This window comes from Syzygium oleosum, unplaced genomic scaffold (genome assembly GCF_021117445.2).
Source record: "Syzygium oleosum isolate NSW1041296 unplaced genomic scaffold, Sole_v2.1 Sole_v2.52, whole genome shotgun sequence".
Lineage (NCBI taxonomy): Eukaryota > Viridiplantae > Streptophyta > Magnoliopsida > Myrtales > Myrtaceae > Syzygium > Syzygium oleosum.
Window position 1 is genome coordinate 439194 of NW_026607536.1, and position 127395 is coordinate 566588.

At 41.1% G+C, this 127395-nt stretch overlaps 19 protein-coding genes and 1 pseudogene across 31 annotated transcripts; 9 read left to right on the forward strand and 11 right to left on the reverse strand.

The window, feature by feature from the left end:
* Nucleotides 1–4863: 4863 nt before the first annotated feature.
* Nucleotides 4864–8660, forward strand: LOC115679564 (uncharacterized). The gene is given in 3 exon segments (XM_030603177.2): nt 4864–6020; nt 6534–6890; nt 8296–8660. Coding segments are annotated over 3 exon segments (993 nt in total). The 5' UTR covers nt 4864–5465; the 3' UTR covers nt 8377–8660.
* A 7444-nt stretch (nt 8661–16104) lies between these two features.
* On the reverse strand, nt 16105–20108 carry LOC115679722 (probable receptor-like protein kinase At1g11050). Of its 2 annotated transcripts, XM_030603390.2 has the most exons (3): nt 17788–20108; nt 16688–16934; nt 16557–16649 (listed from the first exon to the last, which is right to left on the reverse strand). In XM_030603390.2, the coding sequence occupies exons 1-2, from the start codon at nt 19806–19808 to the stop codon at nt 16898–16900; spliced, it is 2058 nt and encodes a 685-aa protein (XP_030459250.1). In that variant the 5' UTR covers nt 19809–20108; the 3' UTR covers nt 16557–16649; nt 16688–16897. The 2 variants fall into 2 exon arrangements, with proteins under 2 accessions (XP_056163289.1, XP_030459250.1); XM_056307314.1 differs by lacking the exons at nt 16557–16649; nt 16688–16934 and adding an exon at nt 16105–16398 and having other exon boundaries at nt 17788–20107.
* Nucleotides 20109–22888: 2780 nt separating this feature from the next.
* LOC115679690 (uncharacterized) lies at nt 22889–33112 on the reverse strand. Of its 4 annotated transcripts, none has more exons than XM_030603352.2 (21): nt 32714–33112; nt 31877–32009; nt 31201–31337; nt 31052–31097; nt 29802–30014; nt 29134–29637; nt 28914–29048; nt 28611–28826; nt 28441–28530; nt 28110–28354; nt 27447–27535; nt 26359–26399; nt 25870–25900; nt 25667–25789; nt 25345–25562; nt 25147–25242; nt 24939–25051; nt 24214–24349; nt 24020–24124; nt 23570–23899; nt 22889–23201 (listed from the first exon to the last, which is right to left on the reverse strand). In XM_030603352.2, the coding sequence occupies exons 1-20, from the start codon at nt 32986–32988 to the stop codon at nt 23699–23701; spliced, it is 3147 nt and encodes a 1048-aa protein (XP_030459212.1). In that variant the 5' UTR covers nt 32989–33112; the 3' UTR covers nt 22889–23201; nt 23570–23698. The 4 variants fall into 4 exon arrangements, with proteins under 4 accessions (XP_030459212.1, XP_056163298.1, XP_030459213.1 ...); XM_056307323.1 differs by having other exon boundaries at nt 31201–31317; nt 31877–32001; nt 32714–32856; XM_030603353.2 differs by having other exon boundaries at nt 31201–31317; nt 32714–32856.
* Nucleotides 33113–34840: 1728 nt separating this feature from the next.
* Nucleotides 34841–38187, forward strand: LOC115679782 (uncharacterized). 2 transcript variants are annotated; one of them, XM_056307243.1, is made up of 8 exons: nt 34842–35197; nt 35738–35837; nt 35908–36028; nt 36131–36252; nt 36708–36829; nt 36917–37076; nt 37764–37879; nt 37997–38187. In XM_056307243.1, the coding sequence occupies exons 1-7, from the start codon at nt 35062–35064 to the stop codon at nt 37873–37875; spliced, it is 873 nt and encodes a 290-aa protein (XP_056163218.1). In that variant the 5' UTR covers nt 34842–35061; the 3' UTR covers nt 37876–37879; nt 37997–38187. The 2 variants fall into 2 exon arrangements, with proteins under 2 accessions (XP_056163219.1, XP_056163218.1); XM_056307244.1 differs by having other exon boundaries at nt 34841–35197; nt 37764–38187.
* A 761-nt stretch (nt 38188–38948) lies between these two features.
* LOC115679608 (pentatricopeptide repeat-containing protein At3g62890-like) lies at nt 38949–41538 on the reverse strand. The gene has a single exon (XM_056307245.1). It carries the CDS (start codon nt 40968–40970, stop codon nt 39066–39068), a length of 1905 nt encoding a protein of 634 aa, XP_056163220.1. The 5' UTR covers nt 40971–41538; the 3' UTR covers nt 38949–39065.
* Nucleotides 41539–47513: 5975 nt separating this feature from the next.
* Nucleotides 47514–51871, forward strand: LOC115679589 (disease resistance protein RPV1-like). Its single transcript, XM_056307321.1, has 5 exons — nt 47514–47974; nt 48358–49462; nt 49613–49888; nt 49983–51011; nt 51098–51871. Exons 1-5 carry the CDS (start codon nt 47514–47516, stop codon nt 51650–51652), a joined length of 3426 nt encoding a protein of 1141 aa, XP_056163296.1. The 3' UTR covers nt 51653–51871.
* A 1208-nt stretch (nt 51872–53079) lies between these two features.
* LOC115667751 (probable 3-hydroxyisobutyrate dehydrogenase-like 2, mitochondrial) lies at nt 53080–54308 on the forward strand. Its single transcript, XM_030589293.2, has one exon. It carries the CDS (start codon nt 53181–53183, stop codon nt 54105–54107), a length of 927 nt encoding a protein of 308 aa, XP_030445153.1. The 5' UTR covers nt 53080–53180; the 3' UTR covers nt 54108–54308.
* A 55-nt stretch (nt 54309–54363) lies between these two features.
* On the reverse strand, nt 54364–55212 carry LOC115667752 (disease resistance protein Roq1-like; the record flags this gene model as incomplete). Its single annotated transcript, XM_030589295.2, has 1 exon — nt 54364–55212. A coding segment is annotated over one exon (849 nt), but the record flags the coding sequence as incomplete, so codon positions are not given.
* LOC130136849 (uncharacterized) lies at nt 54591–58543 on the reverse strand (annotated as a pseudogene).
* Nucleotides 58544–58698: 155 nt separating this feature from the next.
* On the reverse strand, nt 58699–59898 carry LOC115679634 (probable 3-hydroxyisobutyrate dehydrogenase-like 2, mitochondrial). Its single transcript, XM_030603272.2, has one exon. The coding sequence runs from the start codon at nt 59823–59825 to the stop codon at nt 58899–58901; it is 927 nt and encodes a 308-aa protein (XP_030459132.1). The 5' UTR covers nt 59826–59898; the 3' UTR covers nt 58699–58898.
* A 1719-nt stretch (nt 59899–61617) lies between these two features.
* LOC130136853 (disease resistance-like protein DSC1) lies at nt 61618–64448 on the reverse strand. The gene is made up of 4 exons (XM_056307364.1): nt 64324–64448; nt 63898–64173; nt 62775–63803; nt 61618–62652 (listed from the first exon to the last, which is right to left on the reverse strand). The coding sequence occupies exons 1-4, from the start codon at nt 64423–64425 to the stop codon at nt 62098–62100; spliced, it is 1962 nt and encodes a 653-aa protein (XP_056163339.1). The 5' UTR covers nt 64426–64448; the 3' UTR covers nt 61618–62097.
* A 5-nt stretch (nt 64449–64453) lies between these two features.
* On the forward strand, nt 64454–69545 carry LOC115679633 (probable serine/threonine-protein kinase At1g01540). The gene is made up of 9 exons (XM_056307365.1): nt 64454–65424; nt 65909–66036; nt 66106–66203; nt 66441–66979; nt 67697–67860; nt 68032–68099; nt 68242–68374; nt 68679–68825; nt 69192–69545. The coding sequence occupies exons 1-9, from the start codon at nt 65229–65231 to the stop codon at nt 69237–69239; spliced, it is 1521 nt and encodes a 506-aa protein (XP_056163340.1). The 5' UTR covers nt 64454–65228; the 3' UTR covers nt 69240–69545.
* Nucleotides 69546–71870: 2325 nt separating this feature from the next.
* On the forward strand, nt 71871–80693 carry LOC115679632 (phosphatidylinositol 4-phosphate 5-kinase 8-like). Of its 2 annotated transcripts, none has more exons than XM_030603266.2 (9): nt 71871–71994; nt 72371–73453; nt 74006–74173; nt 75348–75513; nt 76219–76329; nt 76426–76613; nt 78126–78280; nt 79324–79492; nt 80280–80693. In XM_030603266.2, exons 1-9 carry the CDS (start codon nt 71978–71980, stop codon nt 80569–80571), a joined length of 2349 nt encoding a protein of 782 aa, XP_030459126.1. In that variant the 5' UTR covers nt 71871–71977; the 3' UTR covers nt 80572–80693. The 2 variants fall into 2 exon arrangements, with proteins under 2 accessions (XP_030459126.1, XP_030459128.1); XM_030603268.2 differs by lacking the exon at nt 71871–71994 and having other exon boundaries at nt 72400–72541; nt 72619–73453.
* A 1533-nt stretch (nt 80694–82226) lies between these two features.
* On the forward strand, nt 82227–83752 carry LOC115679636 (transmembrane emp24 domain-containing protein p24delta3-like). Of its 2 annotated transcripts, none has more exons than XM_056307293.1 (4): nt 82227–82723; nt 82822–83031; nt 83252–83328; nt 83416–83489. In XM_056307293.1, exons 1-4 carry the CDS (start codon nt 82499–82501, stop codon nt 83435–83437), a joined length of 534 nt encoding a protein of 177 aa, XP_056163268.1. In that variant the 5' UTR covers nt 82227–82498; the 3' UTR covers nt 83438–83489. The 2 variants fall into 2 exon arrangements, with proteins under 2 accessions (XP_056163268.1, XP_030459133.1); XM_030603273.2 differs by having other exon boundaries at nt 82280–82723; nt 83411–83752.
* A 447-nt stretch (nt 83753–84199) lies between these two features.
* Nucleotides 84200–87120, reverse strand: LOC115679561 (F-box protein At1g10780). 2 transcript variants are annotated; one of them, XM_030603175.2, is made up of 4 exons: nt 86920–87120; nt 85410–86213; nt 85035–85315; nt 84200–84916 (listed from the first exon to the last, which is right to left on the reverse strand). In XM_030603175.2, the coding sequence occupies exons 2-4, from the start codon at nt 86149–86151 to the stop codon at nt 84680–84682; spliced, it is 1260 nt and encodes a 419-aa protein (XP_030459035.1). In that variant the 5' UTR covers nt 86152–86213; nt 86920–87120; the 3' UTR covers nt 84200–84679. The 2 variants fall into 2 exon arrangements, with proteins under 2 accessions (XP_030459035.1, XP_030459034.1); XM_030603174.2 differs by having other exon boundaries at nt 85410–86152; nt 86920–87118.
* Nucleotides 87121–88560: 1440 nt separating this feature from the next.
* On the reverse strand, nt 88561–92134 carry LOC115679559 (RHOMBOID-like protein 10, chloroplastic). 2 transcript variants are annotated; one of them, XM_056307240.1, is made up of 9 exons: nt 91812–92131; nt 90535–90752; nt 90336–90390; nt 90164–90244; nt 89994–90090; nt 89850–89917; nt 89559–89657; nt 89264–89305; nt 88561–88982 (listed from the first exon to the last, which is right to left on the reverse strand). In XM_056307240.1, the coding sequence occupies exons 1-9, from the start codon at nt 91989–91991 to the stop codon at nt 88851–88853; spliced, it is 972 nt and encodes a 323-aa protein (XP_056163215.1). In that variant the 5' UTR covers nt 91992–92131; the 3' UTR covers nt 88561–88850. The 2 variants fall into 2 exon arrangements, with proteins under 2 accessions (XP_056163215.1, XP_056163216.1); XM_056307241.1 differs by lacking the exon at nt 89994–90090 and having other exon boundaries at nt 90091–90244; nt 91812–92134.
* Nucleotides 92135–93511: 1377 nt separating this feature from the next.
* Nucleotides 93512–95299, reverse strand: LOC115679627 (probable E3 ubiquitin-protein ligase RHC1A). The gene is made up of 3 exons (XM_030603259.2): nt 94356–95299; nt 93949–94195; nt 93512–93834 (listed from the first exon to the last, which is right to left on the reverse strand). The coding sequence occupies exons 1-2, from the start codon at nt 95257–95259 to the stop codon at nt 94161–94163; spliced, it is 939 nt and encodes a 312-aa protein (XP_030459119.1). The 5' UTR covers nt 95260–95299; the 3' UTR covers nt 93512–93834; nt 93949–94160.
* Nucleotides 95300–96155: 856 nt separating this feature from the next.
* On the forward strand, nt 96156–97775 carry LOC115679614 (elongation of fatty acids protein 3-like). The gene is made up of 2 exons (XM_030603231.2): nt 96156–96215; nt 96593–97775. Exons 1-2 carry the CDS (start codon nt 96156–96158, stop codon nt 97493–97495), a joined length of 963 nt encoding a protein of 320 aa, XP_030459091.2. The 3' UTR covers nt 97496–97775.
* Nucleotides 97776–112557: 14782 nt separating this feature from the next.
* Nucleotides 112558–113764, reverse strand: LOC115679757 (elongation of fatty acids protein 3-like). The gene has a single exon (XM_056307387.1). The coding sequence runs from the start codon at nt 113722–113724 to the stop codon at nt 112858–112860; it is 867 nt and encodes a 288-aa protein (XP_056163362.1). The 5' UTR covers nt 113725–113764; the 3' UTR covers nt 112558–112857.
* Nucleotides 113765–121769: 8005 nt separating this feature from the next.
* LOC115679687 (probable plastid-lipid-associated protein 4, chloroplastic) lies at nt 121770–126785 on the forward strand. 4 transcript variants are annotated; one of them, XM_030603349.2, is made up of 6 exons: nt 121773–122186; nt 122411–122524; nt 123516–123611; nt 124733–124807; nt 126119–126186; nt 126303–126785. In XM_030603349.2, exons 1-6 carry the CDS (start codon nt 121854–121856, stop codon nt 126373–126375), a joined length of 759 nt encoding a protein of 252 aa, XP_030459209.1. In that variant the 5' UTR covers nt 121773–121853; the 3' UTR covers nt 126376–126785. The 4 variants fall into 4 exon arrangements, with proteins under 4 accessions (XP_056163225.1, XP_056163224.1, XP_056163226.1 ...); XM_056307249.1 differs by lacking the exon at nt 126119–126186 and having other exon boundaries at nt 121771–122186; XM_056307251.1 differs by lacking the exon at nt 123516–123611 and having other exon boundaries at nt 121772–122186.
* Nucleotides 126786–127395: the final 610 nt, after the last annotated feature.

The following is a 127395-nucleotide window of genomic DNA, read 5'->3' on the forward strand; positions in this document are numbered from 1 at the left end:
TACTAATTTGATTCAAAGTATCCTAGCGTTTTCACTTTAAAGCCTTGGAAATGAAGCTAGCATTTTAATTGGAAAGTCGCATAAAAAAAAGATTGATCAAAGCATTGTTAATCAAATGACTCGTGAAAACTTCAACCCGCGTGCTTAGCACGCGTGTTCACTGATTGTCATGAAATTATAAGTGTCACGTTGGTAAGAAAAGATAATATCCTTCTATGATGTTTAAATGATTGAATAATTAAAAGAATCTAAACAACAATGTTCAATTTATTTCATGGAAAATTTAACATTTTCAGAAGGTGTTTAAAGTAATTTTTCAGGATAATGACAATATTTTATGGTATTTGATTGAAATCTAAAAATGAATTGGAAACTATTTTCCATCATATGAAAAGGAAAATTTACTTTCATTTTCTTAAAGCATGCACTATTCGTGTGGTATAAAGGTTACATATGGTTGTGTATTAAATTATTTGTGTATATTTCTTAATGAAAGTCATTATAATTTTTAATTTATCTAACCAAGTCCTGGAACTTGCATTAAATTTTTCAACTAAATCCGTCTTATTCTAAATCCCTTTAAATAAGCTGACGTGTTGGTTAGAACCAACAAGAGTTTAAGGCCCCGTTTGGTTTAGTGTTACCAAGGGGCTTTCAGCAAATGCTGAACCGTTTGGCGAGCATTCCCAATGCTGAAATCAATTTTTTTGCCCCCAAACTGCCCTCACTTATTCTTTAATATTCCGATTTTGCCCCTCGTTGTTACTATTGATCTTTTTGCGTGAGGGCAGCCGGTGAGGGCCGACAACACTGGATCGGGCCGGCGAGGTGGGCCGTGCGACCCAGGGACAGCACTTGGGTCGCACGACTCTCACTAAGGGTCGCCCGACCTCAGGCGACGGCTGCCAATGCCAGATCTAGCTTGCCGGCAGCGGTAACCCTTCACCTGCTCCGACGAACGGTAGGGTAAGCTTTTTTTTAATAAAAAAGAAAATTCCCAAATTCCTTTGCAAAAAAAATTGCCAAAGTAGCTTTACAAAGGATTTTTGACGAAACGCCATTTACATTTCCTAAAAGAGCTTTAACCTAAAGGTATTTGCATTCCCCCAAGGCACATTTACAAAGTTGAACCAAACGGACCCTTAATGGGGGACAATTAAGGGCAGTAGTAATGTTGAGAAATCTCATTGCTCAAAAGTTGGTCTCTAGTTTCAAGTCCAATGCATTAAGCAATAAGCCACGGCATTCAAAAAAAAAATTACACATTAGACTTTTGCTGGCTTCAACTGATATATCAATTACAAGTGTCAAAATTTGGAGCCGGAAGGACTTCGTTGGAAATGTCATAAAATGCAAGTTCAATGACTTGATTAGAAAAATTAAAAGTTCAATGACTTGACATGGAATTCTTGTTGGGTTTGGTTTTTATATAGTAAATATTAAGTCAATTTGTCACCTAGAAAATCCATAAGCTTATGGGTGGAGCCATATTTGGGTCAAATCGGGTTTAATATTGGGATGACATTCTTCGGATTATGGATTTTTTTGGTAATGAGATGATTTCATTGCCACCAAATCAAAAAATACGAACTCTCTACTAACTACAAGTTCATAAAGATAGCTGCTCTATATAAATTTGAGACATAATGCGATCTTATAATGTCTTGAAGAGAGTAAATAACAAGAATTTGATGCAGCTCGTTAATCTCTAACTTGGCCAATCGATCAGCACACTCAATCGCTTCTCATGAACACATGCGAGATCCTACATTAGGACAATGCATTCATCAACTAGCATTTATAAGTTTCAATCGATACTCGGGTATAGTTGCCTGGGTCCCGAGCTTAGGGACCTTGGCTTGGGCGCCGAGGATTAGGCCTCGGCCTTGGGGGACTTAGGCTCGGCCGTTGGGATCTTCATGCCCTAGTGATGGAGATGAGATTTCTTGGGTCAATTGTGAGGTTCTCGAGCTTAACCTTGGTAAACTCGGGCTTGAGCTCCAATGGCTTGGGCATGGGAGTTCGGTACCAGACCACAGTCAACGGGGGGGGGAAAATTGTCCAAAAAGTCCCAAACTTATTGCACTTTTATCAATTCAGTCCTAAACCTTTTAATTTGCTAATTGAGTCTTAAACCTTTTCCCTTCTTGCCATTTGAGTCCATTCGGTCAATTTTGGCCGCCCGGAGCTGACATAAATGCTAGTCGTTTGGCCAACGCTGACGTGAATATTTTTTCAAAATTTCAATATTTTAATAATTTTTTTTTGATTTTTTTCCTTTTTTTTTGGCATTCTTCTCTCTGGCTAGTTGCTCCATTCGGCCAATTTTGGTCGCCGGAGTTGATGTGGAAATTTTTTTAATATTTTAATAATATTTTTGATTTTTTTTCCTTTTTTTTTCCTAGCCTTCTTCTCTCTAGCCGATATGGCAACAGGCGAGGGCCAGCGAGGTCGGCCTCGCCGGCCTTTAGTGAAGCTCGCCCCCGTCGACCACTGGCGAGGGCGAGGTCAAACCTTGCCTAGCCAAGGCGAGGCCGATCTCGTCGTTGAGGGAAGAAGGCAAGACAAAAAAAAAAGAAAAAGAAAAAAAGGAAAAAAAATTTAAAAATTTAAAAATTGAATTTTTTGTAAATATTTAAAATTTGCCACATCAGTGTTGGCCGGACAGCCGGCACTGGCCAGCGTCCATATTAGCTTCGGGCGGACAAAATTGGTTGGATGGACTCAATTGGCAAGAAGTGAAAATTTTTAAGATTCAATTGGCAAACTTGAAAAGTTTAGAACTGAATTGAAGGTTTATGTCTTTTTGGAAAAATTTTCCCTAACGGGGACATGAGTAGGGCACTAGGTTCTGGCCAAACTTCGAGGGATAGGAGCCAGCCTCTGTGGAATCGGGCCCGACCATCGAGGACCGCGGCACAGTCGTTGAGTCCTCGTGCTCAAGTGTTAGGGTTTAATCGTATTTTCACAAATGATTTTGATTTTCGAAAAAAAGATAATTGTTTTTCTGAATTTAAACATAGGCTTTCCATCAACTATGAAAATATTCTCCGTTGAATAATTTTTCTAAACGATCCAAACATCGGAAAATTTTGACAATAAATATTCCACGAATCAATGAACCCTAAAGAAAAGAATGATCACCAACTTTTCTCTAATTAACTTATCAACTAATTTTGCATCAGCAACTCCTATTTAAGTTAGTTATCAACGTTTATTTGGTTTTTTATTTTTAAATTACCAACTTCTCTTATATCTCCTCTCATCGTTTATCAACTTTTATTGACCTTTCTTAGCAACATCTTAAATTTGTCAATTATTATGAAACGACCGACTTTTTTATATGTGACTTATCAACTTTTCTCCAATTAAGTTATTAAGTTGATTTGGGTTATCAACTCTCATTTGACTTGCTTATCGACGTTTATTTGTTTTTGTTTTAATTTACCAACTTTCTATTGAGTTACTGCTCTCACATGCCTTACTTGCCAACTCTTTTACAATTAAATTACCAACTAACTTTCCGTTACAATATCTAATTTTAGTTAGTTACCAATGTATATATAAATTATCAACTTCTCCTATGTCTAATATATAAAACAATTCGACAGGCTTATGTCAAACATCTGGATGTTTTGATTAGTCTACTTGACTTTACATTCGAACATTTTATTGTGTTTGCGCATGCTACTAATAATTAGAAAAATAATTGAAAAAGACTTGTATTGCGCGTGACATTATTAGGTATCATGTAAAGGATTACTAATCAAAGCAAATAAAAATTGGTAACTCAAAATAAACAAAATGATAAATTAAAAAAAATTAAACATCGGTAAGTAATTCAAATGAGAGTCGATAACCCAAAATTAGTTGGTAATTTAATATGTCAAGATTTGATAAATCACTTTAACAATTTTGAATGGTAATTTCATATAAGAATTAGTACATTCGAAGCATTGATAAGTTATGCAAATAAAAGTTCGCAATTTAGTACTAGTGTTGCTAATTTACAAACTATCAAAAAAAGTGGTAATCTCATAAATGTTTCCGTAAATTACTTGGAAAAAAGTTTTCGGTTGTTTTCTACCAATGGAGTTTTCACACTTATGAATACTTGTTGAAAGTTATCAGGACGTGATAAATTCGTATTTTTTTGGGGATAGAACAACAGAGCGCTGGTAAAACTCAAATCTGTTTTGTGCCCAACATGACAACTTTAAACTACATATTTATACACTTATTAAAAAAAAATCGTCCTTCTCAAATTCACTGCTACCGGGTTTGCTCTTGTCTCGATGAGCCTTGGACATGCATTGATGCATGCGAGGAAGATGAATGGAGATGTTAGCTAAAAAACCTGGAATCTGACAGCTATACTTGTTGAGGGTCGACGAAGGCATGAACGTATGAAGGCAATTATATGGATACGGTGGTGTGTTTGGAGAGGAGATATATAGAGGGAAGAAGACGATCGTACTGGTGCGTTTCAATGGCAGAGTGTACTACTAGATGAAGCTCTCTCTGGTTCAGTTGTACTGCAAAACTAGATAACATTGTTTATTAGTTGGAGGTACAGCGCTTGTTGCCTGTTGGCACGTAAACGCATTCTATATTCATATGTTAGTTCCCCCCTCAAGTAATGGGTGTCATGGAGAGCTGGATGTTTCATTTTTCATGAATCTCTCTCGACTGCATTCTCCTAATGATAATCTGTTCTTTTTTATGAATATCGTTTTTCTTTCACGATCCATTGACTTTGCCATGTTTAGAGAATTGTTTAGCTTGTGGAATCCTCCTTTGGAATGATGACATATAAGAGGTAACCCTCCTCTCCTCTCTCTCTCTCTCTCTCTCTCTCTCTCTCTCTCTCTCTCTCTCTCTCTCTCTCTCTCTCTCTCTCTCTAATGGTGTTGCAGTATAGAACTCGTACTTTCTCTTCTGGAAACTCTTCTTTAGCATATGCCATAGAACTCTCTCTCTGCGTCTCTCTGTCTCAGTGTGAATGGGTAGGCAAATGTTTGCGATCGCTTAGCATAGGTTAATCTGCATATTAGCCTTCTCGTCACTGTGGATTCGTGACCACATGTTATTCTTTTATCTTTTTGGTAATATCTTCATTATTCAAGAAAGATGCCTCAAATCTAGGGTTTCCTGTTCTCGCATTCTTCTCTATTATTATAATAATAACGATAACACTTACTGTTATTACTATTATTATTTATCTTCACACAATTGTGGCTCTAGCTAGGGCTCGCATTCATTTCTTGACCTTGGAGACTGGATCGCATTATGGTCCCCCCCCCACGGCTCTTGTACTGCACTAATCTTCAGTGATGTTCATTGGAGAATCTGAAAGTAGTATACTATGGCTTCAATTCAACCCAGAACCGTTCTTCTAATTTCCTTCTCAGAGATTTCATCTACTGAGTTATCTCTCTCTAGCTAGCTGCAGACCAGCTGCATATATGTCTCTTCCTCCACCTCCTGAAGACCCCAACAACCTTAATCCTATCGAATCTGGAACCTACCCTAATCTTTCCCAAGAATCACTTGATGATTTATGGCAACTAATTCTACAAGAAAGCACAACCAGCAACAATGAGGGTCCCAGTGCAAGCATCTCTCTCGATCAGCAAGACCTATATTTATCACAAACCAATCGAGATCCGAGCTTTCCCGAGAGTGACAATTTATCGAACCCACCACAGATTCCCGGTGGCACATTGCAGAAGATTGCAATCCCCCGAGAATGCAGCACATCATCGTCTTCAGTAGCTGCTGTTATAGAAAGGGACAATGACATGAACAACGAGTTAATACTTGAGTTGGCCAAGTCAAGAGAATTAGGATTGGCCAGAAGCGGCAAATCAGTGATGAGCTGCGAGACTGAAATGGCGACGGAGATGACCATAGAGAAGAAGAAGGAAGACCACAATGCCAAGGAGAGAGTGAGGAGGATGAATCTCAATGCCTGCTACTTGACACTAGCTGATTTGCTCCCTCATTCTCCTTCATCCAAGGTTTCCGTCTCCACCTACTCCCCCTTACTCTAATTATTCTCTCTCGCTTTTTTTCTTCCTGCCTCCTAGTGTAGCACCAATTGACCCGTCTCCATCACTCCAGGATCAAGATTGAAGGAGCAGCCATTGAGGCAAATCTTCACAGTTAACATATTCTCTTGAGCGTGAATCAAGCTAAAAAAAGTGAGAAAAACATCAAATCTTCATGATGCATAAATATGAAAAGTGAGATTTAATGTAGGTCGGATCGTTAACTACTTGAATTATCAATTAGCTAGGTAATATGTTGCTTCCCCAGATATTGCATATATCCGCCGGCTTCATCAACGGAGGTGGTCATGTTTATTCATTTGTGAAACTTATGTGTGTCAACTATTTGTACTCTTACATGTGTGAGCAATTTTTGAAAGAATGTTCTTGCATCGAGAAATTTTTTCAGCGCCCTTGCAGTTCACCATGACTATTTATTTTACAATCTTACAATGAATTAACAATGCTTACATAAAAATGCAGAAGAGATAGGGTGCACCGGCTATAATTGATGGGGTACTTGAGTACATTCCAGAGATCAAGAATGAAATCGAGGAGCTAACCCTCCAGAAGGAAAGCATGTTATTTGTGATGGATCAAAACAAGCAATTAGTTATCGACGATAGCTCTCACACATCATCGGAAAGTAACGAAGGTCGTCCGACTATTTCAGTGCATGAAATTGCTAAAGGTGAACTCGTCCTTCAGATTTGTATGAAGAGGGACCAAGGAAAGCTTTCCAATCTTCTGTGGAATTTAGAAGCTGAAGGCATTAGCATTTTGAATGCCTCCACTGTTGAAGTTCCGCATGATCGAGTCTGCTTCCATTTACACATCCAGGTATATGCTATCTGGATAATGTTTTTATCTATTTGCTTTTCTCTTTGAGGTTCATTACGTATTCTAGGGCTAATTTCTTTCACCACCATATGCATATTTTCTTTCAGCGGTTTAAAGTTTGAATTCAGTAGCAAAAGAAAATTTTAGTTAAGAGTACTACTGCGTCATCACTTTTGGTCTAACAATATAGATATGCACACACATAAACGGGGGAAGAACAGCATTGGTGCCAAAACTTGTGTACGGAGGCCACTTTGGTGCCAAAACTTTCATTTGGATCACTTAAGTGCCAAAAGTTTACGCCGGCGATCACTTAAGTGCCAAATCGGAGAAAAAACGATCACTTAAGTGCCAACGGCGAGAAATTCCGATCAAATTTAATACGTGGCTTTTATATTTAAATTTTAATGACACATGGCATTTCCATGTGTATAATTCAATTTTTTAAATATTTTTTTCTGATTTTCTTCTTTCTTTTCTTTTTTTTTTCTTTTCTTTCTTTTTATTTCCGATGGCCGGCGTCCGGCCACCGGCCATGGCCGGCCTCGCGGCATCGCCTTCCTCCGGGCGAGGCCCGGGCGAGGGGCCGTGGCCTCGGCGAGGGCCGGCCTCGCCGGATCCGGCGAGGCGAGCCCTCGCGGGGCTCGCCCCGCCTAGGCGAGGGTCGAGGTCGCCCGGGTAGGGTGAGCTCCCGGCGAGGGCTCGCTCGCCGGCGAGGCAGCCGTGGCCTCGGCGAGGGCCGGCTCGCCGGATCTCGGCGAGGCGAGCCTCGCCGGGCTCGCCCGCCTAGGCGACCTCGACCCTCGCCTGGGCAGGGCGAGCCCCGGCGAGGGCTCGCCTCGCCAGATCCGGCGAGGCCGGCCATGGCCGGTGGCCGGACGCCGGCCATCGGAAATAAGAAGAAAGAAAAGAAAAAAAAAGAAAAGAAAGGAAAAAAGAAAGAAAAGGAAAAAAAAAAAGAAAAGAAATGCCACATCAGCCTCCGGCGAGCTACATCGGCCTCCGGCGAGCCACATCAGCTTGAGAAATTAATAAAAAAATGCCACGTCGGATTTCCGGCGAAGTGGCACTTAAGTGATCGTTTTTCACAACTTTTAGCACTTAAGTGATCCGATTGAAAGTTTTGGCACCAAAGTGGCCTCCGTACACAAGTTTTGGCACCAATGCTGTTCTTCCCCCCACATAAACTATTATTTAGTACGAAAATACAAATGCTATAACCCTAAGCACCGGACTCTACTGGATTTTTCTTTCTGGACGATACATATCAGTATATCAAGTCAAAGCAGCCATCATACTTGCACTTAATTATCCTTTTTAGTCTATATTCTCAAATGTGTATATTCATAAAAATTGACCGTTAGTTCCTAGAAAAATTTCCATTGTTATGATTTTTTCCGTACAGATGAATGCGAGTTCATATGAATCTGATTATATCCCAATGTTCAAAGACAAGATAACTTTCTGGTTACTTTGTGATTCTTGATTTGGGTCTATGCCATTGCGGTGCCGAATGATGGGGGCACTGATCTTCAGACTGACCGCGCTTGGAACATCATAAATCTTATCCTCTCCACTGGAAGTTTTTTTTTTGGTGTAAAATGTAAGTATTATAAAGCAAATGAAGAACAGCAGCTTAGAGGCATTCCTCAGCATTACAATAGAGCTAATAGTTCAAAAAGATGGAGGTAGGAAGCCTTCATATAGTAGCCAAAGCAACATTTGTCTGGGAAGGTCTAATTTTTTGGAAGAATGAAGTTCTACCTCTTACATTTTTACGCACGTTTGCTAGAATAATATGGATGTCAGATGACTTATTTTGAAATCGCCTATGGTTGCGCTCTATCCAAATGCCATATATGGTTGCTAAAAAGGATACCTTGAGGAGTTTTGTCGCCAAGTCTTTGCCTTTTATTGCCCTAATCATCCATTGAAGTTCCTCATTCCATCCTCTTAGAGGACGTCTAATCCCATGTTGTGCAAGGATACTGCGCCAAATGATGCCTGTCCACTCACATTGGAAGAATAAATGTGTTCTGTCTTCTATACAGACCCTGCAGAAGTTACATTTGATATCAGCTAAAGTCATCCATTGGCCGATAATCTCTGCTGTCGGTAGTCTATTTCTGCAAACTAGCCAACCAATAAAATTGGGTTTGTTTATTCCACTAGTCCAAATCAGGTTATACCACTCCACAGCTGGTCCCACATGTCTGAGTTCATCATAAATTTCTCGGCAACAGTACTCTGGGTTATGGATAACTGAAGTTAGAAGAGGTAGCAATTTTAGGAGACATTGCCAACTCCAAGCCATACTGCCCTTAATATTGATCTGCATAATTGGAGTGCCTCTGCATTTGGTATTGTGAACCCATATACTCCAAAGGGAAGAGGATGGCCGATTGATGAGATTTCATAGCATGCGGCCTAATAATATTTTGTTTCATAAGTTCAAATCAAGCAATCCTAATCCTCCTTCCATTTGAGGTGAGCAAACTACTTGCCATGTCACCTTGTGCGATCCATGATTTACTGTATTACTTGCCCACAAAAATTGACGGATTCTCTTCTCAATCTCGTATATGGTGTGCTTTGGAAGTAAGAACATTGGCATCCAATAGGTACTGATGGAGATGAGGACTACTTTTGCTAACTGAAGACTCCCTGCATAACTCATATGCTTCATGCCCCAACTTTCAAATTTCTTAAAGATCTTGTCAGTAAAACTCTTACAGTCTGTGTGAGTGAGTCTCCCAGTAACAAGGGGAACACCTAGGTATCTGATAGGGAGGGTACCTGTGGAAAAAGGCGTGTGGTCCAATATAAGAAGCTTCTCATCCTCATTTAACCCAGAAAAAAATATTTGGCATTTGTCAAGGTTAAACCGTAGTCCCGGGAAAACTGCAAATTTGTCAAGGGCATTAACAAGGCAAAGGACAGAGTCTACGTCTCCATGTGCAAATAAGAACAAATCGTCAGCAAAGCATGTTCGTAAAATTCTGCACGTGTCAACGAATGTGTTGAACAAGTAATATAATGATGAGAAGAGTATCGTCCCACAGAGATTGATGATAATAAACCAATTAAATATTAAAAATGGACTAATTCTAAAATTTATCTAACTGATCAAAATATAATTGAGAAGACAATTTTTAAAAACGAAATTTTATAAACTAAAGGCAGATAATCAATCAGGTAAAATATGTTAGAGCATCCGATTTCACCATAACCACTAGATATGAATTTCGGATCATTATGCATACAAGAACAATATCAAACATGTGATAGCGGAATTTCCTAGTCTATTTACTATCCTATCTCTAAGTATAGCAAACCTACTCAGTTTATCAATTCACTATATTTCTATGTGAATTTAAATAAACATAAGCGCATTAAAATCTGTGAATATTCCCGGTTTACAATGAATCTTTTGGACCACCTTATCACCGAAAGCTACACAAATAACATGGTATATTTCTATCCACATTTAATGTACAGTTATATATTATAAGGAGCAATTGCATATTATTACTTCTCAGTCTCAAACATGCACATCGGATCATTCAAGTGGTGGCCAATCACCTAAACGCATTAAGCACAATAATATATAACTCACATGAATGAAATTACTTGCAAAGCATAAAAAGCATGAAATTCATATCATCATGGTTAGGCTACATCGTAGCTCTTATAAAGAAAATTAGAACATAATAGAAGAAAAAACGAAAATATAAATTAAACCAAACATCTTGAATCAAAGAACAAGAATTCTGTCACCACTTTTGTCTTCTCTTCAAAATACTTGAAAAACTCTCAGAACACTGAAAACAAAAACGATCTAAAAAAACTCCATGTTCCCCCAAGTTATCATATTTATATGATAACATCCAAGACTCCTTTCACAAGGCAATTGCTTCTTTTTCGTATAAAATTAGGGAATAAATCGCAGAATTCCCAATGTGATATCCACCTTCTAACTCTTCTCTGGGTTGCATAGTCCTTTCCTTCTTTTTGCCATATTTTCCTTATTTTCTCCATATCTCAATATTCTGCATAAACAAGGAAAAATTAAGTAAATAAAAGGAAATCCAAATATATTCTAACAAATATTGCATTATTTATTACCTAGAGTAGATAAAATAACTCTATTTTTATAGAGTTATCAAAGCATAAGTGGGTAATCCGTTGCGTTTTGCAGCGCCAGTGATACTTGAAAGCAGAAGCAGCAACTTTCGCACTAACAATTCTATTAAGAAGTTTCATAACCCGGACGAAGAGGTATGGAGAGAGAGGATCACCTTGTCGTAGCCCATTAGTACTATTAAAATAGCCGATCTGTTCGCCATTGAAGTTCACTGAAAACCTCGGTGTAGTGATGCATTCGGATATTAGATCAACCAAGTACTGAGGTGTGTTTATAGCTTTGAGAACCTCAAGAACCGCATCCCATTTTACCATGTCATAAGCTTTCATGAGATCAATCTTTATTGCTACTCGTTTACCTTTGTCTCCCCTATGGTAGTTGTGCAATAGGTCTTGGCACAATAGGATATTCTCTGAGATTTGTCGCCCGGTGATAAAAACTGTTTGGTTAAGGTCAACAATCGATGGAAGCATGCAACTTATTTGCTCTGCAAGTAGCTTAGATATGGTCTTGTATAAAACAATGCAACATGAGATGGGTCTGAACTCCTTGAGGTAGGACGGGTTTGGGACCTTCGGCACAAGGGAAATCAATGTGAAATTTATAGATTTCAACATTTTTTTTTAGGAGAAGAAGTCCATGACAGCTTCTTCAATGTCCTGGCCTATGATGGGCCAAGCGCAATTGTAGAATAGACTGTTAAAACCGTCTGGACTCGGAGCTTTGAAGTTGTTGAAACCCTTTAAGACTCTAAGGATATCTTATCTTTGAAGTGCAGGTAAGGTAACAAGAGCATTGACATCTTCATGGAATAAAGAAGTATACCTCTCATATGGAATATTTGTACGCCTGGAGTTACCAAGAAGGAGCTGATAATATGATATAATTGAATTCTTAAGAGTACCTTCTTCGGTAATAATAGAGCCATCCTCGAGTTTGAGATGAATGATCCTTTTCTGGGCACTCCTTCGCATCATGGAGGCAAAGAAGATCTTACTATTGTTGTCACTCTCCTTGAGCCATAGATTTCTAGATTTCTGTTTAAGCAAAACTTCTTCATATTTACTAAGAGCAAGTAACTCCTCCAGTTGTGCTTTTTCAGCATCCCAAGTAATGGAATTATAAGGATCAAACACAAGCTTCTGTCAAAGTAAATGTACGCTCTCCTTAGCCTACTTTACCTTTAAGTGTAAATCTCCAAACTGAGATCTATTCAAACTCTTGAGTTTTCGTTTTAATGTCTTGAGCTTCTCCACCACAGTGAACATTCTTGATCCTCGAACTTCCTATTGCCAGCAAGTGGAGACCATAAGCAAATCAGGGCTAGCAGTCCAGAAATTAACAAATTTGAAAGAAGATTTCCTCCTCCTATATGTGGTGTCAAGTCGCACCAAACATGGAGAGTGATTGGAAACTTCTGGAAGCAAGAATTGAATTGAATAGTAGTTATACTTATCCTGCATTAATCAAGACTCTCACAATTCTGCTTGCTTTAAGATTAACTCCTGAGCTTTTGTTTGTCCATGTGAAGAAAGGACCCATGGATAGAGATTCAATCAGTGCAAGTTCCTCAACTATGGTGTTTAGTTCCTCCATACCTGAAGTCCAACGCACGATGGAGCCAATCCTTTCATTTGTGTCCCTTGTTTCATTAAAATCCCCTATTAACAACCAGGGCCAGTTTCTGGTATGTCTTGTAGAAAAAGTTGAAATGTTGCGCCATAGAAACCCTCGTTCAACTTTAGTGTTGTATCCATAGTTGGCAGACAGCAAAAAAGGGTCCACCCCGGTTTTTCAATGAGACAATGTATGACCTGAGCAGAAACCTCCAACACAGTTAGATTAAGAATGGAAGGCTTCCATAAGATCGATATTCTTCCCAGGCTACTGCACATGTAGTTATGCATATAATATCAGCCTCGGAAACTACCATCAACAACAAAATCAACACTCTTCTTTTATTTTGTGGTCAATCAAAACGAGAATTTGGGGATCATGGGACAGAGCAAATTCCACTAGTTCCCTTCTTTTGGGGCTGCGATTAAGGTCCCTCGCGTTCCAAGAGACAATATTCATAAATCAGGAGGCTCCGTTGCATCCCCAAGACCCCCGGTGTGTCCAAGGGACAATCCGAAGCATCCACCACTTCCAAAAGAGCAAAACTACTAACTGAAGACACTAAGTTGTGGTCACCTTTGTATTTTCTGTTTGACCCTATTTCCTTGCTTCCAACTTGTGTAAATTGTGAGGAAGATGGATCGAACAACATAGAAGTAGAGGCAATTGACTGGGTAATTGAGGAGTTGAAATTGCTCTTCGGAATGAGAGGTGGCCTAGATAGGCCAGAAGTTACTTGTGCAACATTTTGATTTACTATCGGCTCCCGATGGCCTAAGACCGAGTTAGGAGGGCCTTCAGTTTTTTAGTTCTTAAAGACCCATATTTCTTTGCTTTTACTAGCACAATCTTTGTGGCCAAAGCAGTTACATTTCTGGAATCTCAAAGGCACCTAGTTATATTGCATCAACGCCTAAAAAATTTCACCATTACCCAAGTCAATATCGAATTTTTCAAGGAATGTGCTATCTATGTCTATGAGGATACATGCCTTCGCATAGGATAGTCGCCTTTTTTGTTCAGTGGCCGAGTCCAAGTATAGAGGTCTTCCAAGAACACTACAAACGTAACTTAAACCTGTTTTGGTCCATAGAACATGAGGTACATTTTAAAGACGTACCCAAACAGGCACAGAAGTGATCATTGCTCTCTCTAATCTAATAAGAGGATGCCATTTTTGTAGGAACATAGGTTTTCCTGCAATGTCCCACACCCCCACCTCCATAACTTCCACCATTTTCGCTACGTTTGAGAAGCGAAAAAAAGAAGAAGCAATCTTCCGTGGCAGAAATATCTATAAAGTTCTCTTTGCCCCACAGTTTTTCAATAACTCTTCTTACTAAATAAAAGGATGCATTGGGGGCGAGAAAGTAACCAACAAGGCAGTTTTGGAAATGTGACATGCCCTCGGCTAACACCTCGGGTAGAGGAACTGCTATAAGCTTTTCTCCATTCTTGATAGGGGGATGAAATTCTAGCTTAGCAGACTGGGCAAGATTGCGCATGGTAATATTTTTCCAAGACACACCTAACGGGGCAACAGAGTAATCTTTTTGATAAGGGGTAGGGGCAAGGTCTCTTGTTGTTTCAGGTTTGCTAGCCCCCACGCCAACATCAGTACTTTTCTCATCCCCAAATTCAGTGTCAACATCACAAATATGTTCAGCCATAGCTTCATCCTCACAATTACGAAGATCGACAAAAACTGGTAAGTCAGTATTATTGACTGTTTGAGGTCCTGCTATTTTCCTCCTTTTTCGAACTGAAGAGGCTATTCTTTATTTCTGTAGAAAGTGTATCAAGTTCTCGTGAGGTCGGAGATGAGGATTTCCGAACATTTCCTTTTTTTTCCTTTTCCATGATGCATTCGAACCATCATTTTCGAAACTTTTACTAGCGAGATGGGACACTGTCTACGGCTAGAGGGGGTAGGGTTGATGCGCTGAAGAACCTGGACCATCAGCTACAGAAATCCAATCAGTGACCCTGACCACGGCCCACAACCTAGCAACCCCGTTACTCCAAACAACAAAAGCAGCGATTTGGCCAGAGAGCGATAGCTGGCGGGCGACGACTAGTGAAGTCGGGAGTATTGAGGAGCTGGGAGAGCAGCAAGCTGCTAATGGAGAGGAGCCAAGCAAGCTCCATTGGAAGTTTTACCATATCTTTATTCTTTCATATTAATAGGTCAAACATCTAGCAAGATGCGGTAAGTTTCTTCCGTGGAAATATCTTGCAATTTTGCTTTTGATGGGTCCTGAGAATGTTCTGCAGTTGAGGTGATGGCTAGAGAATTAGATCATCATAGACAGAAGAGACTGACTGAGCAACATAATTAATGTATGAATTTGAAAATGGATTTTTGTTAATGACTGGGGGCACTTGTTAAACACTAGGGTTTTAATTTCAATACAGCGCCTCATTCGTGTTATCTGTGATTGACTTATTAAAATCAAAATATTTGCTTATTAAATATACTTAACGAATGTCTCGGAGACACCATTAACATACCATTTTGAAATTTCAATGTATTTTTGACATTTTCACGAGAAAACAAAGTGATTTTCTGATTTAGTCATATTCACTCGATCCCTGATGGATGATGAGTACATGGTATCTTACAATGTTTTATTTCAGGGTTAGCTACACAGGCATTTCTTCAGTCATTTAATGCAAAGCGAAGACAAGTCGGCTTCACAGTTACTTATATCCAATTAGTTATGCTCCTCATATTTAACAACTTGACTGCATAAATTTGATTTGTCTTCACAAATATTTCAAAGCGCATTGTTACTTCCTAATCAAGGTCCCTCGCAGATGACTGACTCACTCTTCCGAATCTAAATCCAGCAATGTGGAGGTTGACAGACATTAGTTCTAGCGGCATCAATTTTTCTGTCTTGCTTAGGGAATAAACCTTCAAATTCATAATGTTCTTTATGCCTGACCAGATTAAAATCGATTGCGTCTCTGTTCATTTGAAGTACTTCAATTGCAAGAAAAGAAAACGACATAAATTTCATTTAGAGTAATCGAAATAGCCGGTCCAATCTCTCTACCGGTTAGCAACCACTACTAGTTAGTGTGCCTTGCTTTGGATACCTTTGACTACCTGCATTATAGAAAGGATATGCGCTTTATGTGTTTTTCAGATTCCATGACTGAATGGACTTTGGATGCCAAAAGTAGGCCATGGCATCAAAGATGGTGTGGGCAGTTTGGACGCTTTCTTGAGGAAACTTGATAGTGATATATGCTTTTGGAGAGAGCCTGTTTGGATTGGCTCGTGACCTTGTTTTTTCTTTTTGTCTTCCTTCGTATCGAATTCATCTGTTATAGTGACGTTTGAAAAGTTTCGGCGTGGAGACTACTGCACCCCTGCAATAATCATTGAGGTATACAGGAAACGTTTCCCCCATAAAAATACAAAGAGAACAGCCAAAAAATTGATCGTCGAAGGACCATGGTGGGCGGAAATGCAAATGCAGAACACGATTTGCTTCCATCAAGCTATGAGAAAACAGACAACAGATACAGAGCCCGGCATACAATCTACCAGCTAATTTGGACACTGGACTAAGCTGGCCTAAAATAATGGAAGACGTCGCCGAACAATGGCATTCTTAACTGTTGCCATTCAAAGGCCGGCATTGCAAGAGTTCTGATCTCCCCATTTCAGTTGAACTACGCAAAAGTTCGAGACTTTGCCTCCTGATAAAACATTTTAAATTCACCTAGCATTTTCATCTGTGAAACAAAGCATCAAGAAAGAACGGTCTTTTGTCAGCAGAACTCTGAAATGAAGAAAATGGAGGCTATTCTGAGACACGATTACTCCAATTGCCATGGGCATTGGCAAAACGCAAGCATCAGGGCTTGCGGCTCATCAATAAAAGGACTATAGATTGCAAATGTTACGCACCAATGCTTTGTTACTTTCGTGGAAACTAGAACAAGATCTTTTTTTGTTTTTGTATAGACAAAAAATGAGATGTTACCTACCTTACCAAAAATAAATTAAAAAATGAGATGTTACCCTGGCCTTGGATAAACTGATAGTAAATTGTAACAAATACCCACCTAGCATACTACCAAGCAGTGACTTCACCTTTCAACTACGTTATTTCCTCTCCTGCGTTTGCAAATGACCAAAACTATTCTATTTTGTATCGACATAGATATGAACAAAGACAATTAAAGGAAGATAGAAAAAAAAAGTAGTAAATATTTCGAGTCCCCTGGATATTCAAATTCCATCGAAATCCTCGGCTCTCTGAGTAAACCTGCGGCATGTACAGCCATTAAAATCACAACTTCGGCAGAGAAGCTACTGGTTTCACAAGTGCAGATAGAATAGCAGCTTTCTATGCAAGACGAAGTAGAACAGCAACAGGTATGCTGTCAAATTTTCTTGCAATTTAAAATGCAACAGAACATCCAATGTCAAATTATCACTTGATTTCTCTTTTAAGTTTCTTCTCCATAAGGTCTCATAGGACATTTTTCTCCAAGTCGTCAACACCAACAAATGGGAAGTGAAGACAAAAACGAGGAGAGCTATATCCCACAATTGATTGTTTCGTTCACTTCCTTCTTGTCTTCTAGCCAACTAAACTTCCTTTCACATGAATGGAAGACCCAAGATCAGATCTCGAGCACCATATACTACTCTAAATTTCCTATACAAGCATATCTTTATTACTAACATTCACTACCTAAAGGAAGAAAAGACACAAGAATAGTGCAATATTCAGATATCAAATTCAGCATCTTCATGTCTTATAGAGTGAATTTGCCTTGCTAATTGTCCAACTTTCAGAGGAGACAGAACGGGAGTACAACTATCAAGTCTGATCCAACAGAGACACTGAAAGCCATATATCTCTCGAAATTAGAACAACATCCTAATTCACAGGTCACGTGAACAGCCCCTTGATAACCAGATATGTGTGGCACACAGTATGCTACTCTTACAAGACTATATACAGAACAGGGACCTTTTTGCATCCAGTACTTTACAAAAACCAACCCATACTTCCTTATAAGGATGCCCAATGAAAAATTACTTATCTATGCACCTTTTAAGCAGTCTAAACATATGGGGTCAATCATTCAACTTTTCTCAACTTCTGTTACCTGAGCATGTCTCCAGCGTTCAATTTGGGCCCACTTAAGGCTGGTGATATGCTGAAAGTGTTGCCATCTTCGTAAAACGATGGGTGTCCCAGGGGAGTTGGCCTGTCTGGGATGGAAGGAACTTCCATATCTCCTTCCAACATTTTCAGTGCATCCAAAATGGTTGGCCTTAGAGCCACCATAACATGAGCACACAGTATCCCAACCAGCACATATCTCTCCATTATGCTTTTTGGGTTGGAATTTGTAGACTCTCCATCTTTCAACAATGAAGCATCAAATGCCTCTTCTATCTTCCCAGCTTTTACCAGAGACCAGACCCAATCTGTTATCAAAAATGCCCGTGGTGACCCTGAAGAAGACAAATCAAGAGCCTTTCTCCCACACATTATTTCCAAAACAACCACTCCAAAACTATAGACATCGCTCTTTTCAGTCAGCTGTCCATAAAGTGCATACTCGGGAGCCAAATAGCCATGAGTTCCGGCCACCCTGGTAGTAAGATGGGATTGTCCTTCTCTGCTTTGCTTTGCTAATCCAAAATCTGCGACTCTTGCCCTCATGTCTGCATCCAGCAAAATGTTTGTTGCTTTAATGTCCCTATGATATATTGCAGGTTTCACCCCATAGTGCAAATAAGCAAGCCCCTTTGCCACATCCAAAATAATGCTTTTCCTTTGAGGCCAGGTCAATGTCTTCTTCCCACTTTGATTATCAGGCGATGTGAAAAGGTGATCATCAAGATTACCATTTGGCATGTAATCGTAGACAAGATATCTCTGGCCACTCATTTCACCATAATCATCATCATCTCCGTCTACCACACAGCATCCCCTGAGTGGCACCAAATTCCTATGCTTCAAATTGCTAATAATCTCGACCTCGTTGCAAAATTCATCATCCCCCTGGAAATCAGATTCGATAATTCTCTTGACGGCAACCTCCGTTCTATCAGATAGAACTCCCTTGAAAACCAATCCAAAACCCCCCCGCCCGATGAAATTCTGCTGTGAGAAGTTGTTGGTTGCTTTCTCAAGATCGCGAATTTTGAACCAAATAGACCCTGTATTAGGTCTTGGTCTTGCCCTAGACCCCGATTCCTCCGGGTCAAGACTAAAATCTGCATTAGATTCCTGAATTCTCCTACTCCTCTTCCACCTCCTATCATACCAAAAGTACAAACCCAGCAAACAAGACATGACTATGACCGCAACACCAGCGCCAGTCAAGCCAAAAACAAGATCGGTGTGCCGTTTACTAGCTGAACTCCCTTGGTTATTGATCGACAATGCCATAACACACGAGAGCACGCCAGTACTCTCTGGCCCGTAAGCATTGACAATACCAGCAGCATACAGAATAGTGAAATAGAAGCAATCTGCAGTATTAGAATTATTACCACCGATGGTTTGCAGCTGGGCTTGGACCTTGAAACCAGCAGCCACGCACTGGTCACAGTAGGTCAAAACAGTGAGGTCGGCTTTGCAGTCCGAATCAAGAGCAGTTGAGTTGCCGAGTTCCCTGACCCAGTCCTGCGCAGTCTTAATGTCAGCGCAGGTGTTGGGCGTGATGACGAACTGCGAAGGGTTGAGGCAGTAGGAAACAAGATTGGTGGGGAGCGAGAGAGAAGTGAGGGTGGATTGGAAGTCTTGGAGGCAAGAAATGGAGGTGTTGAGGTCAGGGAGGTTGAAGAGAGAAGTCTGTCGGAGCCTCTGAGCCAAAGCGACGCCGAAGAGGGACAGGACGTTCTGGCAACAGGTGCTCTTAGAGGTGCCGTTGAGGGAACCGTTGGGGGTGAAGATGGGGGGTTGGCAATTCGAAGTGTTCCAAGGGATTCTGCGCATGTAGCTGAGATCCATGGGGCATGCCGATCCGTTCGTGGCGGCGGCGGAGGCTGCGGCGGCTGCGGAAGTCGGAGAGAGAGCAGAGAGAGAAAGAACTGCCAAGAAGAAGAAGGCGGAGGAGGAGATGATGGAGACGGTAGCGGTCGACCCCGATTCAAGATTCATCTTTGACTTCATGGGTGCGATTCTTTTTTTGCTCTTCCGCTGCAGAAAAGGATTCTGATGAGAGATGGGAGACGGGAGGAGTATCAAAGAAGGTGGTGGTGGTGGTGGTTCAAGAGGGAGATGGAGACGCCATGAACGGAGCTTCAAAAGGCAGACAGAAGGAAGGAGCGCACACCCGTGGCCTGGTCAAAACCATTCTCCTCTCCTCTCCAGAGTTTCGTGGCTGCTGACATGACACAGTTATAACTTTGTCCTTTTGCCGCCATCAGAGGAGAAGGTAACACTGCTGAATATGCTTTAAAATAAAAACTGAAAAGCAGATCTTATAAAGTTTGGTGAGTATATAGCTTCAGACATTAACGTATTCCACCAGCTTCGACCCACCTTCGATATTTTGAGAAAGGCGTCTCGTCTTGAACAGAGTGAACAAAACTGCCACTAGCTTGTGGGTCCCAACAAGTGATTTTTGGTTGACTTCCGGCGGTTTGACTAGGAACAGGGAAAAAAGAAATTTGTGATGAGGGGTTAATCGTTGTGGTCGTCAAGGGTAAGGTTTGGAATACTAGAGTCTGGTCAAGTACGCACGCCGAGGAGATTGAAGTGGGCGACTCGAACGAGGAAGGAGGTCGTAGAATCAATCTATTCAAGAACACTGACCGACATGGTGGTCGTTTCGCATTCTCGGAGTGGGAAAATTAGTCGTGCAATGTGTAGTGGACCAGAAGCATGTATGCAGAAAGCAACACGAAAGTGCTGAGAAAATGACCGAGGCATGGAACCGCAGTAAGCATCCCCAACTAATAAAGCAATATTGCACGGACTATTCCTATTAAGTTCATGCACAAGAGAAAGTAGTTCTTTTTCCGTGACTAATTTCTCGACGTTATTATGAATCTACTAACTATTTCTGACAAATTATGAGTTATCAAAATTTTCTTATCTTTAAAATATTTTTATTTTTCCTTCCTTTTTTTTATTTATCAAAGCTCTAAAATTATCTACTCCTATATAGATTTACTAACCATTATTTGAGTGACTCGCCGACTTTTCTCCGATCAAATAATCAAATAATTTGAATTATCAATTCTCGTTTTTTTTGTCGCTAATTCTCGTTTGAGTTACTTATCAATATTTATTTTATTCTTTTAATTATTGCTTTTCTCTGATCAAGTTACCAACTCTTGTTTAAGCCTGTTACCAATGTTTGTCTGATTTTTTATTTATTTATTTTCAAAACTATCAACTTCTCTTATCTATGATAAAAAAAAAAACTTCTCTTATTTTTTACCAAATCTTGTTCTAGTTATTAAAATACCTCAAATTTACTGACCATTACACAACATCACCAACCTTTTATTTGTGAATTACAAACTTTTCTTCAATTAAATTATCAACTAGTTTTGGGTTCCAATTTAAGTTGCTTATCGACATTTATATGATTTATTTAATTTACCGCTTTTTTTCCTTCCTTATAAACTCTTTTTTGCAATCAAATTACCAATTAATTTTGCATTACTTACTTTTATTTAAGTTAGTTACCAACAATAATTTTTCTTTTAAAATAACCAACTTCTCTTTGAAAAAAAATCTATGATTAATATTAACTTTTACTTAACTTTCTTATCCAAGAATTAGGTCAATGATTTCATCTAAGAGTTAGTAAATCGGAAGGTTTGATAAGTTGTGCCAATAAAAGTTGGCAAATTAGTATAGAAATTGATAATTTGCAAAGTAAAGTTGGATATTTCATAAAAATGTTGATAAGTTACTGAAAATTTTAGTTGAGACATTTTTTCAGCATTGGTTTTTTGACACTTACCAGCACGAAAGAAAATTCCTACTTTTAGACATGGAACAATAGAATTCTGCGCTAATGCATAATGCCATAATTGCAAAAACTCATTGGTTTTATATGGAAAGATGCACATAATGGTCCTCACCACGCTTTCTCAAGAAAACTTACAAATTATATAGAAGAGTTTATGAAAAGATAGTAACAATGATGAAAAATACATTAGTGCAATTGATTGACACATTGATGCCTACTTTTTATAGAAATTGGTCTGTTGAAAAGGTTGGGAGTTACTACTTCTGATGAAAATCTATTGATTCCGTTACCATGAGATTATTTCCCTCGCTTGAAGAAGAAACAATCTATCAATATCATAAACTCATTTCTTAACCCATATTTGATAGATTGAGTCATTATGGGTCAGTTATGTTCAGTAAATGGGATACAAGTGAGTTTAGAATGGCAAAGTCAAAAAAACATTGATATTAAATGGGTTCACAGTTTACGCAAACTCAACTCATATTTATGACTCTCTCTTCATTCTCTATGAGAAAATAATGGACTACTCAAACTATTCCAAGTTCAGAAAAGTCTCGGTAGGCTTGCAAGATAGGCCCAAATTTGCCCTTGTTAAAAATCCAGACGGTTTCTTTTTTCGTCATTATTTATTTTTACTAATCTTATAAGTATATTCTATTAGTTATTTAAGTATATCTTTCATTGATTGCATTTGGCATTGCTCATTTTAAAAAATATTATAATTTTAATTATTATCACTGCAATCCAAGGTCAACATAAATCTTCTTCAATATTCTACATTCCATTTAATTAAAATTTCAAATCCTCCACTTTATTTATTGCTATAATTTTTATAAGTTCACTACCGAATAGTAACTTTCTCTTGTTCTTCATTGCGAATCAATACAAAAATTGAAAATTCATGTTGAAAGCCAATTCTTTTAGCATCTTATGGTTGAAATAACAATTTTATCCGGATAACATATACAGAGCTTAAAGTGGATTAACTAGGTGGATACAGATTTTCATATATTGAATTTAATTTGAAAATATTTTAAAAAATGATTCTGGTCGGGCACAGGTCACTAAATTTATATTGCATATAAACGGGTTAAACGGGTCACTTTAGGTCGGACTGTTTTTTACCCAATCCACCCATTTATCAATAGTCTAAGAAGAACAGCAAATCTACCAAGCGGTGCGATCAACACCCTAAAGAATATAATAAAGTAACGGTGTCAGGCCATCTCTGCCCAATCTACAAAATAGGTGAAAGACGGACTTAGGCAAAATAGCAAACACACCTTTCCACATTAAAGGGATCACCCCGCCTCAGTATTCGCGGGGGCTGGGAGAACAAAACCTCAGAACGACAGCCATCTCATCAACGAAAGTCGTTGACGATGATCCAACATAGAACACTCAAAATTATTAAAAGCAACACAAATAATAAGAATTACACGAGCCAACCCCCAAAAAAATAGTAACAGTTAACCCAAAGAATCGTGAACTAAAAATTAAGAAATTAAAAAGAAAGAAATAACCCTGGCTGAAATTTACCATCAAGTATGGAATATTGAGCGTATTTGAAGGACCTGGAAGATGAGAAAAGATATTCAGCAAGTTTCACGTCGTAAAGAACTAGCAACAAATAGAAAACTATCAAATGCTTGTAATCTTAAAGGTTCAGCAGAACTTCAGTAACACCAAATTTTCCCACATATACCAACTGGAAAGTATATATTACATTAAAAACTCACACAGCAAACGCCTCACTATGATGGCAACCCCAAAAACAAAGCCTCAGTGCCTCACCATGTAACTTCCTAAAAAAGTAAAATTAATTTATGGTACCAGGCAAAAACAAGTCCGGAAGTATTAAGGGCAGGCCTGCTTCATGTGTCGGCATATAAAACATATAGCTACAGCGGAAGGGAACTTTGCATGACAAAAACCATCATACCTGGTTTATGTCAGTCAAATTGACGATTCCCAAGTGCTCCCAGCTTCAAATAGGCAGGCATAATGTACGGTGTGGACTGCGAATTCTCAGTAGCAGAAATTCATAGGTGACTGATACTTCCAACCAATGTTAACTTGCAGTGGACAAGGCAGCCAGGGCATTAGCATGTTGTGGTGACAAGTTGCTGAGAATTGGTTGTATTTGTTGGCCATATAGTTTAATCAGGTGAGAAAAAGCCCTGCCAATTTGGGCTTTGACTTCAGCGGTTTCACTTGGAGACACCGCCACTTCAGCAAACAGTCTAACCAAATCAGGCACTAGAACAAGGACCTGCAAGTAAGAAGAACACAAACCAAAAAAGGACGAATTAAACTTGATCAACCAAGAAGATTATAGACAAGAAGCTGCTTAGAACCTTTCAGGATCGATACTAGAGAACTTGCTATTTACCTGAGGATTTGATGACAAGACCAGAGTACAAACACAACCATAGACGGCCACAGATTCCTCATGATCCTCCTTCAAAGGAAGAACTTTCAAGAAAACAGGGAGGACCTGAAACAAGTTTTACAGCGATAAGCAGATCCGAAAAGAAATCACTCGACAGTACTATTATTTGAGATTGACCAAACCAGGACATTAACCTGTTCTAAGGGGATGGACTCAGGGTGCACCATTATCATCCTTGCTATTGCACCAGCTGCATTGTCCCTCACAGCATCATCAGGCTCTGACTCTCCAAACAATGGGTAGATTGTCCTCAATATATCTCCATAGTATCTATTATTTATATCAGGAAAGCGAAAAAAGCACACGCAGATTATAATAGAGGGTGAAAATCAATGCTGAAAGAGTTATCACTCAACTTTGTCATTATACAAAAATTGTGAGTGTCCTTCAGCATAAGCCAACTGTTCCCAGAAAGTATCTCAATGGCAGGCAACAAGGTGAAGGAAAGAGGAAGCATCATGCGTTGCATCGTAGTTGCCACAGTAGATAAAAAGAAATTATTGCACATATGTTTTGACTTGTAAAGACAGGCCATAAAATGACAAGAAAAAAATCTGAGAGACATAATTGGCTAAAGTAGGGTGCCATCATAGTCCACCGCAGAACATGATAATCCCCACCATTAAAGTAATTGCCAACTAAGAGAGAACTACAATTATTCAAGTTGACTTGTGCAATTGAATCACATGGGAGGTCAGCAGATTGAGATGCACGATTCAAATTAACTTGCAACAGTAACTCAAGCGAATGACTACAACATAAGAAGGAATGAAGGCATCTGAACACTAATTTATGCTGTAATGCATCGATTTCAAATGCCTGCTGGTTAGTAGGACATTTAATTGCGCACAAAGGATACTTCAAAGTTGGTTCACCTCCATTTTTACACAATTCACCCACGCAGAAAGCAGCATTTCTCCTGTTAGTTGCCTCGGAAGATATTAGCTCTTTGAGAACCAAGGGCATTATCCGCTGAAACATGAGAGTTCACATGAAACTTTCAGATTATTTCTTGATTAGTGGAAAATCTCATCTAATCAAATACGACCGTTATTTAAGATTATTACATCAACATAGCTCGCAATAGGAGCACCCATATTCTGAGCAACCTCAGCAAGACATGCAACCACCATAGTCCGATCCTGCGGAGGGTGTGAAGCTTTCTGCATTTGATAAGGAAAAAATTAGTGATAAAACAATAACATCTCATCATTGAAACTGCTTTATCAGAGGTAATGCAGAAAGCCTCTCAATGATCCACTTACCGCAAATTTCATCAAAGGTTCAAATAGCTTCGAAAAGATAGGTGCATAATGAGAACCCATTGCCTTAGCAAATGCAGGAAGGAGGTCAGATACAGCATCCATCAGCACTTCATCATGTTCAGCTTCATCATCATCAATTTCACTATCGGACTCTATCTGTTGACAAGGTGCTTCCTTGCGAAGCAATACTAATGTTGCATTGACTATTTGAGGCACATCTGTGATCACAACATTGGAATCAGGATGCTTGATTTGCAATTGAAAAGACAAGAGATTCTTCAATACATACTCCGAATAATGATAGATAGTATTTGATTCTTACATTTCTCGACAGCCATGTAGCCACACTCCTTGATAATATCAGCTGTGCTAGTACAAGCATTAGCTACAACTTCTTTGTCGTCATCACCAGTCATTGTCTTGATATAGATATTCATCACAGTATCTGCAATAAGAGATTAATTATATTCATTATCACAGAACATGGATTAGAAAATTAGGCCAGCTACTCAGTCATGTCCTCACCAAGAATTTCCCTTATTTTGTTCGACCCTTCCTGCATAAGAAGAAAGGCAGTCATATATAGCAGAACCCAGCACAATGAGATACTTTAGCAAGTTGTGAATGACATTAATGACGTAGGAATCAGGTTCGACAGACTGGAGAAGAAATTTAGAAACATTGATATCCGAGCAACCACGGTATAGGAAACTTATGAAAACCTCACCAGAAAAACAAAGGCATCTCACAGGATCTAAGGAGCCATCAATCTGGCTATAGAAGAAGTTGAAAAATAGAATCAAACAATACGAGGAGATCATGAACAATTTGATATCTTTGGTGTCTGAAACGAGTAATGATCAGTACAGCTTGCCTTCTTATTTAATGTTTTTTAAGATGGTTCCAAGCAGAATAGCAATTGTTGGTTTTGCAAATAAATATACCACATGTAACACCAAAGAGAGGAGGAAAAGGATAAATTTGCAGATGGAAGGAAGTTCAGTCTAAACTCACATCGTGACTTTGGAAGATTTCCTGGGCTGCTGTCAAAATATCTGCAGCAAAGGTTAATCAAATATGAGCAATGCAGAAACAGAGATTACAAGGCCAACCAGCCAGAGAGAACTGACAAAGTATTCAATTGAAGCATATCAATTAGACAGAGAATTGGCACTACATGTGAAATTGTTTTCTACATAATTTCCTGGAACTATAGCTTTGATCAAATGGATAGTCTCACTTGAGACATCACTCGGAATGATATGGAGATGGAGATTAGAACTCAAAAAAATGATAATCTGGGGTTAGCACTTCAGTGAAACAAAAAAGTCGTGACAAGTACAGAACAGATAGCACAGTGACAAAATCTTATTAAGGGAAAAAGAGAAGCGAGCGGGGACAAAAGGAATCAATTTCTTATAACATACATGTTCGCTAATACATTTCTTTAGCAGTAAGCCAGAGAAAAACATGGGGGCCACCCTGCCAGTTTTCCCTCTTATCCCTTTAATCAGGTTTCCACTGAAGAGGGAAGTAACAAATTAAGGTTTCCACTGAAGAGGGAGGTAACCAATTGTAAAGAGTATGCGCACAATGTTGATACTTGTACAGTCTACCAGTGCACAGTTCTTGCATCAATAAGATTTTTTAAGTGGGACTGAACAACCTTGAGTAGCATTCTCAGGAAACCTATCAAGCATCACCCAATCCTCGAGGTTATAAAAGAGCAAGGGCCAAAAAACTTCAAAAGAAGCTTCAAGCACAATCTAGCAATAGATAAACCCTTTCATTCACTTATCCTAGTAACATAAAAAAGTCTACAGACCCTAACATCCCTCAGGAACAGTGCCATGAAGATGGTAAGATTGAAAACTGATTGTGAGAGGCATCAAGTTAGCCATGTTGCAGGTAAGAGGAAGCCTAAAATATCGAATCACAATCATGGGTCATATGGTGATAACTCCTTTTGAAGAACACTGCAGGCTTGTGAACATATCAAAAGAGTAATATAAGATGAATATATGACAGGAAAGGTGTAAAGCAAGTGCAAAAGAAAAAATAAAGATAAATAGAAAAGTTGCGATGCATGGCAGTAGACTCACGTTTCAGAGCAATAACTGCCTGCAGTCGAACATCTTCATGAAAATATCCTGAATGCTTCACCATTATTCTTAAAGATTCCTCCAAGTATCTATACGGTATAATTAAAGAAACGGAGAATGGTGTTCCTTTCTCTCTCTCTCTCTCTCTCTCTCTCTCACACACACACACACACACACACACACAACCCCCCAACACGTGCGCGCGCACGCGTACACACACACACACAACCCCCCAACACGAGCGTGCGGGCACGCACACCCACGCACAGCTCACGCACACGCGCAGCACATGCACACACACGGAGCTTTTTTTTTACCTTAAAAAGTGGGTTTTTATTTTTCCATGACTTGAAAAGAAAAGGTAATTATAATATCAAATACAATTTTGTTTGTATCGCTATTATCTTTTCAGGCCATTAAAAAAATTTCGACCCAGACTTTGCAGGGGCAATTTGATGAAAAATGCATGGAAATAGCTTTCCAAAGTACTTCTTTAAGAAATCCAGTGTGGGTAAAATTAAATGAATTTTCGAGAACACCTGATATTTAGGTGCTTCGGCCAAAAAGTTAATGGGGGCAATTGCCCCACATGGATTAAGTTGGATCCGTCCCAGGTAAGTAGGGTAAAAAGCTAGGTAAAAGTAACAAAATCATAACGGATACGGAGAATAAGAACCCTTTGTATGCAGGGCAAACAAGCCCAGAGCTTGAGTTGCAGCTGCCTTTTCATCCAATACTCCTGTTCTTATACTGATGTTTCTCACTCTAGGCTCATCATGAGCTTCATCATCAGATGATACTTCACCAATTCCACCCATATTATCATCATCAGAATCCTCAATATCGACAGCTGAACCATCATCAAGATTGCAGGAAGCAAAAGCTAGGGGCACAACATGAGGAAGATACTGTTCAAAACATAAACTCCAAAATGAGCATAAGATTTCGATGATAAAGCAGGAGAAAGTTTGATGCTGCTACAAAGAATTTCTACCTTAATGAAACCATCATCCAAAATTTCAGCCACATTGCTGAAAAATCCATGGGTATACTCCCGAAGTTCGCTGAATTCCAGTCCAAAACCCTGCATAAGTGATGCAGATGCTCATGTTCACCTAAAATATAAGGCAATGTTTTCCAATTGAAAAAAGGCTAGGTAATTACAGAAATTGCCGCTTCTATATAAGGAGAAAGAATTGGTTCCATCCTTGTTCTCCCAACAGACATGGCCACTATTCCAACAAGTTCAGTAGCCCTGGCCCGGGAACGAAGATCTTCATCACTGATAAGCACCATGAATGTTTTCATCAACTCCAGAACTCTTTCAGCATATGGCATAAAGGCTTGCTCTGCAGCAGCTGCAACAGAGCCAATTGCAGACTGCAAAAAAGTGAAAAAAATTAAACAGTGAGATTAGGCCTTCGTGATGCAAGAAAAGCTAAAAAACCACAAAAGGGAATGCTATACCATGCAAGTCTCCTGCAAATTACGGGAACTACTTTGAAGGGATGCCAGAAGTTTATTCATCAAAGGATCAAGAAAAGGAAGAATTTCCTCCCCCATATTCTCACAAAATGCTGCCAAGGCATAGTATGATTTTTCCTGCACGCAGGAAATAATTTTTCAACACTATGTTGAAACTCCGAAAAGAATTTTACCTAGAATCAGAAAATTCTCCATCATTCACCTTTACTTCATCAGATGCATCCTCGAGGGCATTTAAGATACAAGGAAGAACACTTCCATAATGAGCGGTGATCTCAGGTTGCAAATGCTCAGCAAACTGCCCTAATGCAAACGATGCAGCCCCTCTAACCATTTGTTCTTGATCCCGCAAAGCCACCAAGACAATGTGAAGAACAGGCTCCAACTTATCTTTCATCAAGTGCGAACAGCCCTCTGAAATGACACCTAAAGCTGTGACAGAAGCTTCCCGAAACTTTGGATTGCTATTTTGGCTGCTTACAGTAGCAAATTCAAACACAGCAGGCAAAACATGCTTTGGAAGGTTGACAGCAGTAGTGTCAATAACTTCTGCAGCAGCTCTATCAGGTGCCAGATCATCGTCTTCATCTCCACTTGTAGATTGGGCAAGTAGCGGACACATCACTTGCAATATCGGGTTGACTAGTTTATGTTTCTTAAGGGAGTTAGATTTGTATTTAGCAAGCCAAGAAATTATCTGAATAGCCTGATAACAAAGGGAAAAAAGGAAAATAAGAACAAAAACCCAAGATCAAAAGAAGTACTTGCCGTCAACTTATCACTGAGAAAGTTGCACCGCCGTGACAAAAGTTGCATAAACCAGAAGGACCATGAGATTATTAAATATAGGATATGAGACTCCTCCCTCACCTGATGTCGGGTACTGGGTTCCAGATTTTGATTTGAGCAAACTTCAAGAGAGAATTGAACGATGGATTTCACAGAATCTCCAAGAAGAGGGGCAGGAGATTCAATCAACTCATCAAATATTTCGAAGGCAATAACAGCAACATCCTCCTCACCAATAGCAAGGCATTGTCTTGATACATTCAAAATGCTAGGAATAAATTCTCGAAACCTTACCTGCATAACATGACATTTAACAAACCCACATCATTATACAAAAGGAAAATAACAAAATAATGCCGCTATAAACCCAGGTAAAACACAACGCTTATCCCAAGTATCTTTGGTCAGACCATTCAATGAGTAACTTTTTGATGTCAAACTAAGAGTTAGAGTGCCATATGAAGAAACTGGCAAGTGAGATGCCTTAAAAGTCATTCCTTTTGCCTTCAAAATCCAAATTTCCTTCATGTTTCGATCGCGCAAGGGTCAAGGCACTTTCAAAGGAAATTCTCCTAAGAGATTAGGACCCCTAATTCCCCATAAGAAAGACCAAGTCATCCGAGTAAGAAGACCATACAATTCCAACCAGGGAATATCTTATCCCAGATCAGCCCAAACCACAAAATCGACGCCACATACACTGGTGTAACAAGTGCTAAAGGATATGCATGTATCTCATGGATATTTAGTAAAGGGAAATTTTGAGTAGAGTCCATCTTTGAGGATTGACCACCAAGTAAAGATAGCAAAGCAAGCCCTTGCCACCATGATTAAGGATTAGAAGGCTTACTTCATCACATATAGGAAGAGTAGGAAAAGACTCAGTACCACAAGACACAACATGCAACAGTGCAACAAGAAGTAGGGTGCCTCAATGATTGAAACTCTTAGCACCAAAACCTTGTTATATAGTTCAGATGCAACAGAACAACAGCCCGGAAAAATAGCATTTGCCAAGCCATCTCCTTTTTTTCTTTAGGTTAATCGAAATACCTTTAAGGGATGAAAGTGAAAATGCATCATCAAATACCAACTAGTTAAGTGCCAGGTCCTCAAGCAAGGATGTGAAACGGATTCAAAAATCAATTTGACAATACGATAATAAAATCTTGCACAAGCTGAGTCTGAAAAAAGCATTCGCTTCAACAATTCCCTTTATTTTGCGTGTGAGAGATTAGAAGGAAGCAATCTTTCTGTGCTTTTCAATACAGAAGCATAACTGCACAATACTAATACAAACTTCCATAAGACCAACAGTAACAAGTACTCACCACCTCATCTCCATCACCAATGCATTCCAGAAAAGACCCAACTGCCCTAGAAATGTTCATCAGACAGTTACATACTTAGACATATGTATAGGACAACATCCAATAACATAAAAGAAGAAAAAGGAATAGAACTCAGAAAAAATTATTACTTAAGGGCAGCAACTCTAACACGAGTGCTAGTCTCGTCTTGGAGGCACTTGAGTAAAAGAGTCTGAAGATCAGTGAAATGTGGTCGAAATGTGCTCCCAATGGTTTCAGTCAAAGAGCTGAAAAGGATCAAGGCGACCTTTAATCACCAGATAAAAGAACTTAGTAGTTAGTGAAAGATTCAATCATATAGTATACAAGGAACAGCAAAGCCGTTTGCACAGATAATACAATGAAAAAAGAAAACCAGACAAGACTCTTTCGAGTGTAACTAAGATTCTTTGCAAAAGAGAGCAGCATGGTTTAGGTAGGGCAAATAAAGGACTTCGTATTTGATTTAAACCTATGGAGGCCCCCTATAAAGAGTTCAATTTTTGAAGAGTATTTATATTAAGCTTACAGCAGAATGCAGCTCGAGCAAGACCTTAGATCAGCTTCAATTAGTATAAGCATTGCAGGTGATTCTTGTCATCTCCAATTGACATCTGATAGACGATCAGGGGGAAGTCTAAATGGGACTTATCAAGGTAAAAGGAAAAAAAAAAGTGAAGAAACAGAAACACGTTTATGTTGGCCAGGATGGCAGAAAAATTGTAAACAAGTCACAACGTACATGCTCATACAGAACGCTTGCAGTGGCAGGATAGATGGGATTCAAAAAAATTTAGCCTGACTTACTTCTCTATGGTCTTCTTGTGTACTTTGACTGCACTGGAACAAGAAAGGCAACAAATCAGGCCATTCCCCTGCTGGAACTGCATATTTTGCGACGACGCTTACTACATTGGCACTAGCTCGCCTCACTGGTGGGCTAAAACAGAAAACCAAAATCAAACATCCACATCTTTCTCTCACCCAGAAAAAAAAGAATACCAAGATTCAGGAAAATGACTAATCACGTCCACCAACCTATCAGGCAGCAAAGGGAAACCGTGCGCGCATCCTAATGGTTAAATTCAATTATATGAACAAAGCAAGGAAAAACAGATAAAATTCACTGCAGAACCGACAGCGAGGAGTATCAGAATGATCAGATGAGTGAGAATTCCACAAAAAGTGACGAAAAAAAAAAGATGGTAAACCTGAATAGTCCTGACATATGACTGCCACATCAGTCAACAATGGACAATTGCGGCTGCATAATAAATTGTATGCTAACACATCCCGAAGTAACCAATGAAGCTCCAGATCAACGGGACCTTGTAGAAGAGAAGTGATGAAAAGAAGGCGTGGTTTGTAAACCTTGATAATTGTAATAGATTATTACTAAACAAGCTCAGAGTGGACGATCATAACCGCAGCAGCGGATTGACTGCACAAATTTCTCAATAACGATAGAAGGTGCCGTTTGTTATAGCTTAAATATCAAAACTTCAAGTTCGGCAGAGATGGCCCGCACTCTATGCGGTTAACTATGTATACGAGTAGGATTGTTCTATCCAGAAACAAAAGTACAGAAAAAAAAAATCACAGAAGATCGCATCGCATCGCATCGCATCGAGATAGAGAGCGAACCTGTGCTCCATGGTGATGCTCTCGATGAGGGACTGCTTGACGAGGTGCTTGAGCTGAGGGGAGAGCTTGGACCAGTGGCCGGTGATCTTCTTGCGGAGGAGGACGGCGGCGAGCTGGCGGACGTTGGGGGTCTTGGCGGTGCGGAGGTGCTGGACGAGGGCGGGGACCACCTGCGGGTCCTTGGCCAACCGCTTTATCTGCTCCTCCGCCTGCCGCCGGGCGTCGTTGTCCGGCATCAGGAATTGGATTAGCAACAGCTCCAGGGACTGCGCCATTTCCCGCCGACCTTGGAGGAACCAGTGTTCGTCGTCCTCTGAGAGGGGAGAGAGAGAGAGAGAGGAAGCGGCAAGGGTTTTTGCGCCTGCGCTGTGTGTGGGTTTTCGCTTCGAGTGGAAGTGAGCTGCGGAGGGTTTTTATAGTGCCGTCCCCGTGCGCGAATGTGAATTCGCGAGGAATTGACCGCGACCGGTGTCGGATCGGCGCGCGAGCCGTTGACTGTCGGGGAGGAGCAGATTGGGCCTGGGCCTGGGCCGGGTTTACGGTAGGCCGGTTGGCCCGATAAAATGGAAGCCCGATTGTGCCCTTATCGGGCCCGGGTACGGCGGCGGGTCGTGGTCCGGGTTGGAAGGGATCAAATCAAAGTCGTGCCCGGAGACTTTTGATTGCGCCTATAGTTTTCCCCTTAGCTCAATTTAGTATCTAATCCTGGGGTGCCGATGGATTTGGTTGCGAAAATTGATGCTTCGAATTATTATTAGAAATCGGTCGTTTTTATTCAATTTTAAGAGTTATAATTTCAATGGTCATGTCGACATTTTCGATTCGATAATAGTAATTACCAATTACGCATATTTGATCAATTACATTTTTATTCCTGGTACACTTTTCTAAATAAAGATAATGTTGAAGTGAGAATTGAAAAAAAAAAACCGAGCAAATCGTGGATTTCGAGGAAAACTTTACTATTTTAAGAAGTTCTCAAGTCATTTCTTTATAATTTAACTTTTTGAAGTTTTTTTTTGTTTGACTTCACTTGGAAAATAAGAATCGATAGAACTTCGAGTTTGCAAGACAAGTAAAAGTCATTAAAGGTTCTCAAGAGAATATCATCTTGTAATCATCTTCACTATTTCATCTATTTACTTATAATAAAATATTAGGTTAATATCACGAAAAATTCCAAACTGGTACACCTATGACAATTTTAACACGAATTATTTTTTTGACTACCAAAAACCCCACACTGGTATACTTGTGACAATTTTATCCTGAACTAATTTTTTGATCATAAAAAATAAAAAACTGGTACACATGTAATGGTTTTACCCAAATTTACTATTTTAAGAAGTTCTCAAGTCATTTCTTTATAATTTAACTTTTTGAAGTTTTTTTTTGTTTGACTTCACTTGGAAAATAAGAATCGATAGAACTTCGAGTTTGCAAGACAAGTAAAAGTCATTAAAGGTTCTCAAGAGAATATCATCTTGTAATCATCTTCACTATTTCATCTATTTACTTATAATAAAATATTAGGTTAATATCACGAAAAATTCCAAACTGTTACACCTATGACAATTTTAACACGAATTATTTTTTTGACTACCAAAAACCCCACACTGGTATACTTGTGACAATTTTACCCTGAACTAATTTTTTGATCATAAAAAATAAAAAACTGGTACACATGTAATGGTTTTACCCAAATTTATTTTTTGACTACTAAAAACCCCAAATTAGTATATTTGTGATATGTTTACCTTCCATTAGTGTTTGTTAAATTGGATTGATATCACAAAAAATCACAAACTGGTAAATTTGTGACAAACAGTAAAACCTCAAACTGGTACACCCATCAATTACCACATGTAATCAAACATAGTAATTTGATAGTAAAATTTAACCGAAACTAACGGAGGGTAAATTTATCACAGGTGTACCTGTTTGGGGTTTTTGATGATCAAAAAATTAGTTCGGGATAAAATTATTACAAGTATACCAGTGTGAAATTTTTCGTGGTATTAACCTTCAAATATTTGATAACAATTTTTCGAACCCCTTGTATACTTCATTCACCAATCTTGCGCACTTCCCAATTTTCCTTTAGAAAAAGAACGAAAAAGCAAACGCTTCTTCTACGAAAGTTTCGCTGACTTTTTTGTAGAGGGCTGAGCAGAAGAAAACTTAGCACGGTGTTAGATTAGCCCTGGGAAGAAAGACAGAAACCATTAAACCAACAGCCCAGTCAATCCAAGAAGTCCCAGAGCATCAACATCAAGAACAAGAACAAGAACAAGAGCGGGAGATCTCTCTCTCTCTGTGTCTCTCTCTCTCGGTGGCGCTGCGATTCGATGTTGGAAATGAGGAAACGCACGATATATGCTTGGGGAGCGGCGGTTGTGTGCTTCGTAGTGCTGATGCTGGTGACGCCCGCCATCCCTCAATCAGAGGAGTATCACGATTTCGCTGACAAACGCGACTTCTTCGGTAAATCTTCCCACCTCTTCCTCCGCTCCGATTCTTTCGCTAGTAAGCCCTAATTCCATCGGCTCGGTGTAGTTTGCAGTCGCCGTCCGTTTATATCAGAATTTCCTTGCTCTCGCGTTTGACAGCTACTTATCGGGTACTCAGGTGGAACAAAAGGATCAGAGTCTAAGAGTAGGATGTGTATGTAGGGAGGGGAGTCTTGACCGAGCGTCGAATTGTTTAAATTGTGCATGTGGGTCTCCCGGCAGTTCCTTAGTGAAGCAGATTTTGTCTGTAATAGCTCCCCAAGCTGGCTGGGCGACGCACTTCGTTGAAATTAACTTTGTAGTTCTTGTAAGAAGGGCAAGCTTAAGCTAACCAGGTTGATGTATGTTCGCCCGAGTTCTGTAATTGTGTCGTGTTAAGTCTAATTTTGTCGAGATAGCATTGTTTCGAGATATATTCGTTGGAAATGCTTTTCGCATTCGGCTTGTTTCTATAGTTTCGTGCTTTTTTTCTCCCGCTTTGAATATAAGTCACCGGTCCAGTTTAATTTTGCAGGCATACCCAATACGCTGAACGTAGTTTCAAACTTTCCATTCCTTGTCGTGGGTCTTGTTGGTCTGGTGCTTTGCTATTATGGCAATTATTTCAAGCTAAGGTAGGTAATGCTGTTCTTGTTTGAATACATTGCTTCGCTCTCAAAATTGATACATGATTTTTTGTGTTAGCTCGCAAGGTGAGCTTTGGGGTTGGACGTTCTTTTTTGTTGGTGTTGCTGCTGTTGCTTTTGGCTCCGCTTATTACCATCTCAAACCAGATGATGCTCGTCTTGTTTGGGATCGTCTTCCGGTAAGTCTATTTACGACTCACAAGAATGTGCACTGCATAATTTTTATTAGTGCTCGGAAATATTGTAGTTTGACAATGTTCCTCCTTTTCTCCTGTGGCTAGATGACTATTGCATTCACTTCAATAGTCGCAATCTTCATCATCGAAAGGATTGATCCGCATAAGGGAACAGTGTCAATCATACCGTTGCTCATGGCTGGAATATTAAGCATTTTATATTGGAGGCAAGATTACTACTTCCTACCTTCTTCCTTCTAAAGTGTTACCTGTTTGATCAGTATAGAATCAGATGGCAGTTTTATTGTTTAAGTAGGGTTCAGAGAAGTGGATTTTCTTTTCAAGGAAACTTTATTATATGTCTTCTGCGGAGGTCTTAACTTCAAAGAAATTGAAAATTTGTTTCCATGAAACCACATGCTCAGAGAAGCAGACTGTAATTAGTTCTCGGGTGCCGAGTGTGTAATTGGATGGTGAATTTAGGTTGGAATAATGCTGAAGATAGAGTAATGATCATGTGCTTTGCTACTGAAGCCGTCTTCTGAATTACATAATCTATACTTAATTTGAGAATGGATCTTATCGTGTCTATGTTGAAGTAAAGCATAGAGGTGTTTGGGGTATTTACTATTTAGCTGCTGCCCACGATTATTTGTGATCTTTTCTCAATATTGTTCTTCAGGTACTTTGATGACCTTCGCCCGTATGCTCTTGTCCAATTTCTTCCTTGCATCGCCATACCGATTATGGCTATAATATTACCTCCGATGTATACGCATTCATCATACTGGCTTTGGGCTGCAGGTTTGCTTTTATTGTCGACATGTTTTTGTCTGATGGTACATCACTCCTTTTGGCGTTGTTAAGAATGCCTTTGATTTGCACTTGCAGCATTTTACCTTTTAGCTAAGGTGGAAGAAGCAGAAGATAAATTGATTTACAGATGGACTCATCATATCGTTAGTGGGCACACGCTGAAGCATCTGTGTGCAGCAATGGTTCCTGTTTTCTTGACACTCATGCTAGCAAAGAGAGCTATAGATCTAGAGAGGTATACTTTGTTTCTACTTAATAATTGGTGTGTCAAATCCTGTCCATTTTGTATGACAACTCAACAGGTGTTTCATTTGCTATTGAGCAACATTGACGAAAGAAGTCTTTAATAGACATTGCTGTGTTCGTACATGCTCCATTGTCATTTCTCTGGCATATGCCATCGAGTCTCTTTTTCCTCCACCTTAACCATTGGGCAGATCAATCATAACCTACTTTATGAAGTCACAGAAATTTACCTCTCCAAGAAAAGCCAACAATTTTTCTCGTATGATATGTGCCTCATCCGAATAAACTACTTTCTTTTGTGGCTGGGCCCCAGAGGAGCAGAAGGGGTTTTGGGGGGGGGTGTGGGTTGGGGGGGTTAGATGCAGCATGATTTATTGTATTTTCTAGAAGTTGTCAAAATGGAGGAAGATTGTAAAAAATTCAGGTTTGTGTACTTGACTAGGAACATTAACACTTAAACAAACATTGCATTCGGCTAAAAAACTGACATCTCAAAATTTTGGCATGTACATTTCTTCAAATTTCTCCTTTTTTTGCCCCTCCATCCTTTGCCGACTTCATTATCACATCTACATGTGTTTCTTTCAAGTTGCTTGCTGCTAATATGATGAAACCTCTCAGTTGGAGGCTCCTATATGTATACTCTCATAAATGTGGCGACGTCTCTTAAATGCAGGCAAAGTCTGCTGGTAACATGGAAGGTTTCCTGGTATAGATTTAAAGAGAAGAATTCAAGTGTAGAGAGACTCGACTGCACCTATACAAATGTTTCAGTTGTCGAATCGTGACATGGTTTGTACATGCTCTCTGTCGACAAAGTTCACCATATGTATACGGACTGAATTTTTTCTTTTTTGGTTGAAATACGGACTGAAGTTCGACTAACTGAGAAAATCTGCTAACATACAGATCATACCAGTTGGAGCTACTTTTTTTTTTTTGAAGGGGCGGGAGGGGGGTCGAAGAGTTACTTCAATGTGTTGTATATAACAATGGATGTGCTTTATCAACTCTGCTTTACCTTGGAGTCTTGGACCATGTCTTACAAATTGTTCTCTTTAACAACGCAAATAGATCACTCGTATGTTTTACTTTCTTTATTGGTACATCTAGAATTCTTTTACAGGTATAGAATTAATTTACATTCTCTGTCGATATTTCTATGTTTGTTTTACAAATTTGTCAATTCGTTCCATGTCAATAGATCATAGAGTTGTCTACATTTCAATCAATACATCGAGCCCCAGGGATAACTCTAGTTGTGAGCCAGACTCATGTTTTGGGGCTCTTTTTCTTGGAAAAGTGCTCTGTTGTACCTTTATCGTGGCCTTCTTTATCTGAGCACGACAATAACAACATCAAATTTGTAGCTTCTTGAGAGCAATATCAGTTTGCAGTCTTCATGATGATGTCTAGTAACCTGCATATTTTTGAGATATATAATTCACTAGAAACGGCTGTTTAAGTTGGTGAGGATTGTGGAAATAAATTCTCCCTTGTTGAGGATGTAGTGATTTATCTTGCGATACCAAAGTGACTCTTGATTTTTTATTTGAAATCTTCAAAGAAAAACTAAATCATGGATAAATAGAATCGATGATGAAATGAAAGCTTATAAATTACTTCAGCGTAAATTTTTTAGCCTCCTACTCTTTCCTTTTTGTTGTAATATGTCACGTCAGCGATATTGGTGACTTCTGTTATGATTTTTTGCACTTGATTGCAGCAAAGTCCACATCAAATTGAGCAGTTGCCTGCACCACACGGTACATGTGACCTCGCTTCATTCTAACTATCAAATCATACGAAATCATACGGGTCTCATGTGAGGCCAACGTACAAGAACTTTTCATCAAACAGATTAATCAGTCAAAAAGTATGCGAAATGCAGACATTTAGTGATTAGCTTCCAATGCATGAACAAGAATCTGATACATCTTCAAAATTGTTTAGAGCATTCAGCATACTCCTTAATTACTTACCAATAGTCTCGACAAGAACATGAGCCATCTTTAAAGTGATGGAATCGATTCACATCTCTCACTATTATCTCCCGTTGATAAATTTTAGATATGAACTTGATAGCTGTGTGACAATCTCCACATATTCGAAGGTTCTTGGTCACGCGAAGTACAACTCCAGGGTTTGTGTTGAGTAGCCCAAATGCTACGGCTAGCTTTTCGCTGTGTGTTGTGAGGTTCTGTTCCTTCTCTTCTTCGCTAACATCATGCAGAGCAAAACTAGTATCCGGCATATAACCAGCTGCCTTGATCTTGCTAGGCAAATCCTCCAACAACATATATATTTCTTTTGCTTGGGGATGTGATGTGTCTCCTCCAAGAAACAGATGGGCTTTACCATTCACCTCAATCCAACTGCCTCCAGGACTTTTCTTCATGCCCTGACTTTTTAGAGAAGCTCTCAAGTTGTCAACCTCCGTCCACTTGCCAGCTTCTGCATACATATTGGATAATAGAACATAGTTGCCGCTGTTATCAGGTTCGAGCACAAAGAGCTCTCTAGCAGCCATTTCAGCAATCTCCAAATTACGGTTCTTGCGTGATGCAGCCAACAGAGCGCCCCAAATGCTTGGTCCTGCTTTCATTGGCATCTTACCAATAAGCTCTTTCGCTTCTATCAATCTCCCTGCGCGACCCAAAAGGTCGACAACACAAGCATAGTGCTCAACTTTCGGTTCGACTGAATAAACAGTTCTCATACTGTGAAAAAACTTCAACCCCGCATCAGTAAGACCCGAATGGCTGCATCCAGATAACAATCCAGTAAAAGTGATGTCATCAGGGTGAACTCCAGACTTAATCATCTCCTCAAAAGCTGACACAGCTTCTGTTCCATATCCATGCGATGCATAAGCAGTTATCATTGTATTCCATGCGACTGAAGTTCTGTCGCCAGCTTTTAAGTTAAAGAAACAGCAACGGGCATCTACCAGACTTCCACACTTTGCATACATTGCAGCGAGTGCTATTTGAACTGAAGGATTTGAGTCCAAGCCAGCCCTCCGTGCATAATCGTGTATACGTCTTCCACGATCCAGAGCTGCTGAATGTGCACATGCAGGGAGGATACTCATCACCGTGACATAATTGGGCTTTATCTCCGATTCTTCTCTCAGCATTTCGTCGAACAAAATCAGTGCCTTATCAGACAACCCGTTCTGTGTGTACCCTGAAACCAAGGCAGTCCAGGAAACAATGTTCCTGCATGGCATCCTCCCGAATAAACTCTCAGCAGCACGAATGTCACCCACTTTCATGTACCCATTTATGAGGGCATTCCAAGACGAAGCATCTCTCTCAGACGATGTATCGAACAACTTCCGGGCGCTACTCAATTCCCCACATTTCACGTACATATCGATCAATGATGTCCCCACGTACATATCAAGCACACAACCGGCTCTTAAACTCACACCATGGACACATCTCCCCATCCCAACATCCGATAAGTCTGCACAACATTTGAGAACGAAGGGGAATGTGAAATTATCACCATTGGAACCGAACCTATGCATTCTGCAGTACACGTGTATAGTTTCCACCGAACACCCGTATCGCGTGTAAGCCCGAATCATCGAATTGAACAACAGGGGATTGGGATTCACAACTCTTCTGAACAGAAATATGGCAGAATCAAGATCGCCCGAACTCGCGTACGTTGCAACCATTTTGGCCGCGAGGAAGGCGTTGGGCTCAAGGCCACGCAGAGCCAAGTGAGCGTGCAGTTGCTGGCCTAGTCTCAGCAAGTTGCAGCCGGTCAAGAGCTCGAAAACGGGCGCGTATGCCGATGGATGGAGCGGGCCTTGCATGAGGAGTGGATCCATAAGAGACCGCAACCTGTGAATCGAGAGGGGTTTCGACATTTCGGTGATGCTCCTGAGGTCGATCTGGCACTTCGAATGATAACTTTAAGGACCGAAGCATGTTGCCCAAGAAGTGAGCTTTCGAATTGAAATCACAGAAACGAACATATGCCGACCCAGAAACTCTCTCTCTCTCTCTCTCTCGTCTAGTGTCTCCGGCGAGTCCTCAAGTGGAAGCAGCAGTTCCACACATCATGCACATCAAGAAGGTTCGAGGGTCAATGGTGAAAGGTAATCACAGGCAATGGAAACCAAAAAGATGACATCTTTCCTTGGGGAACCCAAGCTTGGTTCTCCTTACTTCCTTGATATTATAAGTTGGAGTTGTCTTTTCTTAAGCAATTTGTCAGTGGAAAAATACTTTAATGATGTTAAATCGATTGTGAATGTTTTTATCCATCACGATGCACTTGATATAAACACAAAATGAATCTCCTTTAGCACATTGCAGCTTAGTTATGAAGCATCATTGATTTAACCCAGAGGTTATTCTCCTGCACCAATTGATCCACAGGCAAAGAAAACCAGGAAAACAAGCAAACCTCCCATGTGCTTTCATGTGCCATGTAGGGTGTGTGATATTTTGCCCTTTGTCAAGAAGAGGGCTTTAAGAAAATAGGAAAATAAAATAAAGAGATATAAAGGGAAAAGTGAGAGGGAGTGAAAGGGAAAGAAAAGGAAAAAAAAAGAAAAAAAAGAGAAAGAAGAAGAAAGGAAAGGGAAAAAGGAAAGAGGGCTTTACGCCTACATATCACGAGACCTCGTCAAGCCGGATTTATTTCGATTCACAACGTCCGATGAGAATTCAAGCCATTTGTTTTTGTAATCGGAATAATTTTCAGAATTATGACACAAATTCGAAATTATGTGAAATTTGAACTGCGAAGTCCGATTTTGAAGTTATTAAGCTCTAAAATTACATAGAAATCATTAACAATGTCCAATTTTGGAGTTATTATTACATATTCATCTGCTAGTTTAGGCTTTTAACTATTTTGAGAGTTTTTTTTTTGGCTAGAATAACTATTTTAAGAGTTAATTGTTTCTTGGTTGCGGATTTGTTATCGCCTCGTATCGATAACGATACATGCACCTTCCAATTGTTAGAACATATTGTATAGTTTTGTAGGTTTTCCTTTACATCTCTTCTTTCTCTTTGGTCTCACATAGGAAGAATGCTAGGCTCCTTTACTCCTCCAAACCTATATAAAGGCTTCTCATGTACATTGTTTCCTACATCATTATAAGAGAATAAATACCATTCTCTTTTAATCTTTCTTTCTTATCATGGTATCAAAGCCAAGATCATTGTCTTGAAGAGTATGCTCTGCGGTTGCCATCAATTGGATCTTCCGCATCAGAAATTAAGACAATGAGCTCATTATCTTTTAAAGTATGCTCTGCGGTTGCCATAAATTGGATCTTCCGCATCAGAAATTAAGATAATGAGTTTAGGGCTTTTGGGCCATCATCCTTGCTCGTTCTAATCCGCGCTTCTTCTTTTTCGATCCTTTCGTTCACCTCAATCCATATTTCTAGCTTTGCTAGTGATTTCTTTTTCTGTCGTCATGGGTGATTCTAGTGACCGTATTGACGTCAAACTCGATGGTTCAAACTATTCTCTTTGGAAACCATCGGCAATGGCAGCACTTGTTTACCGCGACTTGTTTGAGCATGTTGAGGGACTTTGTCCTTGTCCTGGTGCTCTTAAAAGTGAATCATCTGATGAAGTTGCGAAACGTGCCGCTGAAATTCGAGCATGGAATGTTGCTGATCGGAAGGCATGGGCTATCATTTTTGGTTCCATTGATCCTGCTCTTCGCCCACAATTTTCTAATGTTGTTGAGGCGAAAAGTTTATGGGATCAGCTTGCCGAGATGTTCACCCAGACAGGGGACATTCGAGTTTATCAGTTGGAGCAAGAAGTTTACAGTGCTACGCAAGGGTCTCGCTCTATTCGAGATTTCTACAATTACATGCACTCACTTTGGAGTCAACTGGATATTCTTGCTCCTATTCTCTGCCCATCATGCCTGAACCGTACTCGGTGTCCATCTACTCGACTTCAGACTCAAGATAGGCACCGTCTACATTCTTTTCTTATGAAGCTCGGCTCTCCCTATGAAGGTGTTCGCAGCCAACTTCTTCACCGCTCTCCAAGACCATCCCTCCTTGACGCTGTCAAAGAATTACAGTCTGAGGAAACTCGTCTTGGTCTTCTTTCCTCCTCGGCAGTTTCTGATTCAACTGCTATTTTGGCTGCTCCACCACGTGTTCCGCCTACAGTTTTGGCTGCTCCACCACGTCCTTCGCCTACTCGTGGTCCTCGCCGCCTTTCATGTACGTATTGTCATCGTCCTGGTCATGACGAGTCACATTGTTGGAAGAAGAGGAATGCTTCACGCCTTTCTGCATCACCACGAGTCACTACCGCATCTCCAATCTCTCAACTTATTACTCTGGTTTCTCCCTCTACGGATGACCGTATTGCTGCTCTTGAGGCCCAACTTGCCCGTTTGAGTCCTTATCTGCCCAGGTCTTTTCCCAATTCTGGTACTTCTACAACTCTCTCATCTGCTGGAAGCACCGCTGCAGCTACCCCACCCATATTTCTACTACTTGGGTACTTGACTCAGGAGCTGCTAGACATATGTCTACTTCCGCTGTTTTTCTCACTAAGCTCTCTGAGCTCAAGCAACCAGCACATTTCTTTACTGCTAATGGTTCTCCTCTACTAGCTACCCGACAGGGTACACGTACTGTCTCTGAAGATTTCAATGTCCCTGATGTGTTACATGTTCCCTCTTTGGCTCTCAATTTTTTATCTGTTGGACAACTCACCGATGCTGGATGTACTGTAAGCTTTACAAATAGCTCTTGCTTTGTGCAGGATCGTTTGAGTGGCAAGATGATTGGCAGGGGCAGTAGACGGGATGGACTTTATATTATGCAACATCTCCATCTTCCAACTTCCTCTCTTCCTCATCCTGTGTTGGCTACCCTCGATCTTGTTCGGTGGCATCAGTGTCTTGGACATATTCCGTCTTCTCGTCTCACCGTCTTTCACCAACAAGGTGCTTTGGGTCCTATTTCTTCTGGTAGTCTTCCTTCATGTTCTATCTGCCCTTTGGCCAAGCAATATGCTAAGCCTTTTCCTGTTAGTAACTCTAGAACTAGTGCGATCTTCAATCTTGTTCATTCTGATGTTTGGGGTCCTGCCCCGCTCTCTTCCAAGAGTGGTTTCAAATATTATGTATCTTTTATTGATGATTATTCTCGTTATACATGGGTCTATCTTATGCGTCAATGTAGTGATTTCTTTACCATTTATCAGTCTTTTACTTCCATGGTTTCCACACAATTTAATACAAAAATCAAAGTTTTCCGTTCAGATTCAGGGGGAGAATATCTCTCTGGTGTGTTTCGTTCCCTCTTAGCTAGTGATGGTACACTTCCTCAGTTATCTTGTCCTGGGGTTCCAACTCAAAATGGAGTTGCTGAATGCAAGCACCGTCATATTCTAGAGACCACTCGAGCTCTCTTACTTGGCACATCCGTTCCCACTGAGTTCTGAGCTGAGGCTCTTCTCACGGCTGTTCATCTAATTAATCACCTACCCTCATCTGTTCTCCATCAAGACATCCCGTTTCAGCGTCTCTACTCTCGACCTCCTAGCTATAATCATCTTCGAGTTTTTAGATGTACTTGTTTTGTCATTCTTCCACTCACTGAACGTACAAAGCTTACCGCCCGCTCTATCCCATGTGCATTCTTGGGTTACAGTACTGAGCACAAAGGTTATCGTTGTTATGACCCAAATGCGCGACGTGTACGTATTTCTCGTGATGTTACGTTTCATGAATACATCCCTTTCTTTTCAACAAATACTACACCTCATGTTTCGTCTCCTGTTCCATTTATGAATTTTCCTGTTGATCCTCTACCTGATCCTTCTAGTCCCTCTTCTACATCGGATCTAGATATATCTGCCCTCGACGATTCTGCACAACTAGAGCCACGCCGTAATCCTCCTCGAGATCGGCGTCCACCTGCCTAGTATGTTGCTGCTACTTCTTATTCTACTGAGTTTGGATCCTTTTTAGCTGCTGTTCATGCTGTACAAGAACCTAATAGTTATCGCGAGGCAGTTCAGCATGTAGAATGGCGCCGGGCAAGGCTGAGGAACTCTCGGCTTTGGAGAGTACTGGTACTTGAGAGCTTGTGCCTCTTCCTCCAGGTCGCTCCCTCGTATCTTGCCGATGGATATATAAGATTAAGACTCGTTCTGATGGCAGTATTGAGCGTTACAAAGCTCATCTGGTTGCTCGAGGTTTCTCGCAAGAGTATGGTATCCACTATGAGGAGACCTTTGCTCCCGTAGCAAAGATGACATCTGTCCGTGCTTTATTAGCTGTTGCTTCAATTCGCAGTTGGCCTCTCTTTCAGCTTGATGTGAAGAATGCTTTTCTTCATGGTGATCTTCAGGAAGATATCTTTATGCAACCTCCGCCTGGTCTTGCTCATACCTCTGGACAGGTTTGCCGCTTGCGACGGGCTCTTTATGGTCTCAAACAGGCCCCTCGTGCTTGGTTTGAGAAGTTTAGTGATGCTATTCAGTCTGCTGTTTCATTCAAAGTGAGGATGATCATGCTATGTTTGTTCATACCTCTTCTTCCGGCTGCACTATTTTTCTTCTTTATGTTGATGATATGGTCATCACCGGAGATGATCGTGACCGTATTGAGCATACCAAGCGTCACCTTCAGCAACATTTTGCCATGAAGGATCTAGGACCATTGCGCTATTTTCTTGGGCTTGAGATTGCTCGCAGTTCACGTGGTATTCTCATTTCTCAGCAGAAATATACCGCTGATATTCTGTCCAGGGCTGCTCTATCATATTCACGTACTGCTGTCACTCCTATTGAGCTAAATCAAAAGTTTTGCCCAGACGATGGAGAACCTCTTTCTGATGTCACCCGCTATCGGACCTTGGTTGGCAGTCTTATTTATCTTACTATCTCCCGACCCGGCATCGCCTATGTTGTTCATGTTGTCAGTCAGTTTGTTGCTGCTCCTCGAACAACTCATTATGCGGCTATTCTAAGGATTCTGCGCTATCTTCGAGGCACTTTATCGCGTTCCTTATTTCTACCATCCTCTTCTGCTCTCAAGTTGCGTACCTATTCTGATGCTGATTGGGCTTCCAATGTCACTGATCGCAAATCTATCACTGGTTATTGCATTTTTCTTGGCGATTCACTTATTTCTTGGCGTTCCAAGAAACAACATATTGTCTCACGCTCCTCTACAGAGTCCAAGTATCGTGCTATGGCCGACACTACTGTTGAGATTGTTTGGCTTCGCCGCTTACTTGCTGATATGGGAGTTTCACTTCTGGATCCTACTCTTCTACATTGTGACAACAAGAGTGCTATTCATATCGGTGCAAATCCAGTCTTTCATGAGCGTACCAAACATATTGAGATCGATTATCATCTGACTCATCATCATCTCCAAGCTCGCACTATTTCACTTCCTTTTGTTGGAACTGAGAATCAACTTGCCGATTGTTTTACGAAAGCTCTTACATTACAACGATTTAAATTTCTTCTTTCCAAATTCTCGTTATTTGATCCACCTTGAGTTTGAGGGGGGTGTTAGAACATGTTGTATAGTTTTGTAGGTTTTCCTTTACATCTCTTCTTTCTCTTTGGTCCCACATAGGAAGAATGCTAGGCTCCTTTACTCCTCTAAGTCTATATAAAGGCTTCTCATGTACATTGTTTCCTATACCATTATAAGAGAATAAATACCATTCTCTTTTAATCTTTCTTTCTTATGACATATTAAAACCACATCATTCTGGTATCCATAGTTTTATGAATCGAGGTCAACTCAAATAAAGCAAGCTAGCCTTTTTTATTTTCCATAGTTTTATGAATCGAGGTCAACTCAAATAAAGCAAGCTAGCCTTTTTTATTTTGGACATTGACATTCTGGACTTGGAGTGCAATGAACAGATCGTATGGGGTCGTCCTGGCCTTCATATTCAACGCCTTGGAAATATATTTTTCCGTTTCGTGTTAAATACGTGTTTTCAATATGCCAAGGAAGTTGCTAGGAATGTCACACAGTGAGCCCAACCCGGCGGCTCTTCTTTTCTTCCGTGTTTAGATGGCATTTGTCTTGTCCAACTCCAAGAGGATTCAACCTTTTTTGACTCATGAACAACCACAGAACATGAAATTCTGATTTCTCAGAATAATCCGTTTTACATTTTTTCTCGGTGCTCTCCACTCCATTATAAAGCTGACTGATTTGTGTGGATTCTCTCAGAGAGAGAGAGAGAGAGAGAGAGAGGGAAAAATAGGCCAGCAAGTGGGTTCTATGGTCATACATGGATAATTAGATTGCTCCTTGGAATTCACCATTTCTCTTGTCCCCTTGTCTTTGTTCCTGCTTTCATTCATATTGCCATCTGCATCAATCGTATAACCCATGATCGCTACCATCTAAGTGTCTCCTCTAGCTTGACCATCCAATGGCATCCTCTTCTATGTCCCCAAGATGGAACTACGATGTGTTCTTGAGCTTTAGAGGTGAGGACACCCGTGAAGGCTTCACGAATTTCCTCTACGATGCGTTGTGCCGTCATGGGATCAACACTTTCCTGGACGACCAGCTTCCCAAAGGGGAAGGCATCTCTGCAGAGCTCTCGGAGAAGATTGAAGAATCCAGGATCTCCATTGTCGTGTTCTCGGAAAACTATACTTCTTCAGGGTGGTGCTTGGACGAGCTCGTCAAGATTCTTGAGTGTAAAGAGACAAAGGGTCATATGGTCAGGCCAATCTTTTATAGGGTGGATCCTTCTGAATTGCGAAAGCAAACTGGCAAAACAGGAGATTATCTGGCCAAACATGAGGACAAGTTTGGGAAAGATTCTGAGAGGGTCATGAAATGGAGGAAATCTCTTGAGGATTTGGCTAATATGGCTGGGTGGCACTCTCAAAAGGGTACCATTACTTCCTCCCTCTTCTTTAAGTTTGACATAGTAGGTTGGATCAGTTACACTTTTTCATATACTGGGGGTTTTTTAATTATTTCCGCATTGAAATCTACATATTCAGTGGCTCCTTTTGAAGTTATCTCCTCGTACTGAAGATTAGAATGAATCTCTATCACTACTATACAACCTGCTTATGTACAGATTGATGGTAATGTCAATATGAAAAAAGTATATTGACGTAGCAATAAGCTGCAGTTGAATCTTCATTATAAATTTTTATTTCATGTCCTTCGCAAGTCTTGCTGAAACTTGAAACTAACTGGTTTTCTGTTCTTGGTAAAATGGGACCTTTACCTTTACTTTTTCTGAGCTGATCCACTGGAACTTGCAGGGTTGAATCAAAGCTCATTCAGACAATCGTTGAAGAAGTCTCGAGTAAATTGAATCGCCCCGCTTTGAATGTTGCTACTCACCCAGTTGGCATAGATGACACCCTAGATGGAATTAATCCAATTCTTGGAATTGGTCTGGACGACGTTCGGATGATTGGCTTCTATGGAATTGGAGGGATAGGCAAATCCACCGTTGCCAAGGCCATTTACAATTTGCATGCTGATGACTTCAAAGGTAGCAGCTTTCTGGCAAACGTGAAGGAAGTTTCCAGGCAGCATGGCTTAGTTCAAGTACAAGAAACGCTCCTTTTCGAGCTATTAGGAGACTCAAACATAAAGTTGGGAAATGCTGACAGAGGAATAAGCTTGATTAGCAGCAGGCTTTGCTACAAGAAGGTCCTCATTGTTATCGATGATATCGATCATCTGTACCAGCTGAGGAAATTGGCAGGGGACAAAAGTTGGTTTGGCTCGGGAAGTAGAATCATCATCACCACCAGAGACAAGCATTTGCTAGAAGCCCACGGAGTAGAACACTTTCACGAGGTCAAGAAATTAAATTGTATTGACTCATACAAGCTCTTTTGTTGGAATGCCTTCAAATCACCTAATCCTCCAAAAGAGTTTGAGGACCTCACATGTCGTTTACTTGATTATGCTAAAGGCCTTCCCTTGGCTCTCATTGTTTTGGGTTCCTTCTTGTGTGGTAGGAATGTGAGGGAATGGGAAAGTGCAATAGCAAGGTTGCAAAGTGTACCTAACCGAGAATATAATGAAATACTGAAGATTAGCTATGATGGTCTTGATGATCTTGAGAAAGCTATTTTTCTTGATATTGCTTGCTTTTTCAATGGGGATGACCGAGATTATGTGACGAAAGTCTTTGATGCTTGTAAGTTCTTTCCTGATATTGGAATTAGAGTTCTACTCGACAAATCTTTGATAAGTATTGAGCTCAACAAGTTGTCAATGCACGACTTACTGCAAGAGATGGGGAGGGAAATTGTACGCAAGGAGTCCCCGAACAATCCTGGTGAACGCAGCCGATTATGGTACTCAGAAGACATCACTGATGTTCTGACAGAAAATTTGGTATGACTCTCGTGCAAAGTCCTCATTATTTCAGTCATTAACCGTTCTATTTCTTCTTAGAAAAAACCAAACAGAATGGCATTTGATTTCATTGAGTAGGTTTCAGCATGCCGGTGAACCTTCTGACTAAGCCATGAATTTGCTTTTTAGGGAACAAATAAAGTGGAAGCCATAAAAATAGTTTTGCCTGAAACAGAAGAGGTATACTTGAATGCCAAAGCCTTCAAAAGGATGAGAAGGCTCAGAGTGCTCATAATTCATAATGCATATGTATCAGGAGACTTCGACCATCTCTCCAACAATTTGAGATGGGTTGATTGGGAGGGATATCCCTTACCGTCTCTGCCAGCCAATTTTCATCCAAAGAAACTTGTAGGCCTCTTCATGCCAAACAGCCACATCAAGGATTTGGGTCAAGGGTACAAGGTTGAAAACTTACTTCTTTGAAGTTTTCCTCATTCATTTTAACAATGACTTTTGTAGCCAAGCTGATCCCCTTTTGTCCTCTTTGCTTATACAGATTTTTAAGAACTTAAAGCACATGAGTTTTGAAGGTTCTGGATTCCTGACAGAGATCCCTGACTTCTCTGCTCTCCCCAATCTTGAGTCCTTGATTCTCACTCATTGCACGAGTTTACTTGAGGTACATGACTCCGTCGGCCTTCTTGACAGGCTTGTAACTTTGAACCTTGAACATTGCTATAATCTAAGGAAACTTCCTACCAACCTAAAGTTGAAATCACTCCAGACTCTTCTTCTAACCCGCTGTAGAAGACTCGAAACATTTCCCAACAACCTCGAAAATATGGAATCTTTGAAGGAACTTCGTTTGTCCAAGATTGCGATAAAGGAACTACCTTCTTCGATAGGAAATCTTGTGGGGCTAGAAGTATTGTGTATATCTGGCTGCAAGAAGCTTAAAGGGCTTCCGAGTGGAATTCATAAGCTATTACATCTGAAGCATCTTCTACTACGTAATTGCTTCGAACTCGGTAAATTCCTAGATAACACTGAAGATAAATGGCAAGCACCAGAAACTTCTGATCGTATAAATGTTTCAACAAGTTGCATGGAGAGCGGAGAGCATCTGGTGTCCGTTCTTCGTGAAACAAAAAGCTTTCCCTTTGGTACTTCCCTTGATGGAAAATCCTTGCCGGAGTTTCCTTTTCTCCAATCTCTGGACCTTCGAAACTGCAATCTAACAGAAGTCAACTTCCTCATGAATATGTCTTGCATTTCAACCTTGGAGGAATTAGAGTTCTCATGGAACAATTTTGTCAAGCTTCCTGCATGGATCAGCGAACTTGCCGACTTACGGAAACTCGAGTTAAATTTCTGCAGGCAGCTACAAGAGGTACCTATTCTTCCACCAAGCATTGGAAGTGTAAGTGCCATAGACTGTGAGTCATTAGAAGTATTTTCACAGCTATCAAACATGGTCAACTCCCATACCAAGGATTTTCCCCATGTCAAATCTATCAACCTCACCAACTGCCAGAGACTGGCTGAGAATTTGGGTGACACTGTTGCAAACATTCTTTTGAACCAGGTAAATCTCTCTCTCTCACACACACACACACACACACACCACCTACAAGGCAGCATGTTAAAAATCTAAGGGGTTCTTCTTTTCAGGATCCCACATTCAGCCTTACTTTGCCAGGTTGTGAGATTCCAGAATGGTTCAAGTATCAAACCAAGAATGGTTTCTTCTATTTTCAAGTGCCTGAGCTTCTATGTGCTGAGCTGGTTGGTTTTGCTCTATGTGCTGTTGTTTCTGAATCTTTTACCTGCGAGCTTCAAGGTACTATCAACGGGGAATTAGTAATTAAGGGTGTGGAGAACTTCATCTCACTGAAGTCAGATCATTTATGGTTGCTGTATTTTCCATGTCCAGTAGTTAAGGCCTGGGAAGGTTGCAATTACATAGAATTCTCCCTTGAAGAGATAGATGCTGTGGACTCTTCAATAGAAAAATTTATAACGAGATGCGGTCTTTTTCTGGAATTCAAACATGAGGAAAAATTAAACTGGACACTGGAAAACAACATCATATCAGCAACTCATTATCCAGAGGTAATTTATGATGAAGATAGTGAGGAATCAATGGGAAGTGCTGATGAGCACACTGAGGAGACCGATGCTGGGGGGGAATATGAGGATGATTCAGAGGACCAGCAAAGAGGATAGCAAGGCAAAGGCATCATGTTAAGTAGTCTACGATAATACTTCAGAATACAGTGAGGAAGGACTAGAAAAATGTACAAACAATGCTTCGTTGTGAAGAAGCGGAGAAATATTCTATAGCAGCAACATTCTATTAGCTTTCTCGATTGACTTTGTCATCTCAGTTCCAGTAAGAACTTGTTGAGACTCGAGATTCCATTTGAAAATCTTGTGTTTACTGAATTTCCTCCTACCTCCCTGTTACGCATTCAATGCTCTATGTCCATGTTAAAATGGCCAGTAGCAACTTGACTGTCATATACTGCATTCTGCATTCCAAATAATTTACAGAAGTTCTAACGCTAAGAAGAGGGCGACACTACTTTCCTGATAAGATCACTCCATCTTCTTGCACAGTGTGTCTCAAGCGTTGTTTACTTACTTTTAGGGATTCTTTTCTTCTCCTTTCCATTGCACATCAAATTAGACCAAGGACTTCTTTCTCATTTTGATTTAACTTGTTGGCATCCCAGTTAAACCCGCTCTGAAAGTGAAGCTGGAGAATCATACCCATGTTGTTCACAAGGAATAATGATGACTAAGAGAACATAAACTTGTAGGCTTGTCACATTTTCCAGGAAGACAATATCTTTGTGGTTTCTTTCATCGAATTGGTTTCACCTTATGGGGAACTTCAGTACATATTATGAACCCTTTTGGCTAAAAAGCAAGATTCCTTCAATCACCTGGGAACCATTCGTTGAGGATAGATTTTTAGGTCAGCTCCTTGAATAGAGTCATCCCGCGTTGAGCTACTCCAGTAAATAATGGGTCTTCAGGATAAACAGGTTATGAGACAGTAAAAACTCTAACGATGTGTTGAAGCATACTGGTTACGCGACAATAAAAGAGTCTCATGAGGTACATAATGCGTCCACAAAATCAAATTGATTATTGCCTTGTATTTAACTCAAGTACTTCAGTACAATCTCCAATAAGCGTCTCTCTATTTAGGTGAGCACATCCGGGGAAACTTGGCATTTTTTTGGGCGAATGATTAAATATACAGTGTGGGCCCGGACTTTTAATTTATTAAACGTTATTCCTGAATTTTAATCTAATGTGCAATATCGTCTTTGAACATACAATTTGTTCAATGTGATCTCTCGACTTTTGGTACATGTTCAATTTAGTTCTTGAATTATATGAAAATATCCAATGTGATCACTAATTTAAATTCAATGATAGTCTAGAGACTAGATTAAATATATATCAAAAGTTCAGAAATCATATTGAATAAATTGAAAGCACATTACTAATATTGCATATTAAGATAAAATTTAAAAATTATATTAAATAAATTAAAAATTCATGTTTCCCGTTACATGTTAGGTCAGAGTAAATTCCGTGTCATTTTCCCTTTTTTTCCTGCAGTGCTTTTCTGGGTTATGTCCAGCACAGAGTCTGCTGTGCTCACTTTGGGATAGCCACAAAGGCAAAGCACCCGGTTCCCCCTTATCCACCAGTTCTCACTCTCTCCCGCTCCGTACTCATGGGAACTCCATACCCAACGCCCGTCAACCCTGCGCAGACCCGCATCGGCTGGATCGGCATCGGCGTGATGGGAGCTTCCATGGCCGCTCGCTTGATCTCGGCCGGCTACGCTCTCACCATCTACTCTCGCAACCCTTCCAAAGCCCTCCCTCTCCAATCCCTTGGAGCCCTTCTCGCCAATTCCCCTCGTGATGTTGCTGCGCGCAGCGACGTTGTATTCACCATGGTGGGACACCCATCAGATGTTCGATCAATTGTCCTCGGCCCCAATGGCATTCTTTCCGGGTTGAACCCCGGAGGCGCGATCGTCGACACCACCAGCAGCCATCCCGACCTCGCCCGCGAGATCTTCAATGTTGCGCGAGGCCGGGATTGCTGGGCAATCGATGCGCCTGTGAGCGGGGGCGACATCGGTGCTAGAGATGGAAAGTTGGCTATTTTCGCCGGTGGTGATCATGGGGTTGTCGAGTGGCTGAGGTCCTTGTTTGACTGTATGGGTAAAGTCACTTACGTGGGGAAAGCTGGGTGTGGGCAGAGTTGCAAGATTGCTAATCAGATAATGGTGGGTGCTAATCAGTTGGGGTTGAGTGAAGGATTGGTTTTTGCGGAGCGGGCAGGGTTGGATGTGAGGCAGTTTCTGGACGCGGTGAGAGGCGGGGCCGCGGGCTCGATGGTGATGGAGTTGTTTGGGGAGAGGATGATTGGGAAGGATTTCAGGCCGGGCGGGTTCGCGGAGTACACGGTGAAGGATTTGGGGATGGGTGTGGATGTAGTAGAAGGAGCTGAGGATGAGAAGGTGGTTGTTTTGCCCGGAGCTGCACAGTGCAAGCAGCTGTTCTCTGGAATGGTGGCCAATGGAGATGGTCATCTGGGGTCTCAAGGTATTATTAGTGTTATTCAGAGGATCAATGGGATTGGCAGGTAAAATGAAGACATTATCCAAGTATGCGGCTTGCCTTATGGCCTCCGATCATATCCGACTTGTATTTCCAATAACCGCCTATGGTTAACTGATCTTGGGACATTGATGCATCCTATTTTTTAGTGTAAGATAGTGCTTGTTTGTGTGTATTGTGCAAAAAGGAAAGTGGAGTAATTTTTCATCTATAAAACAGTGTTTTTTGCACGATGCCCCTGTAATATAAGCAGCTGTAATCTTACTCCAGATGCAGAACGGTTGGTTATGAGCATGCTGGTTGCCAATCAAAAGGCATTGCCTCTGCTTTTGAGTTTAACTTGTTGAGCTCAATGCTTATCATAGATTTGTCGAATAGAACTCTAATTCCAATATCAGGAAAGAACTTACAAGCATCAAAGACTCTCGTCACATAATCTTGGTCATCCCCATTGAAAAAGCAAGCAATATCAAGAAAAATAGCTTTCTCAAGATCATCAAGACCATCATAGCTAATCTTCAATATTTCATTATATTCTCGGTTAGGTACACTTTGCAACCTTGCTATTGCACTTTCCCATTCCCTCACATTCCTACCACACAAGAAGGAACCCAAAACAATGAGAGCCAAGGGAAGGCCTTTAGCATAATCAAGTAAACGACATGTGAGGTCCTCAAACTCTTTTGGAGGATTAGGTGATTTGAAGGCATTCCAACAAAAGAGCTTGTATGAGTCAATACAATTTAATTTCTTGACCTCGTGAAAGTGTTCTACTCCGTGGGCTTCTAGCAAATGCTTGTCTCTGGTGGTGATGATGATTCTACTTCCCGAGCCAAACCAAATTTTGTCCCCTGCCAATTTCCTCAGCTGGTACAGATGATCGATATCATCGATAACAATGAGGACCTTCTTGTAGCAAAGCCTGCTGCTAATCAAGCTTATTCCTCTGTCAGCATTTCCCAACTTTATGTTTGAGTCTCCTAATATCTCGAAAAGGAGCGTTTCTTGTACTTGAACTAAGCCATGCTGCTTGGAAACTTCCTTCACGTTTGCCAGAAAGCTGCTTCCTTCGAAGTCATCAGCATGAAAATCACCATTACAGAGCCACCAAGAGGATAGATGACATGACTGGAACAGACAGAGAGATGCACGATCAGTCCATCAACACATTCCTCGTGAAGATAGCGTAAACATGCACCTTTTTCCACCACTATGTACCATCTTGCTTTCCATGGTATTTTTCAGCCAAATCGTCATATAAATCAAGTAGAATTAGAGCATATGTAAGACTCATGGGGAACACAGGCTTTCAAACCTGCAATTAAGTAAAAAAAAGAAAAGAGATATGTGGAATATAATCTCATCTATCTGTAGCAAGATCAATAGGCATTACAAAAGCCTTTTAAAAGCAGTGATGGAAGAATCTCAGATAAGTGATCTCATCAGCTATCACTCTCTCGGTTCAAAATTCAAACGGAAGCTCTACAGCTTATTAGAGAGTAAAACCAGACATAGGGACAGAAACCATAGCCAAGCTGGGCCGGCTGCATAGTTACTCTTACAGTGTGTCAAAATAGAATTGTATATTGGCTGCAATTATGCTCAATTCAGGTGTAGACCACAGAAAACATAACGTGCACTGATAGAAATAGTACATCCAAATCAAGGTAAAAAATTGATTTAACAGAGCAGAAGTAAATACATACTCAGCCATTGCCACCCTTACTTGATCCTCGTACAGAGCCAGAGACTGAAGTTCCTTAGCTAAATTTTCCAATGTTTTGCCAACTCCATAATCGCCAACGTCATTATGGTTACATACTCTCATCAAACAGGAATTTGGACTATTGGAGATGGGGAGCCATGCAAGCAATTATAATCATTAAATATGGCCACAAAGTTCTAAAGCACATGCACATGCCAAAAAGTTTTATAAGAGCAAGAAATAATTAGAGTGAGGAATTCGCTCTTACTTTGCAAGTTGATTTCTAAAGTACCATAAAGGGGAAGTCGAAGAGCAAGAACATGGAAGAACCCGTGAAGCAGTACCCAACAATATTCAAGATATTCCGGTGGCGTACACGGGAAAGGATCCTCAGCATCGACCAAAAACGCTCATCATTTTGCGAGAAACAATTTACCAGGACAGGTGTTTCCTGAAATTGTCCTTGATACACTTTTACATTATCTTGCGTTTGCACAATATTCTCCTCGGAAAAACCACTGGTTATCACTTCAAGCTCACTCTGAGTAAAATATCGAGGAAAGCCAGTTCTCCATGCGAGTGGGTACCAACAGCAGGTCTTAGGTGGAGGTGTTATGGACTTCTCTTCCTGGTCATCTGTAATAGGTTCATTGGAGAGAAGTGCATCATCAACCCGTCTATGCTTCAAAGAACTTTTCTGCAGGATTACTTTCGATGGCATTAAAGTCACCACATCTTTGCACTTGACTAGCGCAAGATTGCAGCACACATGCGCATATATGTAGGTTTTGTCTTTCTTTAGATGGCTGTCAACAGTGAGAAGAAACAAGCTTGACAAATCAGCTGAGGTATTTCAATGAAATACGTAAATCGTTGCACAAGATGAAATAGCAAATAAGCAGATCATAAAAATACTGTGGAAACCAACATTCTTCAAAGGCTGAGATAATTCCTTTTTTGAGGAGTATATACAACATCAGTCGCAAGAAAATTTGGAATGATCCTAATCTTCAGCTTAAGAGAGAGAAAGCATCGAGAGAGACCTGTCTAAGATGATCCAACAAGTATTACAGCTCTGTGCTTCGTCAACTGTTACTTTTCTTGGACATAATCCAGCAGCAATTTTACTTTCCAATTTCACCTGCACAAGGAAAGCTCTATGCCTACTCAGTGGCGTTTTCTTCTTACTGCAAATTAAATAGTCTCTAACCTCATTTTTCTTGCAGTGCCGATAAAATGGCTGGAGGTAACTCTTGTATTCATCCCTCTTTCTGGCAATCTCTTCCTCAAGCTCCGTGGGATCCACTTCCCCTTCTCCTAAGCACTCTAGTTTTTCCCCTGCAAAAATTATTGACTATGTTTACCTTACTGAGGAAACGTGAAGATATAAAGTTGTTCTGCGACCTTCAAAACCTTACAATATTAATGGAACAACAGGAACGACGTCGAGGATATCAATGAATGACACCAGGACACATACACTTCTTTTAGTCCTTCTTAACAGTTTAAGCTGCTTGTGGGTGATCGACAATGCACCCAGTTTAAACACCTTGAAAATTTAAATTGGTCAGATTTCGATGATAAAAACATGGTTATGGGACTAAGGGATAGTTTTTTCCATAAAAACAAAAAGGCAGCCCAGAACTTTTTTGTGCAGGTGAGAGGTAGGTGATTCCAGCATCGCAAAAGAGAAATTCTTCCGCAGTGTAATTGGGCCGCTGAAATGGTGTTGGACAAAAAATCACGTGGAGAGCTAAAACTACGCAAATTATCTCAAACCAATATGCATTATACGTAAATTAAGGGTGTGGTTACTGGTTACCCATGTGAAAAGGAAAGCAGGAAGCTCGCTTGCCAATCTCGCAGAGGAGGCCAAGAACAAGAACAGTGTGCCCTCGTCGGGCGACGTGCCTGAGAGCCCATTCAATAGCATGGACGTTCCCTCTGCTCCTGTTGGCGTCCATCACCACCATCACCGTTTCCCCAGGAGACGAAGAATCGTCGGCTTCCAAACCCATCTTGTTGGAATCGATCTTCTCTGTTCCTCTGGACACACACTCGTCGTCGGCTTAGGATGGGGAATTCGTGTAATTTGAGAAGGGAAATTCATAGTTTAACTCGCCTAATAGAAACTAAGAGAGAGTGAGAACCAAGGTTTTCTCCACTTCGATATGGACCAAGAATTCTTGCTCTGTTAATTTCAAGAACGATGACACATTCTCAATATGACAGAAATGAGGGAGCCTTGGCAACCTTCGCGTTGGCAAAGACAAAAAGATGGGTGCTTTGTCCGTTCTGCTTCGAAGCAGTGGGAATAGGGACAAGAAGAAGACTCCACAAAATATTTCATGGTAGCCTTTCAACTTCTTGGCTTTTCAACTTCCTGTGAAAAGAAGTCTCTTCGCTTTACTACTCTCGGCCCGCATTTCTTACTTGAATTCCGCTAACTGCGTCAAGTAGCTACGTATTATGGTGGTTATGAACTTATTCGTGCCCATATTGAGGCTTGTAAAAATGAGATCGCAATGGACAAGTATGATCACACTGATTATCCAAGGAGCGGTACCAGCAAGTCAGATCACTTGGCCGAAAATAGGAACCAACAACTTACTGCGGCAGACTTCACTTTCTTGCCACACGAAGGACATTAAAATGCTAGCAAGGGAGTCGACTTGTATTTGAAACACATAAATCGGGTCATCGAGTTGCCCAGGCATCCAATGCATTAGCATAAGTTTACTGAACACCGACATAATCCTTATGAGCATTTTCCTTAGTAGAATAACTATTGGCAAAAGTTTCTTAAACTCAAGAGCAGTAAGGCAATGCCTTTTGATTGGCAACCAGCATGCTCATCGCCAACCGTTCTGCATCTGGAGTAAGATTACACCTGCTTATATTTACAGGGGCATCGCGCAAAAAACACAGTTTTATAGATGAAAAATTACTCCACTTTCCTTTTTGCACAACATACACAAACAAGCACTATCCCACACTAAAAAATAGGATGCATCAATGTCCCAAGATCAGTTAACCATAGGCGGTTATTGGAAATACAAGTCGGATATGATCGGAGGCCATAAGGCAAGCCGCATACTTGGATAATGTCTTCATTTTACCTGCCAATCCCATTGATCCTCTGAATAAAACTAATAAGACCTTGAGTCCCCAGATGACCATCTCCATTAGCCACCATTCCGGAGAACAGCTGCTTGCACTGTGCAGCTCCGGGCAAAACAACCACCTTCTCATCCTTACCTCCTTCCACTACAGCCACACCCATCCCCAAATCCTTCACCATGTACTCCGCAAACCCGCCCGGCCTGAAATCCTTCCCAATCATCCTATCCCCAAACAACTCCATCACCATCGAGCCCGCGGCCCCGCCTCTGACCGCATCTACAAACTGCCTCACATCCAACCCTGCCCGCTCCGCAAAAACCAATCCTTCACTCAACCCCAACAGATTAGCACTCACCATTATCTGATTAGCAATCTTGCAACTCTGCCCACACCCAGCTTTCCCCACGTAAGTGACTTTACCCATACAGTCAAACAAGGGCCTCAGCCACTCGACAACCCCATGATCACCACCGGCGAAAATAGCCAACTTTCCATCTCTAGCGCCGATGTCGCCCCCGCTCACAGGCGCATCGATTGCCCAGCAATCCCGGCCTCGCGCAACATTGAAGATCTCGCGGGCGAGGTCGGGATGGCTGCTGGTGGTGTCGACGATCGCGCCTCCGGGGTTCAACCCGGAAAGAATGCCATTGGGGCCGAGGACAATTGATCGAACATCTGATGGATGTCCCACCATGGTGAATACAACGTCGCTGCGCGCAGCAACATCACGCGGGGAATCGACGAGAAGGGCTCCAAGGGATTGGAGAGGGAGGGCTTTGGAAGGGTTGCGAGAGTAGATGGTGAGAGCGTAGCCGGCCGAGATCAAGCGAGCGGCCATGGAAGCTCCCATCACGCCGATGCCGATCCAGCCGATGCGGGTCTGCGCAGGGTTGATGGGCGTTGGGTATGGAGTTCCCATGAGTACGGAGCGGGAGAGAGTGAGAACTGGGGGATATGGGGGAACCTGGTGCTTTGCCTTTGTGGCTATCCCAAAGCGAGCACATCAGACTCTGTGCGGGACTTAACCAAGAAAAGCACTGCAGGAAAAAAGGGAAAATGACACGGAATTTACTTTGACCAAACATGTAACGTGATATATGGATTTTTAATTTATTCACTATGATTTCTAAGTTTTATCTTAATATATAATATTGATCATGTATTTTTAATTTATTTAATATAATTTCTGAATTTTTGGTATATATTTAATCTAGTCTTTGGACTATCATTGAACTTAAATTAGTGATCACATTGGACATTTTCGTAGGGTTAATTCAAAAAAAAAAGCATCAGCTTTAGGTCAAGGGATAATTTTGGCTAGAACTTTTTTTTTGTTCCATAAAAAAGCATCAACTCTAGGTCGAGGGACAATTATGGCCTGAACTTTTTTTTGGCCCGTAAAAAAGCACCAACTTTCACTTAAATCCCAAATCTGGCCCTTATTGACTTAAAACAATTGATTTTCCAACTTGACTATTCCACCTTAGCAATAAATCCACGTGACTTGCTGACTGGATTTAAAGCATTATTCATTGTCTTATTTTCTGAACCACAGCTTGAAGAATAACGGTGAAACTGTTCGTCTCCTTCACTTCACCGGCAAGTAAAAAATATCTCCAGATTAAATCTTTCTAGCCAAACTTCGTCGTTTTGTCGTAATCTAAAGCTGTAGACCACCGTCCGTCGACAGACGCCATGGAAGAGATTCGTCAGGCTCACCACCATAACTTTTTTTCTCAAACAAGGGTAACTTCAGACAGAAAGTCAATGGGGGGCCAAATTTGGGATTTAAATGAAAGTTTGTGCTTTTTTACGAGACAAAAAAAAGTTCGGGCCAGAATTGTCCCTCGACCTAAAGTTGATGCTTTTTTATGGGACAAAAAAAAGTTCATGCCAGAATTGTCCCTCGACCTAAAGTTGGTGTTTTTTTATGGAACAAAAAAAAGTTCGGGCCAGAATTGTTCCTCGACCTAAAGTTGGTGCTTTTTTTTGGAATTAACCCCATTTTCATATAATTCAAGAACTAAATTGAACATGTACCAAAAGTCGAGAGATCACATTGAACAAATTGTAAGTTCAAGGACGTTATTGCACATTAGACTAAAATTCAGGAATAACGTTTAATAAATTAAAAGTCCGGGCCCACACTGTATATTTAATCATTTTCCCAAACAAATGCCAAGTTTCCCCGGATGTGCTCACCTAAACAGAGAGACGCTTATTGGAGATTGTACTGAAGTACCTGAGTTAAATACAAGGCGATAATCAATTTGATTTTGTGGACGCATTATGTACCTCATGAGACTCTTTTATTGTCGCGTAACCAGTATGCTTCAACACATCGTTAGAGTTTTTACTGTCTCATAACCTGTTTATCCTGAAGACCCATTATTTACTGAAGTAGCTCAATGCGGGATGACTCTATTCAAGGAGCTGACCTAAAAATCTATCCTCAACGAATGGTTCCCAGGTGATTGAAGGAATCTTGCTTTTTAGCCAAAAGGGTTCATAATATGTACTGAAGTTCCCCATAAGGTGAAACCAATTCGATGAAAGAAACCACAAAGATATTGTCTTCCTGGAAAATGTGACAAGCCTACAAGTTTATGTTCTCTTAGTCATCATTATTCCTTGTGAACAACATGGGTATGAATCTCCAGCTTCACTTTCAGAGCGGTTTAACTGGGATGCCAACAAGTTAAATCAAAATGAGAAAGAAGTCCTTGGTCTAATTTGATGTGCAATGGAAAGGAGAAGAAAAGAATCCCTAAAAGTAAGTAAACAACGCTTGAGACACACTGTGCAAGAAGATGGAGTGATCTTATCAGGAAAGTAGTGTCGCCCTCTTCTTAGCGTTAGAACTTCTGTAAATTATTTGGAATGCAGAATGCAGTATATGACAGTCAAGGTGCTACTGGCCATTTTAACATGGACATATAGCATTGAATGCGTAACAGGGAGGTAGGAGGAGATTCAGTATACACAAGATTTTCAAATGGAATCTCGAGTCTCGACAAGTTCTTACTGGAACTGAGATGACAAAGTCAATCGAGAAAGCTAATAGAATGTTGCTGCTATAGAATATTTCTCCGCTTCTTCACAACGAAGCATTGTTTGTACATTTTTCTAGTCCTTCCTCACTGTATTCTGAAGTATTATCGTAGACTACTTAACATGATGACTTTGCCTTGCTATCCTCTTTGCTGGTCCTCTGAATCATCCTCATATTCCCCCCCAGCATCGGTCTCCTCAGTGTGCTTATCAGCACTTCCCATTGATTCCTCACTATCTTCATCATAAATTACCTCTGGATAATGAGTTGCTGATATGATGTTGTTTTCCAGTGTCCAGTTTAATTTTTCCTCATGTTTGAATTCCAGAAAAAGACCGCATCTCGTTATAAATTTTTCTATTGAAGAGTCCACAGCATCTATCGCTTCAAGGGAGAATTCTATGTAATTGCAACCTTCCCAGGCCTTAACTACTGGACATGGAAAATACAGCAACCATAAATGATCTGACTTCAGTGAGATGAAGTTCTCCACACCCTTAATTACTAATTCCCCGTTGATAGTACCTTGAAGCTCGCAGGTAAAAGATTCAGAAACAACAGCACATAGAGCAAAACCAACCAGCTCAGCATATAGAAGCTCAGGCACTTGAAAATAGAAGAAACCATTCTTGGTTTGATACTTGAACCATTCTGGAATCTCACAACCTGGCAAAGTAAGGCTGAATGTGGGATCCTGAAAAGAAGAACCCCTTAGATTTTTAACATGCTGCCTAGTAGGTGGTGTGTGTGTGTGTGTGTGTGTGTGTGAGAGAGAGAGAGAGAGAGAGAGAGAGAGAGAGAGAGAGAGGGATTTACCTGGTTCAAAAGAATGTTTGCAACAGTGTCGCCCAAATTCTCAGCCAGTCTCTGGCAGTTGGTGAGGTTGATAGATTTGACATGGGGAAAATCCTTGGTATGGGAGTTGGCCATGTTTGATAGCTGTGAAAATACTTCTAATGACTCGCAGTCTATGGCACTTACACTTTCAATGCTTGGTGGAAGAATAGGTACTTCTTGTAGCTGCCTGCAGAAATTTAACTCGACTTTCCGTAAGTTGGCAAGTTCGCTGATCCATGCAGGAAGCTTGACAAAATTGTTCCATGAGAACTCTAATTCCTCCAAGGTTGAAATGCAAGACATATTCATGAGGAAGTTGACTTCTGTTAGATTGCAGTTTCGAAGGTCCAGAGATTGGAGAAAAGGAAACTCCGGCAAGGATTTTCCATCAAGGGAAGTACCAAAGGGAAAGCTTTTTGTTTCACGAAGAACGGACACCAGATGCTCTCTGCTCTCCATGCAACTTGTCGAAACATTTATACGATCAGAAGTTTCTGGTGCTTGCCATTTATCTTCAGTTTTATCTAGGAATTTACCGAGTTCGAAGCAATTACGTAGTAGAAGATGCTTCAGATGTAATAGCTTATGAATTCCACTCGGAAGCCCTTTAAGCTTCTTGCAGCCAGATATACACAATACTTCTAGCCCCACAAGATTTCCTATCGAAGAAGGTAGTTCCTTTATCGCAATCTTGGACAAACGAAGTTCCTTCAAAGATTCCATATTTTCGAGGTTGTTGGGAAATGTTTCGAGTCTTCTACAGCGGGTTAGAAGAAGAGTCTGGAGTGATTTCAACTTCAGGTTGGTAGGAAGCTTCCTTAGATTATAGCAATATTCAAGGTTCAAAGTTACAAGCCTGTCAAGAAGGCCAACGGAGTCACGAACCTCAAGTAAACTCGTGCAACAAGTGAGAATCAAGGACTCAAGATTGGGGAGCACAGAGAAGTCAGGGATCTCTGTCAGGAATCCAGAACCTTCAAAACTCATGTGCTTTAAGTTCTTAAAAATCTGTATAAGCAAAAAAGACAAAAAGGGATCAGCTTGGCTCCAAAAGTCATTGTTAAAATGAATGAAGAAAACTTCAAAGAAGTAAGTTTTCAACCTTGTATCCTTGACCCAAATCCTTGATGTGGCTGTTTGGCATGAAGAGGCCTACAAGTTTCTTTGGATGAAAATTGGCTGGCAGAGACGGTAAGGGATATCCCTCCCAATCAACCCATCTCAAATTGTTGGAGAGATGGTCAAAGTCTCCTGATACATATGCATTATGAATTATGAGCACTCTGAGCCTTCTCATCCTTTTGAAGGCTTTGGCATTCAAGTATACCTCTTCTGTTTCAGGCAAAACTAGTTTTATGGCTTCCACTTTATTTGTTCCCTAAAAAGCAAATTCATGGCTTAGTCAGAAGGTTCACTGGCATGCTGAAACCTACTCAACGAAATCAAATGCCATTCTGTTTGGTTTTTTCTAAGAAGAAATAGAACGGTTAATGACTGAAATAATGAGGACTTTGCATGAGAGACATACCAAATTTTCTGTCAGAACATCAATGATGTCTTCCGAGTACCATAATCGGCTGCGTTCACCAGGATTGCTCGGGGACTCTTTGCGTACAATTTCCCTCCCCATCTCTTACAGTAAGTCGTGCATTACTTTTGCCAATAGTTATTCTACTAAGGAAAATGTTCATAAAGATTATGTCGGTGTTCAGTAAACTTATGCTAATGCATTGGATGCCTGGGCAACTCGATGACCCGATTTATGTGTTTCAAATACAAGTCGACTCCCTTGCTAGCATTTTAATGTCCTTCGTGTGGCAAGAAAGTGAAGTCTGCCGCAGTAAGTTGTTGGTTCCTATTTTCGGCCAAGTGATCTGACTTGCTGGTACCGCTCCTTGGATAATCAGTGTGATCATACTTGTCCATTGCGATCTCATTTTTACAAGCCTCAATATGGGCACGAATAAGTTCATAACCACCATAATACGTAGCTACTTGACGCAGTTAGCGAAATTCAAGTAAGAAATGCGGGCCGAGAGTAGTAAAGCGAAGAGACTTCTTTTCACAGGAAGTTGAAAAGCCAAGAAGTTGAAAGGCTACCATGAAATATTTTGTGGAGTCTTCTTCTTGTCCCTATTCCCACTGCCTCGAAGCAGAACGGACAAAGCACCCATCTTTTTGTCTTTGCCAACGCGAAGGTTGCCAAGGCTCCCTCATTTCTGTCATATTGAGAATGTGTCATCGTTCTTGAAATTAACAGAGCAAGAATTCTTGGTCCATATCGAAGTGGAGAAAACCTTGGTTCTCACTCTCTCTTAGTTTCTATTAGGCGAGTTAAACTATGAATTTCCCTTCTCAAATTACACGAATTCCCCATCCTAAGCCGACGACGAGTGTGTGTCCAGAGGAACAGAGAAGATCGATTCCAACAAGATGGGTTTGGAAGCCGACGATTCTTCGTCTCCTGGGGAAACGGTGATGGTGGTGATGGACGCCAACAGGAGCAGAGGGAACGTCCATGCTATTGAATGGGCTCTCAGGCACGTCGCCCGACGAGGGCACACTGTTCTTGTTCTTGGCCTCCTCTGCGAGATTGGCAAGCGAGCTTCCTGCTTTCCTTTTCACATGGGTAACCAGTAACCACACCCTTAATTTACGTATAATGCATATTGGTTTGAGATAATTTGCGTAGTTTTAGCTCTCCACGTGATTTTTTGTCCAACACCATTTCAGCGGCCCAATTACACTGCGGAAGAATTTCTCTTTTGCGATGCTGGAATCACCTACCTCTCACCTGCACAAAAAAGTTCTGGTCTGCCTTTTTGTTTTTATGGAAAAAACTATCCCTTAGTCCCATAACCATGTTTTTATCATCGAAATCTGACCAATTTAAATTTTCAAGGTGTTTAAACTGGGTGCATTGTCGATCACCCACAAGCAGCTTAAACTGTTAAGAAGGACTAAAAGAAGTGTATGTGTCCTGGTGTCATTCATTGATATCCTCGACGTCGTTCCTGTTGTTCCATTAATATTGTAAGGTTTTGAAGGTCGCAGAACAACATTATATCTTCACGTTCCCTCAGTAAGGTAAACATAGTCAATAATTTTTGCAGGGGAAAAACTAGAGCGCTTAGGAGAAGGGGAAGTGGATCCCACGGAGCTTGAGGAAGAGATTGCCAGAAAGAGGGATGAATACAAGAGTTGTCTCCAGCCATTTTATCGGCACTGCAAGAAAAATGAGGTTAGAGACAATTTAATTTGCAGTAAGAAGAAAACGCCACTGAGTAGGCATAGAGCTTTCCTTGTGCAGGTGAAATTGGAAAGTAAAATTGCTGCTGGATTATGTCCAAGAAAAGTAACAGTTGACGAAGCACAGAGCTGTAATACTTGTTGGATCATCTTAGACAGGTCTCTCTCGATGCTTTCTCTCTCTTAAGCTGAAGATTAGGATCATTCCAAATTGTCTTGCGACTGATGTTGTATATACTCCTCAAAAAAGGAATTATCTCAGCCTTTGAAGAATGTTGGTTTCCACAGTATTTTTATGATCTGCTTATTTGCTATTTCGTCTTGTGCAACGATTTACGTATTTCATTGAAATACCTCAGCTGATTTGTCAAGCTTGTTTCTTCTCACTGTTGACAGCCATCTCAAGAAAGACAAAACCTACATATATGCGCATGTGTGCTGCAATCTTGCGCTAGTCAAGGGCAAAGATGTGGTGACTTTAATGCCATCGAAAGTAATCCTGCAGAAAAGTTCTTTGAAGCATAGACGGGTTGATGATGCACTTCTCTCCAATGAACCTATTACAGATGACCAGGAAGAGAAGTCCATAACACCTCCACCTAAGACCTGCTGTTGGTACCCACTCGCATGGAGAACTGGCTTTCCTCGATATTTTACTCAGAGTGAGCTTGAAGTGATAACCAGTGGTTTTTCCGAGGAGAATATTGTGCAAACGCAAGATAATGTAAAAGTGTATCAAGGACAATTTCAGGAAACACCTGTCCTGGTAAATTGTTTCTCGCAAAATGATGAGCGTTTTTGGTCGATGCTGAGGATCCTTTCCCGTGTACGCCACCGGAATATCTTGAATATTGTTGGGTACTGCTTCACGGGTTCTTCCATGTTCTTGCTCTTCGACTTCCCCTTTATGGGTACTTTAGAAATCAACTTGCAAAGTAAGAGCGTATTCCTCACTCTAATTATTTCTTGCTCTTGTAAAACTTTTTGGCATGTGCATGTGCTTTAGAACTTTGTGGCCTTGTTTAATGATTATAATTGCTTGCATGGCTCCCCATCTCCAATAGTCCAAATTCCTGTTTGATGAGAGCATGTAACCATAGTGACGTCGGCGATTATGGAGTTGGCAAAACATTGGAAAATTTAGCTAAGGAACTTCAGTCTCTGGCTCTGTACGAGGATCAAGTAAGGGTGGCAATGGCTGATTATGTATTTACTTCTGCTCTGTTAAATCAGTTTTTTCCCTTGATTTGGATGTACTATTTCTATCAGTGCACGTTATGTTTTCTGTAGTCTACACCTGAATTGAGCATAATTGCAGCCAATAGACAATTCTATTTTGACACACTGTAAGAGTAACTATGCAGCCGGCCCAGCTTGGCTATGGTTTCTGTCCCCTTTGTCTGTTTTTGCTCTCTAATAAGCTGTAGAGCTTCCGTTTGAATTTTGAACCGTGAGAGTGATAGCTGATGAGATCACTTATCTGAGATTCTCCCATCACTGCTTTTAAAAGGCTTTTGTAATGCCTATTGATCTTGCTACAGATAGATGAGATTATATTCCACACATCTCTTTTCTTTTTTTTCCTTAATTGCAGGTTTGAAAGCCTGTGTTCCCCGTGAGTCTTACATATGCTCTAATTCTACTTGATTTAGATGACGATTTGGCCGAAAAAATACTATGGAAAGCAAGATGGTACATAGCGGTGGAAATAGGTGCATGTTTACGCTATCTTCACGAGCAATGTGTTGATGGACTGATCGTGCATCTCTCTGTCTGTTCCAGTAATGTCATCTATCCTCTTGGTGGCTCTGCAATGGTGAGTAGTACCATTATTCAGTAAGTTGAGCACTGGCTTCCACTCAATTGTAACTGACATGGGCTGAACTTGCAATGAGACTAGATAAGTTTCAGAAGCTGTTTTAAAAGGTCTGTTTCTCTCCCAACAATTTTTATTAGTCATAGACACATTACTTTTTTCCTCTTCAAGCTTGCAAACTTCATGACTGCCAAGTGCCTCAAGGACGGTTCTCCCGGAGATAATCAATCATTGACTCAGTAAGTGTCCTTGTAAAAGCATTTTAGTCTCTAATACTTTCTTGGGGTTATTGATGTAGCACTTGTATATCAACAATCACATAGAGGTCGTTGGGTGACCACGCAGTCTAGCGTTTAATATATTACTTTTGGTTGTTTGAAGCTGCCTGAACTTGCAAGAAGATGATGGCATTGCTATCGATGTGCATGACTATGGGATTTTCCTGTTGGAGCTCATAACAGGAAGGAGTGCCCGATGTTCTCTGGACCCCGACAAGGAGGATCTCATTGACTGGGTGAGATGGTTGAGCTGCTTCAGGCAAATAGATATTTTCTTGCTCCTTGGCATAATGTTGACAAATTTTTAATTTTCGTCATACTTTCTGGTAATTTGTGCTGATAATCACATTTTTCCTTAAGAAAGAAGAGTCTAAGTAGACTTTAGTATTATGGAGGGGATGGCTTTTTCATTATCTTTCCAGATTAAAGAGCCTGACTTAATCTTCTAATCCTGTTGCTTTTGTCTATTTATACACAAAGACATCTGAAACAAGAAACCAGGCTTAATCTCTATTTATGCTTTGTTTTGTTGGAAACCAGGCTTTACCGGCAATAGAAAAAGGTTCTCTGAGTGAAGTCAGAGATCCGAGACTGACAGATACTACTGATGATAGATTAATCCACCATATGGCTCAAGCTGCTTTGCTCTGCCTGCAAGATTTAAATCGCAGAATCTCCATGAGTGAGGTAAAATCTACATTCATGGACAAAATTATCTTTAGATCTCCAATTTCCTTCATTTCTAAAGTCAAATTATGTGTTTTTTTCACAGAGAATAGGTAGAACCATGGTATTTCTTTTTGTCTTACATTTGTTCTGTATGTGAATGACATCGACATGAACTGACTGCCAAAGTAGCGACGAGTTGGCAATATGTAATTGTTTCAGAAGTTCAAATAACCCAATGCTGTAATAGTTTTGTAAAGACTGTTTTAGCTTAATCATTTGGTAGTTCTTCTGCACCATTGGGCGGAATCACTAATCGGACACAGCATCGTAGCCTCTGCAATCATACTATCTTCGGAAGAACCAATGACTAGTGAAACATTGCAGGTTTTAGCCGTGGTTCGAGGTCATGAGATTGCAAGACCCGGTTGTTAGGATTTCTCGGAAGAAGTCTACATGTGTCTCTGTGTCAACAAATTCTCGTGAGTGTAACTACGATCAATGACTGGTCCTATTTAGAAGATAAACAGGAACCCTATTGGGGGCAGGATTGATTTGGATGAACCTTTGCTCCAAATCAAGAAAAACAAATTGCTCTTGTCATGTAATAACAAAGATGAGAATCACCACTTCTTTCTTTCCCTTTGCTCTCATCTCCAGGGCATTCTTGCAATTCTTATGGAACTTGTATGCTATTCAACGATCCTGGCTCATCAAATCAAACGCTAAAGCTTACCTTTTTACGATTCTTTTGTTCTTCTACTTTGTGAAGATTAGATTCTAACGTTACCCTTGGGCGTACGAAATGTGACTTCTTTATAGCGCGGGTCCATAAACTTCCACATTTTAGAAGCGTCAAGATATTCTTGCAAGCCCCTTTGTAAATTCTGCAGATGTATCAACTCCTCTATGAGCTCAAGTTTTTCTTTTTTTGTTTGCTTTAACCACGTACCTGGCTTGGATGGTTGAATTCAATGGTGATGTACTGTGACATGATGGGCCTAAAGTTGCGAAGAATCAGAACCTTCCGAATTCCAAAAGCTGAAAGTCCATGTTACGCTGCCGGAATATTTTGAATATGACCCTTTGAATTAGGACATGCTTTTCGACCAAAAAATAAAAAAGGACATGCTCGATTTATTCCCAATTATCTTTTCCGATGGTGCACATAGTGTATACCCTGTAAATTGATTCCGATGAAAAATGGGACGTCCGCCTAAGTCAATTAGAGATCGCAATCGGACATGTCGGCTTTTCCTCTCTCAAGTCACCACGTCGAGCTTCGACTCATATGAAAAATCCGTGAGAAACGCAACTCATAAAGTGATTACATAAGATGAGTCCTTGAAAAAAATCAATCAATCAATCAATCAATGAGACTCTCACAACTTTGATTATAAGTCAGCCAATGCGCAATTGACTTTCATGTCTATGCTTTAAAAATACGTCACAAAAAATATGTGCAATTATCTCTCTCTAGATCTTTCAACGCGACTCACTAATGTACGCACTATAATTTACCGCATCGACATTTTACATCTCTTGCGTTACCGAATAAGAATAAAATTACAATTTTTTTCCCCAAAAGATCACTAGAAATTATATAATTATGAAGAGAGGAGACACATAATTAATCAAGACACGTTATTTGAATTTTCCCCACGTGACCTCGTGGCCGGAGGGAAAGCAACAAGATATTCCACGTAATGTGAGCTGTTTATAATCATCAAATAATCCTTTTTTGGTTTCTTAATAATAATAATTATTATTATTATTATTATTATACCTTTCTTTAACTCGTCATCATCTTCTTCTCGCTTTATGCCCTTCCAGACGCCCGCCACTCCCACACCGCAAAAGCGATCCCCTACGGCTTCGTCCGAATCTTTCCTGTGCGCCCGGCCCAATTACGGCCATTCCCGCTGGGGCCCCACTGATATTCCCTCGCTGTCTACCGTCGGATCAGAATCTCGGGCCAGAGCAGGTGGTGGGGCCACGCGGGGGTCTCTGTCTGACGTGTGGCAACAGTGATTGATGATGTCGTCCTCGTCCTCGTCCTCGTCCTCCTACCCCCCCCCGTGCTCACTGTTTGATTCTTGTTCTCCAGCGGAGACTGAATAGAAAACGAGAAAGCATTCTGCAGAGAGAGAGAGAGAGAGAGAGAGAGAGAAAGGGAAAGGGGCGGAGTGGCAAAGCAAGCGAAGGATCTTGGGACGTTGTCGGCTTTGGAGAAAAGCATCGACTTGTTGAGCTCGGAGTGGACTTTTAATTAAAGTTTCCGTTTTTATTTGTCCGAGCATCTTGTTCCGACGATTGTTCCGTTCGCGAGAGAGCAAATAAGCCCCATTTCTGTCATCTGTGAGGAGCGTTCGTGCTCGTCGCTCTGTTCGATTTGTGGGGGTAGAAACTTTTTCCCTGCTTTCTTCTTCCTTTTGCCGGGACTGCACCGGTTCTTGATTGTACAGTCCTAGCTCGTGCCCCAAAAAAATGGATCCTTGAGTGGCGGTGTAATGTCAACAGGCCATTCGAACGGTCCTGTTCGGATTTGAGTGAATCTTTATCAGCTTGCTTTCATCGCCGCCTTATTTTCTTTTTTTGTTTGTTTCCTTGGTGGGTTTTGGTAATGTGGATCCCAGTGGAAAAGTGAGGCCGAAATAGTTTGCAGTCTTCTCATTATATAAAGTTGCAATAAGTTGCTTGAAGATGGATATTAGTATGTAAGCTTTCGTTTTAGTTTCATGAATACGGGACAGTGGTGGAGGATTGTGCGTAGTCTTGGTTGTAGTGTGGTTGGTATATGGTAACTTTGGCACAGCTTATTCTTTGACAAGGAGTGTTTGGCTCGAGTGGGAGGAGGCTGTCATGATGGCTGAAGGAAGCGTCATATGTTTTGCAGCCAAAAGAATTGTTTAGTTGGACAGATGTTAGATCATGGCAGGTGCTAGCATCGTGAAGATTTGGTACCATATTCTTATGTTGTTGTAGGATATGCAAATGTGGGTAATGTTAACATTAGCATGCATGTTAGCATCTTAAAACGAGTGTGGCCTTTTTGTGTAGGCACACCTGACAGTTTCCGTATGCCCAACTTATTTGCTCGAAGCAAAAAGGAGCAGATGGGATTATCCTGTTGTGTCATCTGTGTATGATAGACCTGGTATTATCCAAGCCCCATGGAGAACAATGAAGGGTAAGTTTTGTTAGTAAATGCCTTTTGCGTTCTTCTTCTTGTGGGTAATAAGATCGATATGATAGCTTGCAGCTTAGGAAAATCACGTTATCATCTCCATCTTTTTATGGTCTAGTCCTAGCTAGTTGTAAGAATAACCTTTTTCCCTTAGACTCTATTTAATGCCTCATTTTGTCTGTCACCTTCCCTTGAAAACTTCACCCCGGAGCATAACTTTGTGCCAAGACTAGAGAAGAATGTGTCCTGATAGAATTAGTTATGTAGTTAAAAGTTAATACACATTACTGCTAGCTTAGATTTATTTAAATGGAAACAGTTAAAGGCTGTGAATATGTGCTAGTATATCTTTAACATGGGAACTCATGATGCTTTACAGGCTGGACCAAAAGGTTTTATCCAATGGAGATGTATACTATGGTGATTTCAAGGGAACACTTCCCCACGGGAAGGGAAGATATACTTGGTTGGATCAAACAGTTTATGAGGGTGACTGGGAGTTAGGGAAAATGACTGGGAAAGGGAAAATCTTTTGGCCATCTGGAGTGAGGTACGAGGGTGATATCTCTGGGGGTTATCTTCATGGACATGGGACCTTTACTGAACGTGATGGATCTGTTTATACAGGAGCCTGGAGGATGAATATTCAGCATGGTGTTGGAAGGAAGGAGTACGGCAATTCAGACATGTATGAAGGTATGTGGAAAGAAGGGGTACACGAAGGCAGCGGTAGGTATACCTGGAATAGTGGCAATACTTATGTTGGAAACTGGAAAGTTGGTAAAATGTGGGGCAGAGGGATAATGAAATGGGTAAACGGTGATCTCTACAATGGCTTTTGGTTGAATGGGTTAAGACATGGGTCAGGAATATACAGATTTGCGGATGGGGCTTATTATTTCGGAACATGGAGTAGGGGTCTAAAGGATGGGAAAGGAACATATTATCCCGCTGGAAGCAAGCATCCATCTCTAAAAAAATGGTGTAGTGGGGGTTACAACGACAAGGGAAAAAATTTGTCACCTCACAGTTCGTCTTTGGCTTTTGAGGAATCTACGGCTCCAAAAACGTTCATCAATCGGAGTTATTCTGAAAAAGTTTCGATGGGTGGACTATTGAGAAATTCAGGTCGAATTTCAAGTAGGGCTATGTCTTTAGATGAAAACTGGAGTCTTTTAGATCCTGAGAGGGAACTTGTTTCTCAGGAGTCATCATCTCAAGTTCCAGAAGTCCCCGAGGAGAGACAAGATAAAATGCAGGATGGCAGTTCTTTAGTTTATGAACGTGAATACATGCAAGGAGTCCTGATTTTAGAGAGAATTAGAAATTATGAAGAACTGATGCACAAAACTAAACAGAAAAATAAATTTCATGGGAAAGAGTCAAAAAAGAGGCCATGCATGGATATGCCTCTAGGCGACCGGAGCTACTATTTGAAGCTTAATCTGCAACTGGGTATCAGGTGATTGATACTTAAAGCTTAACTGTCGTACTTAGCATATAGAAGATAGCAATCCATTTTTGTGTCCTTCTTATAGTTATACTTTGATAGTAAATTTTTTTCATTATCACGTTCGCTATCGGAAAGTTAAATTCTGCTTTCAAGATGAGGGAAGGGAAGAGATGTTTGTTGAGCTCTTCACTCCCCCTCAAGTGCTTGCGGTGAAAGCTGATTATAATGCCTGAAAGCTTGACATTTTAGCATAGTGGTTGTGCTGAAGATGGCATAAAAAACCTTAGTGCTCCTTAATCACTTTTCTAACTACAAATCATGAGAAGTGGAGTAGCTGCCTATCATTTGCTGTGCTTAGTTTTCCTTTGTTGGTAGGGTTATGCTGTGCTGATTTGACATTTGCTGAGGTAAAGTATTTGTTGGTATTTCGATTTTACCATATTCGGTCAATTAATGTAAAATAAAATTTTGAAGCTTTTATTGTCTATCCTTTCATAAGGCTTGCTTCAAGTTTGCTTTACCTTCTTATTCGACCTTCTTGGTTTAAATTGGAACCCCTAGATACACTGTCGGCAAGATCACACCAGTCCCCAGGCGTGAAGTTCGGTCTTCCGATTTTGGAGAGCGAGCCAGGATAAGGATGTATTTCCCTAAAAAGGGCTCTCAGTTTACGCCTCCGCATTATTCCATTGATTTCTATTGGAAAGACTACTGCCCGATGGTTTTCAGGTATGCATCAATATTATGCACTTGCTAAAAGTAAGCATCCTTCCTGTGTTATTGGATTTGTGTGGAAACTGCATCCTTCAGTAGAAGGGTTACTGCAGTTTGGTAATTAAGGTCTAAGTTGATGTTTCTCTGATTTGTTAGAATTGGTCAAGCACTTAAGCTCTTGTGAACAACAATGCGAATGTGAAGTTGTATGAGATGTTTTTTTTTGCACTTGAATTTGTCGGATAATCAAATTGCAAGAATTTTTTAGTTTTACCAATTTGAAATACAAGGACCTCCCATAGTGGGGTTTCTCAGAATTTTGCCGCGGGAGGGTAATGTGGAGTTGCCCTTCATGAAATCTGTTTCTGTTACATATATATCTTAATTGTTTAGTTGGGAGATCGTGAAGTATTAGATAAAATCGATGTTGATAATGGGTAGTAATTGAACATAATTGATCAAATTAGCTGATCGTCTTTGTAAGCTTATTTGTTCAATAAGGGAATAGACAAGCTAGAATATCTTTTCTTCGGCTTGGCTTTCAAATTATTAGAAATTGTAGATCAACTTGAGTTATATTTCTTTATTTAAAGGCAACAGTATATTAACCTACAAGGCGGTAATTATTTAGATGATGGTATTCTACTTACACAATGGGAAGGTCAAGGTAATTGGTAAAATTATAGGTCTCATAAATTTATTGAGACAATCTGGGGAGCCAGAAAAAAACTCCCAACCAAATAGTTTACTTTTCCAGCTTGAAACTAGAAAGTTTTCGCTCAAATCTGAGATATATGGAACAACAATTGCATTTTTCTTCTGGGTGGTATTTATTAGCTTTTTTTTTAATCAAAATGTTAAAACTCTCCTTTTTTTTCCTACTGTTTTACTTGAATAAGTACAGCTTTATCAGATGTCTGCACCATATAAATTGAGACATGAAGTTTATATCCGATGAAATAGAGCCTAGCGTACAGGACACTTGTGATATTGATATTCATACTTAGATGAGAGAATTGCTTATTAGCCAGTACTATATGTGTTCTTTGACAGGGCCAAAAGTTGAAGTTATCACCAGTCCATCACCTGCATTGTTACGTTCAAATACTAATAAACATCTCGTTGTACTTTAAATGCTTATAACTTCATTTTAAATAGTTCTTTCGGTAATCTCCAAATTATATCTCAGGAATTTGAGGGAGATGTTCAAGCTAGATGCTGCTGAGTACATGATGTCCATTTGTGGTGACGATGGTCTTACTGAACTGTCTTCTCCAGGAAAAAGTGGCAGCATTTTTTATCTCTCTCATGACGGTAGATTTGTGATCAAGACATTGAAAAAGTCCGAGCTGAAGGTTTGAGGAGCAAAGTTTATTTATAAATTCTTTGCTATATCATCAATTTGTCATATGACCCTTAACTCATGGCATATATCATAGAATAAAATGTGCTGCTGGGATGGTTTATTTTGTACAATCCACTGCTTTATCAGGAAAGCATTATAACCACACTCTGATTACAAATATTATGCTTTGAATAAGGACTTATTTCCACATGATTGTGTGATTTATGTCCCTCATCAATGAATTTGCATTGCCACATCAGTAGCCTAATGCTTAATCTAGCCGTCTGGACATCAAATCTTTGCTTGATAAAGCCATTGTAGGTTGGCTTTTTATAAGCTAGTGAAGATAATACTATATTAAGGTTTTCTTGATAAACTTGAGCATTTAAATAAAACTGCCAATTGCTAACTTAGAAGCTTTGAAGTGATATAGGCCACAAAAAGGTTCTGATTAGTCCAGATTCCAAGTTTCAAAAGATAACATTTCCATCCCTCGTATGAAGAAAATAAAATCAACTTCTACACTTATCTATCAGAGAAGAAAATAACAAACAAAACATTGTTATTAGACATGATATTATAAAGATGAAAAAGAACGTGTTTTGAGCATGATACTGATCCATGTAATCACTAATCAAAGGGAACAAAACCAGAAATTATCAAGGGGAAGGTTAGGTAGGAGCTTGACATACGGGTTTCTTTTATTGCTGGATAGGTTCTTCTGAAGATGCTGCCGCACTATTACCGTCATGTAGGAAATCATGAAAATACTCTTATTACCAAATTTTTTGGTCTCCATCGCATAAAGCTGAAGGGTGGAAGGAAGGTACTCACAATCTAGGTTGCAGTAACTTGTCATTATTAACTCTACCCCTTATGCATGTAGGTCTATGTCCATTTAACTTCATGTTCCTGTTTCCAGGTAAGGTTTGTGGTTATGGGGAACATGTTCTGCACTGAATTGCGAATTCATCGACGTTACGATCTGAAGGGTTCATCTTTGGGAAGATTTACACACAAAGACAAAATTAATGAGAATACCACATTGAAAGATCTTGATCTTGCTTATGAGTTTCATATGGACAAATTATTGCGAGAGGCACTTTTCAAGTAAGTACTGATTTGCTATTGTATTGGTCAATGACTGCCATTATTTACATGTTCTACCTTAACAGTTAGGTTGTGGTTTGTCAAAATGAAAAGGAAAGAAAGAAACAAAGATGCATCCTCATTATTACTGATGCCTACTCTGATTGGGAGTCCCACAAATTGGTAAATTTTGGCCCAACAGGCCCAGGTTGACATTAACAAATGACTGTAAAATACTAAACCCTTCCAACTGTTAGAAAATTGAAATGAGCTAGCCCCCACACATGATCATCTCAGGTTGTATTAGTAAGTGGAAGTCAGTGCAGACATTGATTTTATGAAATTTGGGGTTGTTAAGTTTAATTTCTAGTAATTTATTGAATTTTGCATTTTAACGCTATATTTCAGGAAGAAAAGTAACATGTTTGGGCATAATAGCATAGCATAAACACTGTCAATCCTGACCAAAAAAAAAAAACACTGTCAATCACCTTTAAGTTCTTTTTTCTTTTTGCATTTAATGCAATCCTCCCTTTGAAGTTTGAAGATCATCTATGGCCATAGTAGCATAGACATGGATACAAGAATAATTTTAGGGTTTAATACATTCTGTTCATGACTTGGTTGTCCTCTTCTATACGCATATAATTAGCTTGTTATATAGTATGAGTCGAGTAGTCTGTGTATAGAGGATGATGATAGTGCTCTGACAATCATTGATAAATGAGGGAATAATTCATAATCTTAACCAACTTGATCTTAATCCTTGACAATGCACAAACCTTGTGTATTTTATCCCCAAAGTTCAGTTGGAAGCTTGGAATTTGAGGTCTCTCCTTTTAAGGGTTTTATGTTTGGTCAAAGCCAAGTTAGGTATGAACAATAGTCATGTTTAGAAATTTGTTTGCCTCCTGTATCAGGCTCTGTGGATATTCTTAACTAATACCCTTTTCTTGCTGCATTCACTTCTAGATTTTGGCATCCTATAAGTGAGGTGAGAGTGTCATTGAATGTACTATGCTGATTGGTCAAATGTACACTCTCTATGCAAAGACTTCAACGAAGTTGATTAAATGTTCGGAGTTTATGTGGATACTCCTGACCTGGCATAAATTATAGTCAAGGTATAAAGTAATGTCTCACTTCCTTATGATTAAAAACTGATATGTTTGGAGGATTTTCAGTTGTTGTGTGAGCTTCTGTTTTAGATACATTCCCTTGTATTTGGTTTTTCACTTATTTTTTTTTGGATAAACAGGTAGATTCCCTTCTCACTAAGCATACACTTAGGATGATTGGCGATTCCCTTTCTGATTTTTTATGTTTAGGTTATATCCACTTTTTGCAGCTTTGTTGTTCGTCTCTAAACATTCTGAGCTCTGTTTTATGTTCTTAGTGCCTAACTAACTAGGTTTAACATTTTCTTTTGCATAAAGTTTTGGGACTTAATGGTGGGACAAAATTGCAGTCTCAGTTAGATCTAGGTGACTTCATGTTTTTTCTAATCAACAAGCAGGATTCTTTTATGTGCAGACAAATTTCGCTAGACTGCATGTTTTTGGAATCTCAACAAATCATCGATTATAGCCTTTTGCTGGGATTGCATTTTAGAGCCCCTGAGCAATTGAAGGCCCTCTTAAATCCAGGCAATGCAATGGTGAATGAAGAGAGTTCTTCCACTTGCAATGGTTGGTATTACCATTTGCTATCAATTAACGTTGCTAATTCTAGCAAGCTTGCAAACAATGCTTCGATGGGCTCCTGTCAGAATTTGTAATACATGATGTTTCTTTGCCTGAGCCTTTAACACCTTTTCATGTCAAGTCATGGGTTGATTTTGTAGTTGTTGTATTGTTCTGTTGCTTGGATGATATGAATTTTTATGGGGCTTCTGGATGCATTTGGTGATTGATTTTTGTTTGTTGCGTATCATCACCCTATTATTCATAATTAATGTGAAAACTCGGCGTGGGCAATCTTAGTCTGGGAATGACAGATCGATTCTGATTCTTGTCTTTTTCCGGGCCATGTAGTTTTTTAGTTATGATACAGTTTGTTTGTGTTTTTGAAACAGTAAAAAACAACCTTTTGCTTTCTCTCCAAACTTAAACATTATCTACATTTCAAAATATTATTAAATAATTATACATAAATCTACGCATTAGTATTCATAAATTGTGGAAGTTTCAGGTGTTTCAGGCTTTTAAAAAGCGAAGTGTGTTTGTCACAAGATTTAGATTAAGCGAAAATCGAAAAGTAAAAGTCTATCCAAACATGTTTATAACATTCTTTATGAGTTGAGCGGACTGATGAGGGAATGTTGGATGAAAAGCTGCAACTGAAGTTGCATTGCATGAATCTCGCTGAAATACATGTCAGAGATGCTTATTTCCTGTTGAATTAGTGCGGGAATTTTTTTTCAAAACCTCAAGGATAGAAGCTTTGAGAGGTGCACAGTTCAGCACGTAAGGCTTTGTGACTGAAGTTCTTCCTAGGATAACATGGTGAACCAGACTGTCTTGAGCAGGTTATGTTAGCTGAAATGTCTTGATGTGAGACTGATTCTTATTTGTTAAGATTTACATTTTTTTACCTTGAAGATATCTTATGATAGATCGCTCTTGATTGCCTCACCTAAATATCACTATTTTGCATGAACATCTATCACAGTATCTCAGCTTCGATTTTTGCATCATCAGATAGTATGCAGCTCACATTCATTTTCTTCTAGGTCCAACATCACAAGGGGAACTCCTGATACCTTCGAAGGGTCTACTTCTGGTTACACATGAACCGAACTGTGTTAGCACAACACCTGGTCCCCATAGCAGAGGAAGTACTCTGAGAGCATTTTCTGTGGGTGACAAGGAAGTTGATCTTTTACTTCCTGGTACTGCAAGGTAGCTTCTACCCAACGAGCTTCCCTTTTTATGAAATTCTCACTGTTTTATTTTGACATAAATTAAGGCCATTCAAATCCTTATTTCTTTCGACCAAAAAAAAAAATCCTTATTTCCAGAATGTGTTGGGAATAAACTCCTCGTTGCAGTTTGATTTGGCAACCATTCCGGTTTTCATGCATTGCTCCTGTTAGTGCCCACCGTACTGGTTGCCCTTGGCTTGTAATTGATGTCCAAATAACATCCCACTCTGCTCTGACATTTCTGCTTTTAGCTTGTCTTAATCCAATCTAAGTGTTGTTGGAAATTCAGGTCCTGGAATTTATTCTCAAGCTCCTATGCACCCTTTGTTGTTCTTTATTAATTTCCAGTTGGGATCATGAAATTGCTTGCAAAGCGGTCGATGCCCCTAAGTTCATGGGGAATAGCATGCAATTGAAGACTACAGGCAGCTAGTGCATTGATATGAAAATTACTCATCCTATTCCTGCTCATTTCTTTGAAGGATACTCTTTTCTGCATCAAATTTTTTGGCCTGACTATGTCTCTGCATATTGTCATTCTTTTCCTTTATTTCAATCAATTGCTCTTGTTACTGCTATTGATATGTTCATCATAAGCTGCTTTGTGTTCTTCTATCATGTCCATAACGTAGTGCATCTTCCTTTTATTCTCTCCTGCTTGGTTCTGGTTAATTTCCCTGTCATTGGGTAGTCTTTATTCCAACAGAGTGGCTATAATGGCAAAGCAGCAGGCTTATAGCTAAAGTGCTTGATTTTTGACATAGGTTGCGTGTGCAGCTGGGAGTTAACATGCCAGCTCAAGCCAACCACAAGCTTATACAAGATGAGGTTGATTCAGCAGAAATTGAACTTCTTGAGGTTTATGACGTAGTTCTGTATATGGGCATTATTGACATATTGCAGGAATATAATCTGAAGAAAAAGATGGAGCATGCTTATAAGTCACTGCAGTTTGATCCTCTGTCGATTTCTGCTGTTGAACCCAAACTCTATGCTAAGAGGTTTATCAGTTTCTTAGAGAGAGTATTTCCCGCCAACTACGAAGGATACCAATAGACAGTTTTGACTCACTGTATCATAACTCTGAGATAGCTATAGCTTTTCTTTTGCTTGAGAATGAAGTGTAAACATTATTCTTTTTCTCAGTCGTCGTGTAAATCTGTCTCACGATTTTTACAGTCGTTTAGTTTATGCTGGTGCTCATCAGATTCTGATAGAAGTCGGAGGTGCTTATACAGCGGAAGCATATTATCGAAGCTGATTAACTTTGATGAGCTTAAATATCAGAAGCGTCTTTCAAATACCTTGCTGACTGTCCCCGCTTCGGTCCGAGTTTTGTTCGTCCACGAGTTCATGTGCAATTCATATGATTTCCGCTGTCCCAAGAATTTCAGTACGTAAGTTAAATTTGCAGGACTAGAACACCTTCATTTGCTATTGAAAGTAGTTAAGTGTCTGCTTATGTTCCTAGGCACTTCAATTTGAAGGAATGCATTTATAGTTGAAGAGGTAATTGGAGACGGTGAATTGGAACATTCGACTGTCCCCGCAATTACAGACGGGGAATGTCATCTGCTTGAGATTGCAAGATGTATATTGCATCAAAAATTCGATCTAGATATCTTTCCGGAACGAGTGAAAATGCTATTAAAGTTTTGACTTGGGTGATACTATGAGGGTCCTCGCAATCACGGGAAAATTACCAATTCAGTCCTTAACCTATTGCATTTGTGCCAATTCAGTCCTAAACCTTTCAATTTGGCCAATTCAGTCCTAAACCTTTTGCAAACCAGCCAATTCAGTCCTTTTGGCCGGCCGGCGCTGACGTGGCCGCCGGCCGGCTGATGTGGCGCCGGCCGGCGTCCACGTGGCAATATTTTAATATTTTTTATTATTATTTTCGAATTTTTTTTTTTCCTTCTCTCCCCCCTGGCCTGTCCGGCCAGGGGGGAGGCTCGCCGGCGAGGGCCCAGCTCTGGTGAGGTGAGCTGGGCCCTCGTCGCCGCTGGGCGAGGGCGGAGCTCGCCCAGCCAAGGCGAGCTCCGCCTCGCCGCCGGTGGGCTAGCCTCGCCTCGCCCGGCTCCGGCAAGGCGGAGCTCGCCCGCCATGGCGAGCTCCGCCTCGCCGGATCCGGGCGAGGGCAAAGCTCGCCCAGCTCCGGCGAGGCGGGGCTCGCCCAACCAAGGCGAGCTCCGCCTCGCCCAGATCTGGCGAGGCGGGGCTCGCCCAGCCATGGCGAGCTCCGCCTCGCCGCCGCGGGGCGAGCTCGCCCAGCTACTGGCGAGGCGGAGCTCGCCTTGGCTGGGAGAGCTTCGCCCAGCGGCGGCGAGGGCCCAGCTCGCCTTGCCGGAGCTGGGCCCTCGCCGGCGAGCCTCCCCCTGGCCGGACAAGCCAGGGGGAGAAGGAAAAGAAAAAAAAAATTCGAAAATAAAAAAAAAATATTAAAATATTGCCACGTGGATGCCGGCCGGCGGCCACGTCAACGCCAGCCAGCCAAAAGGACTGAATTGGCTGGTTTGCAAAATGTTTAGAACTGAATTGGCCAAATTGAAAGGTTTAAGACTGAATTGGCACAAATGCAATAGATTGAGGACTGAATTGGTAATTTTCCCTCGCAATTACAGACGGGGAATATCATCTACTCGAGATTGCAAGATGTATCCTACATGACAAATTTGGTCTAGATATCTTGCCGAAATAAGTGAAAATGCTATTAAAGTATTACCTTAATTGGAGAATATATTTGGACAAGAAGAATCGGTTTTACCTTAAGTAGATGGATTCTCAATTTTAAGTCAAAGAACGTCTTTTACTCTGTTTCCCAAATAAGTCAATAGCCATGTTCTGCCATAAAAGGAAGTTACCCTAAAGCAGCATGCTATGAAAAACTGTCATCGTTGGACCAGACAGACGTTTCTCATTGTCTGAATCATATAAAACTTACGAAAGAGTGTACTTTTCACACACACACAGAGGTTTTGTGATGGAGGGATCTGCAATGGTACGTGGGAAGGTGTTGCTTTCGATACTAGTCATGGTGGGTTTCGCTTGTGACGTTTTGGTGGAGAAGAGTCACGCAATCTGGGTGAACCTACCGGCCGCCGGAACCAAGTGCGTGTACGAGGAAATCCACCAAAACGTCGTTGTTTTGGCTGATTACCTTGTCATTTCCGACTTTGAATCCAATCTCACTGCTATTTCCGTCAAGGTAATCTTTGTTTATTACTTACAAATTTTATGTTTTGTTATGGTCAGCGTTTGTCCGCTTCATTCTGCTCACTGGTGGCATTAGCTTACTCGATGCAGGTGACCTCACCGTTTGGAAATGTTCTTCATCACAAGGAGAATGTGACACATGGTCAGTTTGCATTCACAACCAGCGAGGCTGGTCACCACATAGCATGTTTATCGGTGGACAGCAATCCCGGAGGTGGAGAAGTGAGTGTTCTCATCGACTGGAGAACTGGAATTGCTGCAAAAGATTGGGAATCGGTCGCGAAAAAAGAGAAGATTCAGGTTTGTACAACTATTAACTACGTATGAAAAGATCCAAGACATAGGGCAATTTCTAATCCCAGAATACCTAGTTCGGTTTTCAGATTTGTGTGGTGATTAGATGTCGCATTTGTGAAAGTTTGTGGAATTTGTTTTCAAGCCATTGGTTTTGCTGGCAATTTCTTTTGTAAAGGTATGTTTGGCAGTTCTGATTTTGTGGACAACATGGTACCGATGTTAGGGAGTGGAGCTTGAGCTCAAGAAGCTTGAAGGATATGTTGAAGCCATCCGCAACCACGTGTTTTATATTAAGGAAAGGTGATCTCTTATTCGTTATCCTCATAATGTCTTCTCCAGATTGAGATGGTGTTAACTCGGATATTCTTTTGGGAGAACACAGGGAAGCGGAAATGAGAACAGTGAGTGAAAGAACAAATGCAAGAGTGGCCCATTTCAGTATCATGTCATTGGGAGTCTGCATTGCAGCTTCAAGTGTCCAGTTGTGGCTTCTGAAGCGATTTTTCCGAAACAAGAAGCTGATCTAGGGTTTGCAGTTTCAATGAAGTATGAGGAATACTTGATGCTGTGGCTGTGGGGCATAATTAGCACCTGTACATCTTAAATAAGTTCTAGCATGCATCTCGGACTATTTTCAAGGATTGATGCAATGAGGATAAATACTTGTTGAATTTGCAGAGCTATGCTACCACCTACTAATTTATTTACACCGCTATTATCCCAAGATTTGTCACTCGTGAATTTGCAAATCAATAGCTCAACATGCATTTTTGAACTGATACAAGAACGGGACAGAATCATCAATTTTTATGGTTACAAGGTATACTAATAGGGTAAGAACCCTCTGCATCTCCTACAGGCCAGAGAAGTTCTTTCTGAGGCACAATTATTTCCGGTATTCTGAAATGATAATTTAAAGTGAAACACCTAGAGCAAAAAAAAATTTTCTCCACAACGTCAACTTACTGGTTTTGCAGTCATTCAGATGGGTGGGCATTATATGTCCTTCATATTTCAGTGATCCTCATTTGAGGCCACACGAATCGCAGCTTATTTTTCTGATAGAAATTGGAAAGACCATCTTGTGTTGGTTTGAGTTTTGTCAAGCAGTTAGGGTAGGAGCAGATAGACATAAGGTAAGTAGCACAATGACAGAATTAGTCAAATGAAGTGAAGAAACAAAGAATAAGAACTAATCCATTTGGTAAATACACCTTCCCAAATGTTGAGAAATCTGCACATTTCTGTCAAAGTACAACTTTGTCTCACTCAGTACACATCAATTCTAAAACTACAGTGAGCCCCAGCGAACAAGCAAATCAGCTTCCAGCATCATCTGCATCATCCTCCTTGCAATAACCAATTTCAAGGAGCTGATTGAATTATCTACTGCTATTTAGCTGTCAACACTATTCGATGCAAACCGATCTATCACATTAGCAACTTTGTTTTGCTCTTGACTCAACAGTCAGGCCGAAAAGAGCACTACTAACGAAAAATTAGGTATCTCATTTATTTCTGTCGTACATAAAGCATACTACAAACTGAAACAAGGAAAGTTTCTATGGGAAGCAGCAGTCAATGGCAGGTTAGAGAATATGAGATTGCACTGGGGGTGTATAAATAGAGGAACAGTTACCCCAGCAAGCCTTTATTCAATTCGCACTAGTTTCCTGTTCATGTATGTAAACCTGCAGATCTCGTCAAAAAAATCATCAGCACTGCTATGGCTGCTCTTCATTTGAAGAATCTTTATCACCATTGTCTTGAGACTCTTCCCATACTTCACGAGTGACTCGAGTGTACCCATTTTCTGTTCCGCATTCAATGGGGATCTTACTGTTATCGCAACCTCCTCCAAACATGGAATTGTAAAGGCTGTATCTATCTGCAAAATAAAATGGACTTCACAATTAAACATACAACCACATGTCATCCCTTAGCAAAAAGTAGTACTTTGAAGTTTTGACATCCGTTGCATTTTCCTGATAATAATATGGACTCACATTTTTTAGGCTGTTCTTCTGGCAAAGAGCTGCAAACATGGCCCCATGAACATCAAATTTCTGCAGCTTTGGATGGCTATTGAAGAAATCAACTAAGTCAACCTCTGGAAATGGTTGAAGGGCTTCATAATCCCCAGTGAATTCCACCTTCATGTATAGATGCTTCACCTCACTTGCCCATTTGAGCATTTTGCTCACTGCGTCCCAACACCACTGGATCCCTCTGATGGACAAGAACTCAAGTGCTCTAAGTTTTCCGAAATCCACCATGTACACCCTTCCTGAATTCAAAGAAGAAGCAAAGAATCAGTTAATATTTTCGATAACATTTTCATGTGAAAGACACTGAAAAAGAAATCCCCAAACACTCATTACCAGAATTATTGGAAATTGAGAGATTTCGCAAGCAATTTGTCTCGCGAACTCTTATCCAGCTACAACCTTGTACCTCGAGCGATTCAATTTTTGGGGAAGTGAGAGAAAGCGAGCAGTTACCCAAGCCATAGAAGTCCAGCTTACAATGCTCTAAGAGAGGCAAATCAATCGAAACTGACCTAACCCCCTCACAGCCAAGCAGTAACAGGCTTGTCAGATTAGGGCATGCCTGAATTGCAGAGGACAGTGCAGGACCCTCCAATCTTGCACCAACGATTTCAAGATTCCTGAGTTTCGGGAATATGTCCCATTTAGGCACACAAGTCATGAGGACACCCCACAGCTTTAGTGACTCCAAATCCTTTGCAGCACCAATGCAATCAAGCTTCGAGGGGGTCTCCAAACATGCTTGTTGTTCGGCGAGATTGTCCATCCGAAGCTCGAGGCGTCGGAGGGATGAAGACACAAGTGAGAGCCATGAAGCAAGGCCTGCGCTGGAGAAGGGGCAGTACACAACGAGCTCGTCCAACTGAACGATGGAAGCGATCATCCTCCACACAACATTGTCGGGATTGTCCCTTCCGGCATTATTCTCAAAAGAGTTGCGAGGGAAGTAGAGTCTTCTGATGTAAGGCAGTGAATCCTTCCATCGCTTAGAAACACAATTACAAACTGCTATGTCTCTGGCATTATCGACGTATGATAAAATGTATTGTACGATGGCATCAGGAAGGGAATCCATCCTGCGGGGACAACAATCAAACAGATGGCAGTCCACTCACAACACGTTTGGCCTCCGTATAACTGCAGATAAAACCCGGCAGACATATCACGCACAGAAGAGAAATGTGTTCATTGCAAAGCCATTGCAATTAAATGAATCGAACCAAAGGAGATTTCCAAGAATCGGAAGTCAGATTTATCTATCGGATATAGAATTTCCACCCTAAGCACAAATAATCTTATGCCAGTGGCTAGCTAAATGATGCAAGAGCTTTCAATATTCAAAGCCACAGCAGCATACTCACAGGCTCTATCAATTGGCTTTCTAGGATCCCTCAGCTAGAGCTCTAAAAGAACGGATTATCATGAGGAGTAAAGTTAGCCATCCTGGCTACAGAGGGCCATATGATGCACTCGATTCTGAATTGACACTAATACGAGTCCGGGCAATTCATAGTCAACCAATGCATCGTCCTCCATCGGTCGGCACACCTCGCGCTACAGACGTCGGCAATAAGAGGGTGGACGATAAAAACCAATTGCACAAAGGGGGAGTCAAAAAGATTCGGAAGAGAAGCTAAAAATGTCCCGATTACGCAAAGGGCGAGGGTTCAAGAAAAGGGGAGTTCCCGACCCGAAAAACAAGCACGTGGAGCGCGCACCAGACGAGGAGCTATACTACCAGATCTCACGCTGACAAAACCAAAATTTGCATTTACATGGAGACGAAGAAGACGAGAAAAGAAAAGAGCCCATATCGTCCATTGTCAGCTGCGGCGATACTTACTGTAGATTTCACCAATCTGAGCTCCACGCCGAGAGAGAAAGAGAAGGAGAAGGAGAGGTAGGTGGGTATCCCAAAAGCAAAGGGGCTCTCGCGATATTCCCAGTGCAGTACTTATAGCTGCTGCTTCTGCTTCTTATGGTATGCACTGTGCAGAGAGAGAGAGAGAGAGAGAGAGGGCGCGTTCTTTCAAGAAGAGGAGGGGGGGGGGGTTCAAGAGGGGTTTTTTCAAATTTTAAAAAAGAGAAGACCTTGAACAAATAGAAAAAAAAAAAGAAAAAAGAAAGAAAAGATAGGTGGAGGTTGCGAGCCAAGGAAGGACGGAGACGGAGGGCTAAAATTTCATGTTTTATTTTATGTTTTTTTTTTCAGGGTTTTCAATTTTTTTAAAATTCAACGAGCATGAAAATTACAGCGAAACCTCGTCCCCCCACCACCAGCACCCCCCATGCAAAAGGAGGGCGCTTTCATTTTAAACTTTTGAATTTTCTGACCGTTCGACGGGCCCCTCTCTCTCTCTCTCTCTCTCTTCGTTCCGCCACGGAATTTCGTGCAAATCTGCTGCGGTCTTGTTGGTATTAAAAAAAGGGGGAAAAATCGGTTCTTCAATTGCCGGATTTGGACCTACCCATGCTCAACTCCGGGCCTCTATTGTCCTCTGCCAAATATGCTCTTTTTGCTGTTTGGAAAGATGGAGGGAAACATCTTGTTGCCTGCGACTTAGGCTGCGCATAGTAACAATTCTGTACCCGAAAATAAATTTTGCTCATAAATGATTCTTTTCTATTCCGTGCCCGGGAACAATTTTTAAGCATTTGAAGGCGTTTGGTAACTGCCTAAAATTTCTATTCTTATAATAGAAAAAGAATAGAAATGAGTTTGGTAATTACACAAAATTTCTTTTTATTAATAATATCTTAATAATATTTTTCATTTTTTAATATTTCTACCTTTTTTTTTCCTTCCCTTCCTTGGCCCTGGCCAGTCGCCGGCGCCGGCAACAGGCCACAGGCCAGCGAGGGCGTCGCAGCCCTCGCCGGTGGCGACGGCGAGGTCGGCCTCGCCATGGTTGGGCGAGGCCTCGCCGTCGCGGTCGCAAGCCACCCTTTCCCAGGCGGCGAGGGTCGCGACACCCTCGCCGGGCCTGGCCTGTGGCCGGTAGCAGGCCGGGAAGAAGAACAACAACAACAAACCAAGAAAAAAGAAAAAAATCAAGAAGAATCAAAAATGGAAAATTTGTTCCAGAATCAAGAAGCTACATTTTTTTGCTTATTAATTCTGTTTTAAAACTGACTCTGGGAACAATTTTTTGCAAATTTATGCCCGGACACAAAAAATTTAACAAATAAATTTCTGTTTCAAAACTGATTCTGGAAACAAAAAAGCATAAATTTTCACTGATTGGCAACTTGCCAAATGGGCCCTTAGTGGGCAAAGTTTAGATTACGAAAACTTCCTCCAAAAAGCAAGTGAAATTAGAGGCGACTGACTATCCTCGGACTCCTCGAACGCTACAGACGAACGGCGAATTCATCTCATGATTGTCTTTCGATCCTGGAAGAACTATACACCCGGGTCTTATGATCTGTATTGAGTTAAGATCATACATAGACTAGCGATACCCACTGTCCCAAAAGCATGTGATCAGTTTCAACCTTGCTGGGATTGTATGAGATATATCCGACGGTGGAATCTTTATCTCGCACGAGTACAAAGCTAAATCAACCAACTCATCCCGATTTTAAAGTTCGAAGCTTGATCATTTTGCCAACCCTGCAAATCTTTTCATCTAATTAGTCACAAGGCAATTGATTGATCTTTAATCTCCTTTACATAACCCAGTTTTTCACGTGTCGTTGCAGAGTGTCTGTACACGCTAAATAAGTTTGTGGGTAGGGAGGCGGAGTTGCATCTTGATCACTGCAATTCACACCTCACTTCGGCTGCCCCGGGTCTTTTCTCCCTTTGATGTCAATGATTCTTCGACCATCGCTAGACCTATGCTCGAGCTTCGAAGCAGGATCAAGAAGCCACGGTGTGACTACCCCCCCAAGCAATCCTCCTACCTGTATATGGAAATTTTAAGAAATGAACATTACTCAAAATGACGAGCAAGATATCTGATGAAGATGGATATCCATCTAAGAGGACTGGAAACTTTCATTTTCCCCTATGCATCTGCACGCAAGTCATCACAAAGTTTCTTGTTTGTCTAGAGAAGACCACAAAGTAATGGCGCCCGTGCCATTCCGTTTTCTTATCACTACATTCGAGAAATTCCAGTAAACTTCCAATAGGATGAAAGCACATAGTGCAAACACATATGAGAAATTGCTGCAATACTTACATGTCCCCAGTTGTCGATACCTCTCGAAGACAGCCCAATGACCTGCAGCAAGGACATTCGACATATTAACTTATCTTGCAGATACAAGCATGCTAACTTAGACATAGAATAGTAATGTTCCCAAAGCTGCGTTCCTAATGCACTTCTACTTCTATAAGCTTGATCAAAAGCAATAACTTGGAAGAAGCAAAAGCATGCTTGCTAGCCATACTAAGGTGCCGCAGGAAACATGACAGAAGAATAGAATACAATTTAAGAACATTGAAAGAGCTATGGTTGCTTGTTAGAAACATACCATGTTTAACATAATTACTTTCGCTATGTGCTTTAGACCTTCGTTGGCATCTCCAATCAGGCCCCTATGCCTCATGATGTACACAGCCATGTAACCAACCTAAATAAAGCATCAGATGCATAACAATGACCAGAAGAAAGGCAAGAGGAAGAAAAGGAAAATGCTAGTCTTCAAGTGGATTTCTGTTACATAACTATCAGCCTTATAACCATTTGTTTCCACGAATCAGGTTCAATGTTTTGTCTATGAAGGCATGTTTGAACTATGCTGGATGACTTCAAGAGGACTCACCAGTCCAAAAATTGCCCCAGAAGCACCTACGGAAGGCGCTTTGTTCAACCAATAACTCATTGCTGAACCTGTAGAATGCGAATTTTTATTAACAACCAGTAAACATGCAACTGTTTGATTGCATCAGTATGTCCGAGCTGTTACTTGCAATTGCAGAAGTGGCGTAAACTGTTAGATATTTTTTGGGGCCACTGACTGCTTCCACGGTGGGACCAATGGAATTCAAAGAATAGCAATTAACCTGCAAAGGACAACCTTAAGTCCAAGACCGTTGACCATAATATATAAAAGATGAGCAACATTGTCAACCAGACCATGAGGTGCATGACATTCGCATGTAAGAGAGATGATGTGGCCAGCCTCCACCATTGTCCCTTGTCGATGAGATGATTAATCTGCAAAGTTAATTCACCCGATGAACGTAGATGATGCAAATTGAATTTTCAAGAACAGACATAGGCCTTCCATTCTCTTCAACTGTCTAACCTTAGCTCCCCAAGAGAGCAGTTTGCCCTGAGTTGCGAGTTGTCCAGCAAATACTCTGAGAAAGAGAAACACAAAATAAGAAACTGAAAATTCGGACAAGAAAGACAAAACTACTGCAGCAGTGTGTAATAAATGCGGCAAAAAAAAAATGTACAGCAGCAGGTGATTCAACAAAATGACACTTGGATACGGTACCCACAAGATATTGATAGCTAGAATGACATTTGTCCAATGTCTACCATCGGAGGACTTTCTTCTGGATGTTTCAGAAGATGATTTGCCATCAGTTCTACCTTCTCTTCCATCAGAAAAATGGAAAAAGGATGAAGATGTGGATGAAAAGGCATCTTTTGATAACTGAAGAAACTCAATTCCATTGACGGAGAGGGCTCTTTCGTACCAAATATCCTTCAACCTCTGCAAACGATTGAGATGAGTGATTTCTGTTTAACAGCATAATTCTTTATTGTTGGCTATTAGGAAAGTGCAGATAGATGTCAGTTTAAAGGAATGTCTAAGGTCAACTATATCGCAAGCTCTCTATCATTCGCTTACTCTAAAGGGCAACCATTTAATGGGGAGTTCCTTCAGATTTGTATCAAGTGGAATCAAAGACAAAATATGCCTCCAGCTAATTTTCTAGGAGGGCATGATAGACCCATAGCCAGACAAGTAACGATAGAGGTTGGACCTGCCATAAGAAAGTGCTACCCATGAACTGAATTAAAGTTACAGCATATCGGTAGACCTTGAGAGCGAAACTTGTCTTAAGGCCAATGTCAATAGAGTGCAACTCCCATAGAGAAAAAGCAACAAATACAGACATACTACAGTACCCATTGACGTCAATGGTGTGAATTCCAGTAGGCAAGTGTTGGTAGAGTGGAGCCACCCTTGTGCAGGGGCCTTCATGCATGTCAGTCGTAAGATCACAGTGTAGAATTGTGTGAAAATACAGTTGTATTATAAAGGAAGACGACAACTGAATGTCATTAAAAATGTATGAGGGGGAATATGAGCAAGAAGTAAGACCAAGGTCATCCCACTGATCTATCAATTGCCGCTATATGGAAGTACAATAACAACTGAATTTCATTAAAAATGTATCTTATCTTCATACCCACAAGACCATTGTTTCCAAGATGAACCAATCTTGCAACTGCGCATTTTTCCACCTTTTGATCCAGGGTACTCAATCCCGGAAGGCGAATCCAAGCACACTGGCTGAATTTTAGTTCCTGCGGTGGCATGCTCAAGTACTAGCTTTCTTCTCTCTTAGACCCTCAATTTGGGTTACCGCGAGCAACACGAAAGACCCAAGAAAATGCAAAAACTCTCCAATAAACAACTTCGCTAATCTTTCCTTACCAAAAAAAAAACAACTTCGCTAATCTAGCTTGTTCGTTGAAAAGCTTAAAAGGGGTCTTCAATTCTAAACTTAATTAAGCTAACAATCCCAGAGCGAGAAAGTTAAACCTGGAAGGAGGAATTGATAAGGCAGCAGAGGCGGTGGCCGAGGCGTAGAGAAGCGGCGCCGGTGATCAGATGGATGGCCACGGGACCGGAAGAGCCACCGGCGATGGACATCCCGAGCCGCCGGAACTGGCAGTGCCGGCGGTAACAGGGAGGCGTGGGGTTTGCAGATAGTCCCAGCATATTACTCGAAGCGGAATCAATAGTTCGTCCAGCTCGTGTGACAATTGACTCCGTTGCTGCACAAATCAGTCCGCCGGGACTGTTTCCCGAGCTTTTCTCCGTTACAGACCCTTCCGTGCCTCAGTTAATAAACTGACGAAGAACCGGACGGACTTAAAGGGGGGGTCAAAAGTTCTGTAGAGGATGGGGCATTCCCAGAATTTAGGACAGGGATATTTCCGTAAATAATCCCTGAATTTTGATCCACTGTATAATGTGATTCATAAATTTTAATTTAATGTACAATTTCGTCATTAAACTTTTAATTTGTTTAATAAGGTACATATTCAATTTAGTCCGATGAAAATGTTCAATGTCGTCTCTCAACTTGAATTAATGGAATGACAATATTGAACATTTTCATATAATTTAAGAATTAAATTGAAAAAGTACCAAAAGTTCAAGAATTACATTAAACAAATTTAAAGTTCATGAACGATATTGCACATTAAGCTAAAGTTTAGGGATCATATTAAACAAATTAAAAGTTCATAGACCACGTTACATATTAGGCCAAAGTTCAAAGATTATTTATGTCGTATTAATTCCCTTTAGGATACATGGATACCCAAATAAGTGATATGTTGTCCTCTAATCCAACAAGGAAAATCCCTTTAAACTAATCGACCGGTTTGTCAATTAGAGTCTTGCAAAATCTTCTCTCTTTGCTTTCAATAACATCCGAAAATGACTTACTTTATTATGACAATTTCTCATTCGTCGTCGGCGGGATCTATTATCAAGAAGTGTATACAGGGCTTCTTGTACCAATTTTTCTTTGACACATTACTAATTTCCTTATTACATGGGAATTACAGGATCAAACACTCTCCCAACTCCATTTTTAACTATAGGTAATAGATTCTCAATCTGCATCTTTTAAAATAAAAAATTAACAATCCATCCCCTCAAATCTTTCGTAGCTTTTTGACTGACTTATAAACACGGCTTGGTCCATACCCCAAAAAATTGGGAAAATGACACCATAGTGCCATAATTTTTCTATGATGTTCAGGTGCCATGGCTTTTTAAACAATTATTTAAATGTCCAAACTTCTAAAAACATATATCATATCGCTAATTTTTCTTGCTTGAAAATGATACGTGGTATTAATTTAATATTACAACATTCGACTTGGGTCGTTGAAAATTAATGTAGTGGATGATTTTCCGGCAATAAAACAAAATTGCCGATGTAACTTAGGTGATATTTTTTTAAAAGTTACTGCACATATTGAAAAGTCATGGCACCAAAATTAATGTCTTAGGAAAGTTATGGTATTGTTAGTGCCCTAAAACAAACTCGGCCAATTAGATTTCCAACATATACATTGGAAGTGTGGGAGTGTGTCACATAAAAACAGGAAATATGCTAGGTAACTATTGAGGGACATGGGTTTTTCTGTTGATGGCATCTAATATCCTCTTTACCTTATTTGAAATAAGGTTGTTTTGGTCATTTACAGGGCGTGAACACCGAATTTGAAAGTTAAAATTATAATTATTGAAATCCTTTTTTTCATAATCAGTCAATATGAAGAATTATGAAGAAGAAAAAAAGAAGTATGTACAGTTGCCATAACAACACAAATTAATTCACATTTCTTTCCTAACGTGTAAGTTTCAACTGATGATAGCTCCCCCTCTATCTCCTTCTGGGGTTGAAACTCTGTTTGAAGCTCAAGTTGCTGGTAAGGTTGAAGTTATTGACTGGCCCTTCATGCCATGGAGATCCAAATCCTGCTCTGCTCTACCTGATGCACCATACTATCCGCCCAACAACATTAACTTGCTATATATCCTTCTAAATTCAACAAAAGTAATGTCAAATTGTCAATGATAACATCAGGAACTTGAGTTGAATCTCATCTGCAGAAGAGTTAGGCATCTGCAATGTAACACACAGCATTTTGCTTACCTTTTTGCTTGGAAACGTCTCCCCAAGATGTCGCCAAAACCTCTACTTTTTTTTTTTTCATTTTTCCCTCCTTTTCTCTAATCTTGGATCGAAGTCCTATCTTGAAGTTAGTATATACAAGTACTTACCATTAAATGAGATGAACTGAGAGCTATGGAGTTTGTAGGACATGCACCATTGACACAGCAGCCATGCCCTTTGCCTCAACGAAGTTATATAATGAGCCAGGAGTGCCACCAGGATCTACCTGTACAATGACATCAAGATCCACAATGAAATAATCTTTTTTTTTTTTGGTCGAACACAATGAAATAATCTCTCAGGTTGTAAATTGATCTCTACAAAACGAAAAATATAATGTTGTTTTCTCTAAGTGAACTGAGCTGTTAATTATGAAACGCACGTACCCCCGTCCAAAGTGCCTGCCCTTTGTTCTGGAAAATCGAGGGCTTCATGTACCCACCGCGAGAATGCTTGGAATGGCCACGAGGAAAACAAGTGACTCCACCACGAGTTCATCCCGCTTGTATCTTGTTCGTCATCAGACTCTTCATCACCATTGCCGGGGAATTCGTTACCGGAAGATTCACGAAGTTCGTGGCGGCAGACCGGACATGTGTTGTGGATGTGCAGCCACGGGATGATGCAGTCCGAATGATAAAAGTGCTTGCACGGCATCTCCCTTACTTCGCCACCAATCTCAAACTCTTCCTTGCATACCGGGCAGTGAATGCCACTGCTCAGATGATTTTCGGTTACTACAACCATGGGTAAGGCTTCCATAGCTGAAGCAGGTGCAGGAGGGGGTCCCGGGCGGTCATTCTGTGTCAACTCTTCGATAAGCTCATTTAAGGAATTCTCATCCCCGCCGTCATTGCTCCTAAAATTCGCTCTAGGAGCCGGGTTTTCCGGTGGATGGACAAGCCGTGGCCTGCGAGGTCGTTCCATGAATTGAAGTGTAACCCATGATCTTGAAAATGGGCCATCTCCGCTTTCTGTTTCCCAGATGGCCCTCCTGCCAATGTCAAATCCCCGCCTCATCGTTGGGGGCGGGTCGAGCAGTCGAGCCATGCCATCAAGTAATTGAACAGCCCGATTTGGCACGCGGCCTCCATAATTAGCCACCAATCTTGGCCTCGACACATCAAGCTCGCAATGCAGCTCATTGTAACAGAACGGACAAGATATTTCATACGGATTGTTAGGCGCGAGCCGAACTGTCCGTTGGCACACACGACACCAATAGTAATGGAAAGTCCTCATTCTCCTGATTCCATTGACAACTACAGGAGGACGGTGGGGAAACGACATAGTAGCGGGGGCAAAGAGGAGACTTTCCGGGGATTCTTATGCTTTTGGTTGCGAGAAAATGAACAGGAGAAGAGAGGGTATTTATATTAGGCGTGCGAGAGATGGTTTGGATTCCTTGTCTGTCGATTTTGGGTTCTTGTGGGTGAATCCTAGCGTGGGGAAAGGAATGGCTTAGGATTCAGGGGAGGCGATTCCTTCTCTCCCGCCCAATGTTGCTTTGGTTTAGCTACTTTCCATTCTTTCGTCATCATCTAATCAAAGAGGATAAACTAAAGCTACTGCAAATCCTCGTGGGCTTTCTTCTTGCGCACTCCTAGACTTTGCTTTTGACGAGCAATCGAACGTGCAACTTGTTAAGCAAGAAAGTAAATAGTGTAGAATCACTCGAAGAAATATCCAAAAGAGCCAATGACAGAGACTTGTGAATAGTTCAACTGTGACTGACTGGATATTTGATCAATTTTTTAATATAAGTTAAAGACTAGCTTATTAACATGCGACTAAACAGTTGATACACTTACTATCGTATATCCAATTTTATCAATTACGAGGAATGATTTTGTCCACATATCACTAAGGTTTCGTTTATTTAACGGAAAATTTGCTCATTTTTTCGATTTTTGGTTCGCTTAGGAAAATGAGTTGATGGAAAATATTTTCCTAATCAATGGAAAAATATTCAAAAAAATGATTTCCACTTTTGAAAAGTCGGAAAACATTTTTCAAAATATAACTAAGTATCGAAATTTGGACTCGAAACTCTACGCTTGGACACCAAAACCCTAATGTTGGTGAGATCAAGTCTCTAGCTGTCGAACCCTAAAGCTGAGCCAGGGCCTCCTAGCGCCCACGCTCGAATCCATCGAGGTCGGGCCTGAACCCTTGGTACTTGGCCCATGAAAGGCTATGCTAGGGCCCCCGACTCTCGAGCTCTGGTCCACAAAGGCCGTGCGTGGGTTCGTGATTAATGAAATGTTCATTCTTCTAAAAATATTTAAAGAAATTCGTATATTTATTTTGTTTAAAATTCATATATTTTGATAATTTTTAGATTTTTTCTACCAAACGGTAGAAATTATTTTTTAATTAATTTTCAGACTTCAGCCAAATACCAAAAATATTTTTATTTTTCTTAATTTTTTTTTTAAAATAGTCACATTTTCCACGACATAAAAGAAGCCTACAATTCTGCCTACAATTCTGCATCCAATTGCCGATGTTCTCTCCCCGCCCAACGCTCCGGACCAATAGATGATGATGATTCGCCAATGAATCCTCGAGTCGTGGGCCAAAAACGACAAGCTCCATGCCTTCTTGAAAGCGCAAACGACAGTCTCGTCACAGCACTTGCCTCTGCCTCCACTCGAGTCAACCCCTTCATCCTCTCTCTCTTCGCCGCTTCAATCGGGCCGCGACGGCGAAAAGTACGAGCCCCATGTTGTCAACCGTCGAGTACTGGCTGGTCCGCCACCCAGCAATCCACAACTTCCGGTGGGAGCAAGGCCAGACCTCCGCCTCCTCCCCTCTCTTCCTCGCCCTCGCCGTCCTCTCCTACCTCTCCCTCACCCTCCTCCTCTCCCGCCTCCTCCCGCCGCCCACCCTCGCTTCCCACCTCCTCAAGCCCATCACCGCCCTCCACAACCTCGCCCTCACCCTCCTCTCCCTCGCCATGGCGGTCGGATGCGCCCTCTCCGCCGCCTCCCAAATGCCCGACCCCCGCTGGATCTTCTGCTTCCCGGCTAATACCCAGCCGGCCGGGCCCACCTTCTTCTGGGCCTACGTGTTCTACCTCTCCAAGATGCTCGAGTTCGTGGACACGTTGCTGATAATACTGTCAGGGTCGATCCAGCGGCTGACGTTCCTCCACGTGTACCACCACTCGACGGTGGTGGTGATGTGCTACCTGTGGCTGCAGACGGCGCAGTCGCTGTTCCCGGTGGCCCTGGTGACAAACGCGACGGTGCACGTGGTGATGTACAGCTACTACCTGCTGTGCGCGGTGGGGGTGCGTCCCAAGTGGAAGAGGCTGGTCACGAATGGCCAGATCGTGCAGTTCGTGTTCAGCTTCGCGGTGTCCGTCGTGATGCTGTGGTACCATTTCGGGGGATCGGATTCGGGTTGCTCCGGGATCTGGGGATGGTGCTTCAATGCGGTGTTCAACGCCTCGCTCCTGGCCCTCTTCGTGGATTTCCACGTCAAGAACTACGACGGCGCCGGGAAGAGGAAGCGGATGTGAATCGCGGTGACGTGGCTTCGCAGTGCCCGCAAGTTTCCGTTGCAGTTTTGAGGAATGGGTTCCTTCCTTTTCTGCTGGAATTCTCTCAATTGGCAAGTTGCTGATGATTTTGATTTGGTTGTAGTTGCTATTTTCCTTTGGTTTTTTTACTCATTTTCTCCCCCTGTAAGCCTTGCTGCGATTTTGGAACTGGATTGGGCGGATTGGCTGGTCTTGTGGAATCCTTCCGAGGAAAACGATTGGCTCTCCCGGTAATAGAAAATCCGAAATACTTCCGAAATGAGACACTATAAAGAATTGGCCCATTGCTGTTGTTGATTACAAAGGGGTATTCGGATTACTTTCGGCTTTTCTTCTTCGGAGGATGTATCGTCACTAGACCTGTTAAATGGGTGAATAGGATCGGGTTTGGGTCGGGTCATAAATGGTCCGACCCAAATTGACCCATTAACCCATTTATGACCCATTTATGCGCAATGCAATTTTCTTGACCCATACCCGACTCATGCCCAATCCATACCCGATCAAACCCATATTGCTAAAACACTTTTATATTTAATTAAATATACGAAAATTCATATCCAAACTGAAATGAGAGTGTGGAGTGAGTGAGTGCAAGATTAAGTGAGGGCGAGAGAGATGCGTTGAGTTTAAATCAATTGTAAACTCATTTATGATCCATTTACGATCCATTTACGACCCATTTAACACCTATATAAGACTTCTACCCATTTATGATCCATTCACTAAATATAACTAACCCATTTATGACCCATTTACTAATATATGGGTTAAGAAATGTGTTTATGACCCATTTTGACAGGTCTAATTGTCACTCCCCATGTCATCTGTCAAAAAGAAAGAAAGTTGCATGTCCAATATGAGCATATGGATGAATTGGGATGAATTGGGCTTCCTTTCGGCTAGGGCCAGCAAAATGTTTCCAAACCCATTTTGTGACTCAGATGTAAACCTGTTAAATGAGTCTTAAAATTCATATATGATCCATTTAAAAAATAAATAGGTCAATACAACTTTGAAGAGCCCATCTTAAATGGTCTTAAAGTTTTAAGCCTATCATAAATGGGTCTTAATGGGTTGAGTATGGAATCCATTTCCAACCCACTCATTAAGTCCACCCTCTTTTTATAAAAATATTTTTTTTAAAATCCAATTTCTTTTTATTTTTTCTTTTCTTTTCTTTCTTTTTTTTTTCTTTTATTTTTTTCTCTTTCTCTTTTCGGCCGGTGGTCGGTCACGGCGACAGCCGACGACCGGCCACTGGCCAAAGGGGAGGAACGGGCTCGCCGGCCTGTGGCGAGACTCGAGGTCGCTGGCCTCGGGCGAGCTCGAGGTCACCTATCTGGCGAGGTCAAACTCGCCCGAGGCTAGCGAGGTCTCGGCCTCGTCAAATCAGCGAGCTCGTCCTCGCCCGTGGCCGGTGGCTGGACGCCGGCCGTCGTTGTGGCCGGCCATAGGCCAAAAATAAAGGAAAAATAAAAAATTAAAAAAATTAAAAATTGGATTTTAAAAAATAAAAATATATTAAAATTAATAAAATAAAAAAATATTTAAAAATTGTATTGCATGAAAATGTTTTAGTAGTATAATTTTTTTAAAAAGTCATAAGAAATAAGCTTTCCGATATTGAGTTAAATATAGAAGTGTTTTAGCAATATGGATTGGGTCGGGTATGGATTGGGTATGGGTCGGGATATTTACATTACAAAAAAATGGGTCATAAACGGGTTAATGAATTAATTTGGGTAGGACCGTTTATGACCCGATCCAAATCTGATCCGACCCACCCGTTTAACAGGTCTACTAAGATGTAATGGGTCCAATTCGGCATGAGTAACTCGTTTTTTCCTAAAATAGGCTAGGCTGGATTGAGAAAAAATAAAGCCCAAAAAACAGGTCATAAATGGGTCATTAGTGACCCATATTTTATCTCATTTTTACAAAACCAAACCCGCTACGCAGCCCAAAGCCATCGCAGCAACACCGTTCAAATTAAGGTCTCTTGGTCTTCGCTTCGATGTCCTCGTCGTTTCCTTCCTCTTCTTCACAAACGATAAGGGTGTGCAATGGAAACTGTCCGAACCAGGAACCACTTGGACCAGCCGGTTCTAGACGGTTCCGAGGAGTGCTGGTCCGATTTCCGATTCCATGAAATTGGAACTAGTGATGGGCAGTCCGGTTCCTGCTTCCGTGGTGGGAACCCGACCGATATTATAACATCTAGTTGGCCTTCCCTCTCCAATATTCCTCTTCTTCTTCCTCTCTCTCTCTCTCTCTCCCTACCTCTCATCCCTCCATACGAAGCTACAAAGCAACATCAGAACAATCATGTACTTAACCATCCCATGAGCCGACGATCCCTCAACAAACCCAGCCACATTAGTGGACAAAGGGCCTGTTTGGTTCGACTTTGGGGGAATGCATTTGGGGGAATGCAAATACCTTTGGGCTAAAGGGGTTTTCTGAGTGTTTGGTAAGTGTTTTTTAAAATCAACTTGGGCTAAAGGACTTTTGCTAATTTTTTTTTTAAAAAAAAAAAACCCCGCTGGAGCTAAACTGGCGGCCATCGCCGCCAGCCAAATCTGGTCGCCTGGCGATCGCGCGACCCAGGCAACGCTTGGACTGGGTCGCGCGACCCAGGCGACACCCGAGGTTCGGCGACCCCAGGCAGCGATCGCCGGGGTCGTGCGACCCCCAAACGGTGGTCGCCGGGGTCGGGCTAGCCCTCAGGTGGCGGTCGCCGGCCACCGGACCTTGGTCTGGGGAAAATGAACAGTGTCCATGAACAGTGCAGGTTGCATTCCGAAAATGCAACTTCCCAAAGCACCTCCGGTGAAGCATTGGCCAAAGGTCCCTTGGGGAGCATTCCAAATGCAATTGCATCTCCCCAAAGTGAGTAAAAAAAATTGCCAAACACCATTTGCATTTGGCCAAGGGACTTTAGAGCCCAAATGAGCATTCCAAATGCTGAACCAAATGGGGCCAAAATGGAACCTTGAGATGCATCATGAATTACCGCCGCTTAAAAACCAAAAATCCTCCACCTTCAAACCTCAGCAATATTGACAGCTTCCCAGTTATCCGCCCTGTAAATCGAAGAAGGCCTTATCCCATCTATCTCTCTGGGTGCATAAGGAAAAAAGCTTTCTGCTCAAAAGGCAGCAGAGACAATGGCCTGAGAACACCCCTAGATGTATTAGGTATGTTCGCGGGATTCACAAGATACATCCACAGCACAATGAAGCTCCTCACAAAAAAATATGTATTCCGTTGGACCGCCTGGGAATAGGACCGGATCAATCGGTCCGGTTCGGTTCCAAAACTAGGTCGTTCAGTCCCCAATTCCATAAACTGATAATAGGTCCTCCTGGTTCGGTTCCAGTTCCTGGGTGGGACCAGACCAGATAGGGAATCAATTACCCCTAACAAAACGAAGTGTTTTCTGACTGTTGCTGTATCTATGGCCAACGCGCCTCCGCTAACCGTACTCGTCATCGGTATGATGGTCGAAGCTGTGAGGTTTTTCTCTTTTGTCTACAATGTTTTTATTCTTTTCGGTTTTTGAGTTTCGAACTCCTGATCACTTCCTCTGTTTGAGCTTCTCTAAAGCAAAGAGAAGCACTACGAGCTGAACAACCCGAAGCATGACTTCAGACTCGATCCGATTGTAAGAGAAAGCTTGACAGGAAAGAGAGAGGCAGAAAACGATCCATCGTTTGGGTGGGTGGACCCATTTGCGACGATAATTGAGAAATTCGGATTTGTGGAACCGTTCTCGATGAAGGGACGTATCGAGAATCGAAATAGAATGATCACGCAGAAATCAGAGAAAATAGACGATGCACGAATTTACCCAGGTTCACCCTCGAATAGGGCTACGTCCTGCAAAGAGATTTCACTATATTTTCGGTTTACAGCCACTCAACTCGTTACAATCATCAGAAAAACGAGCAAAATATATATGTGCCCCAAACGGGCCCAAAACCTAAACCTATACGAAATCTCTTAATCTCGCACCATACGGGCCAGCTTAAATAAAAGCCCAAACCCATTGAGGTTTCGGGGGCGCTGCCCCCGAACCCCCGCCCATTGACAGGGCAGCGGGACACCCGTGTCGGGGGCGTTGCCCCCGAACCCCCGCATTCTACACGCAGGGGTCACATGTCGTCGGATAACACTTCAGTTTCTCTAAGCTCACGTGGGCGTACCCGGTGTGAGAAACAAGGGTCCCCGAAATATTCGCCAACTCCAACACTCGGGGGATCTTTGCGACTTCATTTTTGTTTCCACTTTTGAGACTGTAAGTTCCACTTTTTTCTCTTCCTCTTCCTTCCCTTACTCTTCATTTTTCTGTGTTCTTTTGTTGGAAGAGGACTGAATGGGTGTGTTGGCCACCGCTACGTGTTGCCAATTCCCTTTGGATTTTGTATGGTTGGATGGCGATTTTTTGGGACTTTGTTCCTGTAAATTCGGTCTTTGTTTCGTGATTATGACGGAGTAGATAGTAGAAACTCATAGGGCATGGGAGGCTGCATCATCTGTTTGGATGTTTCTTATTGTTGTTGCTATCGCCACTCGCCAGTGAAGTGAGGCATCAGAATAATTTTCGGATGACACCCAGTTCATGGGTTATTGTGATTTACTGAATTTGAGCATGTTGTCAGCTAGCAGAATTGGTGAGAAAAGAGTATCTTGTGGCTACTTGGTGGAGGCACGCGGTGGGCTTTCGTAATTGTCTTTGCTCTTGGTAAAAACGTTAGTAAATGTCAAGGCACGATGACCTTCTCATCGTTGTCTGAGTATTTCGACTGACCATCTCGTAGGATACCCAAAATTACGTGCGAAAAGTATTCCTTTTAACTGATTTGTGCTTTCCGATAAGTTCATTAAGTAGTCTTCAGAATTTTAAAGGTTATGACAAAGTGTTATGCTCCTCTGCCTCTTTCTTATTTCTGTTATGTGTCTGATAATTTCTGCAGCACTTTAAACCTATATGACTTGAAAAATTGTTCAATAGTAATTCTGGAAATGGTCATTTGTTATTAGATCGTCACCATCTCATGTTTGTGTGTGTATAGATATGTTGTTTGAAGAAGACGCACTTTTTCCATCTTGGTTGCATAGCATGTCTGCTTGTCTAGCTAAACTTGGCTTTATAGAGGATGAAATTGTCCAAAAAGTCCTAAACCTATAGCATTTTTGCCAATTCAGTTATAAACTTCTTAATTTTGCAAATTGGATTCTAAATATTTTCACGTTTTGCCAATTGAGTTCATCCGGTCAATTTTGGAGGAAATCGCTGACGTGTACGCCGACCATCCGACTTGACGCGGTCGACGTTAACGTAGGCAATTTTTAATAATATTTTTTTATTAATTTTTGTTTTCTTTCTCCTTTCCTTCTTCAATGCTTTCTTACTATGGCCGGCGGCCGGCGAGGGCCCTCGCCCAGATTTGGGTGAGGCCATTGAGTCTGCGGGTGACCAGCCGCGGGCTGGGAGTCTCGGTAGTGATGCCCCAGAACGTCACGCACAACATGTGTTCTTTTCGATTATTACTCAGTTATAGCACAATAAAATTTTCGCAACACCCTAAACAAGAAATCGCACGAGTTTAATAAATACACATATGCTTCTTTATGTTAACAACACTAGTTACCAACACATACAATACATTACAAAAGTCCTGGGAAGAAGGTCGGGTCCACTACTCCCATACTACACCAAAAGCGAGCTTGTACATTAACCAACCACCATCCAAGTCAAGGGTTGATAATCTTCGGCACCATCACTTCTACTCCATCGTCATGCCCAGGGGACCACCAAACCATCGCAAAGGTCCGACTGTCTCGCTATTTACATCAATGTACCATGCAATGAAATGGTGGGGAAAAAGCTCAGGTAAACCTATATCCACCCAGACGGTGGAGCTATGCTTAATGTACACTATCTTGGATCCGGCACACGTATAACCTGATATTCCAATTATATATATATATAGGTACTCCTAAACATGGCACGGGAGGAGGATCCATCCTATAAATTTGAAAAATAAAGGAGTGAGCCGAAACCAAGTAAATGAAATTTCTAAGCCTAAGGTAAGAGATCAGCTTACCACTCAACCTTGTACCATCAAACAACGTGAGTTCATGACTAGTACAATGAACCATGCATAACCAATGTAGAAGTAAATACACTATCTTTTCTATCATGACATACCAGTGAAAATCACTATCAACATTGCATAATTATTTCAATTGCAAGCGGATGATATAACATATTATGATGCACGACTACCACCAATTATACACGTGTGACTATGTGCATTTATACATACACATAGACATGCATCATATTTATTATAAGCATATCGTTTCATCCCGACTCTCGGGGCATCCCAACTCAGGGTCATCCCGACACACGGGGTATTTCAACTCCGAAGCATCTCGACACACGGGGCATTTCAACTCCGAGGCATCTTGACACACGGGGCATCTCTACTCCGAGGAATCCCGAAATACTCTCCGGGGCATCCCGATACACAGGGCATCCCAACTCCGAGGCATTATCGCCATTAATATGTGGACGGCGGAATTTACTTTTCATAATAATTTCCATAATTCATCACATAGCAACAGTGCACATGATAACATCATAATCACATGATCACCCTTGCATCAACAACGAAATCAACACTTATTTCAACAATCGACGTCCAATACACAACATATTTTCATGCGTATTATTACCTTGCTCTTTTAATGATCACATACGTGGGTAATGATGTTCACATGCTTACCTCTTTTCATTTCTCATCATGCCTTTCAATCATCACATAATAATGACATGCTTACCTCAAGCAATGATAATATACTCAAAGAATGAGCAACGTGAACATCGACAACTCAAATATTCGACAATGTGAACATTGATAACACAAAGAATTGACTATGTGATTAACCAACAACACTTAGCTAGTAAATCGGTAAGATGATTGAATATCCTTGTCAAGTCCAAATTTCATGTTTTTACACCTTTTCATATATCATACAACCAAGCCTTCTGTGAGGTCGATCAAACACTTCTACACATGTCAATATTATAGATTCAACTCAAGTAAACACAATTACTCAACATACTATTATCAAACTTGATCACACTCATGATTAACATTCAAACTAAATTAACAAATACCAATCAATCAAGTCAAGAGTACTATGTAGATCAATCTAACTTAGCCCCTAGAGTTTTCACTTACCTTGAACAAAACTTGAACAACTCAAAGCTTAAACCACCTTCAAAGCAAGATAAATAAGAACAAAAATTAACAACTCTTAATCTTTTTAAACAACAAAACTAGTTTGATAAAATGAAGAGGAAACCCAATAGTTCACCTTGAAAACACTAGAAACGGTGAAATTAGAAACTTTAGAAACACAAACGTGAGGCCTTCATCTTTTCTTCAAATGAGTGTGAGATGAAAGAGAAAGGAAAGAGACATGGAACTCTCTTTTTCTTTTTAAGAATGAGTCAAAGCTCTCTAATTAGAACTTGGATTCTTGAAATGGCTTTACACGATCAAGAGGGGATGTATTTAGAACCTTTCATGAGACACAAAAGGATAAGAGCAACTAACCAAGGGTCAAATGTAATGATGACTTGAAATTCAAGAAAATGCTAGGTGGAAATGTAAGAGAGGTGGTCAAGTTAGAAAATCACAAGTGACAAAAATGTTTGATTGGAAAGAGAGAGAACATCATTGGCCAAGTAAAATGCATAAATGAAAACACATTATTTGAGTTGCAATCATTCAAGCATTAATGATAGAGATAGAGAAGACATTGACTTGTGTTTCTCATGAGTTAAAAAACAATAGATATCGGTTAACTAAGGTTAAAAGCCATAATGGCATTGGGCTTAAAAACACTATATGGAGAATGAAAGAGATATGTACAAATTCCAAGATTACAAGTGGTATAATTTGAGTAGCTAAATGAAGATAATAATTAGAGAGACCATAAGATCACTCAAATAGATGCATGAATAAGAATCATTATTTGATTTGTAATCATTGAAGCAAAGGGCGAGGTCATATATGATGTAATTTTATAAGTGAAATTTATGGTTGAAAATGAGGGAGAAGTGGCACAATGAATGATGACGCTTGGCTTCAAAGCTTAAAGAGCATTAATGAGCTAAACAAATGTTTAATAGAGAAGTTACAAGTGGTATAATCATATGGTTCCAAAGTAAATATTTTGATAAGTTACCAAGATATCTAGTAAATCAGTACGTAAACAAGGAAATTAGTGTCCATTTTAAACATCGGTGAATTAGAAAAATATTTTGAACCCACTGAAATTATTAGTGAAAGATATCAAACATTAGGAAAATCTTAACTCAGTAAATTTTAAAACTTGAAAACCAACTAAGACGTATTTCAGAACGTATCGGTCCCCTTCAACAGATACTATGGCGGTAAGTTAATCACCGTTGCTCTACACGTACGTGCCAATATCTATCAATTTAATCCTAACACATCCGATTTCGGGCAATTACGTTCACGGAAAATTGTCCTAAATATTATTACCGAACATGGAAAATTCGGGATGTCACATCGGTCCTCGCCCAGGCCATTGTGGCCGCGACTATGGGCGAGGGATTTCTGGCCCTTGCCCGCAGTTGATGAGGGCCCGGCGACCCTCGTTCAATGGCTGACGAGGGTCGCTGAGCCCTTGTCGGCTGCTGACCACAATAAGAAAGCAGTGAAGAGGAAAAGAGAAAGCAAAGAAAAAAATTAATAAAAATTTCGAAAAAAATATATTAAAATATCATTAAAAATTGTTCACGTCAGTGCTGACCGCGCCACGTAGGACGACTGGCATCTTCGTTAGTGATTTGGCCGGATGGACTCAATTAGCAAAACGTTAAACGGTTTATGACTCAATTGGTAAGATTAAATTATTAATGATTGAATTGGCAAAAATGATAGGTTTAAGACTTTTGGACAATTATCCCTGCTATAGAATTGTATGATGATGATATGCTGCTTTAAATATTGTATCTGTATGCATTACCTTTTACTGGTTCGAATGATTCAGCTAGAAAATTACTTAGTACAGGAGTAGAAAGATATTCGTGGGGGTTTACCAACTAGCTTGACTGAGGAGGAGTTCAAGAACTTTTTTTAGAGGTTGGGCAAGACCACGGATGTGGTGATCTATATGTGCTGGTCTACTATTGTACCATGCAATTCACACTCATGAAAAGATGAATAATGTGGGTGTGCAAATTGACATTTTGTATGATGCATCGGACAAAGTGCCGCTGCGTTTTGGCAAGTGTTCGATTTAATGTTTGATACAAATATAACATGTTATATTTTCTCTCAATATTTACAACTTGTTATAATTCATGTTTTCTCTAACTAATTAGTTGACATGTCAAGATATAACGAGGGTCAAGAAGAATATTCAACTATCGAATGATCCGAGAGATGACAGGGTTGCATCCTTAGTTCATGAGGACAAGGAAAATAACTCTGTGACATCCATAGATTAACTCACTCGAGGAATTGTCTGCTTTGACTCATCCCATACCGAGGCTCACGAGCTTGTCCTTTGGCGTACAGGCAGACATTTTCCAAAGAGGTCACCCATCCTGATAGTGGTCTAGCCTAGGCTCGCTTAATAATTTGGAGTTCCAAAATAAAGCTTGCCGTTACGTCAAAAGATGCCTCCGTGAGTTAATTACAGGTTTCACATATATATTTTAGAATCGCTCTCCTCCTGTTCGGTGCATAATTCGATTCATTCATGGCCTCTTCGCCATTCTAGAAACCCGCCAGGAGCTACTCCTTGTTCAGGCCCTTTGGCCCCGTTGACCACTCTCTGCCCTCGTCGGACCGGGTCGTTACAGGACCACCAGCTTCCGCCTGGTTCGTCCCAGAACCACACACCTACTGGAGGGAGTTCTGCTGTGATACCATATTGCGACATCTCTGGATTAACTCGCTCGAGGTACGATCCGTTTTGGTTATTTTCATACCGAGCCTCTTGGTTTTATCCTCTGGCGTACATGCATGCACTTTCTTAGGAGGTCACTCATCCTGGTAGTGCTCTAACCTGGACTTGCTTAACTTTGGAGTTCCAAAATAAAGCTTGCCGTTACGTCAAAAGGCGCATCTGTGAGTTAATTTCAATTTTCTTTGTATATATATTTCAAAATCGCTCTCCCCCTATTCAGTCCACAGTTCGGTTCATTCCTCCCCCTTTGCGCCATCCTAAAAGCCTGCCAGGAGCTGCTTTTTGTCCAAGTCCTTTAGCCCCAACGACCACTCCGCACCCTCATCGGATCGGGTCGTTACATACTCTATTTGCTCTAAAGGATCGAAAAGATGCACTTCTATTATATGAACTGAATTCAAAAAATTCATAGATGAGGATGGCAAGAAAAAGGCTAAGTATAAGTGGTACGAACCATTTACATGGCCTAGCCATGTGACAAAAAATTTGTTGCGTCATTTAATGTGATTTGATAATATGAGTTGAGTTGAGTACGGGATTGGATTGGGTGTGAGACATTACATTTACATTGCATAAAAATAGGTCAATATTTATCGCACTATTTTCGATTCAACTTGACCTACTCATTTGACGGCCCTATTTTCGGCCCAAAATTGGGTCCAAGCATGGAAACAACCTGATGTCATAATTTTTTTCAAATCTGGCATTTCCAATTTCACCCTTTTGCATCATTAACATGGATTTGAGAATTACAAAGAAACAAGACGAGTTTGACGTAGATTCATTTTTTTGACATCATTGTTTTGTTCTTTTGGTGGTCTACTCCATTACTCTGCAAACACCCATTTGATTGTTTAGGCAAATTTTACCCTATTGATTAAGTCTCATATCACCATTTCCTAAAACAACTGCAATAGACTGAAATTACTCGACTAAGTTTGCACGGACGCATGTCATAATCAAGATAAACAGATGCAACATAGAGAAAACATCGAGACACTGGCCACATACATCCTCACTAATTATTAGATACGACTCCGACTGAGTACAAATGATCTATCATCTCATGCATTCTCTTCTTCCGAGCCGATGCCCACTTGATCAAGTTTCAGATGCTTCCAGCAATCACGGAGAGGAAAGAAAAGGAAATAATTGAGCTGGAGGTCCTTATAGGAAAAAAAAAACAGAGAGAAAAAGGAAGGAGAACTAGAGCGGATGATTAGCAGATGCAAAACGGGAAAAGTGTCAAAAAAGTTATAAACCTTTTGCATTTGTGCCAATTTAGTCGTAAACCTTTTTTGGTGCCAATTCAGTCTTAAACCTTTTGTCTTGGTGTCAATTCAGTCCTAAATCTTTTGCATTGGTGTCAATTCAGTCCTAAACATTTTGCATTGATGTCAATTGAATCCAAAATCTTTTATCTTTGTGCCAATTCAGTCCTTTCGGTCAATTTTAGCCGGATTTTGTTGACGTGAACGTCGATCCAGCCGGCAGCCGGTTACCGGCGCTGATGTGGACAACTTTTAATAATATTTTAATATTTTTCTTTTTCTTTTTCTTTTCTTTTCCCTCCCCTACCTCCTTCCTCCTGCCGGTCGCCGGAATGGCGAGGCTAGACCTCGCCAGATCGAGCCACCAGTGAGGTTGGGCCTCGCACAACCGCCGGTGAGGCGAGGCGAGGCGAGGACTCCCTCGCCAAAGGCCTTCGACCTCGCGGCCTCCGGCGAAGGCTCGAGCCTCGCCTGCGGCTAAGCGAGGCCTGACCTCGCCGGAGGTCGCGAGGTCGAAGGCCTCTGGCGAGGGCTCCAGCCTCTCCCGCGGCTGCGCGAGGCCCGACCTTGCCAGATCCGGCGAGGTCGGGCCTCGCCCAACCATGGCGAGGCTCGCCCTTGCCAGCAGCTAGGTGAGGTTTAGCCTCGCCAACCTAAACCTCGCCCAGCCTCTGGCCTTTGGCAAAAAAAAAATAAAAGAAAAGAATACAAAATATATTTTAAAATATTATTAAAGTTGTCCACGTCAGCATCGGTGACTGGCTGCTGGCCGGCAAGCGTCCACGTCAACAAAATCCGGCCAAAATTGGCCGGAATGACTAAATTGGCACAAAGACAAAAGGTTTTGGATTGAATTGGCATCAATGCAAAAGGTTTAGGACTAAATTGGCACAAATGCAAAAGGTTTAGGACTGAATTGATACCAAAAAAAGATTTATGACTAAATTGGCACCAATGTAAAAGATTTAGGACTTTTTTGACACTTTTCCCGATGCAAAACGAAGAGATAAGGTCCCTTTGTACGTACCTCTCGATGTTCTTATTCAATGTCGTGATGTGGACGAGACAACATAGGAGTCGTGTGCATTTAGTGCCGGTCTAACATTCTTTGACAAAAAAAAACCCGTGCATTCGTATGTCCACAAAATAAAAAAATAAGCCCATGCATTCTATTGGGCCACTTTGGTTCCCACTTGCACGGACAATTATTCTGCACTCCTTATCCCCCACTATTCAAAGGCCGTCCCTTTCTTAGGGTGCATTTGGCAAGTTGCCAAATAGTAACTATTTCTATTTTTTTATTCCTAAAATCAGTTTTGGAACAGAAATCTATTTGGTAATTTTTTTGTTCCTGGGCACAAATTTGCAAAAATTTGTTCCGAAAACAGTTTTGGAACAGAATCAAGAAGCAAGGGAACAAGAATCAGAAATGGAAAAGAATTTTTTTTTTCTATTCTTCTTCTTCTTTTTCTTGCCCTATGGCCGCTCGCCGGCTGCCGGCCACTGGCAACCAGCTACAGGCCAGGGCCGGCGAGGGTGAGGGCTGCCCTTTCCGGATCTGGTGTGGGCGACCCTCGCCGCCGCGCTTGCCAAATCTGGCAAGGGTGGCTCGTGGCCTGGACGAGGGCGACCCTCACCCAGGCCACCAAGGGCGGCCCTTGCCCAGCTGGCGAGGGTGGCCCTGGCCTGTGGCCAGTCGCCGGTGCCGGCGACCTGGCCATGGCCAAGGAAGGGGAAGGGTAAAAAAAGAAGAAGAAAGAAATATTAAAAAATTCAAAATATTATTAATAAAAAGAAATTTTGTGTAGTTACCAAACACATTTCCGTTCTTTTTCTATTCCAAGAATAGAAATTTTGGACAATTACCAAACGTCTTTAAATGCTTAGAAATTATTCCCGGGCACGAAATAAAAAAGAATCATTTCTGAGCAGAATCAGTTTTCAGAAACAGAATAGTTGCCAAACGCACCCTTACTCAACTTGTGTGTCCCAAGTCTTTTTCTGGGCATACTTCGACTGGACTCGTTCATGACCACTGATTGCTTGGATCAAGCATGCGTTTATGTAGTATAATACATGTAATGTCTACTTGTTCTAAAATATATTACATTTGTAAAACTCTTTAGAGGGAAAATTGTCTAAAAAGTCATAAATCTATTGCACTTTGGCCAATTCAGTCATAAATTTTCCAGTTTTGTTAATTGAGTCATAAACATTTTCAAATTTTGCCAATTGAGTCCAGCTAGTCAATTTTAACCGGAAATCGCTGATGTGGACGCTGGTAGTGCCACGTAGGACGGTCGGCACCGACGTGGACAAATTTCTTTTTATTTTTTGTTTTCTTTTTCCTTTTTCCTTCTTTCTTTTCCTTTTTTTTTACCAAATCCGGCGAGGGTCACCGGCCAATCCTCGTTGGCTATTGGGCAAGGGCTGCAAAGCCCTTGCCGATCGCGGGCAAGGGTTGACCGGCAGTCATTGGGCTTGGGAAAAAAAAGAAAGAAAGAGAAAAAGGAAAAGAAAAAATAAGAAAAATATAATAAATTTTTTTTAGAAAGTTCTAAAAAAATTATAAAAATTGTACACGTTAGCACTGGCCGTGCCACGTAGGATGGCTGGCGTCCACGTCAGCAATTTTCGGCTAAAATTCACTAATGGACTCAATTGGCAAAAGTGAAAGGTTTATAACTGAATTGGCCAAAGTACAATATGTTTATGACTTTTTGGACAATTTTCCGGCTCTTTAGAGGCTCAACTCCTAAACTTCTCCTACCATGATAGTCCTTTGACTACCGTTGATTAGTACAACAGAGTAGAACATTTTCTTATGACTCGTTTTCATTCTTGCTTTCTCACAAACGATCTTGTGAACTGTGCGTGCGTCTTAACATCGGAGCATTGCGCACTTGAGTTAACTGGCATACTACCCGTGATCGAGGATCATTTGTGCTGCACGGTCCTCTGAATTGGATCAACGGTCCCGAACCGCGATATTTGATGACATAGCCTAAGTTATATCGACAGACTTCGAAATCATGGCCAACAATCTAATGACCGAAGGTCAGAAACAAATTGAGGATTTGGAGATTATGGGAAATGCCCTAACTGGCCTAGGGTCATCATTCACAGAACTTGATGTGCAGATGGGGTTCGTTGGGGGATCGCATCGTGCTGTGAGCGATCTAATGGGTATTCTCAAGGACGACGTCCGAGCAAAATTGTGTGTACCACGCAAGGAGGTAGCGCAACTAACAATGTATGAAGTGGTAGTACTGACTCGAGCTACAAGTAGTGCACCCGACTTTGAGATGAATATTGAATAGCACGAAGGTGCCAAAACCAAGGGCCTTTTCTTGTGCCCAGGATCCTAAACAGCTCGATAATTCTCCTTGTTCTATGATGAACGTTAGTGTAATTCATCCTCTTTGGATGGTTTTCTAATATCCCAATTGAATATGCTTTAAATTTTGATGGGCGAAACGTACCAATATTTTTTTAAAACAAGAATGTCCGGTTGCTCCCTTGTTCTTTGGAGGACAAATAGAAGAATTAATTCACTAATATACAATACAAATCTATTTTTCCCATCTCTGAGAGGAGGAAATCTCCTCACATCAAAGGTTATAATTGGCGGGTTACAATATATCCTACCCACATTAAAACTTAACAAAATATTAATAATAAATGTATCTAATGCCCATATTTGTAACATACCGATTAACGGAGAAAAAGTTGACACAATCATGTGTATCTTAAGTACTTACAAAATAACGTCACAAAGCTAAAGAGAACGTTCAAAGAAATGATAGCATTCGCCAAATTATGTAGGAGAAATTCAAACCACTTGTGCAAATCGCCAGAATGTGAAATTATATTGCTTTGGATGTATTTACGGGCCATGCGACTCCAGGAAATGTGGAATCAAACTGCATGCCCTACCTTCATGTCTTCACGTTCACATGCTACTACTGAAACAATCTTTACTGTTGCCATTTGTTTCTTAAACGGAAATTTTCAGAACCATGAATAAGATGCCCCACGTTCTTCTGATTAAGCACCTTTTGCCTTCAATTCGACGTAGTTCCTGGTGTAGAAGTCAATGAAGAGAACCAAAAGCGAAGCGCAGAACATGATGTTGAAGCACCAACCCAGGATCCCAGAGCAGCCTAGCCCAGTGAAATGGCAATACAGAACCAAACCGAAAGCCAAGAAACTGAACCAGAACTGCACAATCTGACAGTTGGTCACGAACTTCTTCCACTTTGGACGCACCCCCACTGAGCACAAGAAATAGTAGGCGTACATCAATACGTGCACCGACGAGTTGACGGTCAGAGCCGCGGGAAAGAAAGACTGCGAAGTGCTCAACCACACGTAGCACATGATCACCACCGTCGCATGGTGGTATACGTGGAGGAACGAGAGCCGCCTGACGGACCCGCTGAGTATGATCAAGAGGGTGTCCACGAACTCGAGAATCTTGGATAAATAGAAGACGTAGGCCCAGAAGAAGATCGGGCCGGAGGGAGGCGTGTTCTTGGGGAAGCACGCGATCCAGTGGAGGCTGGGAGCGTGGGAGATGATGGAGAGGACGCATCCGACGGCCATGGCGATGGACAGGGTGAAGAGGACGAGGTTGTGGACGGCTGTGATGGTTCTGAGGAGCTGCGGCTTGACTGAGAGCTGGGCGTAGTAGAGAAGCGAAGTGAAGGCGAGGTAGGAGAGGACGGTGAGGGCGAGGAAGAGATGGGAGGAGCCAAAGGTGTGGTCTTGTTTCCAAGAGAAGTTGATGATGTTGGGGTGGTTCACGAGCCAGTATTGGGTGTTGCTGAAGATGGTGCTCATGTAACGCGCAAGGCTCACAGCGCCGCCATAGCCGGCGACCGTGGCGTTGGTTGCTTGCGGAGGAAACGACATCCGGGGATCTTGGGACGTCAAGAAGAGGGAGGGGGAGTGCTGGTTTTTCAGGCATTCCAGGCGGGTTTTATGATAGCGTGTGAGCGCGAGAAAATAGCAATAATTGTTCGTAAAAAACATGTTTGATATTACACTGTTCACAAGAGATGCCCAAAGGATGTCTACCCCTCGATTTCCTCCATTTGCATTTGCAGGGTCAAAGTCAGCACCTCGTGAATTTATGAAAAAAAAAGAAAAGAAAAACCAAAAATTGTGCTATTGGCTAAAGCAGCACGGCATCGGCGACTCAAAGAGCCTCTGCCCAGTCCCCGCAGTGGAAGCTTCCGATGGCAACGCCCGCCCATAAAAGGCCCGCCCAACGCTGTCTTTCTCCAAACCCGGGCCTCTGACGTGCCATGCTGACCGATTCTTTCCGCCGATCAACTGTGAAAAAAACGAGAAAATATTCGGTGGTGCCAAAGGAAAGGCAAGTGTCGTCACGTTAATTGCGGACGTGACGTGCGTTTTATACTTAAGTCACGTGTCCGCTGAGCGGAAAAATAAAATAGGAAAAATACCATAAAAAATCCTCAACTTTGCCCATTATGACGCATTTACCTTAATTTTTTTTTTGTGACACCAAAAACCCCAAACTATGTCCGCTGTGACACATTTACCATAAACTTTTTTTTGTGACACCAAAAATCCCAAACTATGCTCACTGTGACACATTTACCCTCAGTTAGGGTTCGATTAAAAATCAACGTTAAAATCTGACGTGTCTCCGATGTGCACGGATGAGTGCTCGAAGACGATGAACAGTAAATGTGGCACAACGGGCATAGTTTGGGGTTTTTGGTGTCACAAAAAAAAGTTTAGGGTAAATGTGTTACAATGGGCAAAGTTGAGGGTTTTTGGTGGTATTTTCCCAATAAAATAAAAATCTTAACTTTTCTTGTCTTTCTTCTCCGCCCATTTTCGTTCGGGACCTCCCCACCATCGTCGGGAAGGGCCGGTGAGGGTGGGGGGACGGCAGGTGAGGGCTTGCGGGCCCTCCCCCAGATCAGGCGAGGGTCGCCGGCCCTCGCCCAGACTTGACCGAGAGCCATCAGTGGTGGGGCCAAGGCCTGGCGACCCCCACCTACCGTCCCCCCACCCTCGCCGGCTCCTCCTGGCGATGGTGGCGTGGCGGGGGCGGGGAGGGCAAGCCCTCCCTCCCCGCCTATCCTTCTCCCCCTTTTTTTTGTTTCTTTTTTAAATTTTAAATTTTGCTTATTTTTTATATTTAATATAAACAAAATTTTGTATTAAAAATTAAATTTAAATCAAAACGACGTCGTTTTAACAATGTAAGAGAGAGAAAATATTAAAATAAATCATGTCAGTGCCACGTTAGCATTTTCCGTTAGTAAATTTGACGATCTTAACTTTAAGACTCGTTTGAATAATTTTGACAAATTTCAAGATTTAATTACACTTTTATAACAAATTTTAGAACTTCTAGTAAACATACCACGTTTTCCTTCCATATATGGCCATTGTCTATGGCTCTTCAATTTAGCCCGTCCATGGCCGCCGGCGCCGAACGAGCCATCATTGCTCGTGGCCATGGCTCTAGATCTGGAAGTTCGGCCCAGTTCTTCAATTCTTCCCGTTCATGGCCGCCGGTGCCGAACGAGCCATCGTCGCTTGCGGCCATGGCTCCAGGTCTGGAAGCTTGGCCGGCTCTGTCAAATGGTTGCGATGAACCGACGATGCAGAGGATTGTGGGGAGTGACGAAGTGAAGAAGGTAATGTTAATCAGAGAGATGGTGATGGTGGTAGAGTGAAATTATAGGGGAAAAAGGTGAAAAGGGAAAGGCCGTGTTCGTGTTTTTGTGTGTGAGGACCACGAGACGGTTTTTGTTTTTGAGCAGAAGCTTGTGAGGACCACAAGCTCCATTTACCCGACCAAACTTGTTTTTGGGACGAACCTCCATCGCCATAGCTGCAAATCTGGAGATGGACCAGCAGCGAATTCATCGAGATTTGAAGATGGAGCTCTTCATGGCAATGGAGCTCTTCGTTGGGAAGACCGAGCCCAGCGACCGTGAGTTCCACGAGGCCAGATATGGCGAGCAAAGCCATGGACGGACACAGAAGACGGAGCCACCGACGGTACTCTTAGATGAAGGATGAAGAAGCGAAAATTTGGAAGCTATGGCCGTGAGTGACGACAGCTCGTCCGAAACCAATGGCCATGGACAGGCAGAATTGAAGAGCTGAGCTGAACTTCTAAATCTGGACCCATGGCCGCTAGCGATGACGGCTCGTTTGGGGCCGGCGACCATGGAGAGGCAAAATTGAAGAGCCATGGATGACAGCCAGATATGGAAGGAAAATGAGTGGAGAAGAAAAGTAAAAATTTATTTTTTTATTCTAACTCAACGGATAAATGTCAATCTATCATTGAACTCAAATAATATTAACGGGACGCTTTGCAATACCGAGTATTTTCCCGTAAGAAAATAATCGGCCACCAAGTTTGAATAGAAATATGTGAACCCGATTGGTTATTTTAAAATGAGGCTGAGTAGTTGAAAAACTTCTTAGCAGATTTCCTTTGGAAATGAAACGACACCTTTTATGTCTAGACATTGTGATTGCCAAGAGGCAATATCCATTACAAAGAATGAAACTTTTAATGGTAAAAAGAGACACGTCCGGTTGAGACGTAATGTGGTACTACAACTGATTAAAGATGGACTTATGTCCATCGATTATGTTAAGTCAGAAGTGATTTTGGCCAATCCTCTTATTATACACCGAGGGGAATGGGACAAGCCAGTTGAAGAAAATCAACAGTGATGGTAACCCAACTTATGTTATTGGCGATCCCATGAATTAGGTTCATATGGGTAATAACAAGTCACTTGTTGATCTATGATGCACTATTAAATTTTCTTTTTGTCTCTCCTAAGGTGAAAATAGTGCAAGACTGCAAGGAAAAAGAGGGTGAACTGAGCTCTTAATGAAATTCCATAGCCGTTGTTGGTGGTGTATTAAATTGCAGAATACACTTGATGGAATCACCTATATAAGTGTGGAGTGGGGCCGCTCCTATGAGAATTATTAGCAATAATCTCTAGATCACTTATGAATAAACCAAGCATGCGCATGGCCTATTAGCGCAAAACCGCGTTGAACAACAAACTTTGTGAGAAGTGTAATGTGATTGGTGAAAATCATAATTCACAAAAGGAATTATTGGTTCATAGAAGTTTCAAACTTCACCAATGATTTCGTGAATTATATTCATTCTTTCTAGGGATGGTTCACAGCCTAACAAGTACCAGTTCCGGTGCATTATGCTCCAATAACCCAGCATTATTCTATTTTTTCTTTTCAAAACTTTTTGAAATATGTGGGGAATTGTGGGATATTTCAACAGTTTTGAAAGATTTGTTAGAATTAATGACGGCCATAAAGTTATCATTTTGTAACGGTTTTGCAACGGCAATATAACGGCTTTGTAACGTTTGATTTAATTCTTCATAAATCCTCCATTATTTTATAATGGCCATATAACGGTTACTTTTTTAATAATTACCAACTGTTTTATAACGGTTCTTAACGGCTACCTATAAATTATTACTTTGAGCATAACTGGAAAGTGTTATACATACACACACACATATCAAATAAAGAATGTTCTTTGTTCTTTCTTTTATCGGGAGAAGAACAGCAGAAGTGCCAAAACTTGTGTACGACGCTCACTTTAGTGCCAAAAGTTTCTTTTGGATCACTTTAGTGCCAAAATTTTTTAAAAACGATCACTTAAGTGTCAACTCCGGTCAGTTTGGCCGGAAATCCGACGTGGCATTTTTTTTATTAATTTTTGAAGTCGATGTGGCTCGCCGGAGGTTGAGTCAGCATGCTTAGTCAGCATGTACACATTAAAACGACGTAGTTTAGCATATACACTTGGATTTTTTAAATTTTTTTTTTGAATTTTTTTCTTTCTTTTCTTTTTTCTTTTTCTTTCGTTTTCTTCTTCGGTCACCGCCGGTGACCGGAGTCCGGCCACCAGCCACGGCCGGCCGCTCAGCCTCGCGACGGCGAGGCCGACCTCGCCGTCGCCGGGTTTGGCGACGGTGAGGCCGACCTCGCCGTCGCCGGGTTTAGCGACGGCGAGGTCGGCCTCGCCATGGCCGGCGAGGCTCGACCTCGCCGCAGATCCGGCGAGGTCGAGCCTCGCCCGGCCATGGCGGCCTCGCCGTCGCCGGGTTTGGCGATGGCAAGGCCGGCCTCGCCGTCGCCGGGTTTGGCGACGGCGAGGTTGGCCTCGCCGTCGCCGGGTTTGGCGACGGCGAGGTTGGCCTCGCCGGCCATGGCGAGGCCGGCCTCGCCGTCGCCGGGTTTGGCGACGGCGAGGCCGGCCTCGCCATGGTCGGGCGAGGCTCGACCTCGCCGGATCCGGGCGAGGTCGAGCCTCGCCCGGCCATGGCGAGGCCGGCCTCGCCGTCGCTAGGTTTGGCGACGGCGAGGTCGGCCTCGCCCGGCCATGGCCGGGCCGGGCGAGGCTCGACCTCGCCGGATCCGGGCGAGGTCGAGCCTTGCCCGGCCATGGCGAGCCGGCCTCGCCGTCGCCGGGTTTGGCGACGGTGAGGCCGGCCTCGCCATGGCCGGCAAGGCTCGACCTCGCCTAGATCTGGCGAGGTCGAGCCTCGCCATGGCTGGGTTTGGCGACAGCGAGGCCGGCCTCCGGTCACCGACGGTGACCCAAGGTAGAAGAAGAAAGAAAAAGAAAAAAGAAAAGAAGGAAAAAAATTTCAGAAAAAATATTTTAAAAATCGAATTATACACGTGGAAATGCCACGTAGACTCATTTTTTTAAAAAAAATTCCAACTCGGTTTAAAATTTTAATTATAAAAGCCACGTATTAATTTGGCCGGAATTTCTCGCCGTTGACACTTAAGTGATCGTTTTTCCTCAGATTTGGCACTTAAGTGAGCCGGCGAAAACTTTTGGTACTAAAGTGAGCGCCGTACACAAGTTTTGGCACTTCTAGTGTTCTTCTCCCTTCTTTTATTTATCATTTTTTTCCTTGTTGGGTTATACACATAACGTTATTTCCGTTTCCTTCTAATATTCAGTGCGGAATATAAAAGAAGGTTTGTTGTATTTTGGGAGGACCTTATGCACTAAGTTTTGTACTCCTAGGGGCGGAATTATCCTTAAGGACATTGACTAGCACACCTCAGACATTGATATTATTTTCTTATCTTTTTCAATAGATTTCCAACAATTATTCTTATTTTTTCATGTTATCTAACACAATTTTCCAACACTATTCACATACCTTTCAAACTTTCAAACGCCAATAGGCATGCCGCATGCGACCCTGCTGGTAAAGAGATTTGGGGGGTGGGGATGCTAGTATGATATGTGCGGGATTTGACTCTCGTCCTCTACAAGAAACAGAGCAAAAGTCAGAGAATAAGGTGAGTTAGAGATAGGATAGATCAACAAAAAAAAAACTTCCAAACACCGATTACATACTTTAAAGAAAGTTAATACCTAGAAAATTGCCATGGACTCTCATTTGGTCCCTTAGAAAGCTTCCCATGTATTGCAATGTGAGGCTTGTTGCGATAGAATCCACCCACTTGGGAGTTGATGATGGAAAACATTACTGAAAATAAAAATTGTCTAAAAAGGAACTCTTGATAACAAAATCTACATTTTAAGGGCTATGTCTTCCCATCGTTGGTTGGAGAAAATCAAACCTCTGATTGGTAGGTTGGTAAACATGGACATTACCCATATTTATTTTTAGTTAACTTAAAAGGTGATATCTCTATATTTTTAACTCACAAAAACTAGACAAGAAGGAAAACATGGCCTACATATAAAGGGCCAAACTCACTACAACTCTATCTTTGATTGGTGGACTACTAGTATGGGCATTATCCACATTCATTTAGAACTTTTTTATAAAAAACAAGGGCAAAGAAGAGCGACAAGTGCCAGTTATCCATTCTCGGCGTTACGATAAAGGTTTCACCTGTTATAGAAGGTATGGTTTAAGGCATAACTACTCCTCGTTACCCGATCAGAAGGTCTAAGGTCGGCGAGCCTGTAAACTGTAGTGCCACGAAGATGCTAGCAACCACAAAGTTTCTGCTCATGAGATATGTTAGAGCCAGACAATGCAACACAAGCCGTTTGAAGTTCTGCTTATGACGTGAATCAAACTCACGATCTCATGAAAGACACGTGACTCCTTTATCACCAGGCCAATCGACTCGTAGTTTGTCCATGCTCGGTCTGACTAGGAAAAGAAAGTGCAAACTGTGTTTTGCGGCCATTGTAATGTTTAATTCGGCAACCTTCCCAGCTGAGGATTATTGAAATCGGAAAGCTGTAGGTAATATGTGTGGGAGAGGAGGTTGGCTCCGTTGGTTCGACTTCTGTTGCTCCGCATTTTCATAGGGCAAAGAGGTTCTCCTATCTGAAGTCGACCCGTTAAAGATACCTCCACGTACCGTGAAACTGGTATAATATGATCCCATCGACACATCCCTATCCTCTGATGCTCCAACAGGATTTGGATTTGATAGTGTTTTGTTTGTTTGGGTAAAATACGCACGTTTAGAAACGATGTTTCATACCTTCAATAGGTAGAAAAGGAGAAATGCCTCATATATATCAAATGAAAACTCCAAGTGATATCACGGTACCGTGAGGGAAAAATACCAAAAAAAAGTCCTAAGCCAATTCAGTCAAAATTAAGAGACTCGTGAAGAATCATTGTATCTCTCTCTAATTCTATGAGATCGCGATGATTGAGATGTGAACATGATTAAACCTTGGGTCCTCGAGATGCCAAATCTCAATTAGCTTATAACTCACCAAACTGTTTCTATTTCTATTTCGAGGTCTCAAAGAGAAGATGAAAGGAGTTCCAAGTAGAGAGAAAAGAGCCGGCAGGGACGATAGGAATAAAAAGAGGCGGGAAAGAGATGATTAATGCCCGTAAAAAAAGAGAGAGAATTAAATTACGTAAAAGCGGTAGCTTGTAAGTAACTATGGATGGGACATAACGTACATTTATTTTTGGATAGATTAGAGTTTGAGTTAATGTCATGTTAGTAGTCGATCGAATAGAGGCCTGATTAGAAGAGGGAATAAGGGAAAACACAATTATGAGAGGACTATAGGAGGAAAAAGAGAGGGGAAAGAAATGATTTTTCTTTTTAGATCAAACGAAAGAGATGATTATCACTTAGAAAATTCGGTTTTAAACTTTTTAATTTGGTCAATTTAGTCCTAAATATTTTAACGATTTGAGGCCGGCGCTAATGTGGACAATTTTCTCATTTTTTTTAAAAAAAAATTTTGTTAAAAAAGAAAAACATTAATTTTTTTTTTCTAAATTTAGACACGGCTATGACTGATAATTTAATGGGCCAAGTTTCTCTTTTGGGCCAGTAATGGACCAAGTTACAAGATGGAGAATATGCAATTAGATGGATGTTCACGGATTCAACCCACCCCAAATGAAAAAAGAAGGGATAAGTGCACTAAAAGTCCTAAAACTTATTACGAAAGTGTAATTGAGTCTTAAAACTTTCATAATATGCAATTAAGTCTTAAAACTTGTTAGGAAAGTGCACTTGAGTCCTAAAACCTTCAAAAAGTGCAAACAAGTCCTAAAACTTGTCACGAAAGTGCAAACAAGTCCTAAAACTTATCACAAATGTGCAATCAAATCCTAAAACTTTCAAAAAGTACAATTAATGGAAGGACTTGATTGAATCAATTTGATAAATTTTAGGATTTGTTTGCACTTTCGTGATAAGTTTTAGGACTTGTTTGTACTTTTTGAAAGTTTTAGGACTCAAGTGCATTTTCTTAACAAGTTTTAAGATTTAATTACACATTATAAAAGTTTTAGGATTCAACTGCATTTTCGTGATAAGTTTTAGGATTTTGAAGGTACTTATCCCAAGAAAGAAAAAGAAAGAAAGTTAACCAATCCACGAAAATAGCGATAAGAAGACCAACAAGATCAATAACCGCTAAACCGGTTTAGCATGTAAGAGGAAATCCTCGTTATACTGGTTCCTCTCCTCCACTCACTCAAAGAATTCCCACCACCGTAACCATGTCCATGGCCTTATCTTATCAGCCTCCTCCTCCTCCTCCTCCGACGACCCTCAACTGCAAAACTTCCTCTTCAACCTCCATAGCTCCCGCACTCATTCGCTCTCAGTTCCCCGCCAAATCCAATGCTCTCTTTTTGCAGAACAACCATGGTAACCTCTTATCCCTGAACTCCTCGTCTCCTGAGAAATGGAGAGCCCAAGTGTCCTTTTTTCCTGCCTTCTTGGGCAAACGCAAAGACGTCACGACCCTCAAGGAGGAGCTTCTTGAAGCAATCGCCCCCCTCGATCGCGGCGCTGAGGCCACCCCTGAGGATCAGCAAAGAGTCGATCAGGTTGGGTTTGACGTTACCCCTTTTGGCGTTCATTTGCTTTTTTTTTTTTTTTTGGTTGCTAAATTCTCGTTGTTCCAGATATATATATTTTTATATAGATTCATTGTATACTATAACTTCTGAACCAGAAACTGTGCTTGGGTTTAATGAGGTAGTCGTGGTGTCATGTTGATTTGTGACTTTTGCATTCAGTATTATGCTTTCAACTTTCTCTTGCTGATCAGATTGCTCGGAAGCTCGAAGCCGTTAATCCAACCAAGGAACCTCTGAAATCTACTTTACTTAATGGCAAGTGGGAGCTCATATATACCACTTCAAAATCAATTCTACAAACTCAGGTAACCATGTTTGTTGAATTCATGAGTATTTGTCATTACCATTGTTATTACCTCCGTTTTGTTGGTATCTGTTTCGGGAATTTGTTCCAAATGCAAGATGTGATTGTAATGATTGTCTGAGTTTAAGTCAGATGTAAGTGGACTTAGCGCACGGCCCTAAGTTTCCAAACTAAGCATGAGAAAAAGTATCATCTAAAGGGGGTCAGACAACCCGTATCCATTTATATTGTCAGGGGAAAGATATCTGCTATTGTTTCTTAGACTTCTCAAGGACTACCTTTCATAGTGAACATTTTGTTCATCATTCATTTCCTTGCTATAATTTTAGGTCGAACCCCAGTAATATATTTCCTTGGTCTAACCTGTCTGGAGCACATTTTAAGTCGAACCAGAAGTAATATCTGTCTTTGACATAAAGGTTTGAAAAGCACAAAGAATGACAATGGTAATGTCAATGGTAAGGTTAAGGTATCTCTCAGTTTGTAATTGTCACTTCTCTTCTTCTTTAGCTTGTTGTTCTCTTTCTTTGATGCCTCTTGACATACCACAGGGAAACATACAAAGCTTATTTGGCTATGCTTTCTTAGAAAGATATGGATGAGAAGATCTTAGAGATCAGGTCGTTTTATTATGAGGCAAAAAGAGCAAAATTCCGACTTCACCGTTTCTCTCTGCTGAGGCTGTTTTAATATTGCCGTTGGGTATGTCTTTGTGGCCCTGTCAGCATAGAACATGTCTGTTTTTATATCTAATGAGATTTCATGGTGTTAATCATTCATTGAAGTGCAAACTTTGAATGTTCTTGCATTTATCTTGCTAGGTTGCTATATGTCCTTCCCTAAGTATCCTTCTTTGTTGCCCTATAGGGAAACATTGCTCGATTCATTACTGCCTCTTTTACATTTTTCTTCTTGTATTAGTAATGACACACTTATTGTCTTTCTCTATTTACTCTTTTGATTGAAATTGTATGTAAGTAAATTTGTGACAGAGACCCAAATTCTTGAGATCAATCACAAACTACCAAGGAATCAACGTCGATACACTCAGGGCACAGAACATGGAAACATGGCCTTTTTTCAATCAGGTTATGAAATTAACTACATAGCTATTGAACTTTCAATTTCTTGTTTTCTTCATCACTTTAGAATTATGGCGCTGAAAAATTACTTGAATTGCAGAATCTTCTCATCTTTGTCTTTATCTATATCTATGTCAGCTCCCGAACAGTGTCCAGTACCATGGCTTGTTCCATCTTAAGGAATAACGATGACATACTGTAGGCTAGTGTATAGGATTTGTCAGATGAAGAGATAGAACTGACACGGGGGAAAGCTTGTACATAGGGCTGAAGACTATCTGAGTGGCGGACCACTTTGATAATGCAATGAGACGTAGTCAAGTCCAAACGACAAGATATCTTTTCAGTTCCACTGTTAGAGCCACTATGTTGTTTTGGGGAATGACAAGATCCATTTTCTTGGTTCAGGGTACTTGGCACTATTATCACGCTTTTAGACTTAGCATGATTTTAAAAGTTGAAGTATGCTACCTGTTTATATACAGACTATCGTTAGTAGGAGAGGAGCAGGAAGGAGAACATCCACTGCGGGTTGCTCCACTAGGTTACCAGTGAAAAGCAAGCTCTTCACTAGGCAGCTCCATATTCCATGTGAAGGAGGGGGGAGGGAGGGAATTTTGAGTACTTGGAACAAAGTAAATGGGGAAAAAGTAGGAAATGAACACGGTGGCCTTTAAATGCAATCAATATAATACTCTAGAGAGGCCTCAAGATGTTGATCCTTCTTTTTCCATTATTGATAACTTGTTGGTGTTATTGCTATTTTGGATGTCAGATGATCTTTAACTGCCTGAAGAAACACACTGCTTCATGTGTGCGCAACCGCTGGAGTGAACTTGAGTACACTCCTGTATTTTAGAACTGACAGTCGGTTTCATCCTGGCTACAAGTAACTAGGTTGGCCTAGAAGTGAGGTTTAAAATAGCTGTTACCCTTCTCACTGTCAAGTTAGAATCGGGCATCATAAATTTCCTTTGTTTTGGCCTAAATGATTCATTCTTCAACTGAAATCCATTAATTAGTAGTTGGCTCATTTATATCCTTTGTTTTGCATTGTTTGATGCATCGTGAGCAGAAAAAAATTAGAAAGTTCTGGCACTGAGATTGCCGAAAATTTCTATCTGCAGGTTACAGCGGACCTAACTCCTCTGAATACAAGAAAAGTTGCAGTCAAATTTGACTTTTTCAAGATTGCTGGTTTGGTAAGTTTATCAAATCAGAATTTGCAGTTCTAGTTCCTAGAATTTATTAAACTCATCTGCACAACCAAAATTCTGATTGTTGCTGATATCTGATGGATAGCCATGTCTGTCCTCCTCATGAAATGAGGTGTTGACATCAAGCACAGGTCATTCAAAGATTTGGTCCTGAGGCTCTCTTCAATATTTCTGAATTCCTGTAGTTCCTTGGATCAATGGTTATTTCTCAATAGTTCTGCTGGAATGCATCTTCAGACAGATATAGATGGATCCGATAAATAAATTAGAGAAATAGGTTTCCCATTCTTACATTTCTCTGATGGGACCCTGCATCATATGACGTGTTCCCTTCAGATTAATAAAGAGACCAAGAGGGAAAAAATTTGAAACATGAAAAAAAGAATTGTCTAGATTACTATCTATTGCTATTTGTTTTCCGTATTAAGTTGCTTCAGTAAAATATAGGGATAAATTGCAGAAAGTTCCTGAAGTTCTCAACTTTTATACCTTTTATGCCTCACAATTGAAAACTTGTAGCTTGCATTATTATGATAAACCTTAAAAGCACCTTGCAGTTGACCTTTCAGGATGCAGTGGAACCCCATTTTTTCCCCATCGCCCCCAAATTAACTAGAAAATCTAACAAATAAACATTTATAATCTCTAATTTGCTACATCAATAAAAGTTCCTCAATTCTTTTATTGCTTCAATGCAGAGATGACTTTCATCCTACTTTTTCCTAACTCAGCCTTCAAGTGTTTAAATGTCTGTATTTTCTTCTTGCCTTAATCAAGCTACTTGAAGATGATTTTGTCTCCCATATAGGGTGCTCTTTTTTGGAGGTTTTGGTGTAGTTCCATCTGGATGGACTGTCCCATTCTAATGATTTTGTTAGTTATCTATCGATTCTTTTACCTTTTGTCCCTGTAGTTTCCGGGTTACTACACACTGAGAGTTCTGTCTCACCCCAAACACCAGCTCCCATTCGAAACTCTGTTCATCCAGTTTTCACTATATTCTGATGCTGAATAGCCTGACAATAATTGTGGTCGGTCTATCTTAGATTTCCTTGTCAATCTTTCCCAGTGCCAGAGGACTGTATCCTTACTCCTAAGTCTTCTATCTCTTTTTATAGCATGAATATTGTTTGTCAAAAAGTTTTCTGGTCCGAAATTTGAAAAGCAACGTGAAAGACGAAGATGTGGTAGTTCTAAATTTTAATGCTGTTATGACCCTAATTAGATCATCTCATGGAAGTATAACTGCAAGTTCTGGTTATTATGTGGCTTATGGGTGCAATGGTTTCGTTACAGATTCCTATTAAGGCCCCTGGAAGAGCCCGTGGTGAACTAGAAATAACATATTTGGATGAAGAATTGCGGTGAGTGCGACTTCACATCACTGGCAAAGTGGCAATTTAGTTTAGGTTTGCATGATACGCCATTATGCCTGCGTACATGATGTCGAATTCACGGGGCGAATGTCTTCTTGTTGCAGAATATCCAGAGGCGACAAGGGGAATCTCTTCGTATTGAAAATGGTCGATCCATCTTACAGGGTGCCTGTTTAACAAGAAGCCAAGTGCAGAGGACAGGATCTCATGGAATCGGGTCATCTGGTGATGAAAAGAATTGGCTCCTGTAAGTTGTACAGATCATACATACCCAAGGGGACTTCCCTCCGGTTTCGGTGCAACCATGACACGGCAAGATAAAGAACATCTACCCGTGACTGTCGAGACAAATTAAGGCAGCAGAAAATAACACCTCTCGAAGTGCATTTAGCAATGTGCAGAATCCCTTCTTTTACATAACTATACGGTGCTTGATGAGTCAATTACAGTGCCAAGCAGTTGCCCCTGGATTAATGTACTTTGATTAAAGCAATTCAAATTCTGACTTTCCAAATACAATGGCTGCATGCAGTAGCTACATGATGTAGCCTACATCTTGAATTCTAAAATGGGTCGATTTACCTTGAGATTCATGATCAAGTAGTTTGTTTTTTTCACAGAACAAAAGACGCTCCATCTCTACGTTCCTAGATAAAGAGATAACGTCACTTGTGATCATTCTACTTTTACTCGAAAATTTAAAACCATTCCCGTATCTTTGCATGAAATCTTTTTCTTTTGCTGACATGGATCACGGATTGCTAATATGGATATGGGGGTACCTGGCCATGTACCTTTTAAAAGTATCACTAGTCGTCCCTCGTTCGTTCAGCCGACAATGAATTTTACCGACATGGCGACTGCAAGCTTTGAGCTTAAGCTTGAATGACAATGGCCACGATATGGCCTGTGACATGGAGTTGTCTACTTGTAGGGAGATCAGTGAGATGCATGTCCGTGCATAGGAAATGTCAATGGTAAGTTCAGTTTGAATTTTCTCGATATCCGAACCGCTCCGAACACGAATAATATATAATTAGACCTGTCAAATGGGTGGGTCGGATCGGTTTGGGTCGGGTCATAAATGGTCCGACCCAAATTAACCCATTAACCTGTTTATGACCCATTTATGCGCAATGCAATTTTCTTGACCCATATCCAATCCATACCCGATCAGATCCATATTGCTAAAATACT

Coding starts and splice junctions, on each gene's coding strand:
- LOC115679633 (XM_056307365.1), top strand. CDS start 65,229: ATGGGTTTGGAAGCCGACGATTCTTCGTCTCCTGGGGAAACGGTGATG. Junction 66,037..66,105: donor GGCACTGCAAGAAAAATGAG/GTTAGAGACAAT, acceptor TTCCTTGTGCAG/GTGAAATTGGAAAGTAAAAT. Junction 66,204..66,440: donor TGTTGGATCATCTTAGACAG/GTCTCTCTCGAT, acceptor CACTGTTGACAG/CCATCTCAAGAAAGACAAAA.
- LOC115679634 (XM_030603272.2), bottom strand. CDS start 59,825: ATGGGAACTCCATACCCAACGCCCATCAACCCTGCGCAGACCCGCATC.
- LOC130136853 (XM_056307364.1), bottom strand. CDS start 64,425: ATGGGGAGGGAAATTGTACGCAAAGAGTCCCCGAGCAATCCTGGTGAA. Junction 63,804..63,897: donor ATTTGGGTCAAGGATACAAG/GTTGAAAACTTA, acceptor TTGCTTATACAG/ATTTTTAAGAACTTAAAGCA. Junction 62,653..62,774: donor CAAACATTCTTTTGAACCAG/GTAAATCCCTCT, acceptor TCTTCTTTTCAG/GATCCCACATTCAGCCTTAC.
- LOC115679632 (XM_030603266.2), top strand. Junction 76,330..76,425: donor AGCTGAAGGGTGGAAGGAAG/GTACTCACAATC, acceptor TCCTGTTTCCAG/GTAAGGTTTGTGGTTATGGG. Junction 76,614..78,125: donor TTGCGAGAGGCACTTTTCAA/GTAAGTACTGAT, acceptor TTTTATGTGCAG/ACAAATTTCGCTAGACTGCA.
- LOC115679690 (XM_030603352.2), bottom strand. CDS start 32,988: ATGGCGCAGTCCCTGGAGCTGTTGCTAATCCAATTCCTGATGCCGGAC. Junction 28,355..28,440: donor TGGATGATGGTTTCATTAAG/GTAGAAATTCTT, acceptor TGTTTTGAACAG/TATCTTCCTCATGTTGTGCC. Junction 24,125..24,213: donor AGTCCATCCCCTTAGAACAG/GTTAATGTCCTG, acceptor AACTTGTTTCAG/GTCCTCCCTGTTTTCTTGAA.
- LOC115679757 (XM_056307387.1), bottom strand. CDS start 113,724: ATGTCGTTTCCTCCGCAAGCAACCAACGCCACGGTCGCCGGCTATGGC.
- LOC115667751 (XM_030589293.2), top strand. CDS start 53,181: ATGGGAACTCCATACCCAACGCCCGTCAACCCTGCGCAGACCCGCATC.
- LOC115679559 (XM_056307240.1), bottom strand. CDS start 91,991: ATGCTGGGACTATCTGCAAACCCCACGCCTCCCTGTTACCGCCGGCAC. Junction 89,306..89,558: donor AAGTAATTATGTTAAACATG/GTATGTTTCTAA, acceptor TCCTTGCTGCAG/GTCATTGGGCTGTCTTCGAG. Junction 88,983..89,263: donor GTATCGACAACTGGGGACAT/GTAAGTATTGCA, acceptor TTCCATATACAG/GTAGGAGGATTGCTTGGGGG.
- LOC115679614 (XM_030603231.2), top strand. CDS start 96,156: ATGAAAGGCTATGCTAGGGCCCCCGACTCTCGAGCTCTGGTCCACAAA. Junction 96,216..96,592: donor TCCACAAAGGCCGTGCGTGG/GTTCGTGATTAA, acceptor CGCAAACGACAG/TCTCGTCACAGCACTTGCCT.
- LOC115679561 (XM_030603175.2), bottom strand. CDS start 86,151: ATGGATTCCCTTCCTGATGCCATCGTACAATACATTTTATCATACGTC. Junction 85,316..85,409: donor CTCAATTTCCAATAATTCTG/GTAATGAGTGTT, acceptor CTTTGAATTCAG/GAAGGGTGTACATGGTGGAT. Junction 84,917..85,034: donor AGAAGAACAGCCTAAAAAAT/GTGAGTCCATAT, acceptor TTTATTTTGCAG/ATAGATACAGCCTTTACAAT.
- LOC115679608 (XM_056307245.1), bottom strand. CDS start 40,970: ATGTCGAAACCCCTCTCGATTCACAGGTTGCGGTCTCTTATGGATCCA.
- LOC115679782 (XM_056307244.1), top strand. CDS start 35,062: ATGTTGGAAATGAGGAAACGCACGATATATGCTTGGGGAGCGGCGGTT. Junction 35,838..35,907: donor GGCAATTATTTCAAGCTAAG/GTAGGTAATGCT, acceptor TTTTTGTGTTAG/CTCGCAAGGTGAGCTTTGGG. Junction 37,077..37,763: donor AGAGCTATAGATCTAGAGAG/GTATACTTTGTT, acceptor TCTTAAATGCAG/GCAAAGTCTGCTGGTAACAT.
- LOC115679636 (XM_030603273.2), top strand. CDS start 82,499: ATGGAGGGATCTGCAATGGTACGTGGGAAGGTGTTGCTTTCGATACTA. Junction 82,724..82,821: donor TCACTGCTATTTCCGTCAAG/GTAATCTTTGTT, acceptor TACTCGATGCAG/GTGACCTCACCGTTTGGAAA. Junction 83,329..83,410: donor GTGTTTTATATTAAGGAAAG/GTGATCTCTTAT, acceptor GGGAGAACACAG/GGAAGCGGAAATGAGAACAG.
- LOC115679627 (XM_030603259.2), bottom strand. CDS start 95,259: ATGTCGTTTCCCCACCGTCCTCCTGTAGTTGTCAATGGAATCAGGAGA. Junction 94,196..94,355: donor GGCAGGCACTTTGGACGGGG/GTACGTGCGTTT, acceptor GTCATTGTACAG/GTAGATCCTGGTGGCACTCC.
- LOC115679589 (XM_056307321.1), top strand. CDS start 47,514: ATGGCATCCTCTTCTATGTCCCCAAGATGGAACTACGATGTGTTCTTG. Junction 47,975..48,357: donor GCTAATATGGCTGGGTGGCA/CTCTCAAAAGGG, acceptor GAGCTGATCCAC/TGGAACTTGCAGGGTTGAAT. Junction 49,889..49,982: donor ATTTGGGTCAAGGGTACAAG/GTTGAAAACTTA, acceptor TTGCTTATACAG/ATTTTTAAGAACTTAAAGCA.
- LOC115679687 (XM_056307249.1), top strand. CDS start 121,854: ATGTCCATGGCCTTATCTTATCAGCCTCCTCCTCCTCCTCCTCCGACG. Junction 122,187..122,410: donor ATCAGCAAAGAGTCGATCAG/GTTGGGTTTGAC, acceptor CTTGCTGATCAG/ATTGCTCGGAAGCTCGAAGC. Junction 122,525..123,515: donor AATCAATTCTACAAACTCAG/GTAACCATGTTT, acceptor AATTTGTGACAG/AGACCCAAATTCTTGAGATC.
- LOC115679722 (XM_030603390.2), bottom strand. CDS start 19,808: ATGAAGTCAAAGATGAATCTTGAATCGGGGTCGACCGCTACCGTCTCC. Junction 16,935..17,787: donor AACGCTGGAGACATGCTCAG/GTAACAGAAGTT, acceptor TACATGCCGCAG/GTTTACTCAGAGAGCCGAGG.